The sequence below is a fragment of the Saccostrea echinata genome, unplaced genomic scaffold, assembly GCF_033153115.1.
Source record: "Saccostrea echinata isolate AGI-Se365-2 ecotype Australia unplaced genomic scaffold, CSIRO_AGI_Sech_v1 ptg000002l, whole genome shotgun sequence".
Taxonomy (NCBI): Eukaryota; Metazoa; Mollusca; class Bivalvia; order Ostreida; family Ostreidae; genus Saccostrea; species Saccostrea echinata.
The window spans coordinates 6,465,884-6,610,062 of record NW_026889751.1 but is presented as its reverse complement, the minus strand read 5'-3'; the positions used below and the strand labels follow the sequence as shown (position 1 = coordinate 6,610,062).

Here is a 144,179-nt window from a genome sequence, read left to right as displayed (position 1 = left end):
GTGACAATTAGACTTATTTTTTAGAAACTCTATCCCTTTTATGGAACAAGATTCCCTTGATCAATTGAGTGACAATTGAGTGCTGAATGAGAGTTAAATTCTCAGTATATGTAGACAAAATTATCACTAGAGTGTCACATTCTACCACAAATTAAAACAAGATAAACATGTAAGCAGTTTGTTCTAGGTCCGAGTGTTGGAATTTTTTGGTGTATGAAAGTGCTGTTGAAAATTGTATTCCCATTTTGTAAAAATATCCTATATTCTGGCAATACATCTGATATTCATACATGTTTGTTGCTTTGACAAAGAGAAAGGTTTGCATGGGACCTTATTAATCAAAATTAATCAAATTCAGTGAAAACACATCAGGTTCACTTGGACCCTTTATACATTTATAACCATTTTTTTTTACTAAAACTGTCTTGCAGATCTGTCATTCCCATTCCCATTTGCAGATCTATAATATTTCCAAAATGACCACTACTTTAGGGTGTATTTTTAAGTATCAAATAGAACATAACCTACTATTTAAAAGGTGGTAATATATATTGAAAGAAAAAAACTACTTAAGTGTAATGGACAGGTGTGTTCATACTTTGTTTCCTGACTGAATGTACCCTGACACATCAATTTTTGTAAAATTGAAGAACCTTTCACGAGATCTTTATTCCAATAATTGACTCTCCTGATTTGTTTAAATCAATTTATTATCAGGATTGTTATTCTAAATAAATTTAGTTAGCGAATATCTCACAAAGAAAACAATTTGTTTAAAAAATATTGAAATCCTTAAAAGGTCAGGTAAAACTTGGCATACTAGATATATAATATATACACTGTAGTAAAATAAACCTAATGTAAAAATTAATATTCGATTTTCACGAAACCAATAAAGCTTGAAAATGCTTCTTTCTTAAATCGAGAAAATTTCTTAAAATCAATCAATTGTATGTACTACTGCTAAGCCGAACTGTATTCAGTACAATTTTTCAGCACCCTCCAAGTAGGAATATTAAACAAAGAATAGATACGATAATTTACTCCCTATAAAATTCTTGCAAAATTTCTGAAGTATTCATGAAAGATGGATATAACGAATAGTAATCAAGTTCAAAAGTCCAAATCGGAAGCAGAGCAAAGACGGACCTCTAAAAGCATCAGAGGTGGGATCAGGTGCCATGGAGAAGTAAGCATTCCCTGTCGATCTGTCAAACCCTCCGTGTCATGATGTCATGATCGGGCAAACGGAAAAAAGGAACCTTTCGTATTTGACCGTGAACATCAGTTAAATTATATTATTAAAAAAATTCTTCCAGGAAATGGACAAAAATATTGAAAGGACTGATTTTTTTTAAGTTAGAGAAGTACATGCATTTACAATGAAATAAGTTCAACTGGAAACTAAATTCATGTTGAAGATTTAAATAGACAGAAAAAAATTCATTCAAAGCACGATGGGTCCTCAAATCTGAACACCATGAAACGTAGTTGCAAAAACCTTTACTTTGATCACAGCCCTTCTTCGAAAATAAAATTGATCGTGTTCCTATGGAAAACTACGACAATTCAAGATACACTTTAATCATCATTTAGTGTTTAATAGAGTTACGCGATTAAGATCTATGTAAATCAATGAAAAGACATCGTTTTATATAACTCAGGTCCCTCTAGGGCTTGACTAGGAATTCAGAACGTTAACTTTTTATAGACATATTTTGTTTTTTAGATTCGAAAACAACAAATCAAACTAGATCTACAACAGAGGAAGATTCTATAGGAGATAAGAGAGGTTTGAATATAGATGTACATGTACTTAACAATGATGAAAATTTCTTTTCTTCTTTTCAATAAAGATGAAGAATTTGCCTCTTTTTTATTTCAGTTTGTGCTGATACATGGGTGGTCGTTTTACTCGGTGTGACCTTTTGTGTATTGCTAGTGATCCTCGGTGTTATTTTTATATCGAAATTAATAATGAAGAAAGATCAGATGGAAAAATATTATGTTGATGACTGCTTTATCATATGCAGGTAAGTATAGTTTAAATTTCAACAATATGGTAAAAAAATGTAGACGTATGTTTCAATAATTAAAAAAATTACATTATTGGTAAAATATAAATTTTGTTTTAGGAAAAGAAACATTCATGAACTACTGCGCAAGTACCACACAACTGAAAAGCATCCAGAATCCACTTAGATAACAAAGAAACCCATAGGATCTCCCATTTTTCATGTGTATATGTGATTTTATTTAACTTTTTCAGTTTAATTATAACATAAACAATGTCACAAAATTTATTGTCTAAGAATTATATTTCCTGTCCTGCAATATAATATATATTATTACATTTTCAATAGTGAAATATTGTGATTTATTTATTGAATAAAAGTGATATTCTTTCACAGTGTGAAGGGATACCAAAATGATATTCTGTCACAGTGTGAAAGGATATCAAAGTAAGTAAAAATGATTTCTGGCCTTTCATTAGATATATTAACTAAACAATCTTTATAGAGAATAAAACTGTAAATTTCCTCCCAAATATATTGCTAAAACCCATGTTATAATGTTTTCAATCTCACAATTGCTAAGCTATAACGTCTGAACTGTTCAACTATGACGTCACAGCCTACAACACTGTGTTAAGAACACAGACAAAAATACAGAGGCAAAGAGAAATAAGAGAAAATGTAATAAACAGATAATTCAATGTTTTGTCCTCTATTTATTTATACGGTTGTCTTTTAAAAGTTCATAAATTTGCCCTTTGGTCGATATTGAAACAAAATTCATGACAATAGAAAGAAGCAATATGACATAGAATCAAATGGTAGCATTGTGCTTTTTTCATACTAATTATAGTTGTCACAGTAGCATGTCTCTAGAGTCACTTTGTGATGAAAACTCTAAAAAGTGACCTTTTTGTCTCGATTAAACCTTCTTTAGTTAGTTTTGTTGCATGTTTACAATAAGAAAAGGTATTATTTTGATAATAGTGAAACGTTTCTTAATATTTGATGTATATGTGATAAATTAATAACCTTTTTTTTAATTTCATTTCGTCTTCATATCTGCTTCTTAAACTATAAAGCGCCTTAATTTAGAGACATTTGTTAGCTTAATCAAGACACACTGTTTTTCTTAAAAATTGTTTAACTCCGTCGGCAGGCAATCGTTTCACATTGTTGCATATTTAAAAAAGGAGAGGTTACAGTTTTATCGGTTTTTCCTTGCTATTGGCACGTACAGAATACAGAATACAAAATTTACCTTGTCATGGAAAACAAATCCTTGCTATCACAAAATTTCAATTTGTGATAACAATTTTCAAATTTTCAAACAAAAAAAATTTCAAATTTCAAATTGCTAAACTCCGTAGGCAGGCAATCGTTTCACATTGTTGCACATTTAAAAAAAGGAGAGATAGCTAAATTATCTGTTTTTCAATGGTATTTGCTAGTACAGAATACAGAATACAAAACTTACCTTGTCATGGATAACAAATCCTTGCTATCACAATATTTCAACAAATGAAATTAAATGCAGAAAATGTGTCATTCTCCAATCTAAAAGCATATATATGTAAGAATATTTACTGAAACTATATAATAACTTAACCGAAGGCCTTGACTACTACTGACCTAAACTGTCGGCCAAAAACTGTGTCAAGCTAAAAATATCTACTGGAATAGTTTAATTTGTTTTGCACGCATCCTGGTTTATGGGTAGAATAAATTAATGTTTACTCTTTTGAAGAATTGGCGGAGTCTGATTAAGACTTTTTTCCGCCAAACAGAATGCAAACTATTTTCTCCGTACTTGCTTACAATTTATCGTTAAACCATAAACATGTATTAGCAAAATCTGGGAAATATACATCAAGAGATATTACCGGCGTACTGAGTGTTTGCCGTACGAAGTAAGTACTTTAATGTTTTGGGGGACTGAATTTTACAGATAACAGTGAGCACGCTGGTTGACATTATAGAAAACTGCTTTTTAAATAAAAATGAAACTCTTTATTGTTAAAAATCATCCTGATTCTATATATACTCTGAAGTTAATATTAAAAAGTAGCAGAATTGAACCTAAGATTTTACTTCCGACAGACATCTTTCCAGCAACGATCTTGATACAATATACCTTATATTCCTTTAAGAATTGTATGAGAATGAAAATGAAGCAAAATTTCAACACTTGCATGTTAACTAATCATTATGAATAACAAAAATCGAGTGCAATCAATTGTGAAGCAAGGAAGTTTGAAATATGCATATTACAATTTCAAGTCTGACCTAAAAGTAGGTCATACGAAAATCTTAAGATAAAAACCATCGAAAATATTTTGCAGTTTATTTCATTTAATTTTCCGACAATAGTGATATAATATAAAATGCTATTGCAGGATGAGTAAAAAGTTATATTAAACATATATTCGGATTTTCTCTGTTATATTTTAAAATCAAAATCGGCTCTAAGATACTTAAGAGAGGGTAAGAGCTCTCGTAAAGTTACGAAAAATGTAACACGTAAGAATCTCGTCAGAATTTTTGTGAAAAGAAATAAAATCGTAAGATGTCTCTTACGATGAAAATTAATCTTAAGATTTATATTGAAAAGATTTACAGATCTTCCAACAATCTGTTGGGATGTCCATGGACACAAATTGTACTCCTTTATTAGCCGACATGTTTTATATTCCTTTGAAGCAGGATTTATTCAAAATTTTCTGTAGTCACGAAATGAAGAAAACTCTTGCTGTGGCCTTCAACTCAATATTTAGATATAATGACGACTTTTTATCAATTTACAATAAATACCTTTATTCATATATCTTCTCGATATATCCCAGTGAACTCAAAATAAAAGACACAACAGGCTCAGCCACAACTGTTACATACTTTGTTTGTTTGTCTGCAAAGATTACTGTAGGTATATTTGATTTTGGCGTCCTAAATTTAGCATATATTTTGATATTTTATAACTAGTATCTAGACAAATATGTCTCGATTTAAAAGCAAGATGTTGTCAAGTTAGATAATTTCCAGGTTATTCATTGCACGAAGGTAGTTCAGTAACCTTGAATATATTTTATTTTGTAATAGATAATAATAGATAAGTGTTTACCCCAGTCAGCCAATTATGTAATAAGGAAATTAATGACGCTTGTAATTTTGATTTAAGGTTCAAGGTTGTTTTTATTTTTGGGCGATTATCTAATTTTGTGACGAAAGCAGCGTCTTTGCGGATAATTTGTAGTCATTTCTATTGGAACTGTTAATTTAAAAACTGATAATTAATTTTCTCTAAGAATTCATCAAAGCTATCTATGGCGTATCTGAGCTAAAAAATAAAAATACGAGATTGAGTGTAGTTGAACATGATATTTGTTATTTACGTTCAAATTAAAGTTTTCACAGATTTTGAACTTGAATAACCCCACGTTTCTATAGTTAAATTGACTTTAAACTGTATCTGATATTTGAATGCGGAGTCGCTAAATAAATCGGTTATTGTTTTAAATTTCTAATATATATGAAAGACGATTGATTTATATTGTGTAATTTACAGGAAAGTCCTAACTTTATATAAAGGAATAAAAACAAATAGAAAGATCTTTTCAATTTTAGTTAGTCTGAACTTATTAAAAATACGCCATATATGACTTTAACTCTAAGTTTTTTATAGACAACATTTGCAGTGCTCCTTAAGTTATTGCTGAGAATGAAGTTGGACAACATAACAAAGTAAATTGAAGAATTAGTTGCTAGCAAAGGAAATACTAGATGTATAGTTCTTACATAGCCTCATAGACTAATTTAATTCTGGTATTCCTTTCTATATTTGAATGAAATATATAAAGAAAAAAATACAGAATTTGAAAAACCATTATAAAAGCCCCGATGCTGCATGAAAGCACTCCAACATTTATATAAAAAATGGTTTGTTTTATTTATAGGATATGCAAATAGTTTCTCCCAAATAATTTCTTTTTCTTTAAAGAAAGATTTTTGCACATAGTATCCCAAGAATTTCGCGATAAATGAACACTTCTTTATTCACAAAGCTTTTAGGTATAAATGTATTGAATCAAAGAATTCTATTCCACTTGCAGTTTATTAACATGTCTATCTGCAAACAAGTAAAATAAGGAAAGTGGAAATTATCCCTGATTCACATTTGAATTTGATTAATAAATCTCGACCGTCATGGTAGCTTAGTCGGTGGAGCGCTTAATCGGAAGGTTGTGAGTTCATATACCCAACAAGTCGATAAAAAATTGGAAGCAACTGTTCCTTTGCCTAACGCTCAGCACTTTGAAGTGAAAGTTTAGAGTCTTAGGACCTCGGGTGAGGCCTTAAATACCGAACCCTATGTCACGATAGGCGTTGACACGAAAAAGAACCATCACTGCTTAATGGCCCTCGAATGGACGTAAAACAACACACAATCAATTAGGGATGCCAATTTTGTCAATAATTCATATTCGAATATTCAATGACAGTATTCAAATATATTCGAATATTCGATTAAATAGATAAAATCTGGTTTATTTTAAATATACATCATCCTACTCTCATGAAAGGTTTAGCGTAGATATTCTTATATTGGAAGTAAAATTGTGTGAAGGCTTTTGTAGGTGTACAGTAAGGAATTCCATTTGATATTTTTCAATGTTTGAAATAAGTAATTGATTTAAATGTAGAAAAATATGATTTTAACAAATTAAATAATTTAATAAATCTGTAGTAGCTCCAACTGAGGAACCAGTCGTCTTACCATAGGCAGGATAGTCGTATACTGTTATATTTCAATACGTGTAATTAATCGGATTTATGTAGTGAATGCGTTATAAATCCATTTATCACAGCGCCCCACGTGGAAGGATGCGCGCGCAATATATGCGCAAGCATTTGTACATTCCATTCTCACACCATTTCCAAATGTTGCACGTTTAGGGTTTGCTGTGAATTTTTAAGAAAATTTAGAATATTGCACAATGACATTGTCAAAAGACTGTGGTGTACAAAGACGAGGTTTTACTGATTGTTTGCACTAATTGTACCGTTAGTGTACTTCAACATGCTAGAGTTTTCGACTTCGCGCCGAAGGGCTGTAAAGAGCGTATGGACGTTAGCCGAGGCTCTTACTTGTAGGAGTATTGTTGCTGTAAATATTGACCAAGATGTCCACAACATCTATAGTCGCCAAAGCCAAACAAGGCATTACAAAATGGAGAGAGAGAATAACGTCAATACCAGCGCTAGCAATGAGGAGGACATGCATAATACTACTACACACAGCACAAACGGTATGTCATCTTGTATGCCTACATCAATTATTAGTATAATGATTTCACTGTTGTATCAATTACATTTTTAAAAAATGCACAAGAAAATACTAAATGTTCAGTTAATCGATCATTCTGTTAAAATCAGTGGGAAAAGGCAAAGAATAAGCTAGTCATTACAATTGGTTTTATTGTATTTAGTAGACTCTAAATTTAAGCACACCCCCTTCAACCACAGAGTTTAGAGCAATATAAATATAATTATGCACACGTTAAGATTGGGTTCCATAAAACTCCCATTGACTTGAATTAATTTAACCTCATACTCTTAAGATCACGCACTCGGCATCGTCGGTCATTGTTCCGATGTTGTAAGCGCCCGAGTATATACTTCATGGAGCCTTAATGTTATCAATATGTGAGGCTATAATAATAAGACTTATTTATCTATTCACCAATCAATGAGCTTTGTAAGGGGGGTATATATATATATATAATTTATAAAAACAATACAATTACGTTTATAGCAAGTAATGGCTGCATTACGTGCAATATTAACCTGATCCTCACTTGTAATATTTAACTGTCCTCGCTAGCATCCCTCATACAATTGAAAGACTAGTGTTTTGATGCCAAATATCGTTACTTATTGTGTATATATGTGCACATTGTTATAAAATATGTATTTTAAGCTTGTTCTCCCTTCGATTAACATCTTCGTGTCCGTCCTCAACAAATCAGCAACCCCGGCCTGGGGAAACACTTTTTGAAACAGAAAACCTTAAATTTCGTTACTCCTAGGCATTCAATTAATAAACATCGGTCATTCTTAAGTAAATATTAAACTACTTCCAATATTTATGCATGTCATGTTCCACCAAAGCAAGAATTAGGCGATGAGTTGAGAAATGGTTTTAATTTAATTTAGGGCGCATGGAGTGAAGAGCAAATTAATTAATTAATTAATTGAAATTAATTTCAGTAGATCTGTATCAAGACAAATTCAGTATATGTTGCTGAGTGAAATAGCTATGGGCGAATGGCTGTTCCTTTTTCCTTAACACCTCTATCAAAACTAGGCCTATAAATCATGGAGGGGGATCAATATCCACATAACAATAAACCCAAAAATTTTATAGATTGAGGGCCATAATCGGTATGATAGCACCATTGATAAAATCTTTACCTGGCAAAATGGATACAAAAAATCGTTTTTAGACTATTGTCTAGAAAACCAGATGATTTTTTGCTTACTTGGCTTCGAATAACTACTATGTCAAACGTCTTCCATTTGTTGTTATACATCGTCACAAATAAATAAATAAATAAAGTGATTAATAAATTAATTAAACACAAATGAAATATTATCTTTTTTCAATGGGTCGTCAGGTCACAACCTGGTTCGAAATATGAAACGCATTTATTTATCTTGATGTCTTTCTGTTTTGCAAGTTCAGCTCACGCCAACATTTGCTCAAAATTGATGACACGTTTGGCGATTTTGGTCAGCATTGGGAATTCTTCAATGCGTTGAACATTTGTTCCCGTCACAAAAATTAATTCATCTGGGTTTGGAAATTGATACATGTCAAGTTTGTATTCTGACGAAAAGCTAATTAAACCTAAGATTTTGCTGATAGGAAGGGCCAATAAATCTTAAAAGTCACTTCAAATGAAATGCAATTCTTTCAGTGCCGTCTTACCGCGCTGTTACCAGCGTTCCCACGATGCAATGATTGGCATAAAAAATGCAGCAACTTTTCATTTGTATAAAGACCATTTGTTTTTATGTCATTTAAATTTTGAATCACTTTATATTTATTTCTTTACGATATGGCTGATTAAGCAGTAATATTCTTTAGCTGAGCACGGTAAGCGCAGACGGAAGGCATACTGGCTGCGGGAAAGCCAGCATATGGTTATACACCTATAATTGTAGTAAAGTTATTTTGGTTACGATTAGATCACACAACGTTATAAACAGACGTCAAAATATGTAAGATCTATACAATTTGATTTGATGTTTAGTATATTTAGAAATGACATACACGTTTTTAGATTTTACCTTATTAAATTGAGATCTCCATCTTAGAATTACTTGATCACACTTCACATGTTATCATCACGGAAGTACTATTTCATTTATCAACATTACTTGCATATACAGTGTAAAATTTTACAATATACAAATACTTGTATAGATTATTTAGTATGTATACACATAAATTGTTTGTACTGTTTGTAATTGTAGAAATCATGCTTGTTGTTTGTGATGCCTGAAAGGGCCCTGATTTGGAAATAAAGAATCTTATCTACCATACTATCATCATCAACAAATAAATAAATAAATAAATAAATAAATAGTGTATTCCATCTCATGTTCTCATTAATGTTAGTACGTATCCAACAGTAGATAATTAACTATCTTTAGTAAGAAAACCTTTTTATACTAAGCACTTTAAGTTTAAACTCGGCATTGCATAAGTAGAACCTCGTTATAAACGAGTACTTTCATCACGTAGACGTTAAACTGCGGGGGGGGGGGGGCAGTAGGGTAAAGAGACACAGTTACGCTCTGTATTGTTAATTATTAGTCATGCACAATTGTTTACGAATCAGAGCAAACATTCCTGGTAATTTATTATTTATATTAACCTTAAACTAGATGTGTTGCGTCTCAATATAAATATATCCACTATACATGTAAATTATATTCTTTTAGAACTTGAAAAGCTACTTACTTTCATGCGAATCAATTCAATTATTTGGAAGAGAACAATTTAAATGTTATCATTCATAGATTATAAACCCTGCATTTCAATAGAATAAGAAAGACATTTGAACTTTTTCTCTAGATACTTGGTTCATCTGTTCATTTTAATCACAGGCTTCTATAGCAGTAAATTTCAGTATGTTGTAACAAAGCAAGAGAGGAATGTGCTAGAATGGGGTTCCTAATCCGATATTCTATTGCGGGGCAAATGACCTTGGCTGTGTAAAGATATGCACTGCAAAATCCTTAAATAGTTCAGTAAAGTTAACTATAGGGTCGTTTCCAGATGTGATGGGAAGTTCGATCAGGAAAAAGATCGCAAAAGTAATTAACTCAGTTACCAAGCATAATTAATCTAGTTACAACAGAGGATATTTTATATATACAATTAGTCTGGCAGTAAGCTAAAATTTTTAAAAGCGGGCTTAAAAATAGTGAACTGCCAACTTGATTTAATATCATTTATAGTAGTAGTAGTATCATTGATATATATTCTGGGGGTCACGGCTGGTTTTGTGAGTAGAGTGTTAAGCTACCCCCACGTTTGTGGCGGCGTGCATATTACATGAGTAACTATGCACGTTTGGCGGATTTAGCTTAACACAATTCATCTCGACTAGCGCCGCTGTGAACAGGGCGCGGCTGCAACATAATTATTTTGACAACTGGTCAATGGAAAACAATTGACAGAACATTGATTAATTGAAGTATTGTTTGGCTTAAACATAAACTTACTACAATTCATTGAATTGAGTGAGTATTGATTGATTGAACATTGATTGATTGAACATTGATTGATTGAATATTGAAACATTGATTGATTGAACATTGATTGATTGAATATTGATTGATTGATTTAATATTGATTGATATTATTGAAAATGGATTGATTCATTGGACTGAAACTTTTTGATTGATTCAACTGAATATTCATTAATTGATTGGATATTCATTAATTGAATTGATAAATTTATTGATTGATTGATTGAACTTGATATTGATTGATTCAATTGAATATTGATTGATTGATTGAATATTGTTTTATAAGGCTGGCGCACCGCAAAATTTGGAAAGCAAACGCCAGTCTTATAGTGTAAAAAATGACATGTGTACAGTTAATATTGATTGATTGATTGTTTGCTTTGATTGGAGGTGTGCCAAAAACCAATTGGGTCGGCACCCACTGAACACATGTACCTTAAATAATTGATCTGCAACCAGCCGTGGCCATATGATGCCAAACTTAATAAATAAATAATTAAGAAATGGTGTCACTTGTTTTTTAGTGGTAGTCTGTGATAATCGGATTTATGTAGTGAATGCGTTATAAATCCATTTATCACAGCGCCCCACGTGGAAGGATGCGCGCGCAATATATGCGCAAGCATTTGTACATTCCATTCTCACACCATTTCCAAATGTTGCACGTTTAGGGTTTGCTGTGAATTTTTAAGAAAATTTACCCGCCCTTCCACATCCCATATTACTTTGAGTTGTTTTCTGCGCTGAGTTCTTTTCATTTCAGAGAAAGAAGCCTAAGGAGCCAAGCTGTCAATCATTCTAAGACCTTGCCTTAGTTACGACCGGCCAAAGCTGCCATTCCTCGCCATACAGTGATGAATGCTATCGTGATGGACACTTCCAAGTACCAGAAGGAAGGATTTCGCTCACCCAATCGTATTGGCTTATTGACTCTAAACAGGGTGAAGCTACAACACGATAACTATCGATCAAGGACTAGACAACACCCATCGTCACGGCTGGTCATCTTATTATGCGGACAGTATTGTCTCTGTAATTGACAGAGCGAAGAGCCAGTTGGAGAGATACATCGTATAGCGCTTAACACAAATCATCTTGACACGCGTCGCTGTTAACAGGGCGCAGCTGCAACTTGATTATGTGGATAACTTATCGATGGAAAACAATTAATTGACTTGATAATTAACACAGAACATTGATTAATTTATTGAAATATTGTTTGGCTTAAACATAAACTTACTACAATTCATTGAATTGAGTGAGTATTGATTGATTGAACATTGATTGATTGAACATTGATTGATTGAATATTGAAACATTGATTGATTGAACATTGATTGATTGAATATTGATTGATTGATTTAATATTGATTGATATTATTGAAAATGGATTGATTCATTGGACTGAAACTTTTTGATTGATTCAACTGAATATTCATTAATTGATTGGATATTCATTAATTGAATTGATAAATTTATTGATTGATTGATTGAACTTGATATTGATTGATTCAATTGAATATTGATTGATTGATTGAATATTGTTTTATAAGGCTGGCGCACCGCAAAATTTGGAAAGCAAACGCCAGTCTTATAGTGTAAAAAATGACATGTGTACAGTTAATATTGATTGATTGATTGTTTGCTTTGATTGGAGGTGTGCCAAAAACCAATTGGGTCGGCACCCACTGAACACATGTACCTTAAATAATTGATCTGCAACCAGCCGTGGCCATATGATGCCAAACTTAATAAATAAATAATTAAGAAATGGTGTCACTTGTTTTTTAGTGGTAGTCTGTGATAATTACAATTATCAGCCTAATAAGTGATATGATAATAATCTTTGATAAAATATTTCAAAAATAAAAACAAATATTTCCATAGACAATTTTCCTAGGCAATTAATTAATTTGCCGATAATGGATATAAAATTCAGGATTATGTACAACCCGAGATAATCAAGTAATTTACACATTTAAGCTGAAATTGAGCCCTTTACAATATTAATTACAGACTAATTCTATCAGACACTTATTCAATGATCAATTAAATCAATTTTGATAAGTATACTCTTCACGCTTTTTAGACATTCTAAAAAGGTTTTCATTTAATCAAAATTTATTAATCACAGTACTTCTTTTTATGAAATTTGTAAAACACCGAATATTCGAATCTTAAATTTATATTCGAATATCAACCCATCGAATGAATATTCGAATGTTCGAATATTCGTTGACATCCCTACAATCAATCAATAAATTATTTTCTACAGAGATATTATGAATAAAGGTTTTATTGTCATTTATCTGTCTAACCGCCAAAAGACCACAGAATATCTGTTATTACTCTATATCTTAAATTAATTTTAAAATTTTACATGAACAACCGAGAAGAGTTTTATCGCCCCTAACTGTAAAATAGTTTTTTATTTTCGTTTTTTTTTTTAAATTAAAATAGCACGTATAACCTCAGTGTAACATTTTTCACACTGAGGTTAATTTTTACATTTTTCACACTTGGGTTATTTTTTATATTATGGATAGCAACGTTACATCAGGATTTCTCATATAGAAAAACTAAGTTTAAGTAGGAATTAATTTTGTTTTTGTTTTACGTCCCTCTCGAGAATTTTTCACTCATATGGAGACGCCACCACCTGCTGGTGGAGAGCTGCAAATTTTGACCTATGCTCGGCACTTAGGGCCATTGAACAGTGAGGGATCTTTTTCGTGTCAGCACCTACTGCGACACGGGACCTCGGTTTATACGGTCTCATCCGAAGGACTGGTCTCCACATCCCACAGTGAGATTCGAACCCGTGACGTAAGGATCAACTCCTTACTCCGCGACTCTAGAGCAGACGCTCTTACCACTGCGCCACGCGGGCGACACCTCACGCGACGGGTGTAACTCCTCAACGGGGGATGCATTCCCCTTCTAGGTACCTGTTCCCACCTCTGTCTGGAACTGTCCGTTTAATGCCCTCTTCATAGATTTATATTGTTTATATTTTTTTTTATATCGGTCACACTCTTCGTTATTTTCAACCTTTAAACAAAAATCCTATATTTCTATTATATGAGAGTACGTGGTAAATTATACGTGTATTTTAGAAGAAAAAAAATATTCCAATGAAGCCCAAAATAAAAGTGTTCCTCGTCATAAGAATTTTTGTACAAAAAGATATAATTTATATATGACAACATTAGAGGGGATAAGTTACAGTGAAATCACTGAAGCTTGAATTAAGAGATTAAATTATTAATATTTTTCATGGCATGAAGAGATCCAAAAACTTAAGTCAAAATCGAAATCAAATCTCTACAGACTAATATTTTTTTCCTTCAAGCAACGAAAATTTGACCCACTAAAATTAGTAATTTTACAAAATTATATTTTTAATATTTCAAACTTCAAGTAAACATCCACTATCTAACAAGTACATGTATGTAGAAATAATTAAGATGCTTTTCTTCTTTCCGACTAGGGACAATTAAAAAGAAATGGGGATAAAAGCTTTAAAGGTGCTTGGACACAGATTTGAAGTTAATATTTTCTCAAGTTTTCGGTATAATATCATGACTTATGTGTTACTCTGGCATTTCAATCAGAAATAAAATAAAAAAAAACTTATTTTATCTGGAAGTTATTGAAACTCAGTCATTCTACAAAAACATGACCAATTAAGAATTTTTTTATGTCGCTTACAAATTTAGCATTGTAATATCTAAACTATAAATTTAAAGTTCGATTTCAACTATAAGACTTCACATATACACATGGCTTTGTAAATATTTACCGATAAAAACATATGTATATGCAGTACAAGTTTTGATATGAACATAATGTAATGTAGAAAAACGTATTCCACTGCAAATCTTAAAGTCGCTTCACTTAGTTACAAATTACAAGATGAAATTTTCAGCCGTAAAATCGTTCCGAATAGATTGCAATGAATGTTAAAAAATGTCTTTAATTCTATATAAAAAGAAATCAAACCACTTCTCGCAAAGAAATGCATGGATCTCCTTTCACGCGAAATCATAAGCATGTCGCTTAAAATCGATTAACTTCCGTAACGATTTTGTTTTAAAGTTTACGCATAGAATGCAGATTTAACAAGCATTCTGAGAGTATTGCATTAGCATTACTAGTCCCCTACCGGCAAGTGTAATCTGGTTCCCGTTAAGAATTGAAAATGTCATAATTCCGCCAAAAATTTATGAAGCGGAACGAAATGCAAACTTGATCTATAACTAATCAAGGTTAAGTCACATACCAAAAATCAGCTCAATATCTGAAAGCGTATAGAAGAAAATTGCGGAAAACCCCTAAAAATTGAAAAGGCCATAATTCCATCAAAAATCAATGAAGCGGAACGAAATGCAAACTTGATCTTACACTCACATACCAAAAATCAGCTCAATATCTGCAAGCGTTTAAGAAAAAAGTGCGGAAAACCAAGTGGGACAGACTGACAGACAGACAGAGGGACAGACAGACGGACAGACAGATAGTCAGACGGACGGACAGACTCAGAGGAAACCTATAGTCCCCTCCGGTTTCACCGGTAGGGGACTAAAAAAGAACTGAAACTTATCTGAAAGTGACCATGAAACCTTATATCATCGATTCTAGTTGCGAGTCAGCTATTTTAGACGATTACATTTTCGACATAACAAAATGAATTAGACAAAAACAGTTGTCTCTCTTAAAAATTTAACTTCCTTAACGGTAATTCAGGAAATTTTTGCATTAAAGGTATAAAAAAATTTATTATTTTGGGAGCGAAATGCTTCATACTTTTGTTTAATATCCTAAAACAAACTTTGATTTTAACTATTGAAGAGAATTTTAATTTTTATTGCTGGGAATTAACTTCCGTAACGATATTTTTCCCGAAAATTTAATTTAAATTCGGATTCATGCGAGACTTCATGAATCATACTTTAGCTTTCTTTACTGAACATCAGAAACGAAAATTGGTCAAATTCAGCTTTATTTAAAAAATAATAAGGCTTGATCAAGCATTAACTTCCGTAACATTACCTTAAAATCAATGGTATCTTGAAATTGTTGTAAGAAGTTAACGATACCAGATTTGTGGACAATTCTTTGTCTTCAAGTTCACTGATATGTCCTTTAGAGAATTATGATGTTCATTTTGCTATTTGAAACAATTATTTTTTTCATGTTTTCTAATCTGAATTGGTCCATTTATCGTAGAATGACTGACTACATATTTCGGGACGCGTTTGATTGATACATCCTAGCACTTTCATAAAGCAAACTTTATCCTTAATACTTAAGAAAAGTAAAATTTTTGTTGGGTATTAATGAAATATATTCAAACTATAATCCAGAAAAGAGTAGAAATGTAAGAAAGCAAAACCAACTCACCAGTATTGTCAGTCCGTGCTCAATGATGTGTGCAGAGTTTGACAAATTGAACATACCCGGTGAAACATAAGCGTTATCAATAACAGAACTCGTGCCCTGTTTACAAAAACAGTTTACGTTTCACGGGTGTGTTCAATTTGTTAAACTCTGCACACATCACTGCATGAGCACGGACTGACAATATTGGTGAGTTGGTTTTGCTTTCTCACATTTCTACTCTTTATTTTCTGGATTATAGTTTAATATTTTTCATTAATGCACAACAAAATTTCTACTTTTCTTAAGTATTAAGGATAAAGTTTACCTTGTGAAAGTGCATAGATGAGTCAATCAAACGCGTCCCGAAATCTGTAGTTTCAATAATTTCCAGATAAAATAAGTTATTTATTTTATTTCCATGTGAAATGCTATAAAAACATATAAGTTATGATATTTTACCGAAAATTTGAGAAAATATTAACTTCAAATCTGTGTCCGAACACCTTTAAGACAAATGTTTTTCGTTCTTATAAGTTTTAAAAAATATATTGGGACCAGGAAATTGCTGGAGATAGATAAAATAAAATTAAACTTTCCTCGTGGTACCATATAAAACGTGATGAAATCACGCACTACTTTAACGACGACTCAGTAAGCTTATATTGTATTGAAGAAATCTGTCTGATCAAAAATTGCCCAAAAATGTATTTTTGAGACAGATATTTTTAAGGACGATCACTGTAAGTATAACTGATTTTAGCGTGTAATTTTCCAATTAAGTTTAATTCTTTTTTCTTTTCATGGCTGCAGTGTGGCAGGGACATTCTGTAATGTATACTATGGAAACTATACAAACAAGAGGCACATGGGCCATAACGCTCACGTAAATAACTACGACTCTTCTGTTTTCCAACAGCAGATCCCCCCCCCCCCCATCTATTCCTCTACAAAACTTTGATCATACAATGTGGCCCAACCCTACCTCCGGGGTATCATGATTTTAACAAACTTGAATTTACACATCCTGATGATGCTTTCATATAAATTTGATAAATCATAGATTTGCTGTTCTTTACAAGATTTTATTTTTCCTTTATAATCCTATAGATGTAAAACTTCGATCTCCAATTGTAGCCCCATCCTAACCCCGGGGTCTTGATTTAAAAAAGGAATCTTCACTATTTTATAAAGCTTTCACATACGTTTCATCCTTTTTGGTCCTTTGGTTCTTGAGAAGAGGATTTTTAAAAGATGTTAAATCTTTACTATTTTTAAATAATCTCCCCTTGAAGAGGGTGTGGTCCTTCATTTGAAAAAACTTAACCCCCCTTACCCAAGAATACTTTTTGACAAGTTTGGATTAAATTGGCTACGTCCTTATTTATTTGTCAAAAAACAACACTTGAACATATTTATTGGAGGGGAGGAGGGGGGCACGTTGAATTTATAAACAAAGGTGTAAAATACACCGGTATATACATGTATAAATAACTTTTTAAAAAGTGTTTCAGTACTTTTATTGTAATCCACATGTAACATTGACGGATATTAGAACATTCTAACCCAGTACACCAGCATTATGAAGATTGATCAGATCGTCTTTAATTGCAGGAATTTCAGAAAGCGCTGAAATATATGAAGTTCAAGATAAGCATCTGCATGAATGAGGTTCAAAGTGAAATATCAATACAGATTCCGTAAAATATTCAGTGAACATTGCACTCAAAAATAAAGTATTGATAGTTCTGATATTCAAGTGATCCATTTGGAAAATATGACATTAAAGATACATATGAGGCGCCGTTTTGGTATTTACGGCCAAAAAGTGATATCACCTATTCGAATAGGTGATATCACCTATTCAATTGGTGATATCACCTATTCGAATAAGTGATATCACCTATTCAGCTTCTGAATAGGTGATATCACCTATTCGAATAAGTGATATCACCTATTCGAATAGGTGATATCACCTATTTGATTTGAATTGGTGATATCACCTATTCGAATAGGTGATATCACTTATTCGAATAGGTGATATCACTTATTCAAATAGGTGATATCACTCATTCAAATTGAATAGGTGATATCACTTATTCGAATAGGTGATATCACCTATTCAGCACAAATAGGTGATATCACCTATTCGAATAGGTGATATCACCTATTCATTTCGAATAGGTGATATCACCTATTCGAATAAGTGATATCACCTATTCGAATAAGTGATATCACCTATTCGAATAGGTGATATCACCTGTTCGAATAGGTGATATCATCTATTCAATTTGAATGAGTGATATCACCTATTTGAATAGGTGATATCACCTATTCGAATAGGTGATATCACTTATTCGAATAGGTGATATCACTTTTTGGCAGTAAATACCAAAACGGCGCCTCATAGATACACGACGTATAGCTGAACTAACAACAAATGTTACGCATATGTTACGTAATTTTGGACTTGAATCGTAAAAAAAAATTATAATAGCGTATTAATAATGCTACTGGAAAAATGTTTCTTTTTTAACACCTTGAGTTAAAAAAAAATTAAAACAAAATGCACGTATTTAAAAACAATTTCATAAACAATATTTCATCAATAAATTCATATGGAGATAGACGTCAAATAATTCAGTACGCGAGTGGAAATCTATACACTGCACTGAAATGATATGAAGTCACACAAAAAATCTTTTGTAATCATATTATATCACCAGAGACAAGACAAATTTTGAGTTTTACAGTAAAAACATTGGAATTTGGCTTAAGTGACCAAACGACTAATGTTGTTAACACGTATCGCAATGGTATGATGTGCGTGCGTCAATTTCTACTAAAAATAAACTTACGTAAGCAGTGATTGGCCACTAGAGCGTAGCCCTTGCAGCATACAAGGTTCGCATCAGGACATGACGTCTTAATCGTCTTACTCCTGTATGTTGGTTTATACATAGGTGATGAACTGTCAAGCAAAATCAATTACGAATTTAATTATAATTGTATTTAAATAAATATGTATTTTTGTACTTTTTAATAACTACGATTAATCCACTGTATTTTGAAATTTCTAACTCAATTTTACAAACTGTAATCCACTGTATTTTGAAATTTCTAACTCAATTTTACAAACCTATATACAAAAGTAAATTTTGTTATTGCAAGCAATAGCATAATTAATCCCGAAGTGACCAAAACGGATTGTTGTTTTCTTAAGCAACTACTAATTTCAGAAATTCTGAAAATTTCAATTTTTCAAAAATTTACCCATTTTCCAAGGGAACGGCGACTGATTTTGAAAATGTTTAACTCCAGAAACTTTGGAAGACTAACAGATCAATATTTTGTAGTTTGAAGAGCATTTAGAGGAAAAAGTTCAAATTTAAAAGAAAAAAAAAATCCCCTTCATTTATTACATGGCAACAATGAAAAGTTTATCCAACCATTTTTATTGTGTAGAAATCAGTTTGGCCAATCATGACAATGAGCACACAGCAGGTGTGACCGGTCTACAGGGGATGCTTGCTCCTCCGTAGCGCCTGATCCCACCTCTGATGATTTTTAGAGGTCCATGTTTGTTCTGATATTTAATTTTTAACTTTCCTTTGTTTCATTGACTACGGTAGCAATTCTTAACTAGGCTTTGTGATTAATAATCCTGTCAAGTTTTATTCAGATTTTTATTAAGATTTTTCAAGCCAACTGCGAGAACACTTTTGAACAAAATTCAAGATTGAGCAGTTGGCTCTGGGTGACATGAATAAAAGAGGGATACATGCTTTTCAATCTGTATGTCCTTTGCGGGTATTTTAGTGCATATAGAATCAAATCCAAAAGATGGATAATATTCATGAAATCAAATGACCTTTTACTGGAATAAAAAAGTCAGTTATTGTCCTTACTCACATGTAGTAATAATGATGTCTGGAACAACTGCTGAGCCAGAGAAATCCACAGCTGGTATACGTTACACGGTCCCTGATCTTTGAAACGTACATGAGCTGGGAGTGGGTTTCAATGATAGTTTTGGTAGTGGCTACGTTGCAACACCAATGCGCCCTGAATGATTTAGCATTGTTGCTTTTAGAAATACTGAATACATGTACTTAGTTAATTTTCTTTTCTATTATAGGGAATGATAAAATGGAAGATTGGCTTTCCGTGGCACAAGCTTTTAATTTTTTTACTACAATTCTAATGCGATGGATCCAAATACTTACGTAGCATTTCCATGGAGAATCACTTCGCGTAAAACGCGTTGGACACTTTCAGGTAAGTTAGACAGCTCGGTTTCTCCAAGATTTCTTTTTTGCTTTTCATTAAGAAAGTCAAGTGGATCTTCACATAGTGCAAAGCAAAATAAAAGAACATGCAGGAGTAAACGAAATGTGACCATTGCTGAAACTTTTGTAGGACTTTCAAAAGCGAAAGTTATTCAATGAATGTAATTTTTACACCTGTTTTTCCTAAGTGCTGTAAGGTCTTGCAGATTAGAATGACACTTTAACCCCAGAAATAATCCTTAAGTACACTAAGATAAACTAGGCATTGCAATAGTTAATAAGCAACAATATACTTTCAGAAATATCGACCAATAGATGAAGGATAACCTTTGTTACAGAAAGCACTATATGCCTATATATGCCGGGAAATAAAGTCATCAACATCTATCAGCTGTCTATTGATTTTAATCCCAAGAAGGTGAATATTGCATGATAATATATATCTGCGTATTATCTTGGTTTAAATTATAGCAAAATTAAATTGCAAAATTCGTCAGTAATATGTATAGATAAAATTAAAAAAAAATACCAGGGTAGGGCATTTTTTATTCACTTTAGATAAATAAAGGACGGTTGTTTATGTCAGCAATATTAGTGTACTTAGACATAATGATAACCTTTTGTTGTACACTTATAAGTGTAGTTCATATTCTGTATTAAAGATCATTCCTATTTGTCGCTCATATATTACGACCTCTCTAAAGAAATGAATTACGAAACAACACAGACGATCACATGCAAAGACAACAACAAAGTTCAGATCTTTACATCAATATATTTTTTTTATAAACACCTAAAAAAACAAACCTAATCAAAAAATAGATATGAAATCTATTGATAACCATTAATAACCATTACGTCATTTTCAAAGTGTTTGTAAGAAAAGGAAATTTCGTATGAATTTATTAATTACACGATAATATGATAAACAAGCATTCTGAGAGTATTGCATTAGCAATACTAGTCCCCTACCGGCAAGTGTAATCTGGTTCCCGTTAAAAATTGAAAATGCCATAATTCCGTCAAAAATCAATGAAGCGGAACGAAATGCAAACTTGGTCTATAACTCATCAAGGTAAAGTCACATACCAAAAATCAGCTCAATATCTGCAAGCGTTTAGAAAAAAAATGCGGAAAACGCTGAAAAATTTAAAAGGCCGTAATTCCGTCAAAAATCATTGAAGCGGAACGAAATGCAAACTTGATCTGTAATTCATCAAGATACACTCACATACCAAAAATCAGCTCAATATCTGCAAACATTTAGGAAAAAAGTGCGGAAAACCAAGTGGGACAGACTGACAGACAGACAGAGGGACAGACAGACAGACAGACGGACGGACAGACTCAGAGGAAACCTATAGTCCCCTCCGGTTTCACCGGTAGGGGACTAATAAGAATTGTACATTATTCACACTACCAATACGTATGATTCTTAAGATTACAAAAAATGTTAAAAAATAAATTATGACACTGCATTCTTTTTAAGTAATTCAAGTGACAAAAGAAGAGTCTGAGATTTTTTGATTTGTTTGAATCAAATTACAAAAGATAATGAAGTGCAGAATGAGTTTATTTTAGAGTTAATTTTCAAAAAAAAAAAAAAAAAAAAACTGCTATAAATTATGAAGACATATTTGATAATGTTGGATATCTCGAGAGTTATGGAATGAATATTACTGCACTCACATTTACACTATAGTTAATTGAAAACATTCTTTGATTGTAAGAAATGAACTTACAACTACATTTGAAAACATTACCATTTAGGGAAAATCATGAGAGAATTTAATATAACCCCCTCCCCCTCCCGAGTCAAAATTCGAACAAACTAAGCACACACTACACTATGATACACTATGATACTTGACTTGCAAAGTATTTTCACAAATCCCAGACAACTTTTTTCTTCTTTTTTTTATAAAAAAAATTCTACTTACATTTTTATTTGATAAAAAGATACACCCTTAACAAGCATTCTAGTCCCCTACCGGCAAGTGTAATCTGGTTCCCGTTAAAAATTGAAAATGCAATAATTCCGTCAAAAATTAATGAAGCGGGACGAAATGCAAACTTGATCTATAACTAATTAAGGTAAAGCCACATACCAAAAATCAGCTCAATATCTACAAGCGTTTAGAAGAAAATTGCGGAAAACCCGTAAAAATTGAAAAGGCCGTAATTCCGTCAAAAATCAATGAAGCGGAACGAAATGCAAACTTGATCTGTAACTCATCAAGATACACTCACATACCAAAAATCAGCTCAATATTTGAAAGCGTTTAGGAAAAAAGTGCGGAAAACCAAGTGGGACAGACTGACAGACAGACAGAGGGACAGACAGACAGACAGACAGACAGACGGACGGACAGACTCAGAGGAAACCTATAGTCCCCTCCGGTTTCACCGGTAGGGGACTAATAACCAAGTACTAACCCAGGTACCATGGATTGAATAATGCTTAATCATGATACTACATTGAAATGAATGTTTAAAGATTTTAATTAAGACTTAAAATAATTTCTCTCTTTCATTTTAGAGCTTTGAATGACTATTATTGTATCATATATAACTTAAAGATACATGTACATACCAATAAATTTTTTTATCTCCCACATAGAAGAGTTTATTTGTGTTTTTTTTTTTAATTTCTATCAATGGAAATGAAATTTTAATTTTGTAAAAATAGACCCTTGAAAATGTTGCCAGAAACTTTATAGGAAGGAACAAACTTCATTCATTTCAAAATTATATTGACCTGTTAAGTTACATTTTTCCACTTTTCACCAAATTATGTGGCCCGGTCAAAAATTTCCAGCGACAGAGGCACCTATTTAAGCAAAGATATATCGAATTTGGAAGAAAAAATTGTTAGTGTTATTTATCCTTAATTCGGCAAAATTATACTTATATTTCAATTACTTGTATCTTATTTTTACTTCAATGTCTATTCATCTAGCAGTCATTAATTGTTTACCATTTATGTGGGAAAATAAAGTTTCTGATTATTAGTGTTTGAAATCAGACAAGAGTATTCATAAACAATGACAGTGGCTTTTATTGAAAAAAATAAAAATAAGTACAAAATTAATGGAAACATACTGGAACTCAAGCTGCCCTTACTGCAAACCTAATAGTCATTTGGAATCCTTTTTTCAACTGTGTATCGAGCAGAAGTCTTTTTGATACGCCGTGTCATTCAGGAAACCAGACCAAATTTTGGTTGCATGCAGCGAAAATTCTCTATTCCCCTTTTCGGTCAGAGTAGCATCCTTGTTTTTTAAACTTGATATTTTAAACAAAATAATCTCTGCATCTCTTTTTCACCTTATTTTACGTTTATTTTCTTTAAAGCTCTGTAACATCTCTACCAGCTGCAGCCATTGCTCTTCTTAACATTTTAGAATATCTATAAGATAAGATATCTTCATACCTATAAAAAATGAAAACATGAATATTAAAGATCTGGGTTTTTGCCTCCACTGGAAAGTTTTACATTTGCATTTGTATTGAACTCATGCAATACTGAGTAATTTGAAATGATTGACATATATAAAGATGTTCTTACCCATTTTGACGAAATATTGTTTGTAAAAAAAATAATTCATAGAAAATTTATATCATTCTGATAAAAGTATTTTTAGAAAAGATATATCAATGAGATAATTTTACTCATCAAACTGGAGTATTTCTGGTAATTCTTCTTCAAGCAATTCGTTGAGATTTTCATAATGAGCAATGTTCTGCCTCTGGTCATATATTATTATCTCCACAGGAAAGCTGAAACACAGAATCCTACTTGAGGATATAAGCATTAAAAAATATATTTCAATTCTTTAAATTATTTTTTAAACTCTATGCCAAATGCTAATGGTATATATGAAAAATGAAGGTATATATGAAAAATGAAATGAAAATTGAGCTTACGAATAGGCATCAAGTGTTTCCGATGCCAGTTTTGAGACAACTCTGTTCGTTGAATGTACCAGCTTCTTCAGCCTTGCAACGAGGGACCAAGATGAAATGAAATTATTTTTCAGGAACTTCATTATGGGCGGACTCGCGAGTGGACCTTCGCGTAGAGTCCGCCCCGATCCTGAAAATAAATTAGTGCTTGATGTTCAAGGATACCAAATAAAGAAAATATGATGGCAGGAAGATGCAACTCTTTATTTCACTTTGGTTCATACTTACCTCAGCATGATTGATCATCAAGAGATCCCCATAATACAATATGATGAATTAATTTGCTCTCTGCTTTTGCAACCTCGATTGCTTCCTCAAATGGTAAGTAGTCTACCTATCATACATAAATTATCCTGACTTACGTTAAAATATGTGTTCACAAACATGAAACATGAAAATTACAATATTTTGGACTTTATTTTCAGGATTTTAGCAGATTTCAAAAAGGTTTCATTAAAACCCTCACCTGCTTAAAAGGAAAGAAAGCCTTTTCCAGATTGCCTTGGACTTCTTTGACAGACTTTTCACGTGACCACTTAAATAATTGTTCTTCAGAGTAAGGGATAGATTTCAAATCCATTAATGGAAGGTATCCGATGTCCACCATTAAATTATCGTCAGGTCTTTTACTCCCATACCATTCTAAATCTATATAAAACAAAGTTATTAATTTCTAGATAAATTCGAAATTTTTGTTGTAATTTGAATTGTCTCACAATATAATTCTCGCGTTACATTCCTAAAAATACTCCTTTGCATTTTATTTCTACCTCAAATTACTTAAAAGATCTCACTTTGATCAATATTTACCAACATTCAACTCGTTTGTGTTTGGAACATACAAATGAAAGTGAAGTATTTCTTTAGTTCTGATATTTAGAATTATATTTCCAGTAAAATACGCTGGGGTAAACCAGAAAGGTAACAGCGGTTTCTCGTTCAATTGAAATTCTGCATGGAACCTAAGGAAAAAAGTATTGTTAGTAATCCGATTCTTTAGGAGCACTTTGAACAGAGCAATTGTTTTTCATCTTATATTTGTTTTTGTGTTCGATATAAAGTGTTAGACTTCAAATACAGTCACCTAAAATAAATATCAACAATATCTCCATTTGTTGCTCGTAATGTTGAATATCCCCCTTTTGGTTCAAATCTTGTTTGTAGAAAGGGCCTTTCATGGAAGTTTTGGAGAAGGTCAAAGATAATTTCCTGTATCCCTGAATAAGCGGGTGGTTCATGGCGATTGTGGGATAACTCACCATTCTGACCTTCGTACAGCTTCCACACATCACCCACCTCCTTACCCGGCACAAAAAACTCCAGGAGACGGGACTCTTTCATGCAAGTGCTGTTATGGAATGGTTTTGTCCAACTTAAAAGTGCACTTATGTACTCTTCATCACTCTGAAACAATTTTGTTGAGTCAAATTATTGATAAAATTCATTTCAACATATAGTGATTTTACATTCATCAAGAGGAGAGTATAATGCGGATGAAATTTACCTTAACTAGATTGCTCCCAGAAACCTCATCTCCTAATGATTTCAAATCTAAAGGTTGGTAGTTAACGTCTATCAGGATTTCCCCGTTTTCACATGAACCTTTAATATCCTTCAAATATAAAAAAAATTTTTAGTACGGGATGACTGTATTTAATTTGTATCACACTTTCTATCAATGTTCTAAAAAATGGTATACATGTAATAGAATTAAATTATTATACAGTAAATATGAATTAACTATAAATACCTTAATATTTCTAACTGATTCGGCACCAGAGATCCTCGTCTTCGCCTCGGATTTGGCACTAGTGTTGCTATTTCTTTCGTAAATGACTATGCAAAGCAAGAATACAAAACAAATGAAGAAGAAAAACCAGTATTTCTGATACTGAAAACTCATAACGTATGCCTTCGAGTCCACCAGGCAGCCATCTTGAACAGCAATTATGACGCGTTCTTCGATAAAGTCTCGTCAGTTCTCTTATCTATTGACTGTTGGTAAACTCTCGCTGGCAATCATGGCACAAGGAATTGTATCCCTCTCTCTGCTAATTCTTGGATCTTGCTATCTGCTTTCCTCCCATCTTATAAAGAATCCCTTTACCCCTCAAGAACTTGCAATTCTTGCTAACGCCAAATTTAGCGACCTTCCTTTTCGATTACAAGTTGCTTTGAGAAGAAGACCCAAATCTGGGGATAACTCGTAAGTACTATTGATTTAACTTTACAAAATGGAAATGCAAGTCAAAATTATGACAAGATGTGCATTAAATATAGAATATAATAAAATAAAACATCTCGGTAAAAAATATAATTTACTGCAATTGCATATACATGTAATAAGTTCATTCGAAAATAAAAAGATTATGAGATAGATAGATTGTATATTGTTAAAAGTACCATTCGAGAATTTTTCTCTCATAAAGAGACCTCATCGTATGCCGGTGAAGGGCTTCAAGTTTAGAGCTATACTTGGCACTTAGGGCTATTGAGCAGTGAAGGTTCTTTATCGTGCCAACGCCTATCGTGACACGGGACCTGGTTTTTAATGTCTCATCCGAAAGACCCATGACTCAATTCTAATACCGGGCGCTTGGCGAAGGAACAGTCATTATCTTTGTTTACGTCTTAGGTTTGACGCGATGTGGCGAACATGAATCGAACACGGGCCTCCCGATCACGAAGCGAGCGCCCTATAACTAGGTTAAAGAGAAACTTTAATATTTAATGGCTATAGCTTAGTTTTTCATTAAACACCAAAAATATCTTGTTGCATTCAGAAGGAAATCAAGAAGGAAATCATTACTTTTCAGGTAACGCTCAGTCAAGGTCGTATTATCTCTAAAGGATATCAAGTTTTATTATATCTTTCCAACATCTTGTTAACATAAACTCGCAGAAGTTATTTAAAACAAAGAAATGCTATATTAATCAAACATTTTCATCAAAGAACTATAGGATTTAAAATTTCTTGACAGAAATTAATTACAGCAAAGTTGTTTTTAAAAAATAATCAAATTCTCCACGGATGAATTATTAACAGCTTTTACATTTGGACACTTTTTTTTTTAATTTTTGAAATAAAAAAAGAAAAGATATGTACTTTCTATTGATTTTTAATTTTAATTATTAAGGAAGTGGACTCCTCTTTTTGAGAAAAGAGGAATCATAAATAATCATAAATAATGTTTTACTTTTTTGTATTGTTTTTATAAACACAACTTGAATGGTTTACTTTGTACTTTTTAAATCCTTTACCAAAGTTTTAAACTTTTATTTTAGCCATTTTTGCTGCTCTACCGACACTAGTACTCCAATTGGTTACAAAACGGTTTCGAAGGTCGTCAGCGAAATAGTAAAGGTCGGAGTTCAAGTACAGGTTGGGGAGAATTCATGTGGATTTCTGAACACTGGAAAATGCCATCAAAATGAATTACGATATCAGTAAGTTATCTAAGATTTCAGAAACCAGCAAATCATCAAAATCAATAAGGATACCTGTAAGTAGTCAAGGATTTCATAATTCCGATCCCCTTCAAAGAATTAACATATTAGTAAGTTAAAATAAAGGATGTTTTACTTTGGAAACCGTTAAAGATGTTAGTAACTTATAGCAGAACGACCCAAATTCATATTGACTGAATTTCTAATACGCGTCAAAATTTATAAAACAGATTTTAACCTGCTTTTGAAATAGTTAACTTTGGAACAACTACACATATTTTTAAATACTTAATTACAGAGAAAAACTTATTACCCATCTGACTTATGAGGAGATGCCTCTGATTCAGCAGTGTCCCAATACAAACATTGTTTGTTGTAACCACTACGTAAACATCACTGGAAACTGCATGCGTATGTACAACATGTTGCTAATTGAAATGTAACATATTTAAAACTTTTTTTTAAAAAGCCTATTGTACAGATGAAGGCGTTTTGATTATTTTTGCAAAAAAAAATCATATCTAGTGGTATATCGTTTCTGAAGGTTTCCCTCCAGATGATACAGAGTTTTTTTTTTCATTGCAGTACTTGGTGAAGCAGCAGCCTATAAGCAGGATTTGATAGATCTTATGCAAGCAGGACTTCTTGGTTAAACATGTTTTATGTGTAATAAACATTGGAATATACTGTGTCAAATAGACAGCTTCAAATTTAATTGCTTTTTATCATAACTATTAAATGAAATACATCTTAAACAGAACGTCACCCAGCAAACAAGCTTAATGAAAAAGGTAAAAGATAACAACAGTGATCAATCTTATAAAAACTTCAAACAAAACAAATCTGTAAGCAGGACATAAACACGGACCCCTGGAATTCCAGAGGTGGGATCAGGTGTCTACGAGGAGTAAGTATTCCCTGTTGACCTGTCACACCCGCCGTGAGTCCTATGTATTGATCAACATTCCGTAGTCAAATTTAATATAAAAACAAAAGTCTAACAAATGGTAGGAAAAAAGTCAACCAAAATATGACCCAGTCATAGGTTAAATTTGCTCATAAGGTCATTGTCACGACCTTAGAATTTACGGAATGCTGACATTAAACGAGGTTGTTGAAATCCCTGTAACATCAACTTATGTGTGAGTAGCCGTCCTCGGTTTAAAAACTGGTCGTACTCAGAGCATGCTCTTGAGTAGCGAATAAGTCGGGAAACGCGTTCTGTTTTAATATAATGTCATCCAGCAAACGAGCTTGCACTTGACGCAACTTTAATATTTTGTTTTTGCTTTTTATCATAACCATTAGATAAAATACGTCCTCCACAAAATGTCATCTATCACCTGAGCGTTAGAGATGATGTCACATGTATGTCATTTTTCTGTTTCATGTTCGCTTTAGAAATTGTCATCTTGGTGAATTAAAACGTGTTAAGTTTCCATGCTACAAGGAAGAGTACCATCTTGTCATGTGTAAGTCACATAAACTTGAGTTATCTTCATTTGTCCATATTTTTACTTGTCTTACCAGCAAACACATGTTAAATCAATTTAACTGATTTCAAAATCTTTTCACTAATATTTTATTGAAATTTGTAATCAGCTCTATGACTAAACTCTATTTTTCTCAACTATTTTCGGTGGTGAAGATTATAAACAATGGAAAAATGCATATATAAGTGTATCTGAAATCTCGTTTGAAGTCAACATTTTGCAAATTCTATGCTGAAATATGGAGATAACGAACAGTATTCAAGCTCAAAGTCCATTAAAACAATACAAATCGGAAGCAGAGGAAATATGGACCTCCAAAAACATCAAAGGTGGGATCAGGTGCCATGGAGGAGTGAGCATCCCCTTCCGACCGGTCACAACCGCCCTGTGCCTCTTGCTTTAGAAATTGTTCATAAATATGCTCCTGTGTATCGAACTGAGAGATATACTCACCATATGCACGTGATAAGGGTATATTGCTGCTCTATATTATGGCTTTGTTTACAAATACACTCTGTTCTTAGGTCGAATGTTGACTGACGTCTTTCATACAATTTGTTAGGCCATAATTTTCATACTGATTTGAGTACGAATTTATCCTTTTACACAATCATTAAAATAGCACACGGAGGATGTGACAGGTAGACAAGGGATGCTTTCTTCTCCACGGCATCTGATCCCAAATTCGATGTTTTTTGAGGTCCTTGTTTACTCTGCTCAAAACTTGTATTGTTTCAATGGGACTTCTGAGCAAGATTACTGTTCGTTATGTTCATATTTTATGTATATATTGTCTTTTATCAGAGTAACCTTTAATTTATCTTAACTAGAAATTTAAACCTTCGAAAAAAGGTTGAAATGAAATTCATAAAAAAAAACATTTTTTTAAATGAAAACATTCTACAAAATTCATCCCCTTAAAAATTAAAATTTGTCTATGTTGTAAGCTGTTGAACTCTTCAAATTACCAAGTGTCTAAGATAAACTGAAAAGTATTTATGACTCATTTGAATTTGGAAATTTTAAAATGGTATAATTAGACCATGTTATTGAAATATTCAGAAACATAGATATGCCCATTCAATAATTCTTGTAATTGGAATAAGAAATTTACATGGAAATCTTGCTAATTTTCAGTAACTACTGATATCAAAACAAACAGCAAATTATTTTTTTTTATTCAAAAAATATAATTTTATCGCAAAAGTCGGGCGACTTTTATTTTGAATAATTCAAAGAAATAAACTATTTCTCTATGAATTAACATATCAAAGAATACAGCATTTGAGATAAAAGTTATTCATTGTCCTTTTTAAAATTGAGTAAAGCTGTTGAATTGTAAACAACTAAAAAGCTTTTTTTATTATTTATTGACGATATTACTTATGTTCTTAAGGACATACGCAACGTAGATTGAACTTTATTGTCTTTTTCCCTGGAGTTGAAGAGTTCCAATTCTTAAAGGAACTGTGTGCTATATTTTAATGCTATATATGCTGTTGTACACTTCTTCTAAAACAAGTTTGGATAAACAAAACATAAAACGGGGTATATATTTATACTTGATAAATGATTTTTAAATTATCCTTTTTTTATTTCACGTTTAGGTATTTCAAAATGATGGGAACACTTTAATCGATTTCATTTGATATACTGTAAAAGCACAAATTTTCATGGAGATAAGACTTCGTAGACTTGTCATCTAAAAATGTTTCGTGGGCATTTAATTTCGTGGTTTCGAAAGTAGCCGTATTGAATATAGTGATATAAAATTAAGTGTGGGATTTAATTTCAACGAAATAAACGAAATTTAATTCCTAACGAATATTTTTGCGTTTAACAGTAACCCTTTATTTGCATGCTTAAAATCTTTGCGAGACAAGTGCATTCGGTATGTACTTATTTCAAAGATTCATTATTTGGCGAATTTGAAGCAATCTGTATGATTTTATGTAGACAGAGCTCTGTATCATGATTGCACTAATTGGTCCCTGACATTTTAACGCTAAAACGTCATAATAAAGATTCAACACATGATCCAGAAACCCCGTCGTGTCCTTGAGTTTTCTCGGTGAGAAGTAACACGTTTTATTGTGATCCTGGCTCTGACAGGCATTATTTTCGGACAATTTCTTATCTTCTGTTATTGGAGTTCTGTAGGGTTTGTGTAAGGACACAGTACTTCATCCTTTCCAAACCTTCCTAATATCGTTCTATATTGTACTTTTGTTGACACTCATACATAATCCAGAGTTCTTGTCTGATAATGATAAGTTCACTCGGTAAACAAGGCACATAAAGTTTGAGTTCGTTATAAATAACATAAAAATAAAAAGGCACTGATTTTGTATTTTTAATATATGCCTGTATGAAGCATTTTCAGTTGGGGGGGGGGGGCACTGCCAATCAAAAATTTCTTAACAAGCAAAAAAAGAGGACAATATTATTGAGAGAGTACAAGCATAATGTAGCTATGTTTTCTATATAATGCTATAAATCACCCCACCCCTCCCACAGTTCCTACGGCCATATACATGTATGCCTGAATCAGTAAACCAAAAAAATACGATTCAAAGATAGCAATTTCTTCAAACTGCAACATTGAAATATCATAAGTAACTATCATACTGTTAATTTTTAACTTTTGGTGGATAAAAAGCACATAATTTTCAATTCATTATCTTTTATTTGCCTTAACCCAGTAAATTCAAAATTAACAACTTGATATCAGATTAAGTTTTTACAGCTAACTTTGTAAAAGGGAAATGCGTAATGCTCCACAATTACAAAAATAAATACATATCAGTGGATAAAATGAGTTTCTTATTTATATTCTGTATATGAGAATGCTGCAGCTTTTTTGATAAGAATTAATTTTAAAAAAATTATGTAAGAATCTTCGACATTTTTTGGCCAAAAGAAAAGGTCCTTACGATGGAATTCAAATATAATAACCTACGACCCTTGACTGTCTTATCTCCTCGAGTAATAGAAAATGGCGTCTACCAGCATGAGAAGAATTTTCCTTTTAGTTTCATTTCTTGATTTATTTGTTGTCGGATTTTGTGATGATTTTTCGCTGAAACCTATCATCAGAAAAGTAAGAGCTGAGGAAACTTTAAGTGATGATGAGAGAACAGTTTTGGCTAGGGCTGATGAACGTGATCTTCCACCATCATTACAAAGACTTGTACGGGACACACTAACAGGGTATGTTCAGAACGTTTATCGTGTGTGTGAGAGAATTTATAATATATATATATATATATATATATATATATATATATATATATATATATATATATATATATATATATATATATATATATATATATATATATATATATATATATATAGTTTAAAAATTCACCTTTTTTCAGAGAACATCTTTGCTGCAGAAATACCCCACTACCATTGGTTACCAAATCTCGGTCCGTTGCAAGGCACCATCTGGTTCATGATAAGTATGTGCCTTTACTTTTCATAGAATGCAAGGAATTGGAAAAGCAAAAGGGTGTATTTTTCTATTATGATTGAAAAATGAATACTTTATTCCCTTTGTAGACCAGTAACAACATACGTAACTGAATACTATAAAGAGGTTGTTGAACGCTCATGTCCTCAGGAACACATCGTTTGTTGCAACATGTACATTATGGTGGCATACAAATGTGTTTGTAAGTTAAGAGTGAAAGATAAAATCATTGATACAGCAAAACAGAATCTTATGAACATATCACGTACATGTATAATTATCCTATTAGAGTTCTTTTTTTTTTCTCTTTTAGATTTGAGAGATCTCCATGAAGTTGCGGTATCCCTTCTGGGTTGAATATAGAACGGATTGCTGTATATTGAGATTAAGGAAAATAATAATCTTTGGGTTAATAAGACATGTTTGTGTGTTTGTTCAATATAAGTATGAACCGACACTGTTCACAATGCTAATAAGGTACTAGTATTGTAACATCAAGCAAGAAACAACTATATGTTTTTACAATTGATCATTATGACTTTATGAGACGCAGAAAATGCAGTTCAGAGTCAGGGTATAGGTATATTACAGGTTAATTGATCCAATATGACAATGTATTTTACAGAAAATATTATCTTTTCCGACGAAAGATGTAGGAAATTTTATGAAAATAATCAGTGGATGTGGTGTGCATTTGTTTTCAATGTCCGTTTACTGGCTAATAGAGGTGAATCAATGTTTTCTCAATTAGGAATTGATTTTATAAAAGACTATAGTTTAGTTGGATGAAACGTTATAGATATACATGTGTATTAAAGAATTGAATTAGAAAATTAGAGAACAAAACGCGAACAATCTATCCTTTCGTTTTCAATAGACCGGAAGTGATAAAAGAATTAGAAAGACTACATGAAAAAAAATGTTATGGTTCCAGCTGAAAAAGCTTTTAGCAATATAGTCTTTGTTTGTAAGGCTCATTATTACAAAGTTCTGCATTCTAGAAGAAGTTGGTTTCCACATCTGGTAATCCAACCTATATTCACAGTTCCCTTTCAAAGAATAAAATTTTCAAAATCACTTTTCTGTTTTAAAAACGTTTCATATTCCAGTCAATAGAACTGAGTTTGATTTACAGTACTGGATTCTATAACTTCATTAATATTCTTACAAAGAAAGATATATTGCAGGGTCCAGTAAAAGGTCAACCAAATCCCTTATCATTATTCCTCACCAAAATATTAACTACTGTGAAGAAGAAAGAAGACATGCTACAAAATATTCAAGAATTGGTGGATTCTTTAAAAAAAATTGTCAAACATCAGTAGCATCAAAACATATGACTTTTTTTACGCTTTATACAACCATTTCTCACAATAAATTAAAGAGCAGGCTTTTTTAACATCATAGATAACTGCTTTCTTGCTTTCTCAATAAAAATGGTAATTTTTCACATCTTGTGATTGGTCGTCAACAAAATACTTTGTTAAAAATCATTCTGATTCTGTATTCACAGGTACTCTGAAGTTGATATTAAAAAGATGCTAGAGACCCTCATTAACAATATCTTTGTATTCTTTGGAGACCAAGTCTTCCAACAATTTGTTGGAATTCAGTTGTGCACTTTGTACTCCTTTATTAGCTGACCTTGTTTTTATATTTTATATATATATTTATATATTTATTAAGTAGAATTTATTCAAAGACTTCTACATGAGGAGAAGAAATCTCTTGCTGTGGCCTTCAACTCAACGTTTTGATATATCGACAGCGTTTTATCGATTAACAATAGTTATTTTCATTCATATGTCGCCTAGATATATCCCATTGAACTGGAAATAAAAGATACTACAGGTCTCCTAATCTCTTTCATATTTGGATGTTTTACTAACTATAGACGATAATGGTCAACTAATGATTAAACACTGTAAAACAAACGGATGACTTCAGTGTTTCACTATCACCTTCCCTTATTTTAGGCAGTGCAAGCCTCGGTTCCTAAAAATGAGCAGTTAAGTAATTGAAAATGCTCACAAAAATGTCTCGAAATTTACAAAGTAATGTGTATTTATCCACGATATTTCTTCAAAGTTTATCATTATAATTATAACCAAAGTTATTAAATCTCAAAAATGTTTTTTTAGGAAATAAAAGCACAGCTATGCACTTTCTAGTTGAAAATTGATCAACAAATACATCTTAAGATAAAATACTACTGGTGTCGAGGCATTTGGAGAAAATTACACATTTTTTATACTTCTACAATATTTTAGTTTTCTGTTTATTGTAATTGAAGATACATTCAAGTAAAAAGTTTGTGCTATCATTGCAAGTTACTACGAATCACTTCTAATTTCATATCATGATTATAAGCTTTGGTATCTAAGGATAGATTGAAAGAAATTTGATTTCCTTAAAAAAGTATTATTTTTGTACTTTTATGGGGTACAAATGTCAACTGTTTTACAAGACGGTTTCTAAGACTTCAAAGAATCTTATATTCTATATTATATATATATATATATATATATATATATATATATATATATATATATATATATATATATATATATATATATATATATATATATATATATATTATATATATCATATTAAGACGTATGAAATGAAAATTGTTGCACGAAAATATTTTCTAATTTCAAGCTTCGTTTAAGACTTTTTAAATTAAATAATAATTTTTTAGAATTATCGTTCCTGGCTGAGGAGGGGATATTCTTTAGTAGTAATATCCCAGAATCACTGCATAAGGTATTTGTCTTCCAACTGATTTGATGCGCAAAAACATGCTTTGAATATGATCAATTTTTAAACCGAAGCAAGCTACTGATAAAGAAGTTGATGTAACAGGGATTTCAACAACCCAGATAAACGTCAGCTTTTTGTAAATTCTAATGCTGACCATATTTGTGATACAACCTATTTGGTCGTATTTTGTCTGACATATTTCTTACCCATTGTTAGGTTATTGCTTTAATACTAAATTTGACTACGTAGTACTCAGTTTACCTGATCAATACATTTGTGATCGGTATAGGGGATGTATACTCCTCCTAGGCACCTGATCCGTCCTCGTGTTCTTGCCCTGTTCACGATTCGTTTTGTTTACTGGATTTATGAGATTGATCACTGTTCATTATTTTCATCTTTTACATTAAAAAAATTATTTCTAGAAATCAAGACTTGGAGTATTCATCGTGCATAATCTTTCTTATAATTTTCTTTTCCAAGTTTTAAATTGTAGCCTTATTAAACAGTATACACTGCACTAAATAAGGATTTAGTTTCTTTCTTTTGAGAGAGAAAGTAAGTTGGAATCAGAAGGAAAGTAATTCTGCTTGCCAAATGCCAAAGTCAATTATATTGTACTTTTTTAAAAGAAAAAAAGTCTTGTTGTCGGTATAACAAAATTAAACAAAGTCAAGATTTATCATGGAGAGGTACATGTATCAAAGACATGCAATTTTTGACTGTTTACTTTCATTCATCATTTTGCAAATTTAAACTGCTTTTGAAATATTGAGTTTTCGAATGAAAAAAAATTGTAAGCAACATTTGATTTCATAAACCAAAGACTATTCTAAACCAAAGTTATTCTAAATATTGAACTTTGAAAAGAGGTGTCGTCTTTTTAATATACATTGCTTTATTAGACAAAAGCCAAAAAAACGTATCTGAGTACTTTATTGTTAATTTGCACATATGAATATGAATATAACTTTTATCCAAGTAGCCCAGCGTCAATGAGTTCTTGCAAGGAACTTGATGCTCCTTTGTCTGTGAAAAACAAATAAAAAAAGTAAGAATTAGTGCTGAATTAGTGCTGATATGAGCCAAAAATTTTTAAAAATATGTATTAACATGGATGTAAGGAATATTGCAATACCATATTTTTGAGGGGAAAAAATCAAAGTATTACAGGGTACAAGTACATCACAAAAGTTAATCAAAACGTTCTTTGATTACTTTTCAAATATTAAGAACAGTTTTCGCTGGAGAAAGAACTCTAAACTGCAATCATACCTAGGCACTGAGATCCTACTTTTTCATATCCATCACAGCAGTGGAGGTAGTGCTGCGGACATCTTCCAGGGTACTCAACTACCACTGTTTTATTTACTTCCACTAATTCGGTCGTAGTTCTAAAATAGAAATATTCTTACTCATATTTTTTAAATAAAAATGCATGTTTTTTTATACGAATTCTCTAGCTTTTTTACTAATTTTATATTGACTAATTTCTTTTGGAGCATCCCTCCCTCCCCCTCCCATCTTATTTCCAGATTAAGAAAGCATTCTAACAAACCATACACAACATGGCTGACGATATCCTCACAGAGAAGTCCTTCCGCGATAGTAGGCGTCTCCCCAAAGTGACAGTCCCTCTGGTAAGTAGTGTTTACTATTTTTGTAACCTGTCTAGGTTCTACGTCGATTGTAGTAACGTTTTTCCTTATTGGGGCAACATCAACACTACAGCACCAGTGTTCCCTAAGCAACGAGAAAAATCAAGTACTTGCATATTGAAGGTTTTAGAGCGGAATTACCAAACTCATCTCTGGTAATCTTTCAAAACATTTTGATAACATGCTTTCCCCAGAGAATAAAAAATTAAAGTTTAATAACTAATTGAAATAATAATGACTTACGCGGTTCCGGTGCGTCGATTCCTATTAATATGTGCCCCTTGAATTATTATGACTCCAAGAAATGCAAAAGCGATGTATTTCAGCATTGTCGACATATCTATACTAGCTAATATAGCACTATAATACTCCCTTGTCGCTTGAAATCTTATCAATGCTTTGTGGATATACTACGTACATTTCGGCTGATTAAAAGTGGATTATAAGACAAACAGTGAAACACACACACAAAAAAAAAAAAAAAAAAACGGAATAAAAAGAGAATGTAAAATTTTAGACCTGATGAGATATCAAAAGTATACTCAATTATTTTACCATTAGAATTATAAAATCTCATCTTAAAGGCAAACATGAATAGCTGAAACTGAATTATGTTTTTAAAATGTTTATATCCCTAAGAACATGACAATTACCCTATGCGAGTGTACTTTTATTTTGATTAGTTATAAGTTAGCAAAACTTAAGTGATGTTACGAAACCATGTGCATGTCTATGAACACGACTCTATTCTTTGTTAAAGTCCAATAATAAAATTTTATTTTACATCTGACAAATGTTTCAAAGAGATGTTTAATTACCTAACGTTCAGTATCAGAAAACGTTTAATTTTGACCCAGAAAATCAAATTTATGTTTACTACATGTAATTACTCTCCATTATTATATCCTCATAACATGTCTTTAGTATACAAGTATCACCATTAATACTATTATGAAATGATTTTGATTTCTTCAAATTTACTAGACCACCATTCTATATAAATACGCGTATTCCTTTTTCCACTAAATATTTTAAATGAAAATGCCGATAAATGTACATCAACCCTTTCTGAAAATATTAAGAATTCAGGACAGTACACGTTTTAATAATAGTGTATAATTAAGACAATCATATGATATACATATAAAAATTTAGCTGAATTTCTTGAATAACTAGAAACATTAAACCCAAATGACTTTCCTTGTTTTGAAATATTTTTTTTAAAACATGACAAGTGATTATAATATCAAACCAAGGGACCAGTAGCGGTAGCCTAGTGATAGGGCGTTCGCTTTGTGATCGGGAGGTACCGGGTTCGATTCTTCTTCCCGGCACCTCGTCAAACCTAAGACAATAACATAGGTAGTGACTATTCCTTCGCCAAGCGTCTGGTACTAGAAGTGAAAGTCACGGGTCTTTCGGAAGAGATAATAAAACCAAGGTCCTGACATGATAAACCTCACTTTCCACTGGCCCCTTTGTCGCATAAAGGATATGGTGACATCTCATATGAGAAAAAATATCTCGCAAAGGACGTAAAACAATTAATCAAACCAAGGCAATTTAATACAAGTTCGCCATGCACTCGGCACTTTGAAGTGAAAGTTGCAGGTCCTTCGGATGAAACCTTAAAAACAAAGACCCCGTGTGACAGCAGGCGTTGGCACGATAAAGATCCCTCACTGCTCAATGGCCCTGAGGTCAAAATTTGAAGCCCTTCATCGGTATATAGTGACGTCTCTATATGAGTGAAAAATTCTCAAATTTGACGTTAAACAACATACAATCAATCAATCAATCTTTCTTTCAAATACAATAAATACATTATTTATTCTATAGAAGTATCAATAAACAAATAGCAAGAGGCGAAGAGCAACAACGTTTACCTGCGTAAGATAGGATTTTAAAAGGCTTATATATTATACAATTTTGCTACTAAATAATTTACTTGCCTAAAAAAGTAATGGCATAAATGTTTTCACAAAGTCCCACTCTTAATATGGTATGGTTTAAACAAACAAACAAACAAATAAATTAAAATTAAACATAATACCAAATAAAATAGAGCATCAACTAGGTAAGAGGAAAACCATGACAATGAAAGATGATGAAGAGTAAGATCCTTGAAATATGTTATAAGAAGATTGTAATATTTTTTATTGGTGGTCAATGGTTGCTATGGCAAAATACATAAAGACGATAGCATTCCGAACGAACAAACAAATGCAATAACGAAAAGCCTGCTACAGTATAAAATACCCGACAGTTTTAATCTTTGGATTCATTACTTAAGTACAAATTAATGGATTAGTGCTTCAATTAACAAATAAAACTATTCAAAATAATCTCTATGTGCAACATACTGTAATTTGAAATGCTGTTATCATATCTTGGTATTACGAATTTCTTTGATATAAGCGTCTTCATGGGAAAACCACACGTGATGACCTATTATACATCTGATTTTCTCCTAGTCTTACGGAATCACTCGTTGTTTATCGTGTAGTTTACGAAATTGTGAGCAAGTTTTGAAAATTTATTAACTTGTCAAAATGTTACGATTTTTGTGTTTTTATTTTTGCATTACGCTTATAATATGTGATCCACTGGAGTTCCTCAGTGAAAAAGAAAAAGAGGCTCTCGGTAAAATGCATATTTTGGACCTACCAGAAAAGGCTCAACGTCTTGTTCGAGCAGTCACTCTTCATGGAAATGCAACGTGTGTATAAAGAAGTTGTAATTCTTTTTACCTCTATTTTATATATAAAACAAGCCAACCTTCCACTTCCTAATTTTCTTTGTTATAATCTTGTAACGTACATGTAAAAAACCTTTTTCTAAATAATACACTGTAAGTTATACACTGTAAAATTTTTTTTTAAAAAATCTTAACTGATTACACTATCATTTTACTTCCATTTCAATCATGACTATCAGGGCTCATTGGTGTTGTAACGTTGCCACGACAAAGAAAATCACAGAGACACACTCTAAGCTCCTGTACACCAAACAGATCAGAGACCGTGTATCTCATCATCACTGCGGGTTTCTGGGACTGTCCCGCTGTGCCAGGCATCACTACTACTATATGTATGAAACAATTACACGCCAAAAATTCGTATTGAGTTTATATTACAATATTTTTTTTAATTTCTAAATAATTTCGAATAAGACCTGCATGTATGTCATAATGTCTGATATATTGTATATGTTGCAGCTCAGTACCGCAATACAAAACAACATACTCCGTAAAAGTCATTCACACCAGTTGTCCAAACAAAAACTTAGTTTGCTGTAAAGGATATGTTCTAGTAGCCGGAAGCTGTGTCCGTATGTACCCTGTTTGAATTGTTTTTAATTTCTGAGGACTAAATACATATCTTTTTGTTGCTTTTATATACCGACGAAGGAAAGGCTACTGAGCTTATTTTAAAGATGAAGTCGGGCCACTAAAAAAAAAACAAAAACAAAAAAAACACCAGCATTGAAAATTAAAATATCGATTATGATGAAAAGGTAAACAAAAATAATAAGGGGATCATAAGAAACCAAATCAAATTCTAAATTACACATAAAATCTTTGGCATCATATAACAAATTGAAACTCCTAATGTTAAACATGCCAAAATATGGCTTTGATATGCCTGGCTGGAATAAACGAAATTGATGCAATTTTTTTTAGTTTTTAAAGATAAAACTAAATACTTATATTGCTTTTCCACCATTTTTGTACAGATTACTTTCATGATAGGAAAAAAAAAAAACAGTAAACACTGCTATTTTGTTCATTGAATTACATAAAGCATTATTAAAGTACTTCTCAATATGTTCTTTGTTTTTTCTTTACAGCTCTAAGTGAAATATCTAATATAAAGGACGACCTCATCAATCTACATAATGGCGGAGTTGTCGTTGGATAAATATGGATTTAACAGAAAATGTAAATAAAGAGATTTGGATATTGTTTTATTTCACATTTATGTTTCTGACCCACTGAAGATGTGCAACATATTTGCGAAGAATTTTGATCAATAATGATCCATATATTAATTTTGATAATCTTTCAGAAAACCATTTTACTGGTACATGTTTAATAAAAACAAAAAGAATTTCTATGTATGTTTATTAAACTAAAATATCGAAATATTATTTTATCTGTTTGGATAATAATAATAAGCAATGTAATTTTTCTTAATAGCAATAAATTTTCGTGAAAACAAATTATTTTATTTATTTTAGCAAGAATTTATTCCTATGTCATCGATCAAATCCAGTTTGTTATTATTGCGGTATAGATTCAGATAGTATTATGCGAGGTTTAATTAATAAATTTATCGCCTCGTAGCTGTAGATCTGTAGCTCGCATGGTCTGAAAAAATGGCAAAGACGACCAGGGAACTACAGTGCCACCCATTGAAAAATGTGCATATTTATTGCGCACAAAACAGTGCGCTATTCCTCGATTTATTTATTATTTATCACTCCGTATATATAAAAATATTACTAACCGTGTGTTCTTAACATATTCTTTTACTACTTCCACAACAAAACTGTATGTAAAAGTCATATACGAAGTGCGTTTGACCGAATCGTCTTGCCACCCATGATGGTAATATAGGTAGGCGAAATTTTCGATGGTCTCAATTTCAGGCCCAGGAGGACTATTAACAACGGTTTTGGGAAATGTTTTATTGTGGAAGTAGTCAAAAAATATGTTAGGAACACACAGTTTGTAATATTTGGAGATGGCAGTTTAAATATACGGTGAAATAAATCGAGAAACAGCGCACTTTTTTGTGCGCAATAATTACACACTTTTTTCAATGGGTGGCACTGTAGCTCTCTGGTCGTTCATCCCAATTTTTTCAGACCAGCGAGCTACAGATTTGCAGTTCGCCTCGTATAGAAAGTATTGTAAAATCAAAAAGGAATTATTATTTTTCAATATTGCTGCTTTAAATTAAATACACTTTTTCCAGCGGCATTCCATTTTGCTGATACCCCCCGACAGAAATTTTCTTTTTTGTCACCGAAGACTGAAGTTCTTTAGAGCATCAATTACTTCATCGTCGCTGGCAAGCTTTCTTTAATAAAATTGAGTTTTCAAAGAGATGAAACTCTAAAGTGCAAGGTATAGCGAAAAGAATGGATGTGGGAAGATTTTATAAGGTTATTATATTGCCTACTTATGCAAATTGGTTGAATGTAATTATGGGTGGACTACTGCTCATTGTAGGACTTTGACTCTTGATCGAAATGGTGAATCCAAGCTCTATACTGGGCCCAATCCTTTTGATATCATTTTCTAGATTTTTTTTTATTTCGCTGATAGAGGTTTAAATGTTATTTGGAAATATTCAATCTGCTCACTCCTACTCCATCATGTAGAAATTCTCCTTTCTGAGAACACGTTTTGGAAGGAGAATGTTCAAATATATAAAGGATAACTATTTTTTGAAAAACACACTATTGCATATTATAATTATTTGCTTTGATGAAATACAACTTATGAAAGTTCCTCTTCACCCACTAAATGTTTTGTTTTGTTTGGTTGACTTTTTGTTTTGCTTTTTTCTGTTTTAGGAGGGATGTTATTTGTTTTACATGATTTTGTTTTCTTTTTTTCACTTGTAATTTCAAAACCAAATTCCCTGACGGTTCAGTTTTTCTTTCCTATTATTTACTCCTACAAAACCTAGAGAACTGATGGATAGAATAGTAATATTAGACCTAAAGTTTGTATCACCGTGTGAAATTGACTGTTTTATTCATAATTCATCTTGGACTCTAAATGTTATATTTAATTTTTGTTTTAATGTGATATTTGATATTCTGAAATTACTTGGTTTTAAAATTTGCATTTTACAAATTTTTCTCACGTTAACTTATTAAGTGTTCATATAATTACTGAGTGACACTTGTCGGCTGACAAAGGGGCAGAGTGTTAATGCCCAAGGACCTTTTAATCCCTTATACAAACATTATGTAATTATTTAATTATCGGTGTTCTTTATGTCCATGCCATCAAAGCATTTCATTTATTGTTACCTGTATCACTTTTACTCGTTGTCAACACCTGTCATTTTTAACTCATTGTTCAATTCCTCTTAAATACCATTGTCAAATTTTACTTGTCAGTTCGGAGGCCGGGTGTACTACCGGCCACGTCCGACTCGTTCCCCATCATGTTCTAACTATTTCTACTTTTAATTTGGAGGCTATGGCCATATCGAACTGGTTACTGTTTATTGTTGTTCCATGTTAATCATTTCCATCGTTGGGACTTGTTAATAAATACGGAAACCAATTCCTCGTTACTTTGGACTTTTATATGTGTTTTCAGGAAGAGCCCTAGGAATACGGCTTTACTACTTCCGGCCCATAGCGCCACTCATTTCCCTGCCAACATTCCCTCTTGCCCGATCAACAACACATCTTTTTAGACCCAAACCACGCGGTCATATTTGAATAAAATATACAAAAAATGTTCTTGGGAAATGTGTGAAGGTAAAAAAGAATGTAAAGTCTGGGAATTAAAATATAAGCACTTTTCATTATGAATCTATGAGAAAAGAAATGAAGAATAGAGAATTGATCAGATAAAATTTGATTCTTAACTAAAATGTACACGGGGGATGCCTGTTTATTTTTTTTTTTATTCTTTTTCTAACTGGGAAGATTGATTGATTGATTGTTGCTTAACGTCCCTTTTGAGAATTTTTCACTTATGTAGAGATGTCACCGAACGCTGGTGAACGGCTTTGAATTAAGACCTATACTCAGCACTCAGGGCCATTGAACAGTGAGGATCTGGATCGTAACAACGCCTACAGTGACACGGGACCTCGCTGTTTAAGGTCTCATCCGAAAGACCCTAGACTTTTACTTCTAAAGCCAAGAGCATGCCGATGGAACAGTCACCACCTACCGGTATGTTAACATCTAAGATTTGACTCGGCGCGAGAAAAGAGAATCGAACCCGGTACCTCCCAGTCATGAAGTGAACATCCTACCACTAAGCTACTGTGACCGTTCTAGCTGGGAAGAAGAGTAAGAGGTAAATCAAAACCATTATCCATTTGTATAATATTGACTGTTGTCAGGTCTTATCAGTTTTGAAATCCAAAGATATGGTTTTTTATGTCTCCTCCAGCACTAGGAAACATCTTGTTAGCCATTGTGGTATGCCTGTTTGTTATAAATTGTGTCCCATTGTAACTCTAGGACATATGATCGGAATGAATTCAAATTTTGCACATTGCCCATGACCGAAAAGACTCATGGGGAAATAGAAAATTCGATGTATATGGACAATGATGTCGGCCATACCTCTTAAACCCTTGATTGTAAAGAAATTAAACTTCAGTATGTTATCATTCACAAGGTGTTTACAGAAATAATGTTTTGTCTATTTTGGACCTATTTTATTGACAATATATGTCAACGGGATTGGACACAAGTTCCAAAAATTCAGGTAGTCCTCTCTCCATTATAAGTTAAAAACAATATATCTTAATAACTTCAAACTTGAATATGTTGTAGTCAAAACATAAAAGTGTTCCATAACTTTGAAATTCATATTATGTCAGTATTGTCATAATATCATAATCAAGGTTAGATGGGAAAGGGAAGAAATATCTCTTTTCGTTTTTCTACATGTACAACATTTAGTTGCATTGGCTTTTGATATACAATATTTTGAAACGCTTCCATTAAAGCTAAAATTTTTAACCATAAATTGTGATACATTGACTTTGACCTAGAATGGTTTCTTTAGATCTGTTTGGCTTATCTTTATTCGTCCTCTGTTTGACGTTATAGTATAATCACTAAGGACATTTTCATCGTAATAATTGTCAGTATGAAAATAACAGGTATGTCTCTATCGTTCTTACTCTCTTTATTCTTTCTGTTTGTTTCAGTGTCACAATTTAAGATTATATTTTTTGGCTTATCTTTTTTAATATATTTTTTCTAACTTAAGAACAAATTATTCTAATTGCTGATTATAGGTTTATAGACGACAGACTGATGATAAAGCATTATTTGTAGCGAGCGTTAATGACAAATTTTATTTGCATCTTAGACCCTCATCAAAACTTCATAACGAAACTATATTGCAGAACAAAGATTTTAAGGTTTTAACTATCGTACTGTAGTACATTTGCATTTAAAACAACTGATACTGAAAAACTTTGGAAACTTAAAAAAAACAAATATTCTCTTGTGTATTTGCTGAATGAATTCCTTGATTTAAAAAAAATAACTCAAGAATGCTATACTTTAAGGATTCTTCATCTGCGTGTGTCTCTTGGCTATATTGATCTCTGTTAATGGGGCTCCACAGAGACGGCAAGTTCAAGCCATTGTGGCATCAGCCTTTGGACAAGCTCTCGGTGAACAAGTCACGAAATTTGTCAGCACGGCTGGTGATTACCTATTGAATACGTTATTTGGTGAGAGTCCATATGTAAGTATCTATCCCATGAAATGAAAGACATCAATTTATCAATTTATTAACGATGTCAATTGCAATCATTCATAATTTCAAAGATTATATTCAGGGTTCTGGAATACACGTTACTTAGGCAAAGTTTGTTTTTAACAGCATTGGGTTACTGGGATTATTTGAACTTAAGTATATGTTGGGTTTTTTTTTCGAGGAGGTAACAATCTGGCATAAGTCAGAGAAATAATTTAGCATAATGTGATGATTTAAATTTAAACGGGCATTGCAGCTTGAAGTTACACTCAAAAAAAGAACTTTAAAATATGATTTTACTAATTAAAATTCAACAAAAATTATAGACCACCATAATGGGTCGCGGAGTAAAAGTAAGTGGTGGAGGAACCACAGTGTCTATTAAGGATATCGCCACAGGTATCGTAGTGGCTGGCTTTGGGGAGACACCAGAGGTAGGTTATAGTAATTATTTGCGGAACTGATAAAGTTTTTTTTAAGGAAAGAATTAGAGGTGATTATGTTTTTCATATATACTAAATGGAAATGTTATAATTAGTAATATATATATATATATATATATATATATATATATATATATATATATATATATATATATATATATATATATATATATATATATATATATATATATATATATATATATATATATATATATATATATATATATATATATATATATTAAATCTGCCAAAAGCTAGGTATCTAACAGTTCTATCATTCTCTTTATTATTAAACTATTACGTACATTACAGCTAGCCATGTCTCAAGCCACTGCTAATCTCATAACTACTCTGTATAAGGGAGGATATATCAGTATTGACGATCTTCATTTGGCCCCAGTAAGAACGACAACTCAAAGTATGTAAAGATTTTTTTCTGATATTGGGAGATGATACTACAAGTATTCAAAGATTTTGTGGAAAACTACAAAGGCATAGAAATTTGTAAACAGTTATTTAAATCCTATTTATAAATTAGCATTGGGTCATTTGCAAAAGTAAAAGTCGTAAAAGATTTGAATTCATCAATTTTAATAAAAATTTTTATCCATGAATTGACACTAATGAGAGTTTGATATAGATTATATAGAACCTGGTAATTTTATTTTAGTACCTTGTGCGGATGCCTTCCCACCAAAAGTATGTCAATCATATAAAAATCTAGGATCTTGTTCACCTGCCCATGTTACCTACAGCTTTGCCCATACACACTGCACAAGAACTTGTGGGTATGTTCTACAATTCTTTCATCTAAAATATTATCAAATCGTTTACCTAGAACAATATTTATGAGGGTTGTCTGGTAAAAGATTGGAAATTGTCTAGAGAGAAAAATAATCAACACTGCTTTCTTAAATTTTCACTTCTCTTTAGTATTTTCATCAATAAACATACCAAGTTTCAAATAGATATATGTATATATGCTCAAATAAACAAAATAAGGGAATTTATGTTATGTGTGGTATCGCCTACAGCGCAAGGATATTAAAGTCGAAGTGTTTAAACTCATGTTTTCTTTGCTAAAAAATATGGGATAAGCTCGATTTTCAGGAATTTCACTGATGCACACACTCGGAATCCCCTATATTTTTCTATAAAAACGCGAGGGAACGGAACAATCTTGGACTTCGGGCCTTCTGAAGAATTTTTAGTAGAAAGTTATTGACAATATTCTTACTACATTGAACTAAAAAGGCAAACTTTTTTCATTGGTCCACAGTGATAACGTCTTTCTTATTGCCACTTCTTTATTCTCCCCCTGAGACTCCATGAAAATGCTTCCGCTTACAAACGCCCATTCCACTTGTTTACTTAATATCTAGTAAAATTGTTATCCTCTTATTCATTTAGAGTCTGTAAAGGCGTCAATACTAAACGTACATAAAACTAACTTGCTCTCCGGTGTACCATAAAGACATCAAACATCGCCATTTTTTTCGTTTGTTGTGTTTACAACTTTCTCATTTCAAATGCTCGAGAAACTGCCGGAAATTAAGGAAATACCTTGAATTTTCCTAACGACATAATATACAGTGATTTTACAAAATGGTATTTATCCCAACTTTATCTATGTAATATCTTTATTTCGAAATATTAGTCGCGTATTCTCTAATGTAACCCTGATTTTTATTGCCCGAGTGTCATAGGACCATACCCTATGCATATTCAAGTATAATAAAATCTGTATTATTGTCTATTTTTTATCAAAAAATTGGTGAACTCAAATATGATAAATAAACTGCGCTCGTTATTTTCAAAAAACACGCGTTGTCCACGATTTTACCAAACAACCCTAGTAGATAACCTGTCTGATTTGATGTATGTGTATAAGAATAATTAATATAATAATTTGATTTTTCTTTTAATTGAGTGGCTGTGAATTTATCAATTTTTATTCTTTCAGTGGCTGTGAATAAAATTAGATACCAATGCTTGGAGAATGTCATCAATATTATATTGTAATCAGCTTTATTAAAATACCAAATATTTTAAGCAGAATGCATTATTGAAATACAAAAATACTACGGATGTAAATTATTACATTATCACATTACACATCAAAATTGCTTAAAAAAGCAATAATGATTTTTATAAATTGAACTTATATTTCATATACCAATGCGATGCAAAGCTTGAAACCGAAAATTGTATCAATTATCAGCTTAATCTATTAACTGTGCAAAACTTTGTGCATGTACAAACCAAATTGTAAGAAGTCTTGATCTTTGACATTGTGATCATGTACATATACAACCCATATTGTGAGGGGCCTTTATTACAATAAAATATCCTCAAATTAGAATACAACACTACCAAAAATCTCATCAAATTTTATCAGGATGCATATTTTTTTGTACAACTGAAACTAAATTGAAACATTTATGATACTAATTTAGTTTTTTATGCAATAAATAAATAAATATACACATTTCACTTTTAAGATCTGACTTTAATTTGTATCACAAAGATTGTTAGCAAAGTAGAAAAAGAACATTTACTTTATTTCTTATTTAGAATTTTCCCCAAGGAATTATTTTCCGTATGTTGGTGTTGTAGCTTGTTTACGAAATATTTCATATTTGGGATTTCGCTCAGATCTGAAAGAAAAATCATACTATACTATGAAAAAAAACCCTATAGATATTTATTCGATCCCCCTTTCATTAATAATTTAATTATAAAAATTCAATTCAAATACTTTATAATTCCTAGATAATCTTTATGCTACGGAGTATTGATTGAAAATTATTCTTCAAAATTAAAAAAAAAAAAAAAAAAAACAATTAGTTTATTGAAGTGTACGTACTAGCACAGTTGTCAGCCAACAGAATGAATTCCTTACCACAGATCAGGAAATGGATGGTTTCACTCCTTTTTGTCGTTTTATAAGCTGAAACTGATCTAATGCACGAATATGTTCTCAAAAAGCGAGTTATATACAAAAATTATATTAAATAAATCTCTGATATTGTATAACATTTATTATACATTGTAGGATTGACTATATAAATTATTTTGTACATCGAGGAATGAATCTAAAATTTATAAAAGCCGAATATTTATTAATTCTTTCAAGATTTTATGGAAAGGGGAGGTATTAAGCCAAAAAAACAATCGTAAATATTTATCAGAATTTATTTACAAGTCAGCATTAGTCAAGTGCAAATTTAGCAGTCTGAAGTCATTTAAATTCACCAATTTAACTCAATGAATTGTTTCATAATATTGAACACTAATTATTAGAAATCTGGTCATTTTTATTCAAGTGCCTTGTGCAGATGCCTTCCTTCCAAAAGAATGTAAAGCATATAGAAAATATAGCATTTTGTTCATCTGCTCAGACTATCTCCTGCTGCTTTGTTCTTTACACACTGCACAATACGATGGATTTTTTAGAATAAGAAAAGAACATAATAATTAGTATATTTATTTGATATTATATCTTTGTCTTCATTTAGAAGTGTAAATAAAGTACTATACCAATCCCCAAACTATCTTGTAATCAATTTTATTAAAATACCACACATTACATGTATAACGCCAAAACCACAGATATTAGAAAAATATAGCATCGACAGTAATTTTCCTTGTTAACTCCTTGAATTTTTATTTGTAGTCGGATGTTATACGATAATAACCCCACTACATCTTGTGTGATAATTTGTGTAATAATTTCTTGGTATCCTTATTAGATTATAATTATAATTGATTCATTTATGTTTGGTGTGTTTTAGGACGAAGAATATCAACTCATACCAAAAAATTAGAAATCAAATTATTCCATTAATTAAAAATGTTCTGCACCAATGCAATGCAAAGCTTGAGGGCATTATACTAACAATTATCAGTATAGTGATTAAATGCCTAATTCTTTAGTTTAATTGGAGTAAAATATTAAGAATATAACGAAAACAAAACTCATCATTTAGAGGACGATTCTCTACGAGGCCATTTTCCCGCCTGCTATAAATCGCTTAAAATGAGATTTTATGTAACTTAAAACATTCTATTTTATGATTCTGATGTTTGTTTTTGAACACCGATCACCTAAGTCACATGATTAAGAGATAACAAATGGAGGTCAAATAAAGAAAGATTGAGGGTAGGTCTATCAACATCAGGTTTCTAGGCATGTTTCTTAATGTGAATGATCAAAAATTAATTGTTTTTTTTTATGTCGGACACATTTCAAACTAAAGTAATGAATACAAAGATTTTGTCATGAAATATGGAGATAACGAACAGTTTTCAAGCTCATATCCATTAAAACAATACAAATCGGAAGCAGAGAAAACACGGACCTCCAAAAAATCAGAGGTGGGATCAGGTGCCATGGAGGAGTGAGCATTTCCTGCCGACCAGTCACGCCCGCCGTGTGCTCCTTGTCATGATCGGGAAATAACGGGAAAATCCGTCAACAATCCAGTGTGTAAATGATCGCCAAACAATTAGTATGAAAAAGTCAGTCAACATATGACTTAATGATAGATTGTATTTGCTGACAAGGTCATTGTATCGACCATAGAACTTACGAAATGATGAATTTAAACGAGACTGTTGATATTCTTGTTTCATCAACTAGTTTGTCAATAACTTACCTCGTTTTAGAAATTGTTCATAAGCAGAGCATGCTCTTGCGTATTGAATCAACTGAGAGATATACACCCCATATGCAGGTGATAAGGGTATATGTATCAACATTAACTATAACAACAAATTAACAAATTGAAAGAAAATGTTTATTTCCATTTGGGATTTGACCCAAGGAACTATTTTCCAACTGGAATGTTGGCGTTGTGTAGTTTAATGAGGTCATCTTTTATATTTGGAATTTCGCTCAGCGCTAGATAGAAAGAAGTGTTTATTTTATTCGATTTTAAATTTCACATTTTTTCTGCAAGTCCTAGATAAAACTATAAACGGCAATTGATTATACAATAAAACAGAAATTTCTTCAACATTCTAAAACAATTAAAATCTGGATTAATGCTTCGCACTCAAAATACCCAAGAAATCCTGTCCCATTCGTGAAATAAATTCCATGTCCATCTACAAATCATTGCATATCCTCTACATACTTACAAGTAAAAATAGATTTCTACGAAATGAATAATGAAGTGTATAAAATATACATGTGTGCTTACTAATATCATATAGATTTATACTTACGAACACAGTTGTCAGCCAACAGAAGGTAGTCCTTACAACAGACCAGGTTTTGACTGGGGCACGTGGTGTGTATAGTATGACTGGTATACATCGTCTTATAAGCTGGCACAGATCTAATTCATAAACGTTCAATAATGAGTAATATATACATACACAATATTTGTTTGATTAATGTAAGCACAAGTTTAATGGAAATTAAGGGATACATAAAGAATAGAAAGAATTTCTGAATGTTGTATTTTTAATATGAACGATAATCGTATTTGGGACCAAAAAAGCATATGCAAAGGTTATATACATGTAGTAGTAGTGATGTCTTGCACAGCGACTTAATCCCAGAAATCCACAGTGATGATGTGTAACTCGGTCCCTTATCTGCTTCGTGAATATCAGCTGTGAGTGGCTTTTAACTATCTTTTTAGTCGTAGCAGTATTGCAACACCAATGGTTTCTTGAATATATCAAAATTAGCATTCAATTGTATGTATTTTTCACCACGAAAAGATCAAAATAGAAAAAATATAAGAAAATGGAACTTCTAATTTATATGTATTGAAATATAGCATGCGCGGTTTTTGCAGAACAGTGATTTTTCATTAAAGTGATATGATCCTTTACAATGCTTTATATTTCGACATAAGAAAATTCGTATTCAGACAAATGTTTTCCTCCTTTTTTAAGCTTGAGTGGTTTGGAATAATGCATAATTGAAGCCTCATATCTCAATTAAGAAACAGAAATAATGTAAACTATAATGCAGTTAAGCGATCCAAGAATGGAAATTAAACCAATGCATGAGCCAAAAGAACAGCACTATATTTACAGACATTCTCTTGGGTATGAATACGACACCACAAGTTTTCACTACTCTCGATATGGTGTGTTGATATGAATTGTTTTAAATATAAAACATTCATGAAATCTTTTTTAAACCAATATGTTTGAATAAAAGTATGTATCTCGATGTATTCGTCGAAAATATATAATAATTATCATTTATTGAAAAAATTAGATTTAAATGAATCTGAAGCTAAACTGTGAATAAAGATGTTATGGATCGCATTACTGCTCCTTAGAAAAACAAAATGATTTAAGGATACTTACGTGGCATTTCCATGTAAAGTGACAGGACTAAACAATTGAAAGAAGACATGAGATATATAATATTTTACTTTACATTATAAAATTCTGAGTTTAAAATTTTTTTAACATATTTGTAAGTTAGCCGTAGACAAACAAAGCCTACTGTTAAACTATTCAGACATATATCATAAACTCAATGATTTCTAAAGAAAAATAGTACTAACGAGAGGCGTCCCAGTGTTGTAAGATTTAAATGTTTCAGCGCTGTAAGGTTCAGGTGATGGAGAGCGCTGGAGAGATGTTGTAGGCTGGCGGCGATGGCGCTGGATACCGCAGGAGTTAACGTTAATGCACGTTCCTCAACGGATTGCTCCGATTCGTACCGTTCCGATTCCAGAAGGACATTTCCATTTGATTTACCATTAGCCGCAATGGAGACCACTAAGGTAAAACATACGACTCTGCAAAGGAAACGCATTTTGTCTGAAATGAAATTGTCAGCCTAAAATAGAAAATAATGCTTAAAAGGACATGCCCTTAGTTCCAATTCTTGACAATGGACACAGAAGTTATCTACACATTTGTGTTAGGGGCCCGCTTTGGGTTCAGACATGCTTTATGTAAACTTTTTTCGACAATCAAAATTGTGGTCTTTAATCACTAAGAAAGTGGCAAATTATAATTTCTTTTTTTTTGTTCCTTCTCCTCTATTGTTTTACAGATGAAGCAGTTTTTTTATTGATGTTAAAAAAAATCTTACTGAATCGAGGATTGATAAAGATTTTATGAAAACAATACAATATTGTTCAAGATACGAAACCAGGGCAAAACCAGGAAAGACAACTCACAGAAGCATGATACTACCACAGAGTAAAATTCACTGTTCCAGAAATAAACTTTATTTTGGACTTTACTTTTTAATTTCTTATTTTTGTCATATTTTATTTCCCACGATATATTTAACGAATCTAAGTGTTAAGTGACACTTTTCGGACAATTGAATTACAAAGAGACAGAGTGTTATGTCTCAAGAACTGTTAATCTTTTATAACAACATTGTGTAATTATCATGATTATATGATTTTCATGTCCAAACATCAAAGAGTCATTAAGTATATATATTTAATTACTCTAAACATGTGAATCTTTCACTCATGTCAACACCTGTCACTTATTTACTCTTTATGTACATTCTTATAAATAGTCATGTATATTTAATTTCAATCTTTAGTCTGGAATATACGAAGGCCAGCCTCGGCCACGTCCGACTCGTCAGGACTCTGAGTCCGGAGGCCACCTTGGCCAGATCCGACTCGATCATTTTTAAATATGTCTGTTTGTTGATTTATGTAAACTGTTGCCATCGTTGAGACTCATCCAATAAATACGGAATCCTTCATCATTTGTTTTATCTCTGGAATTGCATATTGGTGGACTTTCGGGAATACAGCACACCCATACTTCGTTTTTACCTTACGGCCAAACAGCTCCTCTACCAATACCTCGTACCCCCAACGCCAAATTGCCTCACCACGTTCGTTTTGCAAACAACGGATGCAGTTCCAGACGAATTCTTAAATACAGTTTAAATGTACACGGCCACAATTGGTGGAGAATTGTGACCGTGTAGATTTGTGCGGTTCTAAGCATTTATCAATGCTTGTTTCTACATAACAAAGTTATGACCCAGACATGATTGCACAGACAAAAGGACACAGAGAAAGACAGACAGGTGATTCCTTTATACCCCTTATCCCTGTTTGCTGGGTTATAACTAAGGCACAAATTGTGGTACCGTGTTATCTTGGCAACCGCTAATTTCATTGTTAGAATAATATTGTTAAAACCTTTTTTTTATAAGGTCAACCATTTCTATTGTTTTATCACTGGCGAATGAGTTAGGTCAGGTAACTCCCATAATAAGAAAATACTGAGCGTTTTTCTGCATATAAGATATATGCCGAATGTAGCCTTGGTTACCACCTATATAGAGATATATTTCAAAGACTTTCTTGACATCATAAGTGGCAACAAGGTTGATATTTTTGTTGTTGTTGTTGCTTTTTTTGATATGTAAATGGTCAATTTGGTTTTTTAAAGTGCTTGTGAAGGGTCAATTAAGATTTAAAGTAGCCGAAAATCTAAATTTTGTTGAAATCATCCTGTCTGTTGCCATGACAACCAAGGCACATAGCAACCAAACTTTGATTGATTTAAAATTCTATTGTCAAACTATTATAATTGTTACTATTATCATGAGCAAAGCTTCATGAAAATCGGTGACCATGCGTGCCAAAAAAGTTCAGGTGGTAACAGAAAATTGCTATTTAACTCTCCATTACATACACTGGTTCTTATGTTCTCAAATTTTGTTGCCATGGGTTAAAAGTATAAAAATGGGTTAAAATTATATAAATATACTTTGCTAAGACATCTATTACAAAATCAGATATGATTAATCGCAATATTCTACCATATTGTTGATTAATTTTTACAATTGTTCATAAATATGTGCCAAAAGTAACTTTATTTGCTTTGTTGCTATGGAGAATTTGCTGTTGCCAAGGAGGTAAGTATCTTTACAATATTTCTTGGTATGCATAGGAGTCTCAGATATATTTTCTTACTTTAAACTGTGTTTTTGTACCCTCAGATGACAATTTATTTTATTTATAATTTTCATATTTTAGATTTTCCATTTTTTATTTATCAAAACATCCTTTTTTGTTGCTAGGCAACGGATTAGAATTTTCAACAATATCTCAAAATCTTATTTCTATGTAATGCATTGTGAAAACACTTTAAATGTTTATCTTTACGATAAGAATAAATAAGAAGAAATTCTTAAATATTCACAATCAACTTCAAGCCCTAAAGATTAGTGATTTTTTTTGTCCATACATATGGAAAATTGACTGGTTGCTAGGGAAATTCTTTAGCTATGTTTCCATAGTAATCATGACCCAAAACTTTTTTTTAATTTTGAATACGTGGTTTATTGCGCAAGAGAAATCTATGTATTGAAAATCATCGAATTCTGAGAACCCCCATGATTCACCTATTGCGTGATTCTTACAGAGACTTGTACTTAACAAAATTAAAGTAAGAAGAGATGGGTTAAGTAAATCTTGGAGTCTTACCTTCACCTTCACGTCAATTCCCTGATGTCTCAAGCCAAGTAATTTTATCTATTACTGATATAATTTGAAACAAAGAAAACAAATGTGTACAATCAAATTTAGTCAAATATGAAATGTATTTAATTAAGGAATCACTGTCTAGTTTGTTGGGTATGCCAGGGCATCAACGATAGTTAGAAACGTGGGATAAATCCCTTGTATAACGGGTGCAGCAGTGAAACAGTGTTTCCTTATATTTACATTTCTTTTTGAAATAAAATTGCATTTATAAGCTTAAAAAATGTTGTTTAATAGATTTAAAATACACGAGGCCTCCCATGTTAATTTCAACAGTTCCCTCCCACTGACGTCAGACTATATTTCTATAGAATTTTCTTTACAAAATAAACAAGTATATATAATTTTCGACTAGAATGAAAAGGGTGGAAATAACAAACAGTAAATGATCTCAAAATTGTCGAAGAACAGGACATAAAACACGGACCCTAGAAACTACCGAGATTGAATCAGATGCCTAAGAGGAGTAAGCATCCCCTGTTGATCGGTCACACCCGCCCCTGAGCTCTATGTATTGATTATTTTGACGGAGTAATCTAGTATATAACAATGGCCTTACAATGGGTATGACAAAATGTAAGCAGTAAATAAATATAACGCAATGAAAGATTGCATTTGCAAATTATAACATTATAATAATTTTTTTTCGAAATGCTGATTTTAAACGAGGTTGTTGAATTTCCTGTAACATACCCTTCTTCTCAGATCATGCTGTTGCGTATCGAATACGTTTGGATACAAAAACACCATAAGCAGGTGAGAGTGGAATATTAGTAAATAAATAAGAAAAGTTTGCTTTTCAACACTTTATACAACCAGTCCCCGTGATAAATTTAAAAAAAAACCAGGCTATTTGATATAATAGACAACCGCTTCTTTAATAAGAATGGAGCGAGCAAATTTATCTATCTTCTTATTGTCATCTATAATCTAACTTTGCAAAAACCAATATGATTCAACATACAAGTACATGTACTCTGAAGCTAATTTAAAAAAAGATGTCTGAGTTCTTCATTGACAACCAGCAATCTGTTGAAATTATATGTAGATTATGCCATGACGCATTAAAGGCCGAGATTTTTAACCGCACGGTCTTCTTGGGTAAGGGGAAATTTACATGCATGGTACCCCGAGGCATTGACGGTCGTGCAGACCGTGCAGAGCGCTAATCCTTATACACAAACAGTATACTCAGGAAGTCCATGAGTATTACCTGTACAGCTTGTTTGGCCTACATTTCATCTGGAGATAAAATTATTGAATCTCTACATCGATAGAAAATATCAGTAGTAATTACTAAATTTTGTAAAATTCCCTGATTTCATACTTATTATTAATATCAAACAAACAGAAATCCCATCGACTTTTGTAAAAATCAATGTACTTTATGTCATTGTGGCAATGAATGGAGTTCGTCGTTAAAATTAATGAATACAGGTACATTTTTATAAGTAAGATATTCATCCTTGCCTCTCCTATTTATGCGTTATCCCTTTCAATTTTTTTTTTAAATATTGTAAATATCGTAGCATTTGAGCTTCCATCACGGCCAATATTAACAGTTACTTCCCGTTTTGTATGAAAAGTCGCGTGGTCCTATTTTTAGCAAATGTGTTCAATGGTGAAAATGCTTTCAAAGAGTTATATATATATATATATATATATATATATATATATATATATATATATATATATATATATATATATATATATATATATATATATATATATATATATATATATATATATAAGTAAATTTATATTATAATAAAACAATTTATACGAAATTTATATTAATTGTTAACATAAATTGTGTATTTCTTTTTAAAAAAATATTTTTAACACCCCGTTAAGGAGGTAACAACCTTAGCGAGAAGTGCTGGTTAAAAAAAAAAAGAAGAAAGAAACCCTCAATACCTTGTCCAGACGAAGTTGTTACTGATCAGACATTTTTCTTTCATCCTCAATATCCACTATGCATACGCAAAAAGCGTCGTGTTGGCAGTATTTTTTTCTTCTCTATTTTCATCATAATTTTTTCGCATTGTCTTTTAAGAGTGAAAGAAAGATTTCAGTCACCTATATACTAATCATAGTGTACTTTGAATCGAAATTTACTTATTTGAAAAAAAAGCTATTATACATATGCATGATGTATTTTACTGAATCATTATGAGATATATTTTTTTCATGTGTTTGTACTATAAATAATTATGATCATGCTAAAATCTTGGCATTGATACAGTTTCTTTATCGCGCTGTTATATATATGAGGTAAACATAAAAAAAACGAAGGTTAATTTGATGGTCTCCACGAGCGTCAAAGAAGGTGTACAAGCTATACACGGGGACTAGTAGCTAAATGTCAATCAGTTTCAAGCACCCAATGATGGACCTTAATTCACTTTATTGACGGGGGAATACAGGTCAGGTAAATCTGAAGGCGGTGCTTTTAATTGGGCTTTAAGAGACTTAAAATGATAACAGAAAATAACAAAGTATAAATATATATCAGTAATACTTCAGTTTACAAGTAGATGGGCATTTTTTGAGCGAAAGCTCTTTCACTGAGTCCCCGCCAGGGTAGAACAAAACATGCCTGTCAGACAATCATCTACTGGGCATTAACGAAAAGCGCTATCACTGCAGATCATCGAAAAAAGGACTGCCCATTTAGTTCAATGAAAGTGAGAGTACCTTTCATAACTTACTAAAACAAATCTTCAAAATATTCCATGTGCATGCACAATTGGTCCCTCGACTGAGGGAAAAAGGGAACTCGAGTGTGTACATCAGTGAAATTCCAAGAATTTAAATAAGGTTTTTCCAACTTTTTAAAGCAAAGATAAAACGTGACGTTGCTTAAGACATTTGTCGTTATCATCCGTGCGCCGTAAGACGATACCACACATAATTTAAATCCCAAATTTTGTTTATTTGAGCATATATCAACTTGAATTTTTGCTATGTATATTGATAAAAATTGTACTAAAGAGTGGGAAAAGTTTAAGAAAGCAGTTTTGATTTTTTCACTCTAGACAACTTGTCAACGATTTTACCGACAATCCTAGTATTATTCGTTGTCTTCAAGTTTCACGGAAAAATTTAAATCATCTCATTTGTCTTACAATTTAGTTGTTAGTTGGCCATTATCGTCTATAGTCAGTAAAACACCCAAATATGAAACAGATGTTGTGGACTCTGTGGTGTCGTTGATTTTGAGTTCACCGGGATATATCGAGTCAACTTATGAATAAAATTAATTATTATCAATTGATAAAACGTCGTCGATATATCTGAATGTGGAGTTAAAGCCCATAGTAGGATTTTTTGTTCTCGTGTAGAAGTATTTGAATAAAGCCTGTTTCATAGGATTATAAAATCATGTCTGCATAAGGAATACAATTAGGTTCCATCAAAATTCTAACAGACTGTTGGAAGACATGGTCTCCAAAGAGTACATAGATCTTGTGAAAGAGGGACTCCGGAATACTTTTAACATCAACCTCAGAATACTTGTTTGTAGAATCAGGAACAGACTGCTTTTTAACAAATTAGTAATATAATGACTAGTCACGAGACAGGAAAATTTTATTGAAAAATCAGTTGCCTATGATATCAAAAAGCCTAGTCTTCAATTTTTTGTAAGGAATGGCGTTATAAAGTGTTGTAAAAGCATATGTTTTGGGGTTATTAACTTTGAAAAAAAAAAATAGTGCTCTTAAATGTTTTAAAAATGTAAAAGTTCATCAGAGATTTTAAAGTCCATAATTTATATGATTTACACAATTTCATGAATATGTTGAGGCATAGTGCGTCGTAAGTTTCTCCTTAACAGCAGTTGATGTTTTGGTGAGAAGTAGAAATAGGGGATTGGTAAAGCATTTGCTGGAACCTACATGTATCTCTGTGTGTCTGATTTTCCTGAAGTGCAAATCTAGTACAATATGTAGTTCATCTTTAATAACTTTTGGCACCTTCTTATTTTTTTTTAATTGGTAAACGCATTACAAATATAATCCATACTAAATTAAGACATAAATGTGCACTGAATCAAGATTTATATAAACGCAATATCATTGACAATCCTTATTGCTCATGTGGTAAACAAGAAGATGCCTACGATTTTTACTTTGTTTGTAGAGAATATCTTAATGCTAGAAATAATCTTTTTGACTATCTTTTCGACATGATTTATATCACCTACACCTACTTCTGTGGGCAATTAAAATTTATGAATCCTGTAGGTTTAAATATCTATATCAATATATGTAACTATTTTATTTGATATTTTTTGCATGACAATTATTATGTGTTATATTAAGGAGAGAAACTAGTAAGTTGATATATATATTATTAGTTACATGTACATATAAATCATGTATAACAACTTCCATATCGAACACACTTAAGAAGTTGCAGTTGGGGGTCAATATTCAACATGGTAAATTTTCAACGCTATGTATGTCGTAAGTTCCCAAAAAATAAATTACAAAGATCTTGAAAGATGACCCCAGTTATAAATTCCACGACTTTTGGTATCAATTTTCAACCCGGGTCAATATTCTACGTTACACCGGCACGGGTGTCAGAAACATAAAAATCTTGTGTTGATCTATACTTACATGAAATGAAATATGAAGATAACGAACAGTATTCAATCTCGAAAGTCCAATGAAACGATACAAATTTGGAGCAGAGCAAACACGGACCTCAAAATTAAGAGGTGGGATCATGTGCCACGGAGGAGTGAGCATCCCCTGCCGACCGGTCACACCCGCCGTGTGCTCCTTGCCATGATCGGGAAAAAAACCCGGAAAAATCTGTATTCAGTTCAGTGTATAAGTAATAGCCCAACAATTAGTATGAAAAACATCAGTCAGCATTTGACTTAATGATAGGTTGTATGTGCTGACAAAGTCATTGTATCGACAGTAAAACTTGCAAAATGATGACTTCAAACGAGACAGTTGATGAAAGACATTTTTTTTTACTATTGTAGCTCTTGCATTTACACGCAGTTAAGTAAAATTAAAAAGTACTATAGAACATCAAATTTCGCTAGATAGTTTTTTGGTTCTTATAATAAAAATAATTATTTGAATTGTTGTTGTATTCTGTCCTTAATGATACAAATACAAGGATTGTACGGTAAAGTTTATATTGAAAAATAATGCACGTACTAACCTGAAAATGTTAGCAAATGTTTATTTATCATATTTGAGAAAATCTAAATTTTTTAAAATAAAATATATACAAAGATAAGGAATTTGTTATACCTGAATGTACACAGGGTATGGTCCACGACAAAAAAAAATAGGGTTTTATCATATATTTCTAAATAAAAGTATTAAATAGAAAATGGGGGAAAATGTCATATTTTAAAGTCACTTTCTATTATGTCGTCATCTGGAATGCCTAAGTTTCGCAGATTTCCGAGCATTAGAAATGAGAAACAACAAAACATGGCGGCGTTTGATGACGTCACGGCTAGCAGTTCAGTTTTATGCAGATTTAAAGACTTTAGATAAAAAAGAAGATAAAAATATATAAAAATATCATTATATCTATAATATACAAGAGGAATAGCGTTTTTACGAGGAAGATTTCTCATCGGGTAGAACAAAAGATTGCCTATTTAGTTGAATTATTGGGATTTCTGACCATGACTTAATGATAAAAATCTTGAGAAGGTTCCATTTGTGTGCGAGATAGGTCCTTCGTCTGTTTATGGAGGAATATAGGGGAATCCGAGTTTCTGCATCAGTAAAATTCCCGAATTTAAGTGGGGTTTATCCAACTTTTTTTTTAAAAAAGATGAAACATTGCATCTTAAGAAATTTAGACGTTCTTATCCGTGCGCAGAAATGCGGTATCACATATAAAATTCCATATTTTGTTTAGTATATGTATGTGAAAAATTACGATGTATATTGATGAAAAATATACTAAAAAGTAGTGAAAATTTTAGAACGCAGTGTTGATTATTTTTCACTATAGACAATTTGTCCATGATTTTATCTGAAATGAAAATTTATTCAAGCAGAGGTCTCAGGTAAGTACGCAAAAATAAAATTCTCGTGAATAAGCGAATTAAGTCTGCAATACAACTACATTTAAATTTTATAAAAGTAGTCATATAGCAAAGTTTATTTGATAAACTAAAATATATGAACTTTCTCCCTCTATTTTCCTCTTTCCCTCTTTGTGTGTGTGTGGGTGGGTGTGAGAGAAAGAGAGAGAGATGACACCTTGGATGAAACACACCATGTTGGCATCGTGTTAAACAAATCAGAATGTGATTTTTCTTTTCTTGTACGTTGGCAAGTTGTTACCTAGCTTTAACAAGTAGCAGATTGAAAGTAAACAAAAAAGATAACCACGCTTGTTTATTTTTCGAGACTTTCGAGATGTTTCTCGTCAGAGATGACAGTACATTACGTATTCCAGATTTTCTCGAAACCATGATGCAAGATTAAAATGTAAATATTCCAACTTTCATACGTAGATTCCATTAATTTATATAAACAATTTCTTAATTTCAAGATCTAATTGGAAACGTACTTGTTAAAAAAAGGGAAACGCAGAATCTTTTAACATGTATATTGGAATTGAATTAATCGAAAGATGGGGTATTGCAAATAAAGGGAAAATATAAAAAGTGAACAGAAACTCGGAAAAAAGATAAAGGGATCTAAATATCCTGAGTTATGAAATAGCAGACATTTTCGAACACGATATTTCATGGCGAATATCAATTATCTAGGTATTCCACAAACTCTGAGGGGAGGTAAGTAACTACACAATAGGGTTATCTACAATATCTACAAAATAACATGTAAAGGATATAAGGAACATGCACTTGCCGCACAGGATTTATAAAAAATGAAACTGTACAAGATATATACATGTAAAACATGAATCAACTGTACAAGATATATAAACGTAATTGACTGTACTGTACAACACCTATAAACCATGAATTCTTTGACAAAATATATAAAAGTCAATTTTTGTGTATACATGTATAAATAAACGTCTTTTTGTTAATATGAATTTGCTATGACGTCGCGCACAATACTGGTGTTATTAAAAGTCCCTGTCACACTAAAGCTGCGTTTCCACAAAGTTAAATGTCTATGATATGGATAACCATTTAAAGCTGAACACGACTCGTAAATTGGCATACGCCATTTTTGTTTTCCGATCTCCGATATCAGCACTATGGTAAGCCCTTCGCATTCGTTACACCTTTCTTGTCACGGGTACCTGCGTGCAATGGACGACGCGTTTTCGTTATCTTACATCACTATTGTTACATTAAATTGCAGTTTACGTGTATTTGTGTTTGTTTGTACTGCACTGACCTGTGCAACTGATGTATGTGTCTTTGGTAACTTTCTCGTCTGCCGTGGAAAAAGTACACAATTAATTTTGGTGTACATAGTTATGTATGTAGAATACGCCCGTCTACACCGGTGAAAACTGATTACACTGAACCGAGACCAAGTGAACGGCTTATAAAGGGGCCGTGCAGCGAACGTAAAGTGCAGAGTAATCTGGCGGACAAATATAGATCTCTGCCTTTTGCGAATCGTATTCAGCTTTAATATCAGGAAAATTCGATGAAATTTTCAAAAGATGAAGATGTCACGGCCTCTTGATGGCGACCAAGGCGTTTCTACGGAGCACCCGCAACGTGTTATTTCGTTCCTACGGAGTTCTAACAGACGATTGTTGCGCTACCGCCGAGTGCTCATAACGTTAGGAGTTGTCACTTAGCTTTCAGGACGTACACAATGCGCTGACTGCGTGCGCTGGATGTTCGAATTCTTTCGTCGAAGTGACATCTTAAAGGACTCTGAGAGGTCTCTGTGCAAGCGCCATCGACTATACCACTGTACGTGTCCATACGGCGTTCATGTGCGTCTCTTAAGCGCACCAACGGAGTTATTGTGGCGCTGATGGAGACCTTACCGCGCTGTTACAATGACACTACGGCGTTTCTTCTGCGTGTATATCAGAACACAGAGCCACAGAGCTTACTTTTGTGCATGCTTAAAGTGCGCGCCGTCGTATGGCGTTCTAGAAGACCCAACCGCGTCACTTAAAAGGGGATGCAAGACACATGTCATATGACACAATTAACTACGTCATAATCCCTATTAATAAAGATGCAAAAATATTATCAAAATCACAAAAAGTTGTGTAATTTTTGCACATATTGTTGTGCTTTATCATCTTATATTTAAATGTTTCTAAGTTTTGAAATTCATATCAATATTTTACAAATTGTGAAAAAGATTGATCCACTCCTCTTTCTCCCCTACACAGCGAATCTAACAAGTCAGTGACATCATATGTAATCTGTTAGGGAAGCAAGATCAAGTACACTTGATTTAGGGAATAACTGTCTTCTCATTTGTTATTTGCGACCGTTAATGCTGATTATAATGGTCGCAACTGAGTTTTACCGGCGACGCGTAAACCGGTAAAACTTAGTTTGCGACCGTTGAATCAGCATTAACGGTCGCAAATACCAAATTAGAAGATAGTTATTCCCTAATTTTGTTGACTGTTGTTACTTGAAACATGTCATGAATCATTTTGTTTTGCGTCGTTCTATTATAACGTCAGCATCAAAAGCATTCATTCTCGTTAATGCTCGCTTAACTGCCTATAATCCAATCAAAACGCATTTTACAAAACAGTTACATTAGAATTCACGATCAACTTTTAAATTATTATATGAAACGGGTGATTGTCAGCCTATTTTGAGGTATTATTTGTTTGTTTGTTTATTGTTTAACGTCCCTCTCGAGAATTTTTCACTCATATGGAGACGCCACCACTTGCCTGTGGAGAGCTGCACATTTTGACCTATGCTCGGCATTCAGGGCCATTGGATCTTTTTCGTCCCAGCACTTACTGCGACACGGGACCTCGGTTTATACGGTCTCATCCGAAGGACCGGTCTCCACGTCCCACAGTGTTTTGAGGTATAAAGTAAAAATGAAAACACAATCAAAATTTTTGCTTGCATGTTAGCAGACTTTTTATATCGCTCGCAAAGGCTTTCGTGTGACGTCATACATATAGTTGTTTTTCCCGTACTCGAAACATTCAGCGTTTTTATCACGATTACGTTATTTTTAATGATGTCGTGTGCAATATTTGGGTAAGCTTCACCTTTCGATATTTTTATTAAAATGAAGGACTTCAGTTTAGTGGTACATTTCGAAATATTTAACAGAACTTTTTCACAAATTAGTTTTTTTGTCGTTAAAGTTAACTCAAAAAGTGCGCAATTTATTCAATCCATATGCAGTGCGAGTAAAAGTGTTGTTTAAAGAATGTTAAACTCAATTCATATCGTAAAATATTTGAATGAATACATGTCCTCATTTGTGTTTAAAAATCCCCGCTAAGAACTTGGCAATTGATCCGTAAACAAGAAGAATCAAAACTTCTTACAGACACAGTACGGAGCAATATTTGTGCGAGTATATCTTTCAAATAAGTCAAGAAATCTGAAAGGATCTCCCATGATTTGTAGTTGGATATGATTTGTAGTTAAGGTCTTCCGTCTTCACGGAAGACCTTATAGTGATTCTACTGTTTCTTCTTATTATTATTTTTCCGCCCAAAATTTTGTGCACGCGATTTCTCGAAGACTATTTGGTGGATTTGAATGAAATTCACAGGAACAGTGTGTTGTAATCTGAAGTTATTTTATCCGGGAGGAAATTGGAAAACTCACTTCCGGTTCCTAGTTACGGACGAATTTCTGATTTCAAAATGAGATTTTGTCCACAGATAATCTCAAGAACGGCTGAATATTTCAATGTCAAACTTTCAGGGATTATAGATCGTGATAGATACTAGCTTGGTCGCTACTTTTCGTTCGTCGTCGGCACTTCCGGTCGCTCAAGGAAGTGATCATAGAAATCGAAATTTTCAACTTTTCTTTTTTGAAGTTTTTCTTGCATCACATTATTGCATTTTATTTGTAGTTTCGAAATATGTTAGTCCCATCGGAAACAAAAACGACAACTTCCGGTTATAAGAGAAAAACTACATAATTTGAGTATTTTACTTCCCCTAAATATCTTTTATAGATAAAGTATTTGAAATGATTTTTGAGTATGTTATTTAGACTGCAAATGTCTGGAGTAACGTCAAATATCTTTGTAAAATTCACTTCCGGTCGCGCGTTTTCATGTCCTCAAAATGAGAACTTTCCCGAGTAAGATCTCTGAAACGGTAAGAGATTAAGACACCAAGCTTTTGTGGTTAATAGATCGTGAGGAGTAGGCAAAACCATTTGGGCTAAGAGCGTCAGCCGTCACTTCCGGTCGTCAAAGGAAGTGATAATAGAAATATAAAAATTTCAACTTTTCATTTTTGAATCTTTTTTTGCATCACGTTATTGCATTTCATTCGTAGTTTTGAAATATGTCAGTCCCACCGGAAACAAAAACGACAACTTCCGGTTATAAGAGAAAAACTACATAATTTGAGTATTTTTCTTTCCCATTAATATCTTTTGTAGATAAAGTATTTGAAATGAATTTTAAATATGTTATTCACACTGCAAATCTCTAGAGTAACCTCAAATATCTTTCAAAAATTCACTTCCGGTTGCGTGTTTTTCTGTCCTCAAAATGAGTAATTGTCTGAGCGAGATCTCAAAAACAGGTAAAAGATTAAAACACCAAATTTTTATGAGTAACAGACCTTGATTAGTAGGCAAAGTCATTTTGGTTAAACGCGTCAGTCGTCACTTCCGGTCGTCACAGGAAGTGATCAAAGAAATCAAAAATTTTAACTTTTCTTTCTTAAATTAAAATTTGCATCACTTTATTGCATCTCTTTCGCTGTTTTTAAATATGTTAGATTCCACCGGGAAGAAAAACAGAAACTTCCGGTTTTAGGTGATAAACTACGTTATTTCGATATTTAACTTCCTCATAAATATTGCTTATCGATAAAGTTCTTGAAATGCTTTTATGCATTTTGTAGATACTGCAAATGTCTAGAGAAACGTCAGAGATTTTTTCTTTTTTAATAACATTCACTTCCTGTGGCGTGTTTACCTGTCCTCAAAATTAGAATTTGTTCTCACAATATTGCTCAGCAACAGTAAACGACTGAAGTCTAAAACTTTCAGGAGTGATAGATGGTTAATGGTTAGCGCGTTGGATTTTCACGCTGACGACCAGGGTTAAATCTCCAGAGTGTCTGAATTTCTTTTATCATCTTTTCAGCATGAATTTACGTTTTTATTTTCAAAATCGGACGGAAGACCTCTCATTGCTCGCAATGAGTTTCTAGTTGGATATGATTTTTATCCAGCGAGTTGTGTGTTAACCTATTTTATCCCCGAGCCTTGGGAGATTATTTTTATCCCATGTTTTATACATCACTATCAATAATATTTTACACTGTTTTTTTTTTTATATATATATAGGAATTCACTTTATTTTACTTCATCACTTTCACGCAAAACCCATTGTGACGTCATAACAGTGGGATATATAAATATACATTATTATAACAGTAACTTGATCCGAAGAGTCGTATCACGTCGAGTTGACCGGCGCGGATCATCAGATCAAACGAGACGCGAAGCGTCGAGTTTGATCTGATGATCCGCGCCGGTCAACGAGACGTGATACGGCTCTTCGGATCAAGTTACTGTTATAATGATAAATTTATTATATACCCCCCTTACAACTAGCAAAATATAGTTTTAAAAAACTTTTGAGATCAATTATATAAGATTTTCCCATTAAACAAAGCATTTTGTCAAGGAACTTTTTGATGCGCATGAAAAATAACGTCATGTTTCTGTGTACTACGTCATCAATTTCAGAGAGGGGTGATATGGATTCAGAAAACCACAGTGTGGTGATCCGGAAAGTTGGATCACACCGTCACGTGATTGTACGAAATCTACAGTAAAATTGAGTGATACACACTTGGGTATGTAATAAAAAAAAATATCCAATGCCCACGGGATATCCACGGGATGAAGGGGTAAACATGGGATAAAAAAAACTGCTTTTTTGATTGACGGGGTTTTTATCAGCTCAAGATGCTGCTCCTCCTTAAAGTTCCCACGAGTTCTTTCGACACTGTAGGAGACTCTACTGCGCGGGGTTCTGCTTTTTTCATGGACGTCGCGGGATCGCCGTGAGGACTTAGCCATAAAATGATGCACATTTTAACCCTTTCGACGCCGAATAAAGTTACGTCTATAACGTCATGGATGCCGTACTATGACGTCAATTGAGACGTAAAATAATTGCTTCAGGAATAATCCTCAAATTGATAATGAAACAAGCACCTGCTTAGTTAAGGTAATAGGATGTTTATAGTTTTCAAGGAAAATGCGTATAATAATATTCATCATCATTATTTTTAATCGCCATCAAGTAAATTTAGCCAATATTTATCCTGTAGCTAACATATACGCAAGGAAAATCTTTAAATATAACAAAAGAGAGTTTAATCTTGAGCTTTTTCAAATAATATTTCCAATAAATGTTATAAATATATGACTGTCGTCATGAGAAAAGGGCCCTTAAATAGCCTGGTCCTTTCTGAATGGAAATACATGTATAAATAACTTTTTTTTTTTAATCTGATTTTTTTCAGTATTTTATGAACATGTTAGCAAGGCACTTCAAAACTACCTTGACGTTACTCACTGAAAACGCAATAACGTCGCGTGTGTCAAATTCAGTTTCAAAACATTCTAAAAATTATTTAAATAATTTTAATCATTTTGACACATAAAACTTGAGAAAATATTTGATTTTTTTCTTCTAAGCTACTAGTATGTCCTAAGAAAAAGACGCCTTAGTTCATACTTCTAGAGGCAGATCAGTTATTTCGTAAGGGAGGAGGAAGGAGTGTAGAAATCTAGGATCTGAAAACGGTTTATATTCAGTCGAAAAAATAATAGAATTCCACACAAGTTTTTTTTTTTATTTAATACTCTAGTTCAATTGATAAGTATATAAAGCACCTGTAATATTACAGCCCCCCCCCCCCCCTCCCTTTAAAAAAAAGAAATCCAACCCAAACAAGGGCACCGTGCATAAAGCGGATCATCCCCTCGCAAAAAAGCAAATCGATTCCGATATAAAACTTTACTAATTTCAGTTATAAGCACGCATTCCCCCCTCCCCCCACGCATATAAATTACCTTTTCCCCTCTAGCTTTGTTAACAGAAGATAATAACACCCAAGTATTTTCTGTATCACCGATGGATTCTAAGGGAAAATTAATTCAGCTGAATTTATGATGTGTGGAATTGTTCTTTTTTTTTTTTTTTTTTTTTTAAGTTTATTCTCTTCATAAAAAGTCATAAACAAAAAAAAACTTTTTTTTCAAAGCGGATATTTTTTTAAATACGTAGATAAAATATTTTAAATAAGTTTCCATTGTTCATACAATTCAGTTTCTTCGTCTGTCTTATATATGGAATAGAAACGTAAAAAAGAGAAACAATAATGTTAAAAGATTGTTTTGTGAAAGGTTATTCCATTCATGAAAATTGAAACTAATGGTCAGTTTCTTAGTTGTTTTTTTCCAAGTAAATCGAACTGTATCAGAAGTGGTCTTCTTTTTCTCACTTGGACACAACAATCGTACATCATTTCTTAAAAGGACCGAAACTGAAATCTCAAAAAGAAAACATATGCAAATTGGTGTTTGTAAAATAGATTCCTAACACCGCGGAACATTAACTGGAAAGATTGGAAATATACAGCTTACGCCATTTCCATCTTATTTGATGATCGATAATGATATGGGCGGGTACAATTCGACACGGACGTCTGAGAAAACATCGAATTGAAATTCAAGTTTGAGGCTGGTTTTCAATCCACTTAAGGAAGCTCTAAACACTGCACACTAAAGAGTTCTACTTGTAGGGTAGTTTATGCAATTAGAGTGATCTGCTCTTAGAAGTAAGATAGAAAAAATGGTTGTTTGCAGTTAATTTAACAAATTGTAGTAGATTAAAATATTCTTAGCATTATATTAGACCAAGAATAAGTAAATTAGTTCATTATTTCCATTAATTTTCTCTGTGTAATTAAACAACAGTGATTTCTGTTCATGAATAGTCCATTGTCTTTGAACATTTTTCCTGCGGAAATAAGGCAGGTATCCTATGTTGAAAATGAATTAAATACTCTCAATATGCACATCTTTATATGATATATTTTTCTCCAAGTCCAAAAAGCACTTTTTGTTACTATTTACAGCTTCCTTAAGTTGACTTCATAGACAAAGTATCAATGTATGATACCAAAGAAAATAGCTTCAATTCCCGAATAGTTTGAAAATGATGTAGACAAGAATTTTCAATCCAATTTCAAACGTTATGGATGTATTCTTTCATGGGACGGTCATATGATTGGGGGGGGGGGGGTTTAAATTAATCTATCCATGTCTTCACAATACAAAATACATTGTATATTTATTTCAAGGATTTAAGAGATTTTATCTTATTTCAGTCAGTAAGGGGATTCCAAACTCAAAAAATTTCTGCTTCTAGGGTCTACCCCCTCCGGGATCAAATGGGCGTCCTCTTATTATTTCTTAAATCAATTTCGGAATAGTTTGATATTTAATATAAATCAGAGCTTTCTGTCCAATGTTTTTGTTTCATGAATGACTGATTATTATCGGCGTTTAACAATAATAATCAATCAATCATAAAATAAAAACATTGGACAAAAAACTCTAGTTGATTTATATAAATGTCAAACCATTCCGAAATTGACATTATATGTCTTCTGGATCTATCACTAACACAGTGCGTACAAGAGTAGCTGAGGTGGATTGAGAATGAATTTCGAACTAGAATTTCAATCCCATGTTTTCTCGGACACATTGTCTATCATCAAAGGTCGTGTGTAAGGGAGTGCGTGTGTCCTTTTTCTCATGGTCATGTACAAGTCAACGGAACTTTCGGAAAATGTCGAGATACATGCATCAGAGTTGAAAATCGACTTCCAAGTATGGCTAATTTATTTCAATAATCAGTTTTTAAAAAATTAAAAACCGCTTTCTTGCATATTTCACGGTCATCAAAGTTTTGCACGAATCTCCGTTTTGTTTTTATTTTTTTTATTTATTTTATTATTATTTTTTTGATTTGATTTGATTTTGTTTGTTTTGTTTTTGCTCAAAACATCACCGTTGCTTTAATTTTTATCTTTCCCATAATGTATTCCTTGACTGTCTTTGTGCCTTCCGATTGCAATTGGTGTGACGTGGTTGTTGATTTTGAACATTTGAATGACACCCATAACCACTTGTTACATGTAAAAGTATTTTTTCCTTCTATATCAGTGATTTATTCTCAAAAGATGTCGCCATATGAACATTTATCTCAAGTTCAAACATACTTTTTTTACAGTCTAATCTAGTGTTTAATATAATGTTTGTTAATTCTTTTTCATACTCATTTTCAAGCATAAAATCACTGACGATGTACATGTAATTGTTAATTTCTTCAGCACTGAGTATAATGTTCTTGAAGATCAATTAAATTATTTAATTTTTTTTTTAAGGAAAATTTATTTTTTTTGCAAAAATTTGTACCCCCATTCTCCGATTGTGTGTTAATTTAGTATAGAATTATTTATTTAGGGACAGTTTGCCTCCTCCCCTCCTCATTTGTTGCTGTAATCCCATGTTACCAGTATTAATATTCGAACAAAGATGGGATCTCTTTTTCAGGTTGAACTTTTCACGGTTGCCTATTTATTCGGAATTTTTTTTGGCTTGTCAATTATCTCTGCCCCCCCCCCCCCCTAAACCCACCACCACAACCACCCACCACTCATTTGGAAATCAACGCTACACCCTGAGCCTGTCTAATCGTGTATATCTTTTTTGCAAAAAAAAAAAAATTGCTTTTGCTTTTAACGTTGGGTAATAAATCCATTTTTTTTTAGAATTACAAGCATAATGAATAAACATACACTTGACAAAGATTAAACGGGATTTGGAAACAAGTTAAAAACATATTTATCCGTCTCCTTATTACTAAGTATTTGTTTTTGTAAATAACACATCCTTTTTTTGTTGTTGTTCAGAAGAAGGTTGAAACTATAAATATAAGTTCTTATTAGCTTATAGGCCTATATAAGATTTTTTTTTGGGGGGGGGGGATTTCAAGGGGAAAGGATACGATAGATAACTGTTTATGAATATCCGGATTTTTGGGGAAGTGGGTGGGGGGTGAGGGGGGTTACGAATTAAGATATTAAAAGATAAATACACTCAGTATAAACTAATACAGGATGAAGAGTATATCCCAAAATGGTTCCCAAAAGCTTGTGTCTGTTTGTCTGTAAACAAGGTGTTAATAGTTTGTCTGTATACTAATCTTTAGGGGTGAAACGATACACCTCCTTCACGGTTCGATACGTATTGTATAATTTTGTCTCGGTTCGGTTATTTTCGATACGATACATTTTGATAGAAGGAAACAAATTCTACGTTGTTTTATGCTTTCTTTTTCTAAATCTAGTCACATATTTTACGAATTTTATTTGCAAATTGACTAGAAGAAATTGATTAAAATTATTTGACTGTCAAAAATTATTTTACAAGCTATCAGTCATCAAAAATTTACGTTTTCTATACTTATTTATACTGAGTAACGTGTTATACCTTATGCCAAACCCGACTGAATAACAATCCCGACCGAAAAATGAACCGAACCGAAAATTAGAGATTTTGCACCGTGTATCAAACCGAGAAAAAATACCGCGGTGCATCGATACCGCGGTGAACCGTTTCACTCCTACTAATCTTGTGACTAAAATTGGAGAAAGAATGTCAAAATCATGAACACCTATATTTAGAACACGAGAAGACAACACCCACGACTATTCATCCGATTAAATGCGAACAGTGCCCCCTCCCCCTTTTTACATATCTGCTGGTTGCATTTGTAATCTACGTGGAATTTTTTGGGGGTGAAATATCAGTGGCTTACTGACAACGGGAGAGCGAGGGGATTACAAAATTATTACACACTTATTTGGTACTTATCTATTTATTTTCACTCTTCCTTTTTCAACAATCCTGACTGTGTTCCTTTAAAATCGGGGTTAATTGTAATAGTGATTTGGTGGGAAAATGAATTCCTTAGGTTTGGAAAGCGAAGACATTAAAGATTTCTTCAATTTTTTTTTGAGGTAATGTTAATAGAGGATTCTTGTATCATTTAGATTCTGCTCAAACAGTTTTCTATGCGGCTTTTTGGCAGGCACATACACTACAGTACGATGTCACATCGACTCTTAAAGGCCAACATTATCTAATATATATTTGAGCTCGATGACTTTTACATATAATTCCACAACAGAGTATTTGTGCATTCATGTATTTACATGTGTTTGTAAAGTCTTTAAACATGATACCACGACAAGAAGTAAAATAAGTAGCTCTCATTCTTCATAATTTATAGATTTCATGTAAGCTCAGATGGTTAATTATAGAAAATCCAAGTCTTTACATGCCAAAAAAAAAAACTTACTAGCATTTTAAATCCAACCATATTTTATCAGTACATGTATATACAGAACTTATAAAATCTCTTGCTAAATGTAATCCTTTGAAAATGTACGATTTATGTACATGTACACTGTACATGTAAAGTTCAGTAATGGAGGTGTGCGTTGGGTCATACCCAGCGGTCCCGCTCGAGGTACTGGTTAATATATGTTGCCATATCATTGCCATGGAGAAACAAAGAGAGAATATGAAACCTACCTCTGGTCTTAACACCTTATAAAAGTAATATGCAGCATGCACGGATGGATGGGTGGGGTGGGGGGTCCGGGACCCCAACTCACCCCACCCCACCCCTGGAATTTGCGGGATCTTGGATACGAAGCTGTGCAGGTGTCCTAAAAAGCCAGAGATTCATGCCTGTAAGATTTTTTTAATTTAAAGTGTACTAAAATAAACTGTGTTTAGTATCTGACAATATATGGTTCCTCGAATAGGGTTTGGGGTCGTGTTGCGAAGATAGAACTTGCTCTGCACATCAATATATCAAGAAAATATAACAGGATCAGGTATGTGATAATTCGACGGGGGAGGGGGTTCGACGTAATGTGGGTAAACGTGTGGGTATATCGGGGAAATGGTTTGATAGTGTGCGGATAATAAAAATCATTCACACACCCTACATTTATCTATATTAAAGGCAAACTTCATCTTTGCTTTCGGATTCAAATCAAAATCAGAGTCAAATTTGGAAGCAGAATTCTTTTTTGTTTTCCACTATCAGACAGATTAAGTAATAACGAAAGTAATGAAAAAATGATAAAATTTTGTAATTTTTAAAAAAAGAAAATTATATCACTAAAAGATAACGCTATTTTCTCTCTGAATGTGGGGGTGGGTGTGTTTTTTTTTCATTTGATCTGTATAAGAATGTTATAAAACTATTTTATTAGTATAACTTGAAATATATTTTATAATAGACGTTAACGTATTTTCTCATTTCACAGTTATAATAGTATGAAAAAGTATTTTGATTGCGCATTTAAGAATTAATCACATGCATGGAAAAAAATACATGTGCATATAATATAAGGATTAAATAAATGTGTTACTGGCTTATTTAACTTACATTAAATGCAAATGCTTTTAAATTATTGAATCTTTTTATCAAAAAATGCTGTGAAAATTTAATAATACTAAAGAAAATCTCAATAAAATTAGAGAGAAATCACGCAACATTTATGACGTCGCCAGGGACATATATGTCCCTCCCGCAGCGAACGGTAAAAGGACATATATGTCCTTCCCGCAGCCAGAGGGTTAACTAGGGAATAAAATGGCTAAATACATTTAATAAGGTGTTATTCAGAATAAAGAACCACTTATTATATAAAGAACTCTCTCTCTCTCTTTCTCTGAAAAAAAAAATATATGCATGTAGGCTATGTATCACCGGAGAAAATAAGTGTAAAGCTTTCTGGCAACAATGAAACATTTTAAAATTTGCTAACGGAAAGTGCGCCATACTTTATTTACAATGCTAGCGTACTCCAATGCTGACGTCATTATTTAACGTCAATGTAAGAAATATGACGTCACATTTAGACCAGTACCTATGTAAATATAAAGACCTATACTTGTGTCAAAATAAAGATATTATTGTGTTTAATGACACGTACGGTATATGGTTAATTAAAGAAAAAGTAAAACATTTATTAAAAACGACATTTTTGTCGGTTTGGCGTTGATACAGTAAACGACATTTATGTCGCTTTGGCGTCGAAAGGGTTAAACAAAATTATGCGACGTAATTTTCCTGCATGTACGTCATTTTATTTATGTATTCTAAAAATAGATCTAATGCACACTCTTTGTACAGGCATACACACATGCATTATGAATTAAATGCATAAAAATTGTAAACAAAGTATATCATTATATATTTGCCATGCAGTACTATACAATTATGGACTCTTTCGGTGGTGAATATGGTTTGTTATTCAACAGAAAAATATTAATATTGACCGAGGCAAGGCCGAAGTCAATATTGATATTTTTCTGGTGAATAACAAACCATACTCACCACCGAAAGAGTCCATAATTGTTTTATTATAGAGTCTGGATTTGAATAAATAAGATATTGAAGGCTGCATGATGATACCACTTCCATTTACGAACTTCTGTCGTAGAAAAATAAAAAAAAAATGTCCAGGTTACAATTTATAACTTCCATGTTTTACTTTTGCTGTTTGTAAGACATCGAAATGTTTAGAAAATAATCCTGCGATAGGCTTGGCTAATGTTTTTCCTGCTCAGATACACAGCTGAATCCGGCCGTTGCAAACGTTGTTTGAGGTGTTGATTGTGACGTCACAATGCTGCTGCACGCGCACCGACCCTCCGGTGAATATGGCTTCAAAATCAGTGAATATGTAGTGTTATGAACTGTTTGCGTTTGTATAGATTATATAGAGACTATAAATAGACTATATGTATCTCATGCAATATTTCAAAAACATCATAAACATTTTTTTTTTCATTTTGTTTCATCTTTTTCAAATTATGAATTTTATATGCAAAAAGCACCATGAAGTACAGGCTAGTATGTATATTTCATATCAGATTTAACTGAAAATTGTAGATTTAAAATAAATTCCGAGCAAAATTTCTTTTAAAAAAATAATTAGTGCATTGTCTAAACAAAAAAGTGAAAAAGCACAAATTAAATACGTGCATATAGAAACGTACATAGAACGCGGAATGTACACATATTGATAACTGAATTATATATGCAATGCACAATATGTACTTGTATTTATATACGATTTAAACAACATTTTGAAATATAATTAGCACATTGTCTAGTGTCTACATATCTACACATAGGACGGATGTTTCTAGCTAATTTGTACACCTTCCCCTTTTCCCGATCCAATCTGGTAGAATAAAAACGAATCTTAAATTATTTTAGGTATAAATACGTATCCCTTACTTTGATGACTGTTTGTTATATAATACTTCTCAAAACTTGAATTAAAAACTGTGTTGTTGTAAAAGTCCAGTAAGAGGGATAAGAGTACAGAATTTTTGCTCTCGTCCTAAATAGGAGTATGCGGGGCATTATTTCTTATTTATGGGATTTTTAATAGAATCATTAACTTTTTTCAAAAGAAATAAAGTAAGCACATGTGCATGTAGATGTGTATAGGGATTTTTCCAGGGAGTACCACATGCAATAAAAAAAAATCAAACAAAATATACAAAAAAAGAGAATATAATAATAATAATATACAATGTGTTCTGTGATAGGGATAGTCAAATTACCTGTGTGTTAGGCATTTTATTGACTTTTAATTTCAGACCATCTAGATCTACACAAACAGGACATCACAGTGTACGCCATTTCCAAGTCCGCCGCTCTATTGGAAGCTTGAATTCAGTACGAGGTCGTTTTGAGATAGAGACGTTACAATCATGAACAAATTTTCATGATATTTGGTGCAAAAGTAATCATTTGAACAATCTCTTGATCAGCATGCATGGTCATTTTATGTATAAAGCTGGGGCGTCTATTTAGCTATATTTTTTTTTCAATTAAAAACGTGTAAAATATATAAAATTCATATATTTCCCTTGCCATTGATAAATTAAAAAAAAATAATAAAATTTTGCAAAGGCATCTGTGTACAACCTTACGGGAGTATTTTTAAATGTATGATAATTTTGGATATAATGATAAACACTATAAGAAATATTTTTTGCTACAGTGCGGATCGGAGAATTATCATTGAAATGAATAATAATTTTAAACAATTCTTTTTCATTTGAATCAGTGTCTATAAACAAATAAAAACCTTTTACACTTGTTAAATAATCATACATCATTGAAACCGTTCTGGATTTCTGTGATCCAAGAATACCTTGAACATCTCATGTTTAAATAACGTGCATTATAATTCCAATTAATAGAAGAAAAAAGGCTCAGCAAGCCATTTTAGTAATGATTTAATTTGAATTATCATATGGAGGTGAAAAGATATATCAGGAAAGAAAAATTTCCGCGACGGTAAGTTCTTACACTGTTCAAAGATAAACACGCTATCTTTTTAACATCAGAGGACCTGTTTTAAAAGCTTTGTGTTCAACCTTCCTCCTACACCTACCGTTCTAGAGGATCGATCGATACATCAGAGAAAAATACTGGTAGATAATCTATGAATACAGGCTATTTTCACCCTAGTATTTATAAAAATATAGGTCAATAATTTACAAGTAATCAGGTGTAATAGGATTATATCAATAAATCAATAATATGGGAAAACTCCGTGTCCTGCTAATATATTGATTGTCGTGTGTATGCGTTTGTCACATTCTCTCTGTACGCAGAACAGAAGCTGCAGACGATCAGAGCCTCGTTTTCAATTCGAGGGTGATTTATGCATGAATGTGTTGATGCTGTTTTGAAGAACAAGAAGCCAATGTTGCAAGTTTTTTTCTTCCATTTTGCTGATTTCAACCTAACACTAAAACCTATGTATAATGTCTATTGACCTGCTTCATCGCCAAATCGGCTTCGATTTGCCTTGAATGGAAACGCGGAAACGGCAACTCGCCATGGGTTTTTAGATAATATTCTTAATTATCATTTTGGGATATTTATTATCTACTGATGCTTATACGAAGGAAAGTGATTTCATCGGCTAGTTTTAATGGTAAGTTTTTATCCATACTCAGCAAAAATTATCTAGCGTAACGCATGGAAATTAGAAATCTGGCTTGAAAATAGCATCAGCTGTTCAGCATGCGTGCATAATTTGTTAAGTGTGATAATGTTATTGATTTTAAGTAATCAATCGCATCTGTAGGTCACTTGCTTAAAGATCCAAGATTCAATTTGCTTTTATGGAGAATGCTTGAATAAGAGTAATTGATTGACTTTAAGTTATTAATTAACGTTGATCCATACTCTCTAGTGAAAGATTAATTTCAGATACGTTCAATGAATATGTCATCAATTTATCTCATTTATATATATATTTTATCTCTTGAATTACTCGTCGATCTCTTTTCATTCTCATTCTTCGAAGACTGATTTAATTGGTCTTTCGATTATTTTATGTCTGCATTTATAATACCATGTCGTTGTTATTCTTTTTTTTTCTTTAAAAACTTTAGATTAACACTTCGTGGAGAATGTCAAATTACAAGACAAATATGTATTGAGCTACTGAATATCATACGTCTCGCAGATTTGCTTGTATTCGATGCCAGTAGTAATGTGTGTGTAGTAACTCTTGTTTTCTGTATCTCTTATTCTTTGAAAATTATATCTGGTGACATTTTTGTCGTAAAACCTTTTGGATGAAATGAAATGTTTATTTACATTAAGACGCCCGATCGATCCCCTCGACTCTACCGCCCTTCATAAACTGGTACAGCTGCTGCTGTTAGCATTTTAATTACGATTAACCACTTCTCAATCGTTAACGGGCAAGCTTAATATCTTAATCTGATCGAGAGGAGGGGCGGATCCAAGATCAACAGTGTTTAAATAATATATCTTAATCTGATCTAGAGGAGAGGCGGATCCAAGATCAACAGCTTATAAATAAAATCATTACTTCACAGATAAGATTTGACTAAAAATCTGTGTAAAAAGCAGATATTGATTAACAAGATACTTGAAATCAAAATAAAAAAGAATAATAAACACTACTTCCTTATTATCTTTAATTATCCTTAAAATCTTTTGTCCTCGCCCCTCGCCATAGATTTTTTGCAAGGCTTTCAAATCTTGATATTAATCAGCTTCCTGTTACAATCTCTTACAATGGACATTTAAAAATCATTATGTTGCTCGTAATCAACACTTAACTCTTCCTCTAGCCTTTAAATGTTTGTCGTGTACTTTTGTACAAGGAAGTCGTTTGCTATGTCCTGATTCTACTGATAAATAAAGAAGCACGCACTACATTTTCTCTGTACTTTGGTTATAATTGGCAAAGCATAAAAACCCCTGTAACAGATGGCGTGTAAATAAAATTTGTGGGCTCACTTCGAGACGTACTTACTCTAGACGACTGTATGTTCTACTAACGTAAAAGAATCCAAAGAGTAATTTGAAAGTATAGAAAAAAAAAAGACATTTACAATATAAGTAACTTGTCATATTCAGATTTTGAAACCGAATCATATTTTCTCAATGTCAAGTAACATGTTCCTAAATAAATTACATAATATATAGCAAGTAACCACTTTTTTGATATGAAAAACACTGTTTCCTAGTTCCACAAAAGTACTCGCATACTCTTTCTATTGAGGAGTTGGCCATACAGAATTCAGCTGTGACACAAAATTACATTATCTTGGCATTATATCGTCTTATTCCAAGCTCTTAACTAATAACCAATGAGCAAGGCATTAACTTAAAATATTTTCCGCTTGTATAAAATTATGGTTGATAGAGTGTCTGCAGATTTATGACAAATAATTTTCCATATAGTTCATAGTTAATTGGGAAAAAAAATCATATGTCTATTTCTTAGAATGTGAACATTTCAAGGCATCATTTGAATCTCATACATAGATCTCTTGAAATTTTTTGTCGTCAAAATTTTTATACCATGCCTTCGTAATAGATGCCGAAGTACTCGATTATGTTTTTATCATACCAAAATATTTTTGAATGATTTGAATTTTTTGGTATTGTTTAGTTTTTAGTGAAAATAAATTATTTATGGAAAAAATCACTAGAGACATATTTAGGCCTATACGTGTATTTTTGGACCCTAACGTCGGTACTCGATACGGATTCTGCATCATTCTAATGCCTTCTTTTACCTGAAAAAACCTTGCATAAAAAATTCCGTGCCTTTGATTTGCTATTGGCCAGTGTGTTGAAAAGTTACCTCTATAAAATCTCAGTCGGAGGAGGATTAAATCAAGTACAAGCTTCCCACTAAGACTATCCGATTATTATTGATAGAATCCAATCTTCTCAAGTTACAATGATGTCCTTTACACTGTGATACACGAAAAATCAAGCAATCAGAAGCAACGCAGGGAACACAAATCATGGACAAGGATATTTACCGGGTAGAATATACATGTACCGTCAAAAGATGAGTGAATGAGGCGAGCAAAATGCCTATTGTGCCACGAAAAAGAAATTGAAAAATTAAATTTCAATAATGACACACTTTTTCTTTGATATTTCATTTAACATTAACGTATACTTTATGTAAAATATCCACAAATCGTAACATCCTCAGAAAGATTGAAATTATTCGACTATGATTTTTCATACATACACCAAAGAGGACAAAAATGACCAATTCTTCATACTAAAACACATTCTTTCCATATGAATGGAGCTTCAGTCCATTTTTTGAAAGGTTATACTAAAAGTATGCGTGATATATACATTCTTCGATTAAAAAACATGGAGCAATGACCCGATATACTTAAAATACACTTTTATGACACAACTTTAGTATTGTCCTTTCTGACATATTTCATTTCGTCAAATAAAATCTGCAACATGACTATTTTAAGTAACATTGTTTTTAATTTGATCCACGCTTTGCTTTTCCTTATTACAGTGCACCCAAACCTAATCTGGACCTGGTGGCCGAAAAGCAGAATCATTATAACTAAGGGTCTCTCACAAGCGAGCGAGCTAGACAAATTCCCAAAATAAGTGCGGTCACTCAAAAGGGCGACACGACAGTATCTTTCCGAGAAATATTTGAAGTCCATTTAGTCAAAGGTCACATCATGAACATTATTTAAATGCCGATATTTGTTTTAAGCGGAATAGAGTAGTGGTCGTGTTAGTCTCGATGAAAAAAATATTAATATTTTTTGTTTAGATTCAAACCCCAAGAATATCACTGTTTTGATTCATGAGCATGATTTTTGCCGAGAGAATTTCACACGGAAAAGTTTTGTTTGTCATAATTTCATACCTTTCTAGGATAAGAACTTTAAGGACAAACGATATGTTCCTCAATAATATATAATTTTTTTCAAGATTTTGTCAGTGAATTATTGCTACTTTAACATGTTTATTCACAAAAAATTGAGGTACCTTACCAGGCATTTGTGCAAGATACCAGAGGGTAGTTTTTCTTATATAATCCATTTGGAAAAAAATTAATTTGCAGATATCAAATTTGTTAGTGTTTGGATTTTTAAAGGACAATTAGAAACTGGTTTAGAAATCAGAATGTAATTAAAATTTTGAATATTTTTCATACGTTACGAAGATATACATAACAGATATTTGAGGAACGTATCGTCTGACCTTAAATGCTAAATTTACAAATTGATTATGACTTTTATACTTTTAAACGTATAGGCATTTTGCACGCCTTGTTCACCCATCTCTTTTGCAATACTCGTAGAACCTCTGTGTTCTCATCCAAAACTCACCACGATCATCATTTCTTTATGAATAAAATTGTTAAAAATCAAACAAAAAACCATGACTAAAATATAAAATGTGTTGTTTTTTTTCATGTTGATGATATTCGAGACTTCGGACAAAACATCGTATAAAGGATAACGCCAAGATGTTTTATAGATATGTTTAAGTTTCTTAAATCCTGACAGGACTGTTCCCAGAAAAATATCCGACTTAAGGTCAATTGAACTGAAAATGAGGAAAAATATACATTTTAATGAATTCATAGATAAATGATAATAAACATGTACTCATCCCCCTTTTTTTAATCATTAATTGACTTTTGAGAATAGAACAAGGAGTGTGTGTGGGGAGGAGGGGGGTAAATTTAAAATTTAATGAATGAAGAGGAAAAAAACACCATTCAGGGTTAATGACAAAATGAGGAATTCATTTACTATGGATCTGACTAGTAGATCTGACATATCTTATGGTGCTCTTGAGGTACAGCAAACAATCATGGAGTGATTTCTGGGAAAAGGGAGATTAAGAAGTCTGAAAGATATTTAGTAGCAAAATAATATACAAACTTGCAAAATTCTACCTTTTATCGGATCGAGTACCTGTGTGGAGGGATTTTCGTCAGGAGTCTATACGTTTCATGTTGATGTTCAGCCGTTATCAATAAACAAATCAAGAAAGCGATTGGACGCTTCAGTATTTGTAGAGCAACATTGGTGTTGACTGGTTGCAGACATTAATATTATCAGGAAGAAATTACATATTTTTCATAAGAAACATGTTAATGAATGATAATGGAGCTATGTTCACTTTGTGAATAAGATGGTCCCGTCCATATAACAATTAATAGACTGGCGCTCTATGTCTCATTTCAAACATCATTATAGAGACTTAATGCTTTCACTTCCTATATAAGGTTTTCTTTTGGAAATCCAGATAATTGGAAAACAGGCTTTGTGAAATTGCAATATTCTTTAATTTTGCAGAAAATAGGTGTATTTGAATGTCTTCAGCAAAGAATTAAAATATAAACACACTCCTCGATTAAAAAATAAACCCATGTTTTATAATGTTGAGTAACAGTTCTATCATTATATATAACAATTATTACATGTATATATTTTGGATCAGAGGTTGGGCTTTATACAAAACATTGAAAAACAGCATTAAATAGTGGCCATTTCAAGGAAATTTTCCGGATATGCGAAAACTAGTAATGACACAAGTCGTGAAGTAAAAATGCATCGAAAAGCGAGAACATCACGTCAATTTAACAGATATGCAGCGGTGTCCAAGAGATTAGTAATATTTAAAGCAAATAAAATTGAGCAGTTCTGATTTTTCAGACATTCATGACCAAAAAGGCCCTCAATGAACCTAGATTTTTAATGAAAGGAGTGGTAAATAAAGACTATAGCGTGAAATATTGTTTATTTACATGCAAATTTTAACCCAAAAAAATCAAACGTGCAATTGTTATCATAGAGATATTTTCACCAAGGATTTTGATGATACACAATCGTTTTCCTGCAGTTTTGCACGCACTTGTTTGTTCTGTAATACAAATCATTCTTAAAACTCTGAAAAAGACGGGATTATATTCAAACAGAAACTTAAAATACGTAAAAATGGACAAAATTTACTCTCTTCATCCCAAGCGTTATTGGAGGTTTAAGCAAAGGCAAGTTAATCTTTATTCTATTTTTAAAGAAATTCATGTATAAAAGAATTTTAAGATCAGGTCTGTTTTTTTTTTTAAAATTTGTATGTTGATATAATTGTAAATCTTTTAGGTCTGTTCTTTTCTTAAATTTGTATGTTAATATTAGTGTAAAATGTGTTAAATAATTGTGTAATGGTAAAATTGAACACACACAGGCAACGTTATTCGAATACGAGAGTGGTCACTAGATTTAGCGCCCACTTCCTGCTGAAAAAGTAAATGACTCATTGCTTTAGAGCAAACAAAACATTCATGACAAGAGAAGGAAATTTCATAATGATTTTAATATTAATACAAGTATGACAATTTGAAGCGTACTTAACAAAGAATATACGAGGGCTGTTAGGAAATATCAAGACTTCTTTCTAATGAACGCCTTTTGGTGATAATTGGCACATACGTTTGATAAACACTAAGAATTAATAAAAGCAAGACATATTTTACAAATACTTTATTTCTTCTTTTCAATGGTATATTAATGTGTCAATGGTACGGGTACCCGGCTCAGTCACGAAATCAGATATTGAGAATATGTAAAACCTACATGTACGTTCAAACTATCGGTGGACCCATAGTAAGAAAATATAGTAATAAAAAGAGTAGTAATTCAAACTATATGCATAATTTTTCAATTTTATTTTGACTTCATTTTGTGCAAGTTTGATAGAATTTCGATCAGAAATACGAAGACCATAAAAAAGTTTAAGCACGGTATAGAAATCTGATTACGACAACAAAATGAATTTTGACGTCAAGGCGGCGCAGCGAACATGCCTAAAATTTTGTGTAGTGCTGTAGAGAACTCTTGTCAAGACTAAACGACCTACTAAAACAATAAGAATGCAAAAAAAAAAAAAAAAAAAAAAAAAAAAAAAACTTGTCTAAGGATTTTTTCCATTTGTATATTTTTTCTTACAAATAATTCAACCAGCGTAAAACAAAGGCTCCGGACGACCATCATTTATTACGGATTAAATAACGCTGATCCACGGTGCAAAAATCTGTACTGCGCGATGCTAAGTCAACCTTTATAGGACACTTCATGTAATTTTTTACAATGGGGTAACAACAACAACAGACATTTTATTTTCTTTTTAAAGGAATTTGCAGAGTTATTAATAGTATAAACTGAAGCAAATAAAAAATGACTCCCCCCCCCCCCCAGAATACGTGGACCTCACCATTCACCATCACCACCACGAAATAGGTCTTTTTTTTTGCTTGTCAAGAAATTTGCTTGTCAAGGAATTAATACTTTTGGGAAGGTTTTTTTTTTTTTGGTTATTTTTTTATTTATTTTATTTTGTTTTTTTATTATTATTATTATTATTTTTTTTTTTTGCTCGTCAAGAAATTTCTGGGTTGGAATTTTTTTTTTGGACTGGGGTGGAACCTACCCCCCCCCCCCCCCCGGACCTAGATACGCGCCTGCAGAGAAAGAAGAGTTAACGCTTCCCGATCGTTTCAACATGAGAAAATATCTACGGTTTGCATGACGTTTAAATGCTCCAGGTCAATTCACATATGCAAGTTTATAATTTAACCGGGCCTTATCTAATTGTTCTATTAATTAGAAATTTTACACATATTTTTTATTTATTCTCGATAAAATGTTGACTTTTTTTATGAATTTATCTCTTTCCTTTATGGAGTAAAAGTAAAAGTCTCAATAATAATTTCCGAACAGTCATCGCATATATAGAGGATATTCAATGTTTTGTAGTTGGATATGGATTTTTAAAATATTTTCATGAGTGCAAAACACGAATGAAAATATCAAAAAATCCTGTCTCACGAGTGAACTAAACCGTCTCACTGTGAGACAGGATTTTTTGATATTTCTAATCCTACTTCGCACTCGTGAAAATATCAACAAATCCTGTCCCACTCGTGAAATAAATTCTACATTCAACTACAAAACATTGAGTATCCTCTCTCTCTCTCTCTCTCTCTCTCTCTCTCTCTCTCTCTCTCTCTCTATACATGTATATATATTAGCCTGAATAAATCATTCAAATGACTATAAAAGGAAAAAAAATCTCCCTAAATGGTAAATGATTAGAATCAGCAGGAAGGAAATCTCTTATTATCACGCGTCATTCAAAGTCTCGTCTATGCCTTGTGGGAATATGGTTTGATCGAATGTTTTCTTAAGTACCAGTAACATTGTTGGATTATTTTTGGACTTCCCAAAGTTAAAAGGTATATTTATATCAAGTATGTTATTTTCACTCATTCTTAAGGTTTACGAATTAGTATCTTCTCTTCTAGGGACACGGGTTTTGTTAAGCAAAGTAAACATAAACAAAGGAAATAGATGTAATTTATAAACCGATAAAAATCAAAGTTATTGTTAGCAAGAAATAGCAAAAATGAAAAAAAAAATTAAATAAGCATTTGCCATCTCAGGTCGCAATGATTATATCTTTTGACTTGTAGAAAAATTATTTTAAAAAGTCTACAATGAAGAATATTAAATGTCCAGAATTCTGATCGATTTCCTGTTTGTTTTCAAAGCCCAAATTTCTAGTGTGTTGCATGCAAAAGATACTGTTCATAGGCGTCGGAACCCGGGGGGGGGGGTAGCCCCACCCCCTTTTTTTTTGCTAAGATAGACATTTAATATAGGCATTGAAAATTGGGGCTTACCTTCTTTCGTTGGTTTAGCCCCCACCACCCACTTTCAATTAGCCCCCCCCCCTTTCAATTTGCTTCCGACGCCTATGCTGTTACTTGTATTTTCATTTTTCAAGAGCGCACAAACTTCAAAAAGCGTATTTTAATAATAAACGTAGATTGGAATATAGTTAAGAATTCAGACTAAGCATTCATCAGAATAGCTAATGTACATACTTTGATACATTTACTTCATTATTTATTATACTTGGGATATTAACATCTGATGAGTTACAGTTTATGTAATGAAATCGATTAGAAGGAACTTCCCTAGTCGGAACACGTGCAACCACAAAAGGAAGCGAAATCGATCTGGACAGAGTCTATGTTAATAATAATAATCATGTAGAATGATAGAAAAAAAGATATATAATATGCATACTCATTGTTGAAAAGTTCAAATAGTCTCGGTAATTTACAAAGTAGTGTTAATTTTAAAAACACCGTTAGAATAATTAACACTTGTGCGTGTATTTTTGTTTTTATATAAAACCTGTGTGTGTTGATAAGAGACGGAAACGAAGAGAGTGAGAGAGCGTGTTGACGATATCAAGAAAAAAGGAAACAATTTGTTAAACGCTTCCTTTCAGATTAAATATATATATATTTTTTTTTTAAAAAAAAGGTGTATTGTTCAAATTTTAACACCCGACATTAGGATGGACGAGGTAAGTTGTCATTTTGAAAATGATTTACTGAAAGACCTATTTGCTGAAATTCTCGAGTTTTGAATTTTTTTTAAATCTCTCTCTCTCTCTCTCTCTCTCTCTCTCTCTCTCTCTCTCTCTGATGTAGCCCTTTGTACACTTACGAAAATGTGAATTGTATTGATTTACTATTTCCGCGCGTTAAGTGTGTGTATCCACCAAAAATCTCTAGTTTCGTCAAGCAGACGATCAATTCACACAGAGTGCTTCATTCTAACCATTGTTCTCACAATTTATTAATTCAGAAAAACTACTCTTAATGAAGGAACGTTATTTAACAGGAAGTATGTCAAATGTTCTTTTTGGTGCTCTTGGCGTGTTGACGGAAAACTGAGACGTGAAGTGCGTAGGAAACGTGCATAGCACTTGAATTTGATTAAGAAATCTGATTATCTACTGTTCAATCCTAAAAATTGCAACCCGAGCATTTTTTTGACGTTGAAGTGCTGTTGCATATTAACGTACTAACAGATTTTATGTGTTAACAAGCAACCTGTTTACACCAATGAATGACTTAACATTATAATATTATATATTCGCCGTTTACTTAATAAGTCTTTACTTTCACACAATGAACAAAAGCAACAGGTGAAATGATTCAGTTTCCTTAATGCCCTATTTTTGTGTAAAAAAAAAACTGTAGCATTTTTAAAAATGCGATGTTTATGCAGTACTGATTACATTTTTTTCTTTAAAAATGTTTTTAGACAATGCGAAATGGATAATTTCATTTTCAGATACATTCTTACCCTATTTTGTATGTACATGAATCTTACTTCATGTTTGTTATGTGTCTTGAAATTCAAGGTGACTTGTTTGGTTTTTCTCGTGAAATATAGCAGTATACTATCTGCAAGTGCTGTTTGACACCATGGAAACTAAGTAAAAAAGCTCTTTATAAAGTCTTAGACTTATATGTAATGTACTTGTAAAGACAAATTTTTTACGATATATGAAAGACTGGGCATATACTTTTGTCACGAAGCTTACTTTTTTATCGAATAACCATTTGTTTTGAGCAATGCTTAAGATATTTGTATACTGTAAAGTTAATGATGCTGAGTATTTTTGCACACGATTTGTCAAGTATGATATGACATATAAATACCTGTGAAATTTTGTATTTGTTGACAGTCCAATGTCTGAGCTTCCGCCAAATGCTGTTACCTTTGATTGGAATTGTCTTACGGGGGTGATCATTTGTGGCGCACACGTGGCACCGTTTGTTAAGAGAGGGGTAAGTACCGCCAATTTGTGTCAAACAGTGATACTATTCGAAGAAGGGTAGCAGTAGTTAATGATAATTTATGGCAACAATGTGACAATGTGATTATTTGTGGAACCCTTGTGATATTGTATTTTAATACCCGCAGAATTGTATATCTTTGGTTGAAAAATTCGGACAGACAAACCAGAGTGATACAGGTCTAAGTGCTTTTTTTTCTCTCGATTCACGTATTATTTTTTGTTTATATGCGTTAGCTAGAGTTAGAGTTCTGTAGCTAGTTTTTTTTTTAAACGAGATGGGTAGGTTGAACAAATAAATGATTATATGTGGTGCCCATGTGTCACAGTGTGTTCAGTTAATGATTGGTGGCAACACTTTGTAACTATTTATGGCACCCATGTGACACTGTTGAGAGAAAGGTAGATAGCACCAGTTTTTTATTTATATATGTGGCACCCAAGTGACACTATATATTAAAAGAAAAGTAGGTAGCATTTGTATTTGATAATTTGTGGCACTCAAATGATCCTATCTCTTCAGAGGAAGGAGGTAGCACCAATTTTTAATTATTTTTTGCAACCGTATGATTCTGTTCAGAAAAAAGGTACATTTACATGATATTTGTGGAACCCAGTTGACTCTCTTTCCTTTCAGAGAAAGATAAGTATCTCACAAGTTTGTGATTATCTGTGGCAACCATGTGATACTATCTATTTAAGGAAGGGAGGTGGTACTAATTTGTGATTATTTGTAGCGCTTATATGAAACTGTTGAAGAGAGAGAGATAGGTATCAACATTTTGTTATTATTTGTGGTAACCATATGAGACTATGCCTACGAGTAGATATCAAGAATTTGTCACTTATAAGGTACCTATGTTATCCAATTGAGGGAAAGGTAGATAGCAATTATTTGTGATACTATATAGCACCCATGTGACAGATACTGAGTATGTATTCAGGAAAAGTAGAACCAACGAAAGTAACATTACCTCTTCAGAAAAAGATAGGTATATCACCAGTTTATAATTATTTGTAATAAACATGTGGTACTATCTCTTTAGAGAAAGATAGGTATCACAAATTTGTGATAATTTATGGCAAACATGTGATTCTTTTGAGGAAAAGGTATGTAGGACCAGTATGTGATTATCTGTGGCACCTTAGTGACATTGTATTTTAAGAGAAGGATAGGTAGAATAATTTTGTGACTCTTTCTTGTAAACATGTCTTTCGTTTTAGAGAAAGGTAGATAACAACATAGTACCCATGATAAACTGTTGAGGTAATGGTAGGTAGCACCATTTTGTGATTATTAATGGCTTCCATAATGTGTTCAGTAAAAGGTAGGTAGCAGCAATGATATTATTCTCTCTTCAGAGAAAGATAAGTACATCATCAGTTTGCAATTATTTGTGGCACCCATGTGACACTATGTGTTTAGAAAAGGGAAGGTAGCACCAGTTTGTGTGATTATTTGTGGCACCCATATCATCTTGATGACACTGTGCGTTCAGAGACGAGTAGGAAGCACCAGGTTTTATTTGAAGCACATGTGTGACACTGAGTGTCCAGAGAAGGGTAGGGAGCACCAGTTTGTGAATAATTATGTCACCCAAGTGATACCATCTCTTTAGAGGAGGATAGGATTTTTTGTGGCAACCATGTGACATCCTGTGTTCAGAGAAGGGTAAGTTGCATCACGGTCTGATTATTTTGTGTCAGTATGAACAAAACTACATGTACACTTGTACATAGAATGATTTATCACATGGTAAACCCCTTTATGCAGTGAATATAACTCATAGGATATCTTTTTTTTATATCCACGATTGTGACATCACGATGGATTTTGAGTGAATTTGATCAAGTCCAATATTGTGGATTTACACATATAAAACACGAGAAAGCTATGTGTAAAACGTGTGACAAAGGTTTGCAGTTGTATATGATTTTTTATCCAACTCGTTGTGGTTTTATCCCCTTGCCAAGGCGCTTGGTTATAAAAGCACACAACTTGTTGGATAAATAATTATATCAAACCACACACCATGAAAGAACTTATTCATAATGCAGCGATACAGGATACATTAATAATATTGATAGTAATTGTAATATTTCAAAAGTAGTGTGAACAAAAAATGATGCAGATTCATGTAATGAAACAATGAAATTTAAACATGTTTCATAATTAGTTGCTGATTAACACACATACATTGAGTATACATTGGAAAGGTAAGTATCAATGATACTTTCAGATGGAGTGACTTACACAAAGTTTTCACTGATAGAGGACCTGTATATCTCACTTTTTGAAAAGTATACTGTGTTTCTTATTAGAAATATACGCTATAGAAATAAGTTTTTAATATGCAGTTATCTAAAGAGCTATATAATTATAAGTCATTGCAAATCGTGACGAGGAAAATTAAACGATATTAACATCAGTTTTGTTAAAGTACGTATGTGTTTGCTAAGGAATGATTCTTTGACATTTTGCAGTTTAAAGATGCAAAATATTATGACCTTTAAGATTATTTGCACACACACAAACAAAGCTTATATTAGCAAACGTGTATATCTTGGGGGTCCAAATCATACATATTCAGTTGATAAAAAAATAATCATCAAACAGAATATCTTAGACCAGATTTTCCATTGTGGGTTTACTTAAGAAATATATGCCACTTTGCTGTAATTCAAAGGTGGATAAATCATCGTATATCTAATTTAACTTTACCGAGCGCAAAACTTTCTTGAGAACGTAATTGGAATGTTTGTTACATTAAAAGAATAATTTTTTGAAATCCATTGAGTTTTTTTTGCGAAATACATGTAGTCAGTCACTAGGAAGAAAAATGGTAATAACTCCACAGGAAATCACAGGGAAGAAATAAAGAAATACTTAAGATTGCAAATGGAATTCAATGTACAGTCAACAGTCAACAGAAGCCTCTCAGAATCATTTGATGTAAAGAAAATGTAATAAAAGATCATTCTGAAAGGATTATATTTCACATTACACAATGAGCCTTTTTCAAGTAGGAAAAATTTAACCTTTTTTAAAGTTAAACTATCGATATTTTGGATAGAACCTTATTTCTGCCAAAAACTATCCTAAATGACATCACCCCTCTCCTTTTCGGAAAAAACACAAGATTCTGAGGGTTCACTGTCTTTTCAATTAATATATCTCCAGACCTAACAATTAATGCATTCAAATTCATATACGGGAGATCACTCTCAAATAATTTTCAGCATATAGTTAAACTGCTGTTTTAATAAGTGAAATAAATACCATTTTGATACTGATCAGAATGATACTTTTTTCCCTGTATAAACATAACTCACCAATGTTCATAGACATCATAATTTATATCGTATTCCTTTGAATGGCTTTTTTTGCCAAATACGCTGATAATTCAGAGAAAGTACAGTAGTATCGAAGATTTTATGTAATGGAAGCACGTGCACTGTGACAAAAATCCTATCTATAATGTTTTCCTTTTGAGCGTGCTTGATTTCATCAATTGCTTAAAACTCCGATTTGAAAGCGGATAGGATGCCATTGAATGCCTTTGATCGCATGTGCAAACCAATGTATCGGGAATCAATCGTAAGATTTCTCTAAATGCAAGTAATAAAATCTTCTTAAAAAAATTTACTACCGCTCAGAGAAAAAACATACCTGTACGTATATGTAAGAAATACAATTCAGTATTTATGTATTCAGGACGGACAATTTAAAATTTCTGTTCATAAACCTTAGCAATGATGCCAACGTTTCAGCGTTTGTAATGTAACAAAATTAAAAAAAAAAAGAACAAATAAATTAACAGATACACATTAATAATTTATTGTCCCCCAAGACAGCAACTATTTCCCAAGGCCAAAGAATAGGTATTTTATCGTACCGCAGAATATTCCACTCGTTCACGTCACGATCCGGATAATCCGAGATGAAACGCGAGGGAAATGGAGTGGAGTCGGTGATCTATTTCATCAAGGGCAAACAGCACAAAAACTATTCCACGACAGGAGTTGTTTTGAAATAATAGCATGTTTATTCATCATATTTTTGTATAGATAAAAAAAATCACAGAGGTATAATAATGCAATATATTTTGTTTAAAATCGTCAACTTTTCCTTAGAAAATGTGTGCATGTCGTTACATATAAATTCATTGCCATTGATACTTAATTGAATACTTGTCGTAAAAATTGATAAGTTATTGCTGTGATCTTTGCTTTGTACTATAAAATCATCGAGGGGGCTTATTTTTCGTTGTTTTTGTGAAGAGGCCCACGACTTCAACCACGGAATCAAATGCCTTTAAACCAATATTTTTTCCTCAAGCCATTAAAATTTTTTCCCCATGAAAAAAATGTAATTTTACAATAATGTCTCGATATTTTGAATTAACCTTCTTAAGTTAAGTCAAAATGATTTTTATTTCTAAGTTAGGGTAGTGTAAGCCAATATGTGTATAACTATAATTCGGGTGCTGTAGTGAAAGTCAAGATGTGTATTAAGCGGCCTAAGTCAAGATTTATACATGTGTATCAAAGTACTGGCAGTGGTGAAAGTTAAGATTTTTATTTCTAAGTTGGGTAGTGGTGGTGTATTTCAAGATTTGTTTTTGTAGTTGTGTAGTGGTGGTATATTTCAAGATTTGTTTTTGTAGTTGTGTAGTGGTGGTATATTTCAAGATTTGTTTTACTAAGTTTAGGTAGGGGTGGTATATTTCAGAATTTATGTTTCTAAGTTTAGGTAGTGGTGGTGTATTTCAAGATTTGTTTTTGTAGTTGTGTAGTGGTGGTATATTTCAAGATTTGTTTTTGTAGCTGTGTAGTGGTGGTATATTTCAAGATTTGTTTTACTAAGTTTAGGTAGGGGTGCTGTATTTCAGAATTTATGTTTCTAAGTTTAGGTAGTGGTGGTGTATTTCAAGATTTGTTTTTGTAGTTGTGTAGTGGTGGTATATTTCAAGATTTGTTTTTGTAGTTGTGTAGTGGTGGTATATTTCAAGATTTGTTTTACTAAGTTTAGGTAGGTGTGGTATATTTCAGAATTTATGTTTCTAAGTTCAGGTAGTGGTGGTGTATTTCAAGATTTGTTTTTGTAGTTGTGTTGTGGTGGTATATTTTAAGATTTGTTTTTGTAGTTGTGTTGTGGTGGTATATTTCAAGATTTGTTTTTGTAGTTGTGTAGTGGTGGTATATTTCAAGATTTGTTTTACTAAGTTTAGGTAGTGGTGGTTTATTTCAAGATTTATGTTTCTAGGTTTAGGTATTGGTGGTGTATTTCAAGATTTGTTTTTGTAGTTGTGTAGTGGTGGTATATTTCAAGATTTGTTTTACTAAGTTTAGGTAGGGGTGGCATATTTCAAAATTTATGTTTCTAGGTTTAGGTAGTGGTGGTGTATTTCAAGATTTGTTTTACTAAGTTTAGGTAGTGGTGGTGTATTTCAAGATTTATATTTCTAGGTTAAGTAGTGGTGGTGTATTTCAAGATTTGTTTTTGTAGTTGTGTAGTGGTGGTATATTTCAAGATTTGTTTTTGTAGTTGTGTAGTGGTGGTATATTTCAAGATTTGTTTTTGTAGTTGTGTGGTGGTGGTATATTTCAAGATTTGTTTTTCTAAGTTTAGGTAGGGGTGGTGTATTTCAAAATTTGTGTTTCTAGGTTTAGGTAGGGTGGTGTATTTCAAGGTTTATTTTGTTGTTATGTAGTGGTGGTGTATTTCAAGATTTGTTTTTTCTAAGTTTAGGTAGGGGTTGTGTATTTCAAGTTTTGTGTTTCTAAGTTAAGGTAGTGGTGGGGTACTTCAAGCCTTGTATTTGTAGGGTTAGCTGGGGTGGTGTATTTCAAGATTTGTTTTTGTAAGTTGTGTAGTGGTGGTATATTTCAAGATTTGTTTTTCAAAATGAATTTGAATTTCCATATCTATATTGGATTCCGAAACTTCATAAAAATCCTTACAAACAAAGATACATAGCGAGTTCCAGTAAATGTTCCTCCAAGCCTTTTTCTTTAATCTCACTAAGATACTAACAGTAGTGAAGGAGAAACTTCAAGAGTACTGTACAACAATATATTCGAGATGTGGTGTAAATCAGATGTGGATACTTAAAAATTCCAAGGAACATTTGAACATTTGAAATCACAAGATTTTACCAAAATCAACAGCTTAAAAACTTACGACTTTTCAACTTTATACACAACCATTCCCCACGATAAATTAAAGACCAGGCTTTTTGATATCATTGACAGCTGCTTTTTCAATAAAAATGTAACTCGTAAATATACTTACCTTGTCATTTGTCATTTGCAAAATTATTTTGTAAAAAACATTCTGATTGTACACACAAGTACTCTGAAGGTGACATTAAAAAGATGCTTGAGTTTCTGATTGACAATATCTATGTGGTTTTTGGAGACCAGGTCTTTCAACAATCTATTGGAATTCCCATGGGTACCAATTACCCGTTATTAGCAGACCTTTTCTTACATTCATATGAAGCAGAATTTGTCCAAAATCTTGAAAAGAAGAAAACACTTGCTGTGGCCTTCAACTCGACATTTAGATATAGCGACGACGTACTGTCAATTAACAATGATTATTTCCATTCTTATGTCGATACGATATATCCTGGTGAACTTGAGATAAAAGATACCACAGAGTCCGACACATCTGTTTCATATTTGGATATTTTACTTGAAAAGGACGTTAATGGTAATCTAACAACCAAACTTTATGATAAACGTGATGACTTTAACTTTTCAATCGTTAACTTCCCTTATGCAGCATGTACCTGCATCACCTGCATACGGGGTTTATATCTCTCAGTTGATTCGATACGCAAGAGCATGCTCTACGTATGTACAGTTTCTAAAACGAGGTAAATTATTGACAAGTTGATGAAACAAGAATATCAGCAGTCTCGTTTAAAGTCATCATTTCGTAAGTTCTATGGTCGATACAATGACCTTGTCAGCAAATACAATTTATCATTGAGTCAAATGCTGACTGACGTTTTTCATACTAATTGTTAGGTCATTATTTACACACTGAATTGTCGACGGATTTTTCCGTTATTTCCCGATCATGACAAGGAGTACACGGCGGGTGTTACCGGTCGGCAGGGGATGCTCACTCCTCCATGGCACCTGATCCCACTTCTTATGTTTTGGAGGTTCGTGTTTGCTCTGCTCCTATTTTGTATTCTTTAATGGACTTTTGAGCTTGAATACTGTTCGTTATCTCCATATATTTCATTTGCTAAGTTTAGGTAGGGGTGGTGTATTTCAAAATTTATATTTCTAAGTTTAGGTAGTGGTGGTATACTTCAAGATTTGTCTTTCTAGGTTTAGGTAGGGGCGGTGTATTTCAGGATTTGTGTTTCTAAGTTTAGGTAGTGTAAGTCATGATTTTTATTTCTTAGTTTAGGTGGTGTAAGTCATGATTTTTATTTCTTAGTTTAGGTGGTGTAAGTCATGATTTTTATTTCTAAGTTTAGGTGGTGTAAGCCATGATTTTTATTTCTAAGTTTAAGTGGTGTAAGTCATGATTTTTATTTCTAAGTTTGAGTGCCGTTGTGTGGGTCAAACTTTGATTTTTTTTTTTTTTTTTTTTTTTTTTTTTTTTTGATTTCTAAGTTTGGATACTGGTGTAAGCCATGATTTGTTTTTCCAAGTTTGGGTACTGTGCTGATAGTCAGAATTTGTATTTTTACGAAGATTTGGAAGTATTGTAAATCAAGAATTTTATTTCGAAGTAGAGTAGTACTGTAAGGCAAGATTTGAATTTCTTGGTTTTGGGTAGTTGTAAGTTATTTTCTTTTATTTCTGAGGATAGTGATCCATTAGAGGATTTATAAATTTTGTTGAAAAGAAAAAAAGAATGCTTTTATTTCCATCAGTAACAGTTCCTAAATGTACCTAGGTTTTTTCGAGGCCAAATTAAGAACACAGTAAAAATAATCTGAAATTACCCCTTGAAAAATAAACTATTCTATTTTATTTAGAAATATCGTGACATATTTGTGCTGCTGAGTTGCTTTTTCACCATGGTACATTTTTTTTAATTATTAAAGACAATACGTAGATATTCTTGTCTTTCGATCTACTCTTATGTTACATAGTCGGATCTTAGTTCGATTAGTCTCTACTCCTAGCGATTATTGAGCGTTAGGAAAATGGAGTCAAGAATAAGTGATTCCTGACCCACTTCTGATATTTCTCCTGTACATGAAATTATTCAGTAAAATGGATTAAAGCGCCGTCATGAGATCTTCTTGCTATAAGTACACATATCTAGTACGTAATCTTGCTTAATTATATTCCCGGCCTTTTCTTCGCACCACAGAACATACTGTTTGATGCATACATGTATATGTATATTTAGTGTACATAGAATTGACTGCAGGCTTTGATGAAAATGAGGATGATGTTGAATTTTATTATGTCACCCCGAAGTCAGGTGACATATTGTAATTTTCCCGTTTTTTTTTTTTAAATTTTGTCTGCACAACTTTTTTATACTTGGCTTGAACAATCTTGATAGAAATGATAATGAAGTCTAACATTTAAAAAAAAATTAAAATGGAAATCTTTGCCATGGAAATAGGAGAAATATTACTATTTTAAAACTCTCTTTTTTTACATGTCAATCCAATTCTTTTCAAGCTTTCAGGGATCATTCCTTACATCAATTCAAACTGATTTAAAAAAAAAAAAATGGAATCAGTCGGACAAACATAATTACTGTTGTCATACGAGGGGTGATCAAAAAGTTAGCGAACTATCTCTATATTTACAAAACCACAATTCAGATCAGAATGAAATTTGGCATACATTTAGTCGTACAAATGTTCTATAAATAGCAATGTTATGTGATGTTTTGCTCCATGTTTGTGACGTCAGAATGTGAAAATGACGTCTATATATAGATGACTTGTGACAAAAAATGGTTGCGTACTCGATCGAGTTTTTCGTATATCTTTGAAATTCCTTTGCAGTAACATAAAATAATTTGAACAAGGTTTATGAAGACAAAAGACTTGCCAGAAGTGCAATCATTAATAGGATTGATTGTTTTAGTGAAGGAAGGGAGATGGTTAAAAATGATGTTTGTTCTGTTGCCCAGTTCAAGCAAGCTGGGGAAGAGATGTGTCCTTAGTTGAGCAATTTGTTATGAAAGATCGCCAAGTTACAGTTAGACAAATAGTTGAATATCTTAACAATAATATAATTATTAAATCCCTAAAATATCGTTAACTTCAGACTTTAAACATATCAGATATGATATAAAGAAGGCGCCCATGCTTTATCCACATTGGATAAATGACGCTCCAAAGACAGATGACTCGGGTTTTGATGGTCACCATGCTCATTCTGGGAAAGGATATCCTTATCCACCCATCCTATTGTCGAGATTTAGCCATTTCTGACAAATGGACTGTTCTTGTTTTAAAAATTAACTTTCATGGTAAGAAGTATAAGACTCGGAAAAATCTTTAAACTTCTTTGAACAGAACGCTACGGAGCATGTCACGTGACCGCCTGGATCACGTGATTCGCTCATGGGCAGAACGGTGGCAGATAGGGCTGTGTCAATATATCGATTAATCAATACGTATCGAATATTCAGGAATGTATCGTATCGAAAATTAACTTCCAATACGTATCGGGCAGGCAGTTTTTCTTATAATTCTGTGAAAAAGTTGGGAATTTCAGTCAGCAAAGGTTATTTTTAACTGTTTTGAATTAAAAGTGATCAATAATGAAATAAACATTAAGGAGATAGCACATCTTAAATAACTATTACAAAATACATAGACAACTATATTTTAACATGTTAGTTTTACAATCATTGAAAGTTTGAATTTGAAGTGTACTTTGTAAATACAGTGAGACATGAACTTCCAATTTGCTAATAAAACACCCAGTTTTTATCAAATGTATGGATTAAATGATATACAAGACTTTTTTGATAGACTTTTTAAAGAATCCAATATATCGCATATCGCTTTATGAAATATCGCATCGTATCGTATCGAAATACTTTGCTCAATACACAGCCCTAGTGGCAGATGGGCATTAAAATCGGAGAGGACTACTTTAAAAAAAAATGAACACTGAAACCTAATTTTATTTCTTTTATGGAAGCAATTCAATTAGTTCGCGAACTTTTTGATCACCCCTCGTAGTTCTACTTAAAAAGGATTTTTATTCAAATCTCAACTTTTTCTTACCGATCACGGAAGCCTGGTGGTAGGGCGTTCCTTCGTGTTCGGAAGGCCCGGACCGTCCGATTCTCGTTCGCCGCGCCGTGTCAAACTGAACACGTAAACATAGATAGTACCTGTTCCTTTGCCAAGCTCTCTGTACTAGAAGTGAAAGTCACGGGTCTGTTACAACGCTCTTTGAAAAATTACGCACTTTGAAAAAAAATTTCAAAGTGCGTTAAATTTGGAACCAGGTTAACGCACTTTGAAAAAAAAATCTTTCAAAATGTGTTAATATCGACCACATTAACGCACTCTGAAAAAACTGTGCACGGCTTGTTCAATATTCTTGCAAATTTTAGGTATGATAAATAATTATTTGAACCTGGTTGGATAACTTTTCGGTGATGACGTCACCTCAGGATCTAAGATTTAATGACAAAGATGTAATGATTTTTTAAGATGTAATGACAATGTCGATAGTGTTGGAAATCTTTCCAGTCCACGGTGTAACAATGTAAATGTGATGGGACTTTTTAACCATACACAGAGACGTAAGCGTAGTCATGGACATCGGTCTTACAATAAACCTTTAATACACGATGTCTCTTTTGATTCATTACTACCTTACGTAAATCAACAGTTAGGGTTACATCATATTCGCACCAAACTTTACTCTGTCCCTTTGAAACTTTTAAATAGTCTTCTTGAAAAGGTCAAGGAAAGTCCATTTTTTGATTCCTCGACACCAGAATATAGGCTCGGATCTGTAGTTATGGATATTGCCAATCATAGGCTTTTTAAACCCCCGCGTTTTACTGAAGAAAATGCAGCTAAAACAATCCGTTTTTTCCTTAAACTTCAATATGCCAACAAAGGAATTGACGCGGTTAATATAAGTAATATCCTGAATCACAAAAGGGTCCAGTCTTGTATTCCACCATATTTCAAGTTAAAGACTACACCTTGTATTTCCTACAAATATACATCGACTATTGCTTCCAAACTTTTTAATTACAAGAAAACTTTACAGGGCCTGGATATCGAATATCTGAAACATAATCCTCCATCGTGTTCATGTTCTTCTTCGCCCTATAACTATAGTCCTGCTGGGCACGTTATTACTGGTGACGTAAATATAGTTAAGAATGAGGATCTTATATCACTAATTTTAAAAGGTCCTAAATTTAGGGAACCCAGATCCTTCAACTGGCGTAAGAATTTCATAAATATTATGGATTCTGTAGAGGACTACGCCAGGCGATGGGCCAGACATGAAAAAGAAGACCTTGACACTTTGTCAGAATGGATTAAATGCATCAGATGTATGTTAAAATCACGCATTAAAAGATTGAGAGGCAATATGAAAACCATCTATCCTTCTGTATTCAGTAATCCAGAAGTGAAAATAGAATTAGATAGATTACATGATCAGTACGTACTGGTCCCTGCTGACAAAGCAGGTAACAACATTGTCTTTGTTTGTAAGGCTCATTATATTAAATGTATTTTAGAGGAACTTGGATTTAATTCTACAAGTGGTAATCCAACTTATACTCATAGTTCCCTTTCTAAAGAAGAAATTCTTCAAAATCATATGTCAGTTTTGAATATTTTTAATATTCCAAACAACCAAAATGAATTCGAATTACCATATTTATATTGGATTCCGAAACTTCGTAAAAATCCTTACAAGCAAAGACACATAGCGGGTTCCAGTAAATGTTCAACCAAGCCTCTATCTTTACTCCTCACTAAGATATTAACAGTGGTGAAGGAGAAACTTCAAGAGTACTGTGCAACAATATATTCGAGAAGTGGTGTAAATCAGATGTGGATACTTAAAAATTCCAAGGAACTTTTGGAAAATTTGAAATCACAAGATTTTACCAAAATCAACAGATTAAAAACTTACGACTTTTCAACTTTATACACAACCATTCCCCACGATAAATTAAAGTCCAGGCTTTTTGATATCATTGACAGCTGCTTTTTCAATAAAAATGGAACTCGTAAATTTGGAGACCAGGTCTTCCAACAATTTATTGGAATTCCTATGGGTACCAATTGCGCCCCGTTATTAGCAGACCTTTTTTGTATTCATATGAAGCAGAATTTGTCCAAAAACTTGTACGTGAAAAGAAGAAATCACTTGCTGTGGCCTTCAACTCGACATTTAGATATATCGACGACGTATTGTCAATTAACAATGGCTATTTTCATTCTTATGTCGATACGATATATCCTGGTGAACTTGAGATAAAAGATACCACAGAGTCCGACACATCTGTTTCATATTTGGATATTTTACTTGAAAAAGACGTTAATGGTAATCTAACAACCAAACTTTATGATAAACGTGATGACTTTAACTTTTCAATCGTCAACTTCCCTTACTTATGCAGCAATATACCTTCATCACCTGCATACGGGGTATATATCTCTCAGTTGATTCGATACGCAAGAGCATGCTCTACGTATGTACAATTTCTAAAACGAGGTAAATTATTGACAAATAAGTTGATGAAACAAGAATATCAGCTGTCTCGTCTAAAGTCATCATTTCGTAAGTTCTATGGTCGATACAATGACCTTGTCAGCAAATACAATTTATCATTGAGTCAAATGCTGACTGACGTTTTTCATACTAATTTACACACTGAATTGTCGACGGATTTTTCCGTTATTTCCCGATCATGACTAGGAGCACACGGCGGGTGTGACCGGTCGGCAGGGGATGCTCACTCATCCATGGCACCTGATCCCACCTCTGATGTTTGGAGGTCCGTGTTTGCTCTGCTCCTATTTTGTATTGTATAATGGACTTTTGAGCTTGAATACTGTTCGTTATCTCCATATATTTCATTTAGACGTTTTAAAGGTTTTTAAGGGGTGTCTAGTTCCCAAATTCAAGGTGTTCGTAAAATGTTATAAAAGGGAAATGGGTATTTTAGAAATAATGGAGGAATGGTTGTTTAATAGCACGATTTCGTTTCCTTTTTTTATCCAGTCTGTAATAAGTTCGGTAAATGTAGGGGTCGATAAGTGACTTAAAGCATTCAATGTATTAAGGACTTCCTTATATTTTTTACTGTATTTAGAATTTTCGAAAAAAGAAATCAAATATGACCCTTAGGGGTACGAGAAATGCGACAAAATGGATCCAAGTCTGTATCCTCATTGAAAATGATTTTCCTGCACAATATGATGGTCATTTTATAGTTATTTGATAAGTATTTAGAAGTATGAAAAAAATTTCATTCCCGCACAATATAATGGCCTCTTTCACAGTCATTTGATTAGTATTAAGGGGTATGAAAAAATTATTTATGCATTTTATACAAGTTTTTTTTTTTTATTTATATTGTATTTGATTTTGTAAAGCTACTTTGGCCAAAGTATAGTCAGTTGGCTATTGTTGCTTAGATCGGCTATATGGCCCCTGAGCCTTTCTTCTTTTATGTAATATGGTGCGTTATTTTTTTTTTTTTCAGGAAAGGTTTTCTCAATTTTTTTTTATCTATTTACGCGTTATCTCAAATTTATTAAAAGAAAATTTATCAATGTCATTCCAGTTATGGAAAGATAAAGAGTTGGCGTTCTCGATGAGGGTAGATCAATTTATCAGTTTTTGGAAAGAAAAATAACAAAATAATGTTGTCTATTACAAAAAATTACGGTTCTCTAGGATGAGACCTTAAAAACCGTTGTCCAGTGTCACGGTAGGCGTTGGCACGATAAAGAACCCTCACTGCTAAATGGCTCTGAGTGCCAAGTATAGGTCTAAATTTGAAGCCTTTCACCGGTATATGGTGACGTCTCTATATGAGTGAAAAATTCTCGAATGGAACGTGAAACAACAATCAATCAACAATCAACATTTTCTTCTAAAGATATTATAAGTTGCATAATTGAAGCGTAAGTTTCTCTTTAAGTCTTTGGGGTTTAATATTTCCAAAATGGATGTCAAAGCCATGAGAACAACAAGAAACTTTTTTTTTAAATTTGAAATCAATAAATTATGCACCTAAATTATTTCATATTTTACAATGACGATCTTTTCATTGTGCATAATCATGTGGGAATGGGAACATTACACTTAGAAGATGCTTAATTAACAAACCAAAAAGAACGCTTGGAAGAATATTTGTATTTGTTTAATGAGATTAACAAAGGAACAGAGAAAAACAATCACGTTCAAGAAAAGCATATGTTCCCAATCCGTATCCAGATCCAAATTAAAATTTGATGATTTTTTTTTTTTTGTTTATAGATGACCACTGTTATGCGAAGACCCTCTGCAACATCAAACGATATACGTATAGGAAACCACAGATCATCCAGTTACGCCACCCCGGGCGATTCCCCTCCCTCCAGTCCCGCTCAGACAGGGAGTCGGTCTACCAGAGCCTGCTGCTTTTGTTGGTGCTGTTGTTGTACTTGCTCATGGTGAATGCATGACGTCACGACTTTTGCTTTTCACGTCATTCTCTTCTTTCGATTGATCTAGGTCAAACAAAACAACAAAATAGAAAAAGGTGGATATTTTTGCGATGGAATTTTAAAAATCTTATTTAGGAATGGTTAGGGCTCCAAGATTTAATCCTTGTTTTAATTAACTTATATATTAACATAAAATTTATTAACCTTTGATTCTTTCCTTTCCCCGTTTGAAGTGATTTAAAATGAAAGGGGCAAAAATATCCATGCCTTCTTATATTAAAATATATTTGTTCTCCCGACACACTCTCAAAATACAGGAAAAGAGAGAAAACAATATGAAAATTATATTATATTTTATAAATAACAGATAAAATGTGTTTGTTTGACCAAGATATGCTACTATGAAATATCATTCTCTGAAAAAAGTAAATATTGGGAGAAGGTACTTATTCATTTAAATGGGAAAGATATGAATGATATTTCATTTTGCATTGCACTGATAAAGAAATGCTATAGTTGGCACGTAGAAGATACATTTAGACGTATTATAGTACATGTAGTTACCATATATCACTTCTTATTTGGTTGTTTAAAGCTCGTAAGAAATTGATATTTATGTGAAAGTGGAGTTAAAAAGAATCTTTTTAAAATTCAATGGTTTAATTCTGGCTATAACACCCTATATTCATTCCTATCACGTATAACTCGTGGTGCCTACGTCACAATATGTGACGCGTCAAAAACCTATCAACCCGCTTGACTTTGTACAAAATGAAGGCTTTTTTAACGAGGTTGGATCCTGATATTTAAAGTCTTAAACTTTTTTGGTCAAGTATATTTTTAGTTCCTACACATATAGCTTAATTAAAAATCAAAACAAAAAATGGGGGTCAATATGCTTCTTTTGGCGCTACAGTACATTTAATATGACCTTTTTGCACTGAAATTTTTGTCTTAATCAAAAATCACATCTTCGACCTTTTCCCTCCAATGTTTTTATTCAAATAAATCATGGGACAAAATAAACTATTAGCCTATTTGAAAAAAGACACATTAAAATTGTGACTAAGAAAAAGTTTCAAATTGCTTCGCATAATCAATTATTTGACCTTTCTGCACTCAGAAAATGTGATTTTTCTGGCATTAAAAATTTAACAAGCAGGAAAATTATTTTAAAGTCTTAAACTTTTGCTGAATTTAAGCAGATTGATCAAAGTTATCTTATATATTCAGAAAAGAAAAACAAAAGTGGGTGTCTATGATGTAAATTTTTAGATATTACTAAAAATGTGTTAATTTTATGTTAAAATTGGCTCAATTTTTTCCTGGACTTTCAGAATATATTTACTATATTTGTCACAATATAATGAAAGAATTCATAAGAAATAATTTAATAGATATTTCAGAACCAGAATAAAACATTTCAGTGCAAAAAACAGCTCTGTGTGCAACCAGCATGGAAAAATAGGAATTTAAACTTATCAGTACTGTATATACTTTAAAAGGGAAAAATTGATCATTTTCTTCTAAAAAACCTTCCGCCACAAAATATAGTTCCTGGCTTAATCCTATTTGAATGGAATTTAATCACGTTTTTTTCATTGGATATAGTTTAATTTGCATTGTAGAATCCAAATTTAATGTTAGAACTTAAAAATGATGCAGAATTTTAGAAATAAAGGTCCAGACCAAAATCTGCTCAAAGGCTCAGGATCGAACCTCCTTAAATGGAAATTTCGTATTTTTATACTAATTGATAGAAAATTAGATTATAAAGGATAAATTTAATAGCTGCCCATTTTATGCTTGTATAAACTAGGTTGTAACAGTAGGCGCTTTTTATCAGCCGTTTCACTGTTCACGGTTCATGAAGCATAACTCAGATTAAAAAGTATAACTTGCAATTAGGTAGCTATTTAAAAAGAAATTGGGCCTATGGCATTTAAAAATTGAAAATGAAATATATAGGCATATTTGTACCCCCATCAAAGTAAGATTTTAGAAATATGCTGAAATGTGCTCAATTGTATTATATTGTAGGAAAAATCGGAATTAATAAATTTATTTTTATAGTTTAGAAGTATATAATTGACAATTTTTAATTCTGCGATGCAACAAGCTATTTTTTAGGTCACCTGAGTCACTCAGGTGACCTATTGCTATCCGTTCTCGTCCGTCGGCGTGTGTCGTGCGTTAACATTTGAACATTTTTAGCTTCTTCTCGGAAACCGCTTAACCAATTTCAACCAAATTTGACATATAGCATCTATGGGTGAAGGGGAACAGAAATTGTGAATTTCATGGTCCCTGCCCCCCTGGGGCCTGAGGGATGGGGCTAAAACCACCAAAAATAATGCATTCTTTAAAAATCTTCTTCTTTAATTTACTCCTGGACATCAAGCAGTCAAACTGTTGGCTTCATTGTAATAAGCATTGAGCCCTCTACCAAAATTGTGAAATTCATTGCCCCAGAGTCAGGGGTTCTGGCCCCAGGGTGGGGCTATATAGATCATATAGTGAAAGTGCATTAATTCTTTGAAAATCTTCTTCTCTGTTCCTGGGCTATTAAATAAAGTAACTAAGTACAAAGTTATGAAGAGCAAGAGTGCCTCTTCCAGAATTGTGAAATTCATGGCCGCAGGGTCAGGGGTTCTGGTGTTAGGGCAGGGCTCTTTTGATTATATAGTGAAAATGCATTGATTCTTTGAAAATCTTCTTCTCTGCTCCTTGGTATTAAATAAAGTAACTAAGTACAAAGTTATGATGAGCAAGAGTGCCTCTTCCAAAATTATGAAATTCATGGCCCCAGGGTCAGGGGTCATGGTGTAAGAGCGGGGCTCTATTGATTATATAGTGAAAAATGCATTAATTCTTTGAAAGTCTTCTTCTCTGCTCCTGGGTATTAAATAAAGTAACTAAGTACATAGTTATGATGAGCAAAAGTGCCTTATCAAAAATTGTGAATTTCATGGCCCCAGGGTCAGGGGTTCTGGTGTTAGGGCGGGGCTCTATAGATTATATAGTGAAAATGCATTAATTCTTTGAAAATCTTCTCCTCTGCTCCTGAATATTTAATAAAGTAACTAAGTACATAGTTATGATTAGCAAGAGTACCTCTTTCAAAATTGTGAATTTCATGGCCCCAGGGTCAGGGGTTCTGGTGTTAGGGCGGGGCTCTATCGACTATATAGTGAAAATGCATTAATTCTTTGAAAATCTTCTCCTCTGCTCCTGGGCATTAAGGTGATAAACTAAGTACATAGTTATGATAAGGAGGTGGGCTTCTTCCAGAATTGTGAAAGCCATGGCCCTGGGTCAGGGGTTCTGGTGTTGGGGAGGGGCTCTATTGATTATATAGTGAAAATGCATTAATTCTTTGAAAATCTTCTTCTCTGCTCCTGGGTATTATTTAAACAAACTAAGTGCATGGTTATGATGCATAAGGATGCCTTTTCAAAAATTTTTAAATATATGGCCTCAGTTTTTGGGGTTCTTGAGGAGGGGGGGGGGGCTATTGATTATATAGTGAAAATGCATTGATTCTTTGAAAATCTTCTTCTCTGCTACTGGAGATTATTTAAACAAACTAAGTGCATGGTTATGATGCATAAGGATGCCTTTTCAAAAATTTTTAAATATATGGCCTCAGTTTTTGGGGTTCTTGAGAGGGGGGGGGGGCTCTATTGATTATATAGTGAAAAAGCATTAATTCTATTAATTGATCATTAATTAATCCTGTCTGCTCCTTAGTGTTGAGCTGATAAATAAATTGCTTAGCTATGATGAAAACGGGGGCTTCGAACAGAATTTTTAAATCTTGTGGTCCTAGGGTCAGGGGTTCTGGCATAACGAGTGGGGGGGGGGGGGCTTTTGATAATATAGTGGAAAAGTGTTAATTCTTTGAAGTCCCTAGTTATGATGATGAGGGTAACTCTTCCAAATATGTAAATTTCTTGACCCGTGGTCTTGGGTTCTGGTGTTAGGGTAAGGCTTTGTTGAATCTGTAGTGAAAATGCATTGTACCTGTGAAATTCTTCTCTGCTCCTGGGCATATCGGAAGCAAACTGAGTAAAAGTTTAAATGATATAAGTAAGCGTATTTTTACCAAATTTTTGAACATCTGGACCATATGTCTAAGCATTCTGGTAGAATAAGATAATTATGCAAGAATGTTTATCGTATAATTCAAAAAGTACTTTCTTAGTTTTAATAATCAGGTAGACCTGTAAGTAATAGATAAATAAAAATGAGACAAAAATAACTTATCTTATTAAAAGTTCTTCAAAGACCATAAGAGAGGTCAATGCTAGAGGTCTTAATATGGGTTTAAAAATAGTACAGAAGCACTAATAGTTTGTTAATAGTCTGCATGGTGAAAGTGTTAAGTGGGGGATAGATTAGAACTTAATTTATGAGTTGATACTGAATACTAGACTAATTATTTTGTTGATCCTGATCTTCCTACTTCTCTTGCTTTAGGGCAACAAAGCTTCATCTATCAGTGTATTTAATTTCTAAATTGTTGTATTATACTCAGGTGACCATTAAGGCCTCTTGTTTTAAAACACTCTTCGTGATGGGAAGGAAAATCGAAAGTTTTGCCGCACTTCTGATATTCTCACACTGTGAGAATACCATTTTGATATCCTTTCACACTGTGTCAGAATATTATTCAATAAATAAATTAGAGTATTTCACTGTTGAAATTGTAAAAAAAAAAAAATAATAATAATAAAAAAATAAAAAAGGGGATACTCCAAATCCTTGAAAATTGGTCCCCATGAGTGCCTGGTATGCACACATTACTATAATTAATATTAGAAAAAAATTATCTCTTTTTTCATAGTCTTTACTAAAGAAATGTTCCAGTATAAAGTTGTATAATTGGCTTGTATTGTATGAGGGAAATTCACAGTGATTGTACTAGATTCCTGCTGATGATACATATAAATCTGAGTATTCTGGAAATTGTAAATAAAATTACATAATTTTAGGTCACCTGAGTCACTCAGGTGACCTATTGCTATCCGTTTTCGTCCGTAGGCGTGAGTCGTGCGTTAACATTTGAACATTTTTAGCTTCTTCTCGGAAACCGCTAAACCAATTTCAACCAAATTTGGCGTATAATATCTATGGGCGAAGGGGAACATAAATTGTGAATTTCATGGTCCCTGCCCCCCCCCCCCCCCCTGGGGCCTGAGGGATGGGGCTAAAACCACCAAAATTAATGCGATCTTTAAAAATCTTCTTCTTTACTCCTGGACATCAAGCAGCCAACTGTTGGCATGATTGTAATAAGCATTGAGCCCTCTACCAAAATTGTGAAATTCATGGCCCCAGGGTCAAGGGTTCTTGTGTTAGGGCAGGGCTGTATTGATTACAAAGTGAAAATGCATTAATTCTTTGAAAATCTTCTTCTCTGCTCCTGGGTATTAAATAAAGTAACTAAGTACATAGTTATGATGAGCAAGAGTGCCTCTTCCAAAATTGTGAATTTCATGGCCCCTGGGTCAGGGGTTCTGGTGAGGGGGTGGGGGGGGGGGCTCTATTGATTATATAGTGAAAATGCATAATTTCTTTCAAAATATTTTTTTTTCTACTACTGGTTATAAAGCAAAGAAACAAGTGTATAGTTATGATGAGCAAGGGCGCTTCTTCCAGGATTGTGAGTTCATGGCCCCTGGGTCAGATGTTCTGGTGTAATAGTGGGGCTTTATTTATTTAATAATATAGTAAAAACGCATTTCTTTGAAAATCTTCAATGCCTCTGGGCATATTTGAGACAAACAGAGTAAAACTTTTAATATGCAAAGGTATTTTTACCAGAATTTTGAACACCTGGACCATTTAGTCAAGTGTTCTGGTCCTGGTCTCAGGGCACTATTAACTTGTATTCTGCTGAGCAAATTATTCCCCTTTGCCATTCACCTTTGATAATTAATCACTGTAAACAATGTATTTGAAAGGTTGATAAATAGAATACGAGAATTATGCAAGAATATTTATTGTATAATACAAAAAGTACTTTCATAGTTTTAATGATCAGGTAGACTTGTAAATAATAGTTGAATAAAAATGAGACAAAAATAACTTATCTTCTTAAATGTTCTTCAAAGGCCAAATGAGGCCAATGTGAGAATTAATACGGGGTTCAAAAATAGACATTTTGTTAATAGTCTGCATGGTAATAGTGGTAAATGGGGGACAGATAGATACTAGACCAATCATTTTGTTGATGCTAATCGTACTATTTTTCTTGCTTTGGGGCAACAAAGCTTCTTTTATTAGTTTATGGATCCTCTAAATTGTTGTATTGTACTCAGGTGACCGTTAAGGCCCTTGGGCCTCTTGTTTTTTTTACACAAACTCGTTAAAGCAATCCATGCAGTCTTACTTTATATTAACCTACATGCAAGTCCTAGCCAAATGTAATAAAAATGGCGGGATTAAAATAAACAAACCAGTTTTATTAATATGGAATTTTTGAATCTATTTTAGGTGCGATGTGGAAAAAAATAAATGTCGGGCACTTAGGATCGATTTTGAAAGGGATGGGGCACTATAAGAGGGAATAAAGTGACAGCTTACCTGGAAAAAATCTTTGACTAGCCCCCAAAAAGACAATTCTCCAAACTCTAATGTTCTCAGGGGATATGTGGGATCCATTAATAGGAGGGAACCTCCTTTCCAATTAACATTTTCATGCTAAATTAAATGAAAAAAATATGTTAAGAAAAAGTATGGGAAAGGAGACCCCCTGCCCCTTCACCATCCACCCATTTCCGATTCTTTGTATCTGAATGCTATGTTATCTGAGTGGAAGTCGGTTGTAAGTGAAATAACTTTCCAGAATTATTTTTATCAATGTTCCCGATCTACGAGGGGTGATCAAAAAGTTCGCGAACTAATTGAATTGCTTCCATAAAAGAAATAAAATTAGGTTTCAGTGTTCATCATCTTTTAAAATAGTCCTCTCCGATTTTAATGCACATCTGCCACCGTTCTGCCCATGCGCGAATCACGTGATCCAGGCGGTCACGTGACATGCTCCGTAGCGTTCTGTTCACAGAAGCTTAAAGATTTTTCCGAGTCTTATATTTCTTACCATGAAAGTTATTTTTTATAACAAGAACAGTCCATTTGTCAGAAATGGCTAAATCTCGGCAATAGGATGGGTGGATAAGGATATCCTTTCCCAGAATGAGCATGGTGACCATCAAAACCCGAGTCCTCTGTCTTTGGAGCGTCGTTTATTCAATGTGGATAAAGCATGGGCGCCTTCTTTTTATCATATCTGATATGTTTAAAGTCTAAAGTAAACGATATTTTAGGGATTTATAATTTTGTTATTGTTAAGATATTCAACTATTTGTCTAACTGTAACTTGGCGATCTTTCATAACAAATTGCTCAACTAAGGACACATCTCTTCCCCAGCTTGCTTGAACTGGGTAACAGAACAAACATAATTTTTAACCATCTCCCTACCTTCGCTAAAACAATCAATCCAATTAATAACTGAATTATCGGCAAGTCTTTTGTCTTCATAAACCTAGAATGTTCAATTATTATATGTTACTGCAAAGGAATTTCCAAGATATACGAAAAACTCTGCAGCCGTTTGTTGCTCGAGTACGACTGAGTCAACCATTTTTTGTCTCAAGTCATCTATATATAGACGTCATTTTTATATTGTGACGTCACAAACATGGAGCAAAACATCACATAATTTTGCTATTTATAGAACATTCGTACGACTAAATGTGTGCCTAATTTCATTCTGATCTGAAATGTGGTTTTGTAAATATAGAGATAGTTTACGAACTTTTTAATCACCCCTCGTATTTTTATCAAATGTAGAAAAAATAAACCAGTATGTTCACCTGAGATGTCACATGCAGGTGAACATGGCGTAGTATTTTTTCTACAAAGTTGGATCTCAGCCAATCAGAGAATTAGGAATTAATCAATTTTTCAATAAAATTATATATTTCTCCAGTAAAGTTTGATTTGAGGAGGAGGTCATTACAGATTCCTTATTCCTTTATTTTCAATTAATGTCAGATGTACATAACCCATCAAAAAGAATTCATAAAAATTTATTTCTATTATGAACTTGAAGTAAAATTCTAATGAATAAGCATGAAGAACATTTCAAACCGTAAAAAAATTCCAATAAAAACACCATTTCTAATTTTTATTTTGTTATTTGGAATTGAGGTTATATACATAAATATAATATCAAATTTTGTAGGCCTTGCACAGCAAATTATTGCAAAATGAGCCTTTCATTATGATAAAACCTTTAATCTTTATTGTGTCTATATGAAATTAGATGTTAGTCATGAAACACTTTCTATCCTTAAGCAGCTCAGCATGAATAACTACTGGATTTTAAAGTGTAACAAAGCACAAGTTAATTGTACTTTAAGTAGCATTTCTTTTACCAGTTGCCTGACAATAATATTTATGCATGACCTTAACGAAAGGCCAAGATACACCATCTTGGATAAAAGTAAACTTTGAGAAAGAGCAATGTCATTTACATTATTATGAACTACATGTAGCTTGTAGTTATTGCTACATATCTGAATGGTGTCCTTGTCTTCAAATGACAGGGACATATTCTGTGATCATATTCATTTTTTTTTCACAAAATGAAGCTCATTCTGAAAGATATGAACAGAAAAAAAAACTCTGAGCTTGACATTTGACATTGACATTTACATTCCCAAGTATAGAGCCCCATATGAATAGCGCAGATATGATCCATATAAAAAAAATGAAAATAACAAATTTTGACCGAAGACTCATATAGCCTGTAAATAAAAAAAAAAGAAAAGAACAAAACGGACCTCCGAAAACACAAGATGTGTATGAGGCGCCGTTTTAATATTTTCAAGGTATTTTCTTATATCACAAAATGATTTTTTGATATCAGAATTTGATTTTTTTATATCAAAAATTCATTTTGTGATATCAGAAAATATATTTCTTGACATCAAAAAACAAAAATTCAAATTTCTGATATCAGAAAATCAATTTTTGATATCAAAAATTCGAATTCGCTGAAGTGCCTCTCTATTGATCAGGTAAATGAAGGAATCCTTTGTCGAAATTAGAATAAAAATATGGCATAAAAATTTATATGAAAAAAGTCCGCCAAAATACGACTCACTTGTATATTTTTGTACTGATATATACTGTATTAGAAGGTTAGAAGGTTAGAAGGTGATCATATGATTTATCTCGTGTACCCATTTATAGAGTCGATATCGGTCATACAATATTGTTTTTGTATTCCAACGCATTGTGATGAAAACGTATAAAATATAAACATATAAAATGGGAAGATAACGAACAACGTTCAATCTCATAAATCCAGTAAACTAAACGAATCCTGAACAGGGCAAAAACACGGACCTCTGGAAACACCAGAGGTTGGATCAGGAGCCTAGGAGGAGTAAGTATCCCCTGTCGACCGGTCACACCCGCCGTAAGCCTTACATATTGGTCATGTATATGGAGTATTTTGTAGATAAATTTCGTATAAAACCAATGACCTAAAAATGCATTAACAAATACCTATGTATCCATTTATAAAAACATGAAGATGGAGGTGGAGATTTACCTAAATGAAATATATGGAGATAACGAACAGTATTCAAGCTCAAAAATCCATTAAACAATACAAAATAGGAGCAGAGCAAACACGGACCTCCAAAACATCAGAGGTGGGATCAGGTGCCATGGAGGAGTGAGCATCCCCTGCCGACCGGTCACGAGATTTTCCTTTTTAAAGGCGCTTTTTAATAATTTTTTCATGTACCATTTTGAACGGCTTTATATTGTTAACTTTGAAATACGGCATACATGTTAGACAGCCAATGATAAAGCGGAATTTCCTTACTATTATCCATTAGTATATTCCCAACCAATGATAAAGCGGAATTTCCTTACTATTATCCATTAGTATATTCCCAACACTATTGTTGTTTTGCTCGAACTCATCTTTGGGAAAACCTTTATTAACACTATTTCAAAATACGTATTTACCTTTTATATTGTATGGTATTTTACTTCCTCGAATGTAGGATATTCAATTTAAATGTTAATTTACACATGGTTTGCTAGAATTTGACCTTATCACAAAAACAAGTTTGATAATTTATGTTTTTGTGAAACATCTGCTTCCAGCTGTGAAAGGATGTATTGGGAAATACGAAACTTTTATCATAACAGGATGTCCTTCATAGAAAGAAAATATTCAATAAATGATTTTTTGTTCAGTGTCCTCAATACAAGGAAGCATTCAATTGACTTACAGAATTGATTTATTAGTCACGGTAACCTAGTGGTAGGGCATTTGCTTCGTGATCAGTAGACCCAGGTTTGATTCTCTTTCGCCCTGCCACATTAGAAGTGAAAGTCACGGGTCTTTGGGATGAGACCTTGAAACCAAGGTCGATGTTGGTACGATAAAGAACTCTCACTTCTCGATGGCCTTGAGTGCAGAGCAAAGGTCTAAATTTGAGGCCATTCACCAGTATACTGTGACGTCTCTATGAGAATGAAACATTCTCTCGAATGGGACATTAAACAACATACAATCAATCAACCAATTGTTCACAATTGATTTATTTTAATGTTTATATCGATAATTTAACCTTTTACAACAGATTCTAAAAGAATGCCCTTCTTCGCGTATTGTACTCCTGGCTATCAAATATTGCTCTAATAAAGTCCGTTTTGATCCCATTAAAATAACGGGTACAAAGAGTTAGGGTTCACTGACTTTACTTAATTGACAACAGTTAAAATTAAGTTACGTAAATGAACTTACTTGACTGGTTTTGAAAGACGATATTAATGTATCATTTCAATTTGTTCTTGATCTTTGATAATTGACCTTGAGTAAAACATAAACCAATATTTGTGATTTAAATAAATAATATTCATTGAACTTGGCGTTAGAGATACGACCTCAGGTCAGGATTAGACTTAAAAAATACAAAGGATCAATTCATTTCGGTCAAGAGCTGCATAATTACAGTCGGAGTACGTTTTCAAAAGCCCATTTGGTTAGTAACCACAGCTTTTTATAGTATACGTATAATCTGGAAGTAACATCGTGAAATCGTTAAGCTTATAAGGAAAAACCTTAATAATTAGTTTGAGTCTATTTAAATCAAGGGCTTAGAGATATGACTAGGACACGACTTTTCAATAGATGCACCGTATGGGATACAATTTCTTGTTGCATTTAATAAAATATTTTTCATGTTTATTAAACGTAAAGCAACGATATTTTTAATGAATACAGGTAAATATGTATTATTAACTTAAAAATACCATAATATGTTTCAAATGCGTGCAACATTTTTAATTGAAAGCATTTTTTACAGTGTGTACAGCATATGTTTCGAACGTATATTCATCCTACGTTAACCGTCACGGTAGCTCAGTCGGTAGAACAATCGCTCTGTGATCGGAAGGTCGTGTGTTCGAATCATGGCCGCGACTGACCTAAGTCGATTAAAAAAAATGGTATCAACTGTTTCTTTGCCAAGCATTTGCCTGCACTTTGAAGTGAAAGTTGCAGGTCTTTCGGATGAGACCTTAATATCCGAGGCCCCGTGTCACGGTAGGCGTTGGCACTCTAAAGAACTCTCACTGCTCAATGGCCCTGAGTGCCGAGTAAAGGTCTAAATTTGAAGCCCTTCACCGGTATATGGTGACGTCTGTATATGAGTGAAAAATTCTCGAACGGGATGCAAAACAGCATTTAGTCAATGAATCAATCTTCCTACGTTAAAACAATTTAATATGTATCAAACGGTTATAACTTTCTTTACGTATGAATATTTATTTAATACACTGTTATAAGCATATGTAACACAAAATTAAAAACAAATAAGAGATAAATTATCAGAAACTGATAAAGAAGGACAGCTCGACCCCAAAAAATTCTATGTAGTCTTTGAAGACCAGGTTTTCCAACAATCCATTAAAAAATCCCATGATTACAAATGTACCCCATTATTAGCAGACCTGCTTTTGTATTCTTATAAAGCAGAATTTATTTTGAAAATGTTTCTGTGATAACAGAAGTATGTTGTTGTGGTCTTTAATTCGATATGTATATATAGATGACGTTCCAACAATTAACAGTACATGTAATTATTTTCATTTCTTACGTTGATTCGATATATCCCTTAGATTCGAATTAAAAACTCGTACACCATGGAGTATGACATAACTGCTTCATATTTGGATATATTACGAGCGAAAGCTAAAAACAAAAATTTATAATAAATGTTATGACCAATTTAACTATCGTCAACTTCTTTTATTTAAGAAATAATATACATCATCACCTGCACATGGGGTTTAAGTATCACAGTTGATTCCATACTCAAGAGCATGTTCTTCGTATGAACATTTTTTAACGAGGTACTACTCTCAAACAGCTGATGATTTAAGGGTACCTACAAACTCGATTGCAGTCAACATTTTACAACTTCTATGGTCGCTATATTGACCTTACTTGCAAATACAATCTTTCGTTAGGTCGCATGTTGACTGACGTCTTTCATTCAAATTTTTAGGCTATTATTTTCATACTGCATTGACTTCGGATTTCTCCATTTACCCATTTACGACAGGGAATGTTTACAATGAACATGATCCCACCTCTGATGTTTTAGAGGTCCTTGTTTGCTCTGCTCATAATTTGTATTGTTTCAATGGACTTTAGAACTTGATTACCGTTTGTTATCTTCATAATTCATCCATCTACTGTCTTTTAGTTCACCTGAGCAGACAGCTCAAGTGAGTTTTTCTGATCAAATTTTGTATGGCGTCGGTCTGTCTCAAAGTTGCCAGATAGAATCGTAACTTTTTAACAATGCAATCATTACACTAATAATTTTTGCAATCACAATAAAAGATATTTATTCGCTTCAGTAGAAAAGAGATACATGTAGGAATAAAGTTTCCTGAAAACATGTCTGTAATTAGCTGAAAATAATTACCGTAAACACTTTTCAATATGAACACATCACACATTTTTTTTTTTTAGATTTTAATTACTTTATGGTGTCTATCACCTTGTGTAAGCGTCATTTACATCCTTTAAGGAAATAAATCACCTGTGAAATAAGTTTTAACCCATTTAATTTAATTTAAAGAGGTTGGATCCTGATATTAGAAGTCTCAAGGCTTAAATTTTTTGTCAAGTATATTTTTAGTATCTATACACATAGCTTAATTAAAAATCAAAACAAAAAATGGGGGTCAATATGCTTCTTTTGGCGCTACGGTACATTTAATATGACCTTTTTGCACTGAAATTGTGTCTTAATCATAAATCACATCTTCGAAGTTTTCCCTTCAATATTTTCTATCCAAATAAAGCATGGGACAAAATATACTATTATTCTGTCATAAAAAAGATCATTAAAATTGTGACAAAGAAAAGTTTCAAATTGCTTCGCATGATCAATTTATTTGACTTTTGCACTCACAAAATGTCATTTTTCTGGCATTAAAAATTTAACAAGCTGAAAAATTATTTTAAAGTTTTAAACTATTGATGAATTTAAGCAGATTGGTCAAAGTTATCTTATATATTTATAAAAGGAAAATCAAAAGTGGGGGTCTATGATGTAAATTTTAGGATATTAAAAAAAAAAATTGTTAATTTTATGTTAAAATTGACAACATTTTTCCCTGGACTTTCGGAATATATTTACTATAATTGTCACAATATGATGATAGAATTCATAAAAATTAATTTAAAGATATTTCAGAACCAGCATAAAACATTTCACTAAGCAAAATAGTTCCTTGTGCAAACAACGTAGAAAATAGGAATCTAAACTTAACAGTCCGTGAATACTTCAAAAGGGAAAAATTGATAATTTTCTTCTAAAAGAACCTTCCGCCACAAAATATAGTTCCTGGCTTAATCCTACTTGTATGGAATTTAATCATGGATTTTTTTTCAGTGTTTATAGCTTTATTTGCATTGTTGAATCCAAATTTAATAGAAGAATTTAAATATGGTGCAGAATTTTAGAAATAAAGGTCCACACAAAAATCTGCGCAGAAGCTCAGGATCAAACCTCATTAAAACGCACAAGAAAAAAAATTAACAAAATCACTTTAATATTAATAAACAATTATCTTTGTACGACAATTACATGTATAAACTATGACTGACATTTTCTCTTTTCGTTAAAAAAAATGGAGACATGCCATATCTTGATAGAAATTCTCGAGTCTACGTTTAAAATGTGTTTATGTTATCTACGTGTGTTTGTTGTTGAACGTCCCTCTCGAGAATTTGTTATTTAACCGTCTGTTATTAAATAAAGTGTAACTTTTGATTAAATCTTAGTAAAGGCCTGTTTTTCGGACATATGCGTAAGTCTTCATGCATGATGTACAAAAAAGTCAAGGTCGTATTAAGAGTTCAAAGGTCAAATAATATGACTTCATTTACTGATTCTTTTGTATTGATTTTATTTAATTTCTAAAAATATCTGAAACCACTGGTTCAGTATCCCTTATTTGAACACATTTAATCTTTGTTTTATGTCATTCTCTTGATTGTTTTGTTAAATTTGAATTAAACATGAGATCTTAAAGTGTAGCCTATTTACATGTGGATTTGCAATTCATGAGTCTACATGTTTCATTTTACACCACAGTATACTCATACTCTTATCAATATATTTTACGAATTTATAGTAACAAAATTGTTACCTTTATAAACTGCTTCACACACATTTGTAACATATCAAATGGTAAATTTTAAAAGATTTGCATTCTAATTTAAAAGATTTGCACTCTAATCTTGAAAGTCTGATTTTACCCTTCTCTTACATCTTCTTACAAGAGTCTGATAGGCTGATTTCAAACCATGGACAAAATTGTGTGGTGGATTTCTTTAATAAAACACATACAGATGTTGTATCTTAGAATAAAATATCAATTTGAAAAAAAAAGAAATTAAAAAAATATTTTGGCCTGTCTGTTTTGTTCAACCTTAACTTAATCATATTTCACAGCTTATTGCCAATGTATAATGTTTTCACATTCTTTTCAAGACGGTGTTAAATATGAAGTGAATATTTTTTCACCTTTTGTAAAACATGGATATCACCAATATTTTATGTTATTTTACTTTGTTAATCATTGTTAAGCTTTTTAGCTCACCTGAGCCTAAGGCTCAAGTACACTTTTCTGATCAAAATTTGTTCGTTGTCTTCGGCGTCGTTTGTTTGTTGTTTATTGTCCTTCTCAAGAATTTTTCATTTATATGGATCCAATTGCCGGTGGAGAGCTGCAAATTTTGATCTATGCTCGGCACTTACGGCCATTGAGCAGTGAGGGATCTTTTTTGTGCCAGCACCTACTGCGACACGGGACCTCGGTTTATACGGTCTCATCCGGAGGACCGGTCTCCACGTCCCACAGTGGGATTCGAACGTAAGGCCGTAAGGCTTCGGCGTCGTCGTCGGTGTTGTCTTAGTCATTGTAAACTCTTTTACAATTTCACCTTCTCCAGAACCATTGGACCAACTACAACCAAATTTAGCACAGAGTATCCTTGGGTAAAGAGGATTCAAGTTTGTTCAAATGTAGGTAAACTTCCCCTTCCAAGGGATATAATGAAGAAAAAGTAATAATTGGGTGAGGTCATTTGAAAATCTTCTTCTCCAGAAACATTTGGCCAGAAAAGTTGAAACTGAAATGTAATATTCCTGACACAGTGTATATTCAAATTTGTTCAAATTATGAACCCGAGGGTTGGATTGGGCCACTACAGGCGATCAAACTTTTACATTGGAATGTATAGGAAAATCTTCAAAAATCTACTCAAGAAGATCAAAGCCATGATCAGTCATATTTATATGGAAGCAAACAGGTAGTGTAGTTTCAAGTTTGTCCAAATCATGACCCTGGGGGTAGGGTGTGACCACTATGGAGATGAATAGTTTTACATGGATGTAAATAGAAAAAAAATCCTCAAAATCTTCCTCTCAAGAAGATCAAATCCATGATTAGTCATATTTATATGGAGCACTTATAGGAATTGTAGAATTCAAGTGCCTTCAAATCATGGCACCCGGGGTTTTACTATATATATATATATATATATATATATATATATATATATATATATATATATATATATATATATATATATATATATATATATATATATATATATATTCGGAGTATGTTGGATTATCTTTTAAAATTTTCCCAAGAACAACAAAGCTATTATTATTCATATTTATGTGGAAGCATCCTCAGGTTGTGTAAGTTTGTTCAAACGATGACCGCTGGGGGTAGGGTGGGACTACAATGGCGCTCAAAATTTTCCATAGGAGTACATAGAAGTATTCTTTTAAAAAAAATTTGATGAAGAAAGGCAAAGCCATGATCAGTCATATTTATACGGAAGTATCCACAGGTAGTGTATGTTCAGATTTGTTCAAAACATGACCCCGGGGTGAATGTTGGGGTCACAATGGTCATTCAAAGTTTTACATAGAAATACAAAGAAAATATCTGTTAAAATCTTCTACTCATGTCAAGAACAGAAAAGCAATGATCAGTCATATTTTGTACATCTGTTTATGGACTCATCCACAGGTAGTGTATTTTCAAGTTTGTTCAAATCATGACCCCCGGGGGTAGGGTGCGGCTACAGTGGGTGATCAAAGTTGTACATAGAAGTACATAGAATAAATCTTTAAAAATTTGATTCTCAGGAACAGCAAAGTCATGATTAGTAATATTTATAAAAGCATCCTCAGATAATGTAGTAATTTTTATTTGCGAGAACTTTTGCATAATTATGTGAGACCATCAGCTTGCGAATATTTGTATTATTTAAGATTATAAATAACAATAACCAAAACTTCCTGGGTTTTTCTCGCCTATAAAAACAAGTTTGTACATGTATCTTGCTAATAAAATTTATGTCGAGAAAATTTTTGTGAAGTACAGTAGTACAGAACCTGATATGTTGAAAAACGTTTGAAAGAAAAAAGAAAAAAACATTTCCGCCTCTGAGAAAAGAGACAGTGCCCTCCAATGTTTTATTTTCCAGCATCAGTGCTAGAAAAATTTCTTGACAACGGTTGATATTATTAAAATTATCACAAGCGTGATATGTATTTGTGCATGGTTTCTTTGTTGTTTGAATTTGCGTATACATAACATTCAGTATAATAGAATATACGATTTCATTTCTATAATATTTGGCACCATGCAGGCCAAAAACCTCAAGATATATAAAAGAAATAAATATATTTATAAACCAATAAGTTTGGATGATTCAAGTCCTTCTTTGTTGGAAAAATTCGAAGTAAATATATTGTATAGTCCCAACTATTTCCTCGTATCTTATTATGAGAGTAACACACTAAGCAATTGGATGTCTCAATACATTTAGATCTAATTTCTCGATAAACGTGACAAAGTAATGTTCAAGTTAAACTCTGCATAAATTAAAACTGCCTGCCGACAGAGAAAAACGTTTATTAAAATGTCATGCAATATTTCCTTAGAAGCATATAAAATGAAATACTTCCTTAAGAAGGCAATAAATAGATACATATTTCTATGAACAAATGATGCTTGTGAACTTAAAATGTCTAAATTAAAAAAAAGATAAAGATGTAAATTTAAAAACAAAATTAAAAAAAAAAGATGAAGAAGAAGCAAAGGACTTAACTTTGATTTTAAAAAAAAAATGCCTGGCTTTTGAATTTTTTATGCATTACATGTACAACTAAATGTCTATACAAGACACTAAATATAATATTTGCAAAAAGTTTATTGACAAGATGTAAAACTAAGATTACTTTACGGCCAATAAAAAATGTAAAGTATTTACAGGGGTTGAGAGGATCAACAATTATCTTCCTCCAAAGGTATTGAAAAAAAAATATTCCAATTTTTTATTCCACTTAATCATAATTTATTATATATTGCTTATTTAATAGTTTATTATATAGAATGCATATCGGTGATTAAAATCATTTCTTCTATATCAAAGAAACCAAAAGATAAAAAGAGTGACTTTCTTGCATAATTTTAATATTTTGAAGTTAAGAACACTTTTTTTTAAAGAGAAAGGGTCTTTAACATAAAAACACCGAAGTTCGACAAACTCGAGAGGAGGATCTCAGATCGCTGATTAAAGAGATTGTCACGACAATAGCTTGGAGTGTCATTTGCAGAGCTGATGGTTATAGATTAATATTGTTTCCCCTTCCTTTCCCTCACAACTTTTACCGATACGATCGATAGATTAAACCTTTCATTAATATCATGCCAATACACTTTTGCAAACATGGTGTAAGCTTTAAACTTGATGACTTGGATCGATTTTAGGTTGTGCAGTCCTTTGGAAAAACCGATGCTTATACTTGGCACTCTAGGGGGCGTTATACAATGTGTAGAATGCATTTCATATTCAGATTTATTTTTTTATCTTCTTTAGCTGAATACATAGCAATACATAGGCGTTATTAATGGTAAGACGATATTCTACCGTTACCATGGAAGTGCGAGGACATAATGCATAAATTTGCTATCCAATGAAATCTTACCTCAAGTCACATGACGTGACGTATTTCTGGTACATGAATCTCCGGATCATATAATCGAGGGTGTTAATTTCTTGTGTGTGCTTTATGGCATGGATATGGTCTGTAATTGTTAATATGTCTTGTAGTGTTAACATTGATTGATCTTTAAAATGAACGAGAAATTGGTCATTGCTGTGGGAATTGTGGTAGTAGGAACCCAACATCGATCCGATTTCTAGCATGTCCATGAAATGCTCCGATTATTGTCGTCTGTTTGCGAAAGGTCGGTTATTCTATTATAAATTTTATAGCCTACAAGAAAGAATTTTCTTAAAACAGCATATTCATATTTGCTTATGAATGTCTTGACTTTGAATTGTTCATATTATTTTCATGTTTTCTTTGTTTCATTTTTGAGATAGGAAATGTTCGTTCACATTCGCAAAAGTTATCTGCATTACTATCGATTGAGCGGCCATTGCTTTTCTCGTTTAGGAAACTAACACCAAGATTCTGTTGAATGGATTGTCAGTCCAATATCGTTAGAAATCTATAGCCTTAATTATTTTAGCAGTAAAGATGAAATAGTGAAAATGGAGTGTATTGAAAAGAAGGATTATTTTATTACTTTATGATTCGAATAATGGCGCTTGAGAAGCTGTTAAGCTTTTGATTGAGATTAACAAAAGAAGATTTCTCTCTCTCTCTCTCTCTCTCTCTCTCTCTCTCTCTTTTTTTTTAAAACATCAATTCATGTAGATGTTCATTGTCTGAACATACCAGTTGATAATTATGTATGCCCTTGATTTCTGATATCCATAGCTAGAAATTCCCATAAATATTTAGTGGTCATTGTGGCATAATTTGTCTTGGTCAACTATGTTGATCTTGTCGAGCCGAAAAGTCGAGTATTCTTGGATGTCGTAAGGGTCTGCAGCTAGGACATTTGGACAGCTTTTTAACGAAATCTCAATGAAAACCCCTACTGTATTGGTGGGATTGGTCCTTTTATTGTCGTATTTTTATCACTCTTACTCTTTTTGACAAGGAAGAAGATAGTTCATAAAACCGCTTAAGATAAAAGTTTTTCCTGCTATGACCGTAAATGTAGCCCAAATAATGATTATGAACAAATGTACTGATGAGTTGTTTTGCAATTCAGTTGCTCAGATATTTTTCATTTTATTTTTTGGTCATCTTAGTCATACAACTAACTAATTACCCACTATTTTGTCCGTCATCGTGCATTGTTCAACGTCCGTCAGTCCTTTTATAACATTTTTACCTTCTTCTTTGGAACCTCTAAACCTAATTCAGCTAGTATTGAATAATATACATGTAGTTTATAGCATCTTTGTCAAAAACTAAAAATTACTGGGATCTTCAAAATCTTCTTTCTTACTCCTGGCCAAAACATTGGCATAATTTTATAAGTCCTTTATCAAAATTATAAGAATTCGCCCCCCCCCCTCCCCCGCCCCGGATTCAGACTAGGAATAATTACTCAGGATGGGGTTCAGTCGATAATATATTGAAAGGACAAGATAGGGTAAGACCCCGTTTTGGTTCCTGATTTAGGATGTCTCTAAGAACGATTCAGCAACTCATCATTATCAACCTGTTGTAATCCCTGTTATTGATTCTAAATTATGGAATACATAAAGGTCACATGAAGGTCACAAATATGAAAATTTTCGAATTTTCTCATTTTTATGCAAATTTTCAGCAATTTTACAGCAAATGAATACAAGATTAAGTTTAAGAAAATAGGAAGTACAAGCTTGCTTACATACCAAATTTATATATTTCATACACTAGTATCAGATGCATCATATGTATAAAATCTCAGATAGGCAAGCTTGTGCTCTATGTTTCCCGAAGTGAAAAGTATCTCAAATTTGACGAAATTACATCAAAATTGAGAAAATTAGGTAAAATGTCCTAATTTGACACCGTCTTGTGGACTCCATGTGCGCTTTGGATCAAAATTAGTGCTTTGATTTAAAAAAACAAGCTTCATTTTGAGTTCTTAACTGCAAATTATCAGAACTTTAACTGTGTTCTGATTTTTATATCAAGTAAGGGACCAAAGTCGGCTGTTACCATACTTTGTCCTTTATTATGCACTGTCCCTTATCTTTGTTACTCCTGAACTGTCAGGAGCAAGATCATGAATATTAGAATGAATTTTTAAGCTTTGACACTTACGACTAGAAATCCAGTGCTAGATAATACCTCAGTAATCATGATACTTGGCTGACCGTCAAGGCACATGGGCCTCTTTTTCTCACCCTGAACGAAGTCCGGGGGGGGGGGCTGAAAGGGGGCATATGTTATTGTTCAACTTATAATATTGTACACTAGCAGATGGCTGGGAAATCTAAATGATACTTCACAGTTTTAATAATCTAAAGTTTTGCATGCATCATTTAAAATTTATGACCACTGTTGTCATGGATACAAAAAATATATAAAAATTTTAAATATCCTTTTTCTCAGTAACTTCTCATCTAGTTATGATTTTTTCCCTGTAAAAGTACACGTATTCACTCTAGTTTTAACTCCAATATTGTAGTGTTGGGTTGGTTCGGGACTCAATATGCTGTTGCCTGCAGTAGCAAAAAGGTTCTTGTTTTCTTAAATGAAAAAAAGTGCTGCTTATAAATTATATTTATCAAAGATATTTTAGATGGTATATTACTTCTTTGCTTAATCTTTTCACCTCTTGGGGCGCAGGCCAGTCTTTTCAATTGCCCTATACCCTATAAAGGCACCCTATTCGTATATTTTGTAAATGAAACGGTTTTTTGATCCGATATCGTATATTTTGTAAATGCAGCGGTTTTTACTTAATCTCTTTCAATATATTCCAGGTTGTCTGTAATAATGATGAAATGCATTTTTTAAAGTCAGGTTTTTTAAAGAAAAAAAGTTGAAATTTAACATTTTTGTAACCTTGTCATTTTTGTCATTGCGAGTAAAGAAGCGAACCGGTAATAGGATGAATATTCAGTAAATAAACAGTTTTCAGAATTTGGAAAATTGACTTTTTAAACAAATTGCATGCACTATATAGCTCTCTCTCTCTCTCTGGTTGGCTGACAGGAATATTAGTTCAAAGTTTTTAATCTCTCTCTCCCTCTCTCTCTCTCTCTCTCTCTCTCTCTCTCTCTCTCTCTCTCTCTCTCTCTCTCTCATGTACACATAGTATTAACTAGCTATGCAATGTTACTGTTATGTAGCACGTAAATCTTACTAACTGAAATGAATTTATAGAAGTTCCACGATAATTGCATCAATTAGCTTGTGTAAAAGATACAAGTGTTATTTAAATTATTTTATTACGTAGTTTCAGACAATGAATGGATTTTTACCCGTAAAATTATTAGAAAGAAGATTACACAGGCCTCAAAAGTTCTAACTTATTACTTTGACATAACTTAAATCAATATCATGTAATAACTCTCAGCTTATATTAACATTTTACAAAACAAGAGCCAAAGACAGTAGCAAAGGAAGTCCCTGAATACGTATAATTGATATAATACTGTCTACATGCCGTTCAAGATTGCAACATGATAGCCTTTTAAGATTTGATGCATTGAAATATTATTGTTCTACATTGAAAGTTGATGTAGTGTTGTAAATCATGACAACTTATTGAAACTAGAAAAATATTATCATAACAATTCTTGTTCTATTAAATGAAATTTTGGATATACATGTACTTGTATCAGCTAGTATTTTCTCAGTATCCAAACGGAAGCTTAAAGATACAACTTTTTATTATTAAAGTGATAAATGCAAATGATATTAAACCTTAAGGATAAACAACACAATTTTTCTACCAGTATACAAATATAATTGTTTAAAAGGTCCTTCTCTCACAAAAGAAGTGATTTCTTTTTATTTAAAAATACTTTGTTTGTCCAAGCCACATAATTTGATGAAAATTGGAGAAATGTAATCTTAAAGTTCAATTTGTTTAAAAAAAAAAATTAGAAATAAAGTTTTACTCTTAAGTTTCAAAAGTCAAGCGTTATATTCTATACAATTAAAATTTCCTAATTAGATAGATTTCAATTAAAAGAAATATTTAAACTAGCGGTACTGTGAGCAATGAGCTCACAAAATGACAACCCCTCCCATTGAGGCGTAATGGTAAAACCATGTTTTTTCTATGGGAATCCAAAAATATGTCTAATCAAAAGTTAACTTGGAGATGCATAATGGCACTATTTCATAAAGATTCTGGGGAAAAGTTCCTTCAGTTTTATTCAGTGGTATAGGAAGAGTTGTGGATAAGAGATAGGTACCCCCAATATTCAAGAAAAATAGCACTGCTCATGTTTTGCTGTGGAAAACCCAAAATTTGTGTCTCATCAGAAAGTAAAATAGGAGGTGAACAATAGCAGTATGTCATAAAGATTCTGTGAAATTAAATTTTATTCTATTAAAAGGGAAGAGTTGTGGATAAGAGGTTGGTATCCCTAATAAGATAGAAAGAATAGCTGTGTCCATGTTTTGCTATGGAAAACTCCAAATATGTGTCTGGTCGACACGTAAAATTGGGGGTGCACAATATGGGTATGAAAATAGCAATGTAACTCTTCTGAGTGGGAAATAAGAAAATTTGTCTGTTAGTGGTATGTCTCTTTAAATGTATGGTATGAAAATCTTACTGAATCTTTCTGATCAAGGAAAATAAAAACAATGCTTGAAGTACATATCGCTTACACCAGACTTCAAAGTTTTATCTTATAAAATATTTCAAGAAATTTTAAAATATAATTGTAGTTTTTGTATATAGTTGTAAAGATATTTATCATATTTTTGAATTCTTTTATCACTCAGTGTGCATCTTTAAATGTGATAATTTCAGCTCGTTATTGTCGATATTATATGTGCAATACTGCTTTCACTAAGTTTTTCTTAACTTGAGCAACATAATATTGATGAAACTAATCCAATTTTTTTTCAAAAGATTAAACGAAATGAGAGAGAGGGATGCCCATAAAAGGTTTTGTACTTGGCTGTCTTTCTCGGTTAACGACAAAGTTGGCCATGAATCAGAGTAAGGGATGTTTGCTTATTGACATATTTGGAACTTTCTGAACTACCTAGGCAGTATGTAAGAACCCTTTGAGTCTGGCTTACTGAGACAACATGTTCATTTTGAGTGAATCATTAATTCACTCAACACGTACACTTCTTAACTTTAACTTTATTTGTGATTTATATTTGATAATCTTGTGATTTATATGCGAAAACCTGTCATGTATATGCTAAAACTTGTTATTCATGATCAATAATTTTGTGGTTTATATGCGAAAAATTGATATTCATATCAAATATATATATATATATATATATATATATATATATATATATATATATATATATATATATATATATATATATATATATATATATATATATATATATATCACAAGATTATCGCATAAAAATCACAAGATAATCGAATATGAATCACAGGAATATTGAATATAAATTAATTTTTTCATATAAATGACAAGTTTATGAATATAAATAATTCTTTTGAATATAAATTACAAAATTATGAATAAAAAATGAATACTTAGTTTTCGAATATGGATATTAACTTTTTTTGCAAGTAAATAATCACAAGATTTAGAATAAGAACAACAAGATTTAGAATATGAATCACTAGTTTTCAAATATGAATAACGAATATTGCAAATAAATAACAAGTTTATAAATATGAATAACAAATCTTTTTAAATTATAATTCACAAAATTATCGAATATGAATAACAAATGAATAAGTTTGCATATGAGAAACAGGTTTTCGAATATGGATATCAACTTTTTGCAAGTTGATAATCACAAAAATCACAAGTTTTTTAATATGAATAACAAGTTTGACCAAATGCAACACATATTTATGAATGAAAAGTAAATACATTCTTTGGAAAGATTGGAAAATAAAGTTACATTAAATTCGTAAACCGTGGGAATTTTTTTTAACATTTTACATTGCTTTCTATTGTATTTACAGTTGGGTAATGTCATCATATTAGCATTTTCTGATAATGTTACGTTTGCAAAGGTGGATATTGTAAATGGCATTGTTGGATTTTACATGTACTTTATAACGTAAATACAAATCTGGTGCTTATATATCAGCTTCCATTGAAGGACAAATAAAATGTAACTTGATGTACATATAAGATTAAAATTGACTATGAAAATATTTGTCTGAAAATGAAGAAAATAATTTTTAAAGTTAATGACAATCTAAAGAATAAAAAAATATTCATATTATAGATACAGCTTCGGATACTAGGTATCAGAGTGAAAGCAAACAACCTTTAACCCTTACTGTATGTTTGTAGTAGTAAATTAAAGCCACTTGCTTAGGAATACATATTTCTGATGATTGTTTGAATTTTAATAGGGCCTAAATCCCACTGTGGGACGTGGAGACCGGTCATTCGGATGAGACCGTATCAACCGAGGTCCCGTGTCACAGTAGGTGCTGGCAAGAAAAAGATCCCTCACTGCTCAAAAGCCCTAAGTGCCGAGTATAGGTCAAAATTTGTAGCTCTCCACCGGCAAGTGGTGGCGTCTCCATATGAGTGAAAAATTCTCGAGAGGGACGTTAAACAATAAACAAACAAATAATAGGGCCTAATGTACATTTTATTGATAAATATATGCTACACTTTTTCTCTTGAAACAAAAGTTTTAACTAACATTTTATGCATAATAGTATTAAAACACGCCCTTTTATTTGCAAACTGTTCTTCTTAACATTTAACTCCAAGTTGCACTCTAGCTCAATGTATATTCCATCGAGCTCATCTTCTGCTAAGTTTTTAAAAAGACCAACCAAAGCAGACTACCACACATGTCATATGCAGCTGTCTTTTTTCAACATGCTGCCCACAACATATGTTATACAGGAAAGACAGAACATCCGTGATATTTACATGAAGCTATACAATAACTTCCTTATGTTGAAAGATTTGATATTCAATAAAACTAAGATATGTACTTCATATTGTGAATTTTTTTTTCAATACAAAGTTGTCAGGATATATTTATTTTGCTTTGGGATAAATAAAGGGGGAACTCTTTAAGGAAGTAAATATTAGTAAACAAAAAGTGTCCAAACATTGACATTAATGAGTCCTTGGCATTGAGTTAGGATAAATCAACTTTTATATGCCCACAAGCAATTTCATGTTCACATCTATTTTAAATACATATATATTAAGAGTGTTTATGTAACAAAATGGTTGTCTTGTTTTCTGAGTCTACAGATCCAACACTTGAAGTTATTCCCTCTCGTAATGATATTAGTAATTTGCTTATTTCTGAAAAATAATCAAGTTATAATGATATTGTAGGTATTTTCAATATTTACTTTTCGTATAAGCCCTACTTATTCCTCTTCGTGACACCATTTATCATGCATGCAAAATTTTCCACGACAAACCTTTTGTGCAAAGCAGCATTTGAATGTTTAAAAAACAATGCCCAATAAGTCACGTGGATTGTTGTTCTGTCTTACGATAAACAGTGCAGGGTTATCATAGAGGAAATAACACTATGTACTAATAAATGTTAAAGCAATATGAGCTGCAACTTTCATGTCGGAAATATTTGTTGCAATATTGTAATTAACTATTTCAATGACAGAAAAAAAGAACGTTTATAAACATCTGTTGTTCATATTTGCGATGGAAGAACTATTTATAAGCTTTAATTGAAGCAAAATTACATTATTGTCGTCCTGTACAATATTGGTTTCTCATACATTCCATTGTACAAAAATCTTTTGAAAAAATACTTTATTTTAGTTTAATTGATCATAAAGGATTAAATTACGTACAAATTTATCATAACAGCACATTTGAACAGCAAAATAAAATTTTCAAAAATGGAGCTCATATTGCTTTATGATAACAAAGTACATTGCAATTACCTCTTATTAAAATTAACATCATTGAAGGTGTAGGGAGCACAAAAAATACCCTAATTAAGTTAATTTTATACTTATGGAAAAAGGATTTAAAGTCTGAAACCTGGTAGTATTCAATTTTATGCTTGGTACATTGCAACTCCTTTACTTAAAAATGATTTATTGTGTATGTACATACTCAGTGTATTGAAAAAAACGTACAACTTTCGTGTTTTTTTTTTTTTTTTTTTTTTTTTTGTTTGTTTGTTTGTTTGTTTGTTTTTTTTTTTTTTGTATTAACAGTATGATAAGTTGTTTTCAGATGTAAAATTTTCAGATGCTGAGTATTGAAATAGTTGGAAAAGAGTTTGTGACGGTCAGTGGTGTTTTTGAAGTTGTGTGATATTTTTAAATAAAGAAAATATTGGATCGACTGCACAGGCAAAAAATACCTGGGTTATTCGTCTTGCACAAGATAGAAATCCATGGTATCTCCTTAAATTATCTAGTGATTGTTCTCTATAAAAGAATTCTCCCATTGAGACCATAGCCAAAGCACGCGGCAAATATTAGTTCATACTCTGGCTTACTCTAGAAAACATGGCGAAGAGCAACAACAAAAAAAAACAAAAAAAAACCGTAGGTCTAAAAGACAGGGAGAAATGGCTCGCTTTGAAAATAATCAATATAGTATTCGCTTAAAACACGGAGGCAACATTATGGATTTTCGCACACTAACGACAAAGTGAGAACTATGACGTCACAAACTTGTGATTAGCGTTTATTATCATTGATACCCGTGTGTCCATGACGTCATTCTTTCTTTGGTACAAGCTACCAAAGAAATTTCATTGTTTGATACTGCTATTCATGATGAAAGATATTATGACTTGTGGTCATAATACATCTAAATTTGGTGATATCGTTTCTCATAAAGATTTAATACAGGCGTCCCAAATTTCAGAGAGAAAAAAACGTCCAGTAGAGTTTTGCAAGTGACTTATACAAAAGAAGGTCAAAACAATATTCGTTACTTTGTCTACCTGTGCCAACTATATTTTTGAAGTTAAAACGATGACAAATTCCTATTTCTAACAAATAATTTCTTAGTTCGTGTCAAAATTTTGCGATACTTAATCAAGAAGTGCTACAGTAATTGAAATATTTGCATATTCTCCACAATCCAATAAACATGTACTAGTTACACAAGTCTCTGTAACTGATGGTATCAGTGCTTCTTTATAGAAATATGCTCATATATAATGACTTCTTAAAACATTGATGTGACGTCATGCCTTTGTTCTTGCAGTCTAAAAATTTACCTGTAGTCGTCCGATAATAATGATTAGCAGTCCAATAATATATTATCGGACGGCAGTGATAACAAAATCGGACAGTAGTTAAAAAACAACAACAAGAGTGAAATCAAGGTTTAATTTGTCCAGAGACCAAAAAAAAGTTAGGGAGAAAAAATTCAGGGTAAGCGAACGCGAGGAAATTAAGTTGTTAAAAATAGCAAATCCAAGAAGAAACTGGAGTCTTAAACTTCCTCAAAAGTAACACTTTCCATTCATTTTTTTTTTTTTTTTTTTTTTTTTTTGCAAAGCGTTTTCGATACATCACTGGGAATAAGCCAATTTAAATCCATTTCTGATAAAGAACCAGTCTGCGAATCTCTTCATTTAACGAGGTTTGTTCGCCAATGACCATGATGACCGCACTTTTAAAACCCAAGATTTTCATTATATCATCCAATCAAAATTTAGATAAAAATCCGCATTATTACTTTAAATGCATTTCGAAGATATCATCCAACACTGTATCTGTATCAATGTCAAACGCACTTGTTAAAAAAAAATATTCCGAATCATAAAAAAATCCCTCATCACCTGACCACTGTCCATAGTTCCTGCTAAGCCAAACGACTGCCATTGAATGAATGAAACGAAAGAGTTCATTCACTGATTTTACTGTCTTAAAAAAAAAAACTTTCTCTTTTCTTTTGTCTACTTATTAGATGGTTTCAGGTAGAAAACTATTGATGCCTGAACTCCTATTGTGTAATTATCGGACTCCTCCAGGTAACTTTTGGACATTTAAATAGCAATGTTTTAAGTAAGATATATGCCTCATACAATTCTATATGTAAAATTATCAGACTGTTTTCGGCCCTAACGGGCTTCAAACAGTCTGATAATTTTACATATAGAACAGTATTCGGCATATATCCATTACTTATAATATATGTTCTATATCTTGTCAATGATATGTTGGTTTTATCATGCAACTACCAATGGCATTGACCGAATAAAGGTAACCCAGTAAACCAAAGATATATTTGGTAAATGCCCTAAATAAGCCTCGTGCATTCCGACGTCTTTAAAAGCAACGTCATCTATATTGAATTGTTTATAATGACTTCATAGTTTTAACTGTGCCTAAATTTGTTGAAAATGCAGGATAAAAAAGTCAGTGATGAGAGAAAATTTCAAAAACATAGTAATTTATAAAATTTTTAACATGGTTGGTTATTAAGCCCAAGAAGCCAAGTCAGTACATATGCACGATAACATTTAGGCTGTTGTAATACTTTTAACTTAAAAAAAACAACATAGTATTGAAATGTAGAATTTTTTTAAAATAAACCGTAGTATAAAATGTTTACATTGAGACAGTTATAATAAATTTTTATTAATAAAAAATTTTCATCATTATTATGTTCCCCCTTCCTATGTTTTTTTCCCTTATGACTAAAGAATTGCTGAAAGTTTTGTATGACTTAAACAGCAGTTCATTTCTTGTAGTAATTTTTCTTAGTTATAGGTAATAGTTACTCCTTTAAAAGTCTTATTTCATAATCTGTTAACAAAATTTACATTTGTTTTTAAAGTTTTCTTAATAAGAAAGATTAAATTTGAGGAAAAAAAGGTTGTTGTGTATCATTAAGATCAATTTTCATTTTCTTTACAGTTTAGCTGTTAAGACGGGAAACGGGTCACCGGGAGGGTCACGTGACAAAACAATTACTGTACAGAAACCAGACGAGCCGTAAGTACTCAAATGCATGTTTGTTTGGGAAGCAACTAATTACTGCTGGACGGCTGCAAATTTAGACCTGTACTCAGCACTCAGAGTCAATGAGCAATGAGGGACCTTTGACAACCCAACAAATAATGCGACATGGGACCACAATTTATACGATCATAGCCGAAAGATTGGTGTCTACATGTACCTCCCACAGTGGAATCGAGCCCGCGACTAAGGATCAACTCTTTTATTCGCGACTCTAGACCTATATTTGTTATCACATCGTAGCTTAGGATAAAATATTCATGACTTTCTAGTCATAGACAAATTATATTAAATTTGAAGCTACCAAACAGTAATCAGGATCGAAAGTCCATTGGAAAAATATAAATTGGGTGCGAATACGGACATTAAAACATCAGTGTGGTCATAAGAAGTTCAATTCATTTTTAACATAGGGTTATACATGTCATATATGCCATGAAAAAATGACAACGTGGCATTAGTGAACAGAAATCACTGTTGTCTACCTACATTTGGAAAAAATACATACAAATAATGTGTTGAATTACCTAATTTAGTCTAATATAGTGGTAAAAATATTTTATCTTTTTTTTTCTGTTCAATTACTGCAGATTTTCGTTTATTCCAACTTACATCAAAGGGCAGATCACTCTAACCCAATAAAATCACCAAAGATTTAGAATTCCTCAGTGCATGGTGCGATGGTTATAGTTTTATTAATATGATCTCTGGTTTTCAATCAATTCCTACAGAATTGCGGTTCTGAATTGAAATTCCGCTTTTCATCTTCAGTTATAACAATAAGCTCTGTTGTGTTTTAAAAGAATTTCATATCTACATGTAATGTGAAATTTGCTGTAGTGATGTCTAATAAAGAAAATTTTAATTATTTGCGCTTGATAAATCTAGCCAGGAATAATATTAGTATGATTTTTTTTTCCTGAGACAATGACATTCAAAATTAATAATACAAAAACAAGATGTGTTTGTGAAACACTGATGCCCCCGTATGGCAACTTATAGCAAAGGTTAAACTTTCTTAAATGCAAATCAAATATGTTGTACCCAAAGTCAGGTCTTGTTTCGAGAAATAAACCTGTGAAATATGAAAGCCTTAGCAGCAACCATTGAATAGATATGGAAAAGGTTAAAGTTTTTTTCAAAAGTATGTCAAACATCAAGGTCAAGGTCAAATGGTCAAAATTAATGGTGCCAAAGGAAAGGCCTTCTCCCAAGAAATACACAGGTGAAATGTGAAAGCCGAAGCATCAATCGTTCAAAAGTTATGACCAAGGTTTAAGTTTTCGAAAAGTAGGTCAAACTCCAAGGTCAAGGTCAAAGGGTTAACGTTGTTGGTATCCAAAACAAGGTCTTGTCACGCCGATTACATATGTGAAGTGTGAAAGCCCTAGTACCAACCGTTCAAAAGTTATGGCCAAGGTTAAAGTTTTCCAAAAGTAGGCCAAACTCCAAGATCAAGGTCAAAGGGTTAAAGTTGTTGGTATCCAAAGAAAGGTCTTGTCACAAGAATTACATATGTGAAATATGAAAGCCCTAGCACCAATTGTTCAAAAGTTATGGCCAAGGTTAAAGTTTTTCAAAAGTAGGTCGAACTCCTAGGTCGAGGTCAAAAGGTCAAAGTTGTTGGTATCCAAAGGAAGGTCTTGTCACAAGGATTACACGTGTGAAGTATGAAAGCCCTAGCACCAATTGTTCAAAAGTTATGGCCAAGGTTAAAGTTTGGTAAAATTTTGCAAAACTGGGTCGAACTAAAAGCTCAAGGGCAAAAGGTCAAATATGGTGGTACTCAAAGAAAGGTCTTGTCACAAGGAATACACATGTGAAATATGAAAGCCATAGCTCCAACTAAACAAAAGTTATGGGCAAGGTTAAAGCTTTTGCGGACAAACAGACAGGCAGACGGACAGGGCAAAAACTATATACCCCCGAATCTTCGATACGGGGGCATCAAAAATGAACTTTTGAAGGCCTTGAACAAATCAGAAACTCCCATATGATACAGTTTTAGATGTATATATATACGGAACATGTAAGTGATTTGACACTATGAATTATATTTGAAGACCAATCAGGTTAAATTGTTTTGTCAAAAGAAAAGGAAAATAATAAAAAAAATTTAAAATCCGAGTTTTTAGGTCACCTGATTCACTCAAGTGACCTATTCCTGTCTGGTTTTAGTCCATCATCGTCCATTGTGTGTTATCTTCAGTAAGGTTTCAAACATTTTCAGCTTCTACTCTGAAAGCTGAGTTCAACTTATTTTAATATGCAATATCTTTGGCAAAGGGGAACATGTGAATTTCATTGTCTCTGCCTCCCTTGGGCCTGAGGGTGGGGCAAAAAGCAAAGAAAATTAATGCAATTTTCTATTATTTTTGTTCCTGAAATCACGCAGTGAAATTACCACGATTATAATCAACAATGAGCCCTACGCCATAATTGTGAAATTCATGGCTCCTGGATACAGGTTTCGAATTGGGCTTAAGTTGGTCATATATTGAAAATGCATGATCTGAGGTCTTTTTTACACCTGTACATACAGCGGGGAACGTTCTGCATAATAATAATGAGTACTCAACCTTTAATAAAATTATAAAATTCAAAACCCCTGGGCCTATGACTCAAGTTCCAGTGTGAAGCTTAGTCAGTCATATATTGATAACGTGTTACATCTTTGAAACTCTTTTCCTCTTCCCATGGACGTTGAACATGATTACATGTTAATTAAACAGCCCTTTACCAAAATTGTGAAATTCATTTCCGCCGGGCATAGTTTCAGGTCCCAGGATGAGGCTTAGTTGATTTTATATTAAAAACTAATTCGAATACTTGTTATTTATGTGTAAAATTTGATTCATATTTGATAATATTTAATTAATATGCAATAATATTGATTGTGATTCATATGCAAAATATAATTTTAATATTCTTTATTTATATGCATACAGTGTATTAAAAAATCTAGTGATTTATTTACAATAATCGTGTGCCTTTTATTGTATATTAATAACAAAACTCTGCATGTCAATCACAAGTTGATTGAATGTGAATCACAAAATTGTACATTGTTGAAATAACAAGTTTTCTAATATGAATAATAAGTTTTCCGAGTCCGAATATTTTTTCTTATATAGATCTTAAGATATCGCATAAAAATCACAAAATTATTGCATATGAATCACAAGATAATCGAACAGTTCTTTTTGCATATATATAAGTTTTGGAATGAGAATATCAACTTTTGTTACATATAAATCACATTATGAAATAAGAAACAAAAGTTTTAAAGGTATAAATAGCATGTTTTTGCACCTGAATAGGTTTTTTTTTTTTTTTTTTTTTTTTTTTTTTTTTTTTTCTTTTCTTTTTTTGAAAATAAATTATAAGATTTCGCATACAAATCACAGGATTATTTAGCATTAGAACTACAAGATTATCAAAAATCAATCAAGAGTTTGCATAAGAAAAACAGGTTTTCGAATATGAATATCAACATTTCGAATACAATATCAAGGTTTTGCATATAAATTACAAGCTTAGAAATATAAATAACAATAATCGAATATAAATCAAACGATTTCAAATAAGAATCATAAAATTTTCAAATTGTGAATTAGTTTTTGAATTGGCTTAAATACACTCGTTTAACATTGCTTGATTTTTCAATGCAACCATCTCCTTCGTACTTTCTGCTTTATTTGAACAACCTGTACAATTACGATGGACCTTATGGCGTGCAGTTTGGACTGAAGGAGTGACTATGCAAATGACCACGACACAAGACATTTACAGACTCTTTCGTTTGTAAGGGTTTTAATGTACAGAGAGGCGTGACAGTCTCTTCGCTGTGCGACTCGGCTGCCACGCCTCTCTGTACAATAAATCCCTTACAAAGGATAGAAAGTACTGTAAATATAAATTATGGATTCTTCGGGAGATACTTTAAGCAAATATGGAAATTAGCACTATATTTTGTATATTAAAATAAATTTTCTATTTCTATTGATACAGATTAGTTTTAAGGTACAAAATTAATGTTCTTTTGCATTTAAAAGAAATACTTGTACTATAATTTGTCAAAGAACTAATTTTATTTTTTTTTCCTTAGCCCAACACCTGAGGAAATACAGAGTTGGGGAGAGTCATTTGATAAACTCATGAGGAATTATGGTAAGGAGCAAACTAGTATAACTTTAATTATTCTCTGTCACCCCTTCCTCTCTCCTATATACATATATATGTTTCTCTGAAAGATATCAAGAAAGGGTCATAAACTTATCTTAAGATTTCTCTCATTTATGTCGTCTATGATTGACTAAATCTTCTTTAAAAAATAAGTGCTAAGTGTAATTTCATCCGAATCATCACATATGTTGAAAAGAATGCAAAGGTTACTCCAACAAAACAATGATAAAATACAGAAGAAAATTGGTAAACTTGACGAAGAAAAGATTTATGATAATGTGAATTTATTGCAAAAACAAAAAAAATTACTTTGCAAAATGAATAATTAATGATATTTTAAAAAAAATAGAAAGTATATGAATGATTTTTTTGTTTGTTTGGTGTTACATTTAAAACATCTAAAAGGAAAATACAGGTATTTTTCACATTTAGTAATCAGTCACCATGTTGAAATTGAATCGGATAACAAAACATACGGGATTGTCCATAAAGTTCTTATACAAATACTGTAATTTTCTTAATAATCACCACACTCCAAGTATGTACGACATCATTTTTATATATATCATGATTTAGTCAAAATTAGTAATTTTAAGTAAAAATTAAAACAATACACACTAGGATATAGGTGTAAATAGATTTTATATACAAGTCGCACGACCCAGTCTGACGTTAAGCTAGTTTTTTGGTAACGTAAAAAATGGATTTATTTTGAATTTCTATTCCGTATTCGAGGACACATGCTAATTTTTCTTTAGTATGCAGCACCGCTAAGTGTGCAATAATGTTTACATGTAGACCATAACTAAGTAAATTTTTTAAATGCAAAACAATAAACGATAATTTACGAGCGTCATCAGTATGAACACTTATACACAGTCTGCACAGTCCAGTGCTAGATTTATAACAAGACATGATAGGGATATCCTATTATCATCAAATAACGGTAGTTTTCCACTTCTTGTGGTGTCTCTCAAATTGTACACACCGTTGAAAAATCGTATATATACCAATTTTTAAATTAGTGATCTAAGTATACATGTATTCCAATGATTTCCTGTTGTTGTCTTTGACGTCATTTCAACCATATATTAAACCATACTTTTATGATTGGACTCTGTTCCATTCGGATGGCCAACGCTGCTTTTTCTTTTAAACATTTTTCTTACTGTTTTGTTTTCTGAATATTTTCAAATTCTGTCCAATTAGCGATAATAAAGATAGAAAATGATGACAACCGCTTTATGGAGAAACATTTAATTTTTATAAGGATTTGGCTTGTTTTATGAAGAAAATAATCATTTTAATCCATCAGCTTTATTTCAAAGTTTATGAAATTTTAGCCCTGGACTGTTCACACTATCTGTGACCTTTAAAGAGCCGTGATTTTTATTTTAAAAAATATTAAGATCAAACCACCAAAACCAAACAATTCTGACTTGGATTTTCATAATAAATATTTTGGTGTACGGTAAGTAATGGATATATGCCGAATACTGTTCTATATGTAAAATTATCAGACTGTTTGAAGCCCATTAGGGCCGAAAACAGTCTGATAATTTTACATATAGAATTGTATGAGGCATATATCTTACTTAAAACATTGCTATTTAAATGTCCAAAAGTTATCTGGAGGAGTCCGATAATTACACAATAGGAGTTCAGGCATCAATAGTTTTCTACCTGAAACCATCTAATAAGTAGACAAAAGAAAAGAGAAAGTTTTTTTTTAAGACAGTAAAATCAGTGAATGAACTCTTTCGTTTCATTCATTCAATGGCAATCGTTTGGCTTAGCAGGAACTATGGACAGTGGTCAGGTGATGAGGGATTTTTTTATGATTCGGAATATTTTTTTTATTAAGTGCGTTTGACATTGATACATATACAGTGTTGGATGATATCTTCGAAATGCATTTAAAGTAATAATGCGGATTTTTATCTAAATTTTGATTGGATGATATAATGAAAATTTTGGGTTTTAAAAGTGCGGTCATCATGGTCATTGGCGAACAAACCTCGTTAAATGAAGAGATTCGCAGACTGGTTCTTTATCAGAAATGGATTTAAATTGGCTTATTCCCAGTGATGTATCGAAAACGCTTTGCCAAAAAAAAAAAAATGAATGGAAAGTGTTACTTTTGAGGAAGTTTAAGACTCCAGTTTCTTCTTGGATTTGCTATTTTTAACAACTTAATTTCCTCGCGTTCGCTTACCCTGAATTTTTTTTGGTTTCTGGACAAATTAAACCTTGATTTCACTCTTGTTGTTGTTTTTTAACTACTGTCCGATTTTGTTATCACTGCCGTCCGATAATATATTATTGGACTGCTAATCATTATTATCGGACGACTACAGGTAAATTTTTAGACTGCAAGAACAAAGGCATGACGTCACAGCAATGTTTTAAGTATATATATCTTGGACTGTTCAGTTTGACAAAAACTTCATTGTCCATGAACTTTATGGACAACTCTTGTATATCAAACCACCAACGTTTTTCATGTGTGCATGTAGGATTATATCAGGTTTTCCTTTCTACAAAAAAATACCTGGCTTTGATTATTATCATTTATATTATAATTCTTTCACACTAAAGAATAGGATTCTTGAATAATAATAATAATAATAATAATAATAAGATGTCTTTACAAAACACAATTCTTTCTTTACAGCAGGGAGAAAAACGTTCAGAGAATTTCTACGCTCAGAGTATAGTGAAGAAAACATGCTATTCTGGTTAGCGTGTGAGGAAATAAAGCGTGAGGATAACCCGGAAGTAGTCGAGGAGAAAGCTAGAAATATATACGAAGATTATATATCTATATTATCACCTAAAGAGGTCTGTAGTCATCTCAGTCTGTGACCATTAATTCAAAATTCTAAATAATAACATTTGATTGCTTATTCATTTGTTTATTTACTGGATCCATGCAGTTGAATTTTCAAACAAACGGCTTCAGTCTCAGTAGTTATAATATTGTTCATTGTTACATATATAAAAATATTATGAAATCAGATATTGTTGAAATGTTTGATATTCATATATGAAATTTCGGAATCAATTACTTGTATTTTTTGTTCAAAATATATATAAGGGTACATATATAATACATTTTCCCGTTGGATAATAATAGTTAAAATTACCTTGCATCCTGTGTCAATAAGCATTGGATCAGAAAAAACAATCTTATGTGAATGCTTCCGTAATAAACTAGATTAAAAATTGTTCATATCATGGCCCCTAGGGTTAGGATTTACCCAAATAGGGGATCAAAATTCTTCATGCGGAGCGGATATATGGGCACAAAATTTTTACAAATCTTCTCGAGATTCAAATTTTTTGATATCGAGGCCCTGTAGAATAGGATGGGGTCACATTAGGGTATCAAAGTTTTACATAGTAATTTATAGGAAATAGATCTTTGAAATATTCTTTTCAATAATTACAGGGCCAGGATAAGTCATATTAATTTGCAAGCATCATGTGGAAGTAAATTCAAATTATTTTTATCATGACCCTCTAGGAATAAGTTGGGGTTAAAATAGGGATTAAAGAATAAGAGAATATGTACATGAGCGTAAGGAAATTAATTAAAAATCTTTTTAAGAGAAGCAAAGGTCTCACTAAATTGTATTAAGATTTCCAAGTTGTGTGGATTGTTTTTTTTTTAATTTCAAATCATGGGACAAAAGTTGGGGATGATAATATACATAATGCATGTATTCAAGGTTTAAAATTTACTTCTCCAGAACAAAAAGGTATTTAAGTCACATTGCTATTGAATTTTCTCAATATTGTGTGGATTTAGGTTTGGGCAAATTATGGAGCAAGAGTTGGCTACAATATGGGGTCAAAATTTTTCGTGGGAATTCTCCTAAAGAATTGAAGGGGCATTATTAATAAGATGAGCATTATTGCCCATTGGCATCTTGTTTAAAGCGGAAACAGTTATTACTTAATTATTTGGAATTCTATCTCGACTTTCATATTTATAAATTTATATGTATGACCTCACTAGGCGTCGGAATTCAGAAAGTGGGACATGAAAATTTTTAAAATGATTGATATTAAAATATATATTATATCTGATTCTTCTTTTCTATTCCAGGTTAGTTTAGATTCACGAGTACGAGAAGTGATAAATAGGAATATGGTTGATCCTACTCCACATACATTCGACGAGGCACAATTACAAATATATACTTTAATGCATCGAGATTCTTATCCTCGTTTTTTAAATTCTCAGATATATAAAAAACTGCTACAGCAGAACTCTTAATCTTAGGATTTTCCAATTACTGTTCATGTGTTGCATTATGTCTACTGTGAGACGATGACGTCATAAAAGTGACAGAAGAAGTGATGTGTGAAAATGTGTCAGTGCAATATATCTGGTTTTCTAGTCACGTGACGGACCACTGGTAGCCCCTGTACCATTCACATAGAATGACAACCTACAAGATGAACAAGAACGATAACTCAAAGAGAAATATTGTTATTGACTTTATGTAATGTGGTTACACGTATATATACCATGTGGCTCTTTTTCCATATCCTCAAATCGATATGATATTTTTCTTACCTATCAATGTTGTCTTGTTCTAGGAATTTGTGAGGCGTGCCGGATATGACGACAATTAGTGTTTCTAATAGATAGTTTGGTGATTGTGCGTTGCCCTCCTTTTATCTTATCAAATCATGCTGACGATTTGAGGGATGGAGTGTCTAGGTAAAACATGTAAGAGAGAACAGACTTTGATTTATTATCTATTTATTAATTGGGCATTCAGTTCCATTTTAATAACTTGAAATTATGTCTGCCCTGAAAAACAAAACACTAATTAGGTTGTTAAATATCTTTACATTAACTGATACCCAGGTATATTTCTCATTCCTAAATATTTTTTTATTTATTCCATATTTCAAGTGTTTTCTTTCGAAATTTATCGTTGCAAAGGTATTATAATATATTCCACTTTCCCATAAAGTAACAATTGAATTTTTTACTTGGATTCATATCATAAAGCATATTGATCAGGTGATGCTCATTTCCGTGTATCATAGTTAATGTCCCAAATTTTCAGAAAAAAGATCTTTTTTACTTAATTATCCATTTCTTATTCTGTTATTCTCTGAAGAGCCATAACCATTCTTTTCATAATAAACGAATAAAATAAGATAAAAAAGGGTAGATTCACAAATCGAGAGTGTTTGATAATATTAGTAAAGGGTTATTCACAGAAAGTGAATAGAAAAGATTCTTTATACCTTAAAAAAATCACTGATGTTAATAAGATAAAAAGTTTTAACCATTATTTACTGTGATGCATCTTTTAACAACGGAACCAACAGGTTGCTGTTTGTAGGTGTAGAAAAACGGTATATTCTTATGTAGATTCTTTGTACATCTTTTTTTCTAATTAGTCATGAATAAGGGAAGCGTATCTATATACTTAGATATAATGGCGCCTTGCTAAACCTTGAGGAAAACAGTTAATTTTTAATATTTTAAGGCTGTACGAAAACAATAACAGCCTCACATTAATTTATAACAAACGTTAACGTTGTATTTTATTTCACTGGGTTTACCAGAAACTAACGTGACAATCTCTTACTGAGCGATATGAACATTACTCATTTCTGGTTATGCATACTTTTAAAAAAGTATCATTTATGTCTTTTAGATTTTTAACATTGTCACTTGCATCAAATGACTATAAAATTAATCGTTCATTAACTATCTTTACCTATCTTTAATGAAGGTAATTTTTGCCAGTGTTCGGGTTTATAACTGCTGAATGGAGAGGCATTTCCGACAAAGTAATTAGTGATAAATTATTTTGTATTTGTAAACCCAAATCTTTGTTAATGTTTTCCAGCGATTTAGTTGTGACCTATTCATGGATGTTATCTTTCATGGTTTATTTGTTAATTTGGAAATGTATGTTTTGTACTCGTTATTACCAGATATTTACAATATGACCAACTGTATTTATCATACAATGGATAAAAAGTGCGGTTCATGTGTATTATGTTGCATAATATATAGGAATTAAAATCAACGACTAAGAGATCCACTTGTTATTCTTTTACCTATGAATCTTATAAATTAACGAAAGGAAGAATATGAAATTTTGTAATATTACTGAATATTGTTTTTCATTGTTAATTATGTTCCCCTGACAAAGTTTGGGAACGTATTGTTACTTTCTTTTTCCAATTTCCTCTTCGATACTTTTTTGTCCGCGAGTATTCTCGGAAACAACTCATCCGATTGAGATGCTATCTTTTTAGGGACAAGCATATTACGTAGATATCCGGAATGAAGGTCATATTGCCCGCAAATGCATGCACATGAGTGCGCGTGCGATGCGTGAAGTGACTGATATAGTTAAAATAGCTTTATCGTTCATGTGGTTAGATTGATTGTACGTTGTTTAACGTCCCATCGAGAATTTTTCACTCATACAGAGATGTCATCGTATGCCGGTGAAGGACCTCTACTCGACGCTCAGGGCCATTAAGCAGTGAGGGTTCTTTAGCGTGCCAACGGGACCGGTGAAATACCCGCAACTTTCACTTTTATTGCCGGGCGCTTGGCGAAGGAACAGTCAATAACTTTGTTTAGGTCTTAGGTTTGACGCGGCGCGGCGAAACCGGGACTCTCAATCACGAAGCGAACACTCTACCACTAGGCTACCGTGACCGGTTTCATGTTGTTTGATGAAATGCCTTTAAAATCAGTACATTAACATATATTATAAGTGTAGACAAGATGATATGGCTGAATTAGCATGAAAACACGTGCATGCACGTATGCTTTGCACTAATTGGCTGACAGGAGATTCTCAATAACTTCCTTGTTTTTTGACAAAATGCTTTGAAATTTACAATTAAGATATATATAATAAAAGGTTCTACAATGTGACTGATGTTTTTCATACTAATTGTTAGGCCATTATTTATACACTGAAATGTCTACGGATTTTTCCGGGTTTTTTTCTCGACCATGACAAGGAGCACACGGCGGGTGTGACCGGTCGGCAGGGGATGCTCACTCCTCCATGGCACCTGATCCAACCTCTAAATTTTGAGGTCCGTGTTTGCTGTGCTCCAAATTTGTATCGTTTCATTGGACTTTCGAGATTGAATACTGTTCGTTATCATCATATTTCATTTAAAAAAATTCTTAAAAGTGCACAGTAATGTACACTACAATTTGATTGGCTGAAACTTTAAATGGCTATAACTTTCTTAGTTTTCAACAAAACAAGTCAAAAAGAGAAGTATAGAAAAGTATAATGTGTACATTATGGTACTATGAAATTTGAATTCAAATATATTCATGTGCTGAATTCTGATAGGCTTATAATTAAAGGATGTTTTTCTTTATTTCTTGCAAGTAAATTCTTTGATATTTCGCGCATAGGATATATTGTGAAACACGAAATATATCTAAGAAATCCAGAAACATGTGCATTCACATGTGCTCAAATCTGATTGTCTTCTACTCATACGGTTATGAAACACGTGTATTGCCTAATTTAATGAGGCTTGCAAGTAGTGGGGCACTACAAGGCAGGGGGTCCCTTTGGGATCATCTTTAAAGGTTCCCGTTACAATTAGCACGAGTTATTTCAGAAT

General features: G+C 32.4%; 9 protein-coding genes and 1 pseudogene across 10 annotated transcripts in view; 6 read left to right on the top strand and 4 right to left on the bottom strand.

Moving 5' to 3' along the window:
• The window catches only part of LOC133199614 (uncharacterized), a 2,753-nt gene extending 400 nt beyond the window's left edge, over positions 1-2,353 (top strand). Inside the window, exons 2-4 of the mRNA XM_061335464.1 lie at positions 1,730-1,792; positions 1,886-2,033; positions 2,136-2,353. Of these exons, the coding sequence (XP_061191448.1) occupies positions 1,730-1,792; positions 1,886-2,033; positions 2,136-2,202 (278 nt within the window). The 3' untranslated portion in view covers positions 2,203-2,353. The remainder of the gene's footprint in view (positions 1-1,729; positions 1,793-1,885; positions 2,034-2,135) is intronic.
• Positions 2,354-17,772: 15,419 nt separating this feature from the next.
• LOC133206194 (uncharacterized) lies at positions 17,773-20,618 on the bottom strand. Its single transcript, XM_061342135.1, has 4 exons — positions 20,438-20,618; positions 20,124-20,276; positions 19,070-19,182; positions 17,773-17,840 (listed from the first exon to the last, which is right to left on the bottom strand). Exons 1-4 carry the CDS (start codon positions 20,611-20,613, stop codon positions 17,773-17,775), a joined length of 510 nt encoding a protein of 169 aa, XP_061198119.1. The 5' UTR covers positions 20,614-20,618.
• Positions 20,619-23,676: 3,058 nt separating this feature from the next.
• Positions 23,677-26,369, bottom strand: LOC133203903 (selenoprotein N-like; annotated as a pseudogene).
• A 31-nt stretch (positions 26,370-26,400) lies between these two features.
• LOC133206184 (uncharacterized) lies at positions 26,401-28,578 on the top strand. The gene is made up of 4 exons (XM_061342123.1): positions 26,401-26,672; positions 27,752-27,913; positions 28,212-28,324; positions 28,499-28,578. Exons 1-4 carry the CDS (start codon positions 26,416-26,418, stop codon positions 28,564-28,566), a joined length of 600 nt encoding a protein of 199 aa, XP_061198107.1. The 5' UTR covers positions 26,401-26,415; the 3' UTR covers positions 28,567-28,578.
• Positions 28,579-32,375: 3,797 nt separating this feature from the next.
• LOC133206212 (uncharacterized) lies at positions 32,376-33,271 on the top strand. Its single transcript, XM_061342157.1, has 4 exons — positions 32,376-32,616; positions 32,787-32,870; positions 32,971-33,083; positions 33,195-33,271. Exons 1-4 carry the CDS (start codon positions 32,402-32,404, stop codon positions 33,236-33,238), a joined length of 456 nt encoding a protein of 151 aa, XP_061198141.1. The 5' UTR covers positions 32,376-32,401; the 3' UTR covers positions 33,239-33,271.
• Positions 33,272-36,564: 3,293 nt separating this feature from the next.
• On the bottom strand, positions 36,565-37,631 carry LOC133206222 (uncharacterized). The gene is made up of 4 exons (XM_061342168.1): positions 37,546-37,631; positions 37,208-37,387; positions 36,920-37,038; positions 36,565-36,673 (listed from the first exon to the last, which is right to left on the bottom strand). Exons 1-4 carry the CDS (start codon positions 37,629-37,631, stop codon positions 36,618-36,620), a joined length of 441 nt encoding a protein of 146 aa, XP_061198152.1. The 3' UTR covers positions 36,565-36,617.
• Positions 37,632-39,840: 2,209 nt separating this feature from the next.
• LOC133206201 (uncharacterized) lies at positions 39,841-41,242 on the top strand. Its single transcript, XM_061342147.1, has 4 exons — positions 39,841-40,021; positions 40,240-40,392; positions 40,520-40,632; positions 41,152-41,242. Exons 1-4 carry the CDS (start codon positions 39,855-39,857, stop codon positions 41,220-41,222), a joined length of 504 nt encoding a protein of 167 aa, XP_061198131.1. The 5' UTR covers positions 39,841-39,854; the 3' UTR covers positions 41,223-41,242.
• A 3,877-nt stretch (positions 41,243-45,119) lies between these two features.
• LOC133199605 (uncharacterized) lies at positions 45,120-48,269 on the top strand. Its single transcript, XM_061335452.1, has 6 exons — positions 45,120-45,176; positions 45,591-45,772; positions 46,111-46,218; positions 46,540-46,645; positions 46,898-47,015; positions 48,191-48,269. Exons 1-6 carry the CDS (start codon positions 45,164-45,166, stop codon positions 48,201-48,203), a joined length of 540 nt encoding a protein of 179 aa, XP_061191436.1. The 5' UTR covers positions 45,120-45,163; the 3' UTR covers positions 48,204-48,269.
• Positions 48,270-51,056: 2,787 nt separating this feature from the next.
• Positions 51,057-53,026, bottom strand: LOC133199598 (uncharacterized). Its single transcript, XM_061335438.1, has 5 exons — positions 52,764-53,026; positions 52,561-52,587; positions 51,755-51,907; positions 51,457-51,569; positions 51,057-51,130 (listed from the first exon to the last, which is right to left on the bottom strand). The coding sequence occupies exons 1-5, from the start codon at positions 53,015-53,017 to the stop codon at positions 51,057-51,059; spliced, it is 621 nt and encodes a 206-aa protein (XP_061191422.1). The 5' UTR covers positions 53,018-53,026.
• Positions 53,027-77,605: 24,579 nt separating this feature from the next.
• On the top strand, positions 77,606-141,897 carry LOC133206170 (regulator of G-protein signaling 17-like). Of its 2 annotated transcripts, none has more exons than XM_061342110.1 (7): positions 77,606-77,996; positions 87,950-88,052; positions 102,545-102,696; positions 132,246-132,323; positions 136,456-136,517; positions 139,207-139,373; positions 140,644-141,897. In XM_061342110.1, exons 2-7 carry the CDS (start codon positions 87,954-87,956, stop codon positions 140,812-140,814), a joined length of 729 nt encoding a protein of 242 aa, XP_061198094.1. In that variant the 5' UTR covers positions 77,606-77,996; positions 87,950-87,953; the 3' UTR covers positions 140,815-141,897. The 2 variants fall into 2 exon arrangements, with proteins under 2 accessions (XP_061198094.1, XP_061198087.1); XM_061342103.1 differs by having other exon boundaries at positions 77,614-77,996; positions 102,545-102,720.
• The last annotated feature ends 2,282 nt before the right edge of the window (positions 141,898-144,179 follow it).

Bases quoted from the DNA above. Each gene is read 5' to 3' on its own strand.
- LOC133206194 (XM_061342135.1), bottom strand. From the start codon at position 20,613: ATGGTCACATTTCGTTTACTCCTGCATGTTCTTTTATTTTGCTTTGCA. The intron at 20,277-20,437 runs GTAAGTATTTGG...TAAATCATTCAG, and splicing joins ATTCTCCATGGAAATGCTAC to GGCGCATTGGTGTTGCAACG. The intron at 19,183-20,123 runs GTGAGTAAGGAC...TTTGCTTGACAG, and splicing joins AGACATCATTATTACTACAT to TTCATCACCTATGTATAAAC.
- LOC133206184 (XM_061342123.1), top strand. From the start codon at position 26,416: ATGACGCGTTCTTCGATAAAGTCTCGTCAGTTCTCTTATCTATTGACT. The intron at 26,673-27,751 runs GTAAGTACTATT...CTTTTATTTTAG, and splicing joins CCCAAATCTGGGGATAACTC to CCATTTTTGCTGCTCTACCG. The intron at 28,325-28,498 runs GTATGTACAACA...TTTTCATTGCAG, and splicing joins CATCACTGGAAACTGCATGC to TACTTGGTGAAGCAGCAGCC.
- LOC133206212 (XM_061342157.1), top strand. From the start codon at position 32,402: ATGGCGTCTACCAGCATGAGAAGAATTTTCCTTTTAGTTTCATTTCTT. The intron at 32,617-32,786 runs GTATGTTCAGAA...ACCTTTTTTCAG, and splicing joins GTACGGGACACACTAACAGG to AGAACATCTTTGCTGCAGAA. The intron at 33,084-33,194 runs GTAAGTTAAGAG...TTTCTCTTTTAG, and splicing joins GGTGGCATACAAATGTGTTT to ATTTGAGAGATCTCCATGAA.
- LOC133206222 (XM_061342168.1), bottom strand. From the start codon at position 37,631: ATGCTGAAATACATCGCTTTTGCATTTCTTGGAGTCATAATAATTCAA. The intron at 37,388-37,545 runs GTAAGTCATTAT...CTCGTTGCTTAG, and splicing joins AATCGACGCACCGGAACCGC to GGAACACTGGTGCTGTAGTG. The intron at 36,674-36,919 runs GTATGATTGCAG...TGTTTTTCACAG, and splicing joins AGTAGGATCTCAGTGCCTAG to ACAAAGGAGCATCAAGTTCC.
- LOC133206201 (XM_061342147.1), top strand. From the start codon at position 39,855: ATGTTACGATTTTTGTGTTTTTATTTTTGCATTACGCTTATAATATGT. The intron at 40,022-40,239 runs GTGTGTATAAAG...CATGACTATCAG, and splicing joins ACTCTTCATGGAAATGCAAC to GGCTCATTGGTGTTGTAACG. The intron at 40,633-41,151 runs GTATGTACCCTG...TTTTCTTTACAG, and splicing joins AGTAGCCGGAAGCTGTGTCC to CTCTAAGTGAAATATCTAAT.
- LOC133199605 (XM_061335452.1), top strand. The intron at 45,773-46,110 runs GTAAGTATCTAT...CAAAAATTATAG, and splicing joins TATTTGGTGAGAGTCCATAT to ACCACCATAATGGGTCGCGG. The intron at 46,646-46,897 runs GTATGTAAAGAT...ATTTTATTTTAG, and splicing joins AGTAAGAACGACAACTCAAA to TACCTTGTGCGGATGCCTTC.
- LOC133199598 (XM_061335438.1), bottom strand. From the start codon at position 53,017: ATGCGTTTCCTTTGCAGAGTCGTATGTTTTACCTTAGTGGTCTCCATT. The intron at 52,588-52,763 runs GTTAGTACTATT...TCAATTGTTTAG, and splicing joins ACAACACTGGGACGCCTCTC to TCCTGTCACTTTACATGGAA. The intron at 51,908-52,560 runs GTAAGTATCCTT...GATATATTCAAG, and splicing joins ACTTTACATGGAAATGCCAC to AAACCATTGGTGTTGCAATA.
- LOC133206170 (XM_061342103.1), top strand. From the start codon at position 87,954: ATGTCTGAGCTTCCGCCAAATGCTGTTACCTTTGATTGGAATTGTCTT. The intron at 102,721-132,245 runs GTGAATGCATGA...TTTTCTTTACAG, and splicing joins TGTTGTTGTACTTGCTCATG to TTTAGCTGTTAAGACGGGAA. The intron at 136,518-139,206 runs GTAAGGAGCAAA...CTTTCTTTACAG, and splicing joins TAAACTCATGAGGAATTATG to CAGGGAGAAAAACGTTCAGA.